The following is a 144,179-nucleotide window of genomic DNA, read 5'->3' as shown; positions in this document are numbered from 1 at the left end:
ATACCCTCATCGCCTATCTAGGAGGATTAAAGGAGTTAATACATGTAATGCACTTCGAACAGTGTCTAGCACGTTCTAAACGCTAGAAGCCTATTTGCCATGATTTGTATTTTCTGGCTTCCTACTATCTACTTTCTCTTCAGCTCAGTTCCTGGACTGGAATTACCTCTTCTCCGTTGGGTACAGCCTGGGGGCTAGGTCATTAGAAGCTCCATCCTTTCCAGACAAGGAAAGAGCATGTAATGCAAACTATGCTGTAGGATGCGCCTCTCTGGAATTTGGATCTTGAGCATCGGAACAAAGAGACTGAAAACAATTGGCTGCAGTTGCATCTTGACCACATGGTGGCTGCTTCCGTGCCTCTGGGCACTGCCTTGATTCTCACCTATCCCCAAGCCCGGTTCTCCATCCTCCCTTCCATGCTGGGAGCTCCCTTTAGGGGAATTAACTAATTTGTTTCCTTTGCTTGCAGTCAAAGAATCTTGACCCTTAAGAGGGGAATTCAGGGTTCAGATGCCTCTTCAAGACAAGAGCTTCTATCCTCCCACCTCCCACAGCTGTTATCTTCACCTTCTGCCTCCATCTGCTACCTGTCCCTTTCTCTTTTGTTCTGCAGTGAAAAGAGAGGTTAGAGGAGAAGAGGAAAGCGACCCAAGGGGCCTGGAGACAAACACCAGGAATATCAAACAGTCTTTCTTTCCCAGAGACTTGGTGTGCCAGTCCAACTGGCTCAGTTTCCCCGTCAGCAGCCACGCTCCTCTCAGTCAAGAACCTCTTCTTGGTGACGGCCACAGTCGTGGCCAAAGCAGAAAGAGGAAAAGATGGCTTGGATGTCAGCTGCAGACTGCAGGGCTCAACTTCCCACATCGAATGCTGAAAGCACACCTTCCCACTACTGAGCTGAGGACTCATTGAACTTGCATCCGGAGCAGCCCAGTCCACCTAGAGAATCCCTCTGGGAGGCTGGCTCACTTGCCAAAAGCAATTTCCCCAAGACCCAGTTGATGGGAAGCCAAATTGCCATTTGGCAAAACGAAAGTGATGAGTTGTCATTTCATGAATTGATTTTTGATGAATTTTCTCAGGGCCTCTGTGGCCAGAAGCATACTCAGAGAATCTCCACTCCAAAGAAAAAAATTCAAGGAGTCCCAAGAGTCTAGTCTAAGGGGAAGGCTGAGAAGGTGGATAGGAAGTCACCACACATTGAGAGATCACCTACCGTGTTCCTGGAGCTTTAGGTACGCTATCTCATTTTATCCTTCACAACAACCCCATGGGCTAGGAATCATTAGTTTCATGTGTGGGAAAACTGCAGCTAGCGAGATAAATAACTTGTCCCCAGTTTCCAACTCCAGAGCCCCAGATCTCTCCTTTATGCCATGCAACCTCCTTGTCAGTCCACCTCTTCCCAGCTCAGGCCGGGGCCAGGGGAGAGAAATCTAGCTGGAGAGAACAGCTCTAGCAGGCCACAGGCATGCAGGAGCCACATTAGGTCTGTAATCCTGCAGACTCACTCATCTCCAGCCCAGGCCCCCATTTCTTCCTTTTGGCAATGAAACAGTAAATTAAAAAAGTGATGTTCTGTGAGGTCTCCTATGTGCCAGGTGTTGTCATAGATGTTCATTTACATAATCCCCCATCTATAAGGTCAAGACCACTAGCAGTCAGGGGACCCAGACTCCCCACAGTTCATGACTCATTCAAGCTCACACAAGTCCCAAGTGGTGGTGCCAGGTTGCCTAGCCGTGATGTCACTTGCTTTCTTTGCAGCAGCATTTTTGCCCAGGCTTTAAGACTCATCTAGTTCTACACTTTCATGTTACAAGTATGAAAATAAGCCTCAGCGAGGAGGAGCAGGTGGTTGACTTGGTGTCCCAACAAGGCAAGCCTTTCTTGTCCCTGAGGGAGCATGTGATTTTCTAGCCCAAAATACTTCAAGCCTTCCCCTAACATATGGTCTTCTTCCCCCAAATCCTAAGGCTTGAGAACTTTCCTATTGCCAAATTACCTTCTAGGACCGTGGTTCCTCTAAACCCACTCAAGAATCCATCAGAAGCTCTCAATTAAAAGTCAGCCTGTGGAAAGATCCAAGATAATTGATGGATGGGCTGCTGTCAGAGGAGGCAGAACAGACATGTTGAGAGGCAGCTGTATCGTGCTTCCCTGAAATGCAAACCCCACCCCCAAGCCACACCAGCCTCCAGATTTCAGCAGCATCAGTACCCATCAAAGGCTGCCTGATTTCCCTTCAACATCTGAGGGCTGTCAGCAGGGAGGGCACCACCAATTAGTCCATCTGTGAGTGAGAAGCAGATATAAGGTTGTAATTGCCCTGGGACCCATATAAAGGTGTCAACGTTCTGTAGGACGATGACAGGCTGAGGAGTTTAGAGCAAATCGAGATTCTGGCGCCAAGAGAAATGGCAGTTGCTGGTGGAGAATACATAGTTCTTTACCTCCCAGATGTTCTGCTGTTATGGAAATGAAGTCCTATAAACTGCTTCTCTTAAATACCTCTCCAATTCCTTGACTCTTTCCTTTCCCAAGGCCACCCTGGAGGCTCTTGTCCTCTCTGACTGGAAGTATATCAACAGCCTCTTAAAAGCTCAAGAGAATAGCAGACGTCCACATGCCAACTGGGTGATCCATCTAAAATGACAGTTGGTTTAAAATTCCATTTGCTTAGGGCAGAGGCACGTATACACCCCAGGGAATACACAAGATGCATGGCGGTGTAGGAAGAAAAAAATTAAACTTCCATTTGTATTTATTTTTCTAAAAACAAATTTAAAAGAAATTAAGCTTTACTAATATACACTATTCTTCTTGACACTGGCACCCCTGCTTGGTTCAGGGGTGACGCAAGCAGGGGAGAATAGGGGCCCCACAACAAAGGGGTTGACAGTGGTGTCCTCACTCAATCCTTCATTTTCAGCCTTTTTTGTATAATTTGTCTAAACTGTACTGAATTAGATTAATCTTAATCCTTGATCCATATGACATTTCTTCACCAGTCATTCATTCATTTATGTCTTGACACATCTTTAACAATGCAATAAGCACCCATAAATCTACCACCCAAAGGGAAAGCTAGGACTTTGACAATAACTTCCACCTAGCTATGCAACCATTCCCCTCCCACCCTCCTGTTGGCCCCACCTAAGGGAGCCACCATCCTGAATCACAGGTCCATTGTTCCTTACCTCCTTTTAATATTGTGTTAATTCATCTGTATGTATTCCCTAAAAGTACAGATTTTTATCTTAGTTGCTTTTACCCTTATGAAAAAGGATGCTGTGCTGTATCTAATTTTCTGAGCCTTTCTTCCCCCACTTAATATTACTTTACTAAGATTCATCCATATTGCTTCGTATCACAGAGGTGTGTTCATTTCGATTGCTGTGTAATATTCCTTTGTGTAAGCTATACCACAGTTTTTTCATCTATTCTCCTGTTCATGGGCTTTTGGTTTGTTTTTTCATTAATAAATATAATTAAATTTTATTTAAAAAATTAAACAAAATACAAAGATCCAAGAATAGCCAGGACAACCCTGACTATATTCTCCAAAAGGACTCATATACAAAATATATAAAGAACATCAAAATTGAATAAGATCATGACAAATTAGTTAAAAAAATGAACAAAAGATTCAAACATTCGTGAAGAAAGATAACCAAGTGATCAACAAATATATGAAAAGATGCTCATCCTCATTAATCTTCAAAGAAATGCAAAATAAAACAATAGTGAGATACAACCTCACATCCATCACGATGAGGAAAATTTGAATGATTGACAACACTAAGTGTTGGTGAGTTTAACTGGTGATTTGGTGGCAGTTGTGGATGTAAATTCTGCCCCAATGGCATACATACTTTATACATCCTTCAGCACACCTACAACAAGTTGTAAGAGAGACTGCAACTCGCCTCTCCCCAAAAGGATGTGTGACAAGCATATTTCTGGGCACAGTGGGCTGTAGAAAGGCACCCCCACTCCCCTTAGAAAACAGTTATTGTCTTTCTACAATATCAACTTGGGGATGCAACGCCAAATATCCACTCAATATCAGACTCTTCTTTAAATGAAAAAAAATTGTACTCTAGGTATAATTTTGGACTCTAGGTACTCAACTTGGACTAATCAGAATCCTTGCTTATGACCCAATGTCAACATTCTCCCATGCATGACCTGCTTGTTCAGTCGTGCATTCATTCACACATTCATTCATTTTTGTTCACCATCCAACTCCAAGTCTAGAACATGAATAACATGTCTGTGTGTTCCTTCCCTGGCCTGGCCCCCTCCTTCTCCTCTGCCAGAGGTAGCCAGTTTACTAACGCATGTGCTTATCATTTCTTTGCTTTATTTTCTAGTTGTATCACCTATATATGTATGCCTTATATAGTCTTTAGTTTTAATTTTGCAGTTTAGAAAACGGGCATTGTACTGTATATAGCCTTTGAGAACTTGCTTTTTTCCATTCATTATGTTACTAAGATTCACCTGTGCCGTTATGTGTAGTTCATTCATTTTCACTGCTGTAAAAAATTCCATTTGTGAAGATATCATAATTTATTTCTCCATTCTTCATTCTGTGGGCTTTTGGGTTGTTTCCAAACACTGCTGCAATGAAGACTCTTATTCATGTCCTAACACCCGTCATTTCTCACGGCTATTGTTAAGGCTATGTTATGTTTCTGGACATGTATTTCTGGAAGGGTGATAATGATAGTAATAATAATAATGTGATGGTGCGAGCTGACATTTGTCTGACGTGTTACCTGTTACAGAGCACTTTTATCAACATGATCTAATCCAACAGCTCAAGGCACAGGCCGCCTCTCACAGGATTGGGAAGTGGCCAAATCCACGGCCTCTAGATCTTGTTTAGTGAGTTATTCTGATCCACTCTCAGGCCTCAGGACTTAATTACCATTTATGTCACTGTAAAGACTAGATTCGTTGCAATATGCCATTATAAAATGGGTGGGACATTTTATGTCAGTGGGCATTTGAGCAAACTGCGGCGTAGACAAAGGTCATCTGAGAGCGGCCTGGCCTGGTACCAGGCCCTTTTCTTTTCCCATTCTCCAGCTAAAGGTTCCAGGGCCTGTAAGAGGCCCCAGGGCTGCCTGCAAGGTAGGATTTCTCCTAGTACCCTCCACCAGGCACCCTTTCTCCCAGGATGAGATGGGTCACCCTTGACCCTTTCCCGGCTGTCTGCCTCTCCCAGTTCCCACGTCGCCTCATCTCTTGGGAGGCCAGGCTTGGTGGCAGAATGCCAGCCCTTCCCTGCTCCCCACCCCATCACTGAATAATGAGTACCAGCTAAGTGATGGGCTGGTGCCAGCGACCTCCTAGCAAATCTTCCCTCTGGAGCTGAGATCAATAACACTTAGCTGCTCCTTTTCAGCTTGGAAGGCATCAGAAGGAAACCTAGCCTCGGCCTTCCCCTCAGGGAGACGCTGCTCTGATAACCCCCAAGCCCACCCTCACAGGCCCTTGCTGAGCCCCAGCCCTCCATGGGGTGTGGGTGCAGGAGTGAAGCAGCATGTCCACAAAAGACTGATGACCCCTCCACCCATAGCCCAAAGCCCCCAGCTCCTGTCAGAATGTCGTTGTTCAGCTCCATCTCCAAGAAGGGCTCTCGTCCTGAGCTCTGGCTCGGAGCTCTGCCCTGGGCAGCCCACAGTGCCAAGGGGAGCCTGTGTTCTGGATCCGTTTGGAGCCATCAGCCTCTCAAAAACTTGAGCTGCTTGGTTTGGGATTAGAGAGGAAGAGAGGGAAAGAGGACACGTTTACACATAAACAGTCAATTCAGCAACGTTGGTTGTGTACCATGTCCAGTCCAGGCCTGTCACGTCCAGCCTGCTTCTGAGAATCACATCCTTTTTCCCTTGAAACCAGAGGAGGTCATTTTGCAGAGTTGAAGGAACAATAACGGCCAACACTCACAAAGCACTTGGCTTATAACTCTTTGAATCCTCACAGCAACCCATGAGGTCCATACTGTCATCTCCACTTCAGAGCTGAGGAGACTGAAGCAGAGAGGCTAAGTGACTTTCCCGGGGTCACAAAGTAGTAAGCAGTGGAGCCAGGAATTGAACGCAGGCAGTCTGGTTCTGAAGCACGTTGTCTGGACCCCTGCACCAAGCTGCCTTCCATCACTCCACCCTCTGGGAACGGCAGGGGCTCTGGAGGCCAATGTTCCTGATTCTGAATCCAGCAGTTATTTACCACTGACGTGATGGGCAAGTTGCTCAATCTCTCCTTCTCTGAGTCTCCCTTTCCTTACGTGAAAAGTAGAGGTAACACTTATCTCAAGGGGCTGTTGTAAAAATAAAATGAAGTAAAGTACAGAGGAGGTGTTCTCCAGTAGGTGTTGGTCTCCTGATTGAGGGGCCGGAGGCCTTTAATTCTCCCTGCAGAGGGAGGTGTCTGGTCTGGGGCAGGAAAGCCCCGGCCCACATATGGGGTCCTGGGATCACCTCCCTGGCCTGCTATCACAGCATCTCTTTCTTCTCTGGTCGCTGTTTCCAGGCTCCTCTTCCTGGCGCCTTCCCTTGTCCCAGTCCTCTTCAAGAGCAGGGGACTTTAGCCACTCCCCTCCTCTGGCCCCTGCTGGTCCCTGCCCCCTTGCCAACCTCTCTGGCCACCGCCCACACCTGTCTGTGTGGACTGCTGAGGCCACTCTCCTTAGCTTATGCCCTTCTCAGGGAAGGCTTGGCCACGTCATCTGGGACACGCTCCCCTGCTGATGCACAGCTTAGATCTGTGGCCACATGAGGTCCCGAAAATGGCCTTCCCCCTGACCCCTGAGTTAACTGTCTCACTCAGTCACAGCCCATCTGTGCGTCGGTTAAATAATGCTGCACAACAAATCACCCCAAACTTAACAGCTTCATGCAATAGTAATCACATATCATCTCATGGTTCTGGTGAGACACAAATTTAAATAGCAGAGGGCAGGAAGCCTGCTCTCTGCTCCATAGCGTCTGAGCCTCAGCTGGAGATTTAAGGCTGGGAGGCTGGAATCATCTGAAGGCTTGACTGAGGCAGGAGGATCTGCTCTCAAGGTGGCTCACGCACAGGACTCACAGTTGGTGCCTCTCCACGTGGACCTCTCACAGGGCTGCTTGAGTGTTGCATTAGTTAGCTCAGGCTGCCAAAACAAAGTACCAAAGACTGGGGACTTAACCAAAAATTAATTTTCTCATAATTCTGGAAGCCAGAAGTCTGAGATCAATGTGTCCACAGGATTAGTTTCTTCTGAGGTGTCTCTCCTTGGCTGTAGATGGCATCTGCTCTCTGTGTCTTCACATGATCTTCCCTCTGTGCAGCTGTGTCCTTATCTCCTCTTTTCATAAGGACACCAGTCGCATTGGCTCAGGGCCCCCCTGATGACCTCATTTTACCTTAATTATCTTTTTAAAGACCCTGTCTCCAAATCCAGTCACATTATGAGGTGCTGGGGGTTAGAATTTCAACATGTTAATTGGGAGGGGGATGCAACTGAGCCCAGGACTAGTGTCCTTGTGAAATGGCAGCTGGCGTCCCCCAGAATGAGTCATCCCAGAGACTAAGGCAGAAGCTGCAATGTCTTCTGTGACCTGGGCTCAGAAGCCACACAACATCACTCCTGCCCTCTCCTATTGGTCACACATGTCAGCTTTGTTCCATATGGGAAGATGGTACCTAGAAGACGTGAATTCCAGGACGCAGGAGCTGTGGGGCCAGTCTGGAGGCTACGCCAGGCAACAAATGCCTGAGCCCACATTTGGCCCCTAGCAGAGAAAGAATGCATGCCTGAGAACCCCTTTTAAGGGAGAAACCCAGGAGGCTCAGAGTCACTCTGCCCAAAGGCTCCTCACCCTCAGCAGTCAGGAAAGTGGTTCCAGAGAAGGAGCATGGGGAAAGGGCTGGAAGCATTCCTCTCAAACTATTATGTCTTGGGGAGTAAAAGTTTTATTCCCTATGGAAACCTGGGGCTAACATTCCAGTTGTGAAGAGAGGTTCAAGTCTGGTCCCTGGTTCTCCCCACCTGCTGTGTTGTGAGTGTGCCGTGAGCAGCACCAGCCACATTTCTGGGCAGAGGGGACACTGCAAGTGGACACAGATGGATAAGATGCACGCTGTTTGCAAGGAGCTTGTAACATAGCACATGGTGTAGGACAAGTGACAAAACAATAACTCACAAGGTAAACCGTGATCGTTCATTTCCACAGCATGTTAGACTCCATCATGGCTGGGTAGGGGGACATTTCATTTCTTTGTCCTGGGTTGATGTGACTTAAAGGCAGAATCATGTTATTCTTTCCTCACTTATCTGGTTAATCTGCAGAAAAACAGAATTACTGACATCTAGCATCTGCTACTGTTGACCATAGGGTCCAAGATCTGTGTCCGGGACCCCAGATGATCTGTAATTCGTTTACTGAGTCCTCACTGGTTGTGTGTCCATGGAGCAATGGAATAAGCTTGAGATGGAGTCCCAGCACAACCCTGACTTAGATGGAGCCGCTCAGCTCTGCTGACTGCCAGCCTTCTCCAAGTGGGTGTGGGCTTGTAACTGACCCGGTGCTGGAGTCATACAACGCAATTCTCAATCCCACCTTGGATTCAGTCCTCCACAGGGCTGCCAGCCTTCCCCTCCTCCCTCACTGTGTATTCCCAGGGCTTCACACCACAGGAGCCAGTCCTCCCACCCGGCCTCCCCTTCACCTTCCTTCTAAGCTAAAATCACTTAGCCCAAGTTCTCGGGGAGAAGGGCTCATCCTGTGATGCTGCCTACCCCTATTTGGAATCTTTGGGTCTGATTTAAAGTTCCCACAGCCCCCACCCATACTAGAGAAGGGGAGGATTCCTCCAGCCCCAGCTGGCCACATCTCTCATTCACCTCATCCATCATCTCGACAGGTGGGCCCAAGAGAGAAGCCATAAGCAGGACAGGAGTAATTAGGATCCATTAAGGAGATGAGGCTGAACCGCAGGGGGGACCATTCATTCCCCAGCCCCCTCTTCTAAATGGGGCCCTCAGCCATGCTGAGTTTGCTCCCCCCACCCCTTGAGTTCCTGGGGAGGCCAAGGCAGCAGCAGAGTAAATGAGCCTCTTGAGGACAGAGAGGCCTGGACTTGAGGCAGGGACCACGGGCCATGTTCCAGCAGAGAAGGTAGAGAGCAGAGAAGAGGAAACAGGACCCCCAACAGGATCCAGTGTAGGGGCTTGTTCCTGAGCCAAGGCCTCAGCTTATGAATCCAAACTCTGCAATCAAGGCTGCTTTCAGTGGCCTCCCCACATGGCCCAGCCCAGGACCAGCTTTTGCAGCAGCAGAGAAGGCAGCCTCCGGGGACCAGGACAGCTCTGGTGGCACTGCCTCCAGAAGGCCCCTGTCAGAAAACAAATGTGTTCCCTGAGAGACGGTTACAAATTAACCTCCCAGGAGTCTCATCAAGCACCTTCTTCCTGATTAATTTGTCAGACCGGTGGCCTCCCTGAGAGAATGGGAATGCTCAAGAGCCAGACTTTGATTTTTTCTCTATTTTGATCAGATCAGAAAAATTAGGGAGCGGGGAACAATGGCAGATGGTGATGGGGTGGAGTGTAGACAAAGGGGTAAAGTGTGAGAAGTACCAACTGGAGTGGAACCAAGATTGATGCTCCCCTTTCTCCTAAAGGCAGGCATGACTCAGCTGGAGGAAGGGCAGGAGTAGTTGTCCCAGGATATTGGGCCAACCTGGAGAGGACCCATGGCCCGCACATGCTCACACACACCCTCTGTGCACAAGGTCATGACTGGAGGGTGGGGCTCCCAATCTTCAGACAGTGCCAATCTCCCGAAGCCCTCAGAACCCTCAGCAATAGACTGGCTGTCTTGTCATGGCAGCCCTTCCCTCTGGGGCAGTGAAGATGGACAGGAGAGCATCCATAGTCCAATGCAGGTGCATGGAGAAGATGAGACCAATGATTCCTAAACTGAGGTGTGGGGCTTTGCCATCCTTGACTAGCTCCCTCCTCGAGGTGGTGGTAGCAACATTTATCTCCATCTTCCAAGCAGGAGACAGGTTCAGAATGCTGAGTGACACTCTCAAGGACACACAGCTAGTAAGTAGCAGAGCCTTGACCAAGTCAACCCCTATTTTCAGCAGAAAGCTCAGTTCTTTAATACATGAGACCTTTCATATCATCTAAACGCCAGCTAGTCATCTATGTCGGTAATTCGGTCCCTCCTTATGAGTCTGAACTCTTTACTCATTCACTCAGAAAATATTTCAGAGCTGAAAAGAAACTGACCCTATGATCTTGACACCTACATGCCATGCCCTCGGTGGAAGCACTCACCCAGTGATGGGACAGCTCACTGCTGAGCACTGATTGAAGCCAGGCCATGGAGAGACACGAGCACAGAGTTGCTGAGGTGAAGTCTGGTTGGCCAGAGCCCCAGAGCAACACATTTTGTGGCTTGAATTCCCCAAGAAGAGGCCAGAAACAAAACTTTATCCCTTTGGTGGTTTAGTTGATCTACCCCTTTTGTAATAAAGCAAGATGTATTTTGAATATAATTCACTGTTCTTGACATAGGCACACATGCTGTGTGGAATGTGGTTGTTGGGTCTTTAGTTCTTTGTTTGTTTGCTTGCTTGCTTGCTTGTGTGCTTGTTTGGGGCACTGCGTTCCGTAATGTCCGACTAGGTCATGTCTGAAAGGAGGCAGCAAGCATCATGGTTCAGGACCACGGACAGCAGCTCAGCCCTCCTCCACTCTGCCCTGAATCTCACCGCCCAGGATCCTCCGGAAGGCACTTCCTAGCCTCTTCTTTCCTGAGGACCTTAGAGAACAGAACTGGGTCAACCCTGAATCTTGGGTGCCTTTGTCAGCTGAGCCTCCTGAGGGGCTGAGCCCACTTTGCCTTCCTTTGCTGGTTTCAGTCCAGCAGCAGTTGAGCCCACATGAGACCAGGAGATGGGAAAGGCCAATTACTAATGTGCTGAGAAAAAAAACATAAATAATTATACTGAGGCTTGATATAAAGTATAAGAGGGACTAATAATTCAGACAGGCGGAAACTTCTGAACCCACCACAAGGCTCCCCAAGGCAGAATGGCAGTGGATGGCCGCATATTTGCATAATAGCTTTCTTGTTGGTCCCTTTGTTCTTTTGTTGCTTCAACTAATTGCTTTTAAGCACCCTGTTATTTCCCTCATTCCTCTGAAAGAATGAGCCCCGTGATCTGTAAAATGGTAACTTTCACCAGCACAATGCTGTTATACATTTACAAATTTGGGAATATGAAAGGAGATAAAGCTCTGGATCAAGAGAGCACCAAGAACCTCTCCTTCTGCTCCTTCAGGGAATGTGCTGTGGCAGCTTTTCTCCAGGCCTGGCTTCGCAGGGCTGCCAACTGTGCGGCTGTCCCACGCTTAGCTGGCCCATGGTTGGAAAGGCCCTATGCTTAGTTTAAAGCTTGCGGTCACTGTTTAGAATTTCCCAATAGTTTTTTAACAAAGGGCCCCACATTTTCATTTAGCACTTGGCCCTGCAAATCGTGTACGAGTCTCTCTCTGTGTCAGATTTGGTCGGGATATGGCCTAACTCCAATGGCAAGTCCTCTCATAGTCAATCCATCACACCATCTCTGCCTCCTCTGGCATTCACATAGCTCCCTAGCACCCTCAATGGCAGCAACTCATAGAAGAGGGATAAACTCTATCAGCCAGGACACACTCTGATGCCAAACTTCTTGAGTTCAGCTGACAACCCTAGCCTGGCTCATTCATGAAGAGATGGAACAAAAAGAAGCATAAAGATTTTTGTCTGGATGGGGCCCTTAATAGTTGAAGTCACTTCCTTTGTGCAGAGCCCTGAGTGAGCTGAGAGAGTTCCCTCATCCTAGGGACACTAATCGTCCCATTAAAGAAGCGTAGAACTGCCCTACCTATGCTGTTCATTCCTTCTCCCTCCTCACTTCTATATTCTTCCAGATAAACATCATTAATCTGTTCCTACAACAAGCATTACAGATTACTCCAGGCTGTTCTAGGCATTGGGAATCCGGTGTAAACAGAGAGACTTGGTCTACATCTTCATGAATCTTACATTCTCATCACAAGAAGACCCAAATGCCACTTCCATCCATACACACACTCATGTGGAAAGGACTAATACCCACATTCCTGCCTCGGAGCCCATTGTTATCCTGCTGGGAATGTCTGCTCCTCTTTTCTTCAACCCGTGCCTGGTTAACTTGATCTCCAGAATCCAGTTCAGAATATGTTTCTACCAGGAGTCCTTCCCTGGCTAAGTCCATGCTGATCACCACTCTGTGCTGCTCCACTCAGCTGCCTCCTCAATGCATCCACCCGGGCACTCACATGTACCTGTGACTCTCTGTGTTCTTCAGTTCTTACAGAATTGTAGGTTTCCTGCCTTGAAAGGAAATTCAAATAGAGACTTGTGGTCTGTGTTCCCCCGTACCCTCATTGCCTGATGTAGCAGGTACTATTTTTTCCACACAGATCCATCGCTCTCTTCTTCTTTGCCAGTGGATCTCAATTTTGTTTCCATGCTCACACTCTTCTCTGGGGCCATCTCCTTGGGAAAGGTGACCTTATCTCTTTCCTCCATCCCCAGGAGGGTGAGGCATGGATCTTGATTGGTCTATGTGATCTCATTCTTTGTCCAACATTGGGTTGACGATCATGAGGCCACATTTTGGCCAATGAGATGTGAGTGGAATAATGAGGTGGCTTCTATAAAATAAGATTTTCAACTGATCAAAGGAGACTCCTGGGAGGAAACTGTCCCTTTTCTTCAGTTGGATCGTGTCATGTCTGCATGTTTTGCCTGGAACCATGGCAGCTATCTTGTGACCATGGGGAACAAGACCAGCAGGTTGAGGATGACAGTGAACAATGATGGAGAGACCTTGAGTCCTTGATGACAAAGTCTAATAGATATTAACTAATCTGGATCCACCCACACTTCCAGGATTCTTGCCATTGAATTTAAAACATTTCTTTATCACTAATACACACTTATTTAGGCTGAAAGCATTCTACATGATAAACAGGGTTTTGCCTATAATAGGTGTGCCTATAGGTTTTCTCTGACCAAATGTTGGGCACAGGGCAAGCAGGCGGGCAGATGCCCTTGGAATTGAGCTAACTGGACTGCTTGTAAGGAAGATGAGTGGCCCAACAGAAAAAGAATATAGGCATCCTGGTGTTTCTGAGGCCTAGTTCTCACTCTGTCCCTGACTGTGACTTTGACAGGATGGAATACAGGAAACTAAGGCATTCAGGAGGAAAGTCTTGACCTTGGTTGCATCACAAACTAAAGAAACTGAATCTAGACTACCTACTTGGAACCAATCCCAAATAAAACTGGGACATAAGAAAAGTTTGTCTTTGGTGAACCAAGATTCTTCTGTACAAATCTGTTCAACTCTTTGATGACAAGTTCGTCCCAGGTAATTGTTCTCTGCCCCATTTTCCATACCCTATTTTATGCTCAAGAAAAGGGCCTACCCATGAATAGAGATGGCTTCATTTTAATTCTTTTTAAAGGCAATTGTATAGGCAAAAGAGTGACTCGTTTATGGTGGACTTTTAGACCTTATCATTTCTAGATGGCATACTTTTAGACAGAATGATGGCCCTAAAATGCCACTGTATCAGTAGCCACCAATTTCTCCTGCTTGAAGGCCGGCCTCACTCCTGCCTTACTCTGCTGTGATGGCTAAGCTTATCTCAGCTGTCATGACTCTTTGCCCACGCTTTGCCCTACGGAAGGCTTTGGCTGACCCCACTGTCCAGTGGATATTTTTGTTTGCCCCAATCAAAAAGGTCTGAGCTGGTGACGGGGAAAGAAAGGGGGCAAGGAAGCCTGCAGGTGTGGATCTGACAGTGACTCAATCTCTCTCTACCTCCTGGAAGCAGGAAGAAACAACCACCACAAAATACCACTTTAGCTAATGCAATGGAGTGGCCCAAACAGCCCAGGCTGCTGCCAGCTGGGTAGACAAGCTCACAGATGCAGCAGCCTTCTTCAGCATTCCCCTCGGGAAAGAAGGAGGCCTCTGGCTGCAGGTCCTATTTCTTCTGCATTTCCATGTCTCACTTATGGCCCTGCTGAGAAAGCCCAGCCTTGAAAAGACCTGGGAGCCCTCTCCCTCACCAAAGGGGCATAACAGTTGCCAAGGAGACAAGAGAATGGTGAGGGGGAGACACAGGCTCCTCTGAGCACTGTTAAGGCTTCAGAGGGGACGGAAGGCAGGGAGGAGGGGAGGGAGAGAGAGAGCTCAGGTAAGAGAGACAGGGCATCACCTTCTAAGCGAGAGTCCCTGCCAAGAGGCTTCTCCCATGCAAGTATCTGCCGTTCACCTCAGTGGCCTTTCCCCAAAGCAGCACTATGCTCTTCAGCCGGCATCTAGATGCAGTTCAGCTTCTGAAGTGTCTTTTTAAAAGATGGGGAAACTGTGGCCTCAGGTAGCAATTCTCCCAGAGCAAGTCAGACCTTCAGAGAGGAGTTGGGCTTCCCAGTACGCTGGCAGGGCCACCCTGATGCTGTGCGCCTTGCCCTGCCCGTCGGCGGTTTTTAGAGACCATGGAGCAGATGGGAAGGACTTGGCAAGCAGGTGCCCAATGCCAAGAGGCCAGCCACCATCAGTGGCCACCTTGTCAACATACAGATAAGAGGAAGACAATGTCAAAACTGAGCTTCTTCCCAGTGTCCTACAGGGCCCTCTCTCCGGATCTGATGTCCCCGTGGAACAGGGGCAGGGAGGTGAGGTCAGGGCGTGGTCGAGGGCATGCCATGAGCAAATCCACCTGTGCACCCCCTTTCTCCCCACCCCCTGCCCACTGCTGCGGGACATCCTGCCTTGGAGCTACAGCCACTGGAATGCAGTCTCATTCCTATTTCAGCTCCACTGGACTGGGTGCCCTAGGCTCCATTCTCCATCTGCTGGTATCCATGAGGCCTCTGAGGACTGTGGTGTTGCTGTCCCTACTAATTAAGGTGCCCAGCCATTCCCAGTCTCTCAGAAGACCATTTTGAAGTGGAAAGATCGTGGGTCACGCACGTCTGGTCCTATAGCTTCCAAGCAACACCTGGACATATTGGAAGAAAACTGCACTGCACGGTAGACCTTTCTGTGATGTGGAAACGTTCCACATCTGCGCTGTTCCATACACATTCACCAGCTACAGGCAGCTACAGGGGGCTGGTGCAACTGAAGAGCTGAATTTTTAGCTTTATGTAATTTGAATGAATTAAAATTTAAATTCCCAGAGCCACATGTGGCCCATGGCTGCCGTATTGGACACAGCAGGAAGAGTTAAGGCCCCCACAGCCAGTACCAGTGGATACCAAGGAATGGGGGAATACTGTGCCACCCCCCTCCCCTCACCCAGGCCCTCCCCAAGAGGACAACACTGAGGGAAGACAGCTAATCGGGAAACCAAAAGTCCCTCTCCACTAAGTGTCCTTTTCCTATGCAAAGTTCCCAGCACACAGTGGGCTACACAAACCCAGAAATATGTAGAGAAAGAAACGTCTACCCATACACGTCAGCTCCACAAGCAGGAAGACGGGCACAGGGCTGGGGACACATACTCGCAGTTTGCAGAACAGAGAGCCTGGACCCCTGTCATTTTCCACTTAAGTGCTGCAGAGATTTGATGCTGTGAAAGGGACAAGGGGAACGATCAAACCCCAGGGTATACAGACTTAGGGGTGTGTGATGAATTGGAACCTTGCTTGCCTTCTTTTGGAGGGGGGGGCGTCCCTGCTATGGTGCCATCTCATAGGTTGTAACTTCATTGTAATGAGATCCTTCTGGTTTTTCAAAGTGCCTGGCTGGGATCCAAGACAGACTTCTTCTGTCGCACCTCGTCAAGGTAAAGCAAGGCCCCAGCATGCTGGTGTCGGGCAGTTCTGTGGTCATGTGAGAGTACATAGAGTTCTCAGCCGCTCATCTGCACTCAGCTCAGGTCATCGCTACGATTTCCGGACACGGTTCCAGGAGGAAAGGCTGGGTATCTGGCAGACGATGAGTGTGAGGCAGGCATTCTGGGCAGACAGAGCTGAGAGAAGGTACCATGATCACTGGGGGAGCCAGACAGCTTGGAGGACTCCCATTTCTCCACCCTAAACCTGTCCTCATCTTGTGTCCCCATCTCAAGAGGACAACCGAGCGCCTACTCACACTCCCCAGAGAGAAATCTGGTGAGAATCATCTCAGATGCTCCCCTGGACACTTCCTTTTCCCTCACCCCACATCAAATCGGTCATCAAGCCCTGTTGGTTATACCCCAGAGACGTCTCCAAACGCCCCTCCTCCTGGCCTTCACTGCCTCCTTGGGGCTCTGGCCAGAACTGGGCCTGTATCTGACCCCCATCTCCCTCTTTCAGTCGATCCTCCCTCACTTGCCAGAGGCACCAGACTGAAAATCAAACCGCATGGTGTTATCATGCACTTGCTCAGCTGGGGTTCCGTTTTGCCTAAAGGACAAGGCCAAGACTCCTCCGTATGGCAGGCACAACTTCTAAGGAGCTGGCCATGGTGTTTCTCTCCAGTCTCACCTCACACAGATCTGCCCGCATGACCCACACGCCAGTCCGTCATACTTCTCACCATCCACTCTATGTGCCTGTGTCTTTGCATGTGCCATCCCCTTTATGTAGATGACTTTCTCTTCCTAATGAACTCCTATTCATCCTTCAACAACCAGCTCTACCATCCCCTCCTCTGTGAAGCATTTTTGGATGCTTCCCTCCTCTGTGCTCCCACAAACCTCTAGTGCAGATTGTGTTTATTTGTTCCAAGGTCTGTCTTCCCTTTAGAAAGTGAGCTCTGAGCTCCTCAATGCCTGGGATCATGGTTCTGAGTCATTTCTATTTCCCTCTTGCCCTGCACGTGCCTGGGATGTAATGAGTACTTGATAAATGAAAGAATGAAAAGTACGTTCATCAGACTAAAACCATAGGGCCTGCCTTGTGCTTCTCAAGCCTTAAAGTGCACATGAATCACCTGGGGGTCGTATTAAAATGCACATGCTGACTCGGTGGGTCTGAGTGAGGCCTGAGAGTCTGCATTTCTATCAAGCTCCCAGAGGACGTGGATGCACTGCCCAAGCATCCTGTTGACCACACTTTCAGTAGCAAAGACACAGAACTTCCGTGGGTGGGGAAAAACAAACAAACCAAAAAACCTTGCCATCATTCAGCCATAGAACAGAACACATTTCACTTATTCAAAATGAGGCTTGTATTGACATGGAAATATGCTAAGAGAACAGATGTAGAAAAGGTGTAAAATGGAATCCAATATTGTTTAAATATAACTAAATAGATAGAATGGTAGAATCTATCAGATAGATGAAAGGAAGGAAGGAAGGAAGAAAGGGAGAGAGAGAGAAGAGAGAGGAGAAAGAAAGAGGCATATATTTAAGTGCTGTTAGGTAATCTCTAAGAGATGAAACTACGAGCATTTAATTTTTTTCTTTATAAGTATTTGAATTTTCCCAGTTTCTACAGTAATCATGCATTCTTTTATAATATTAAAGTTATTTTTATCTTTAAATGAACTCTCTGATTTTCCTAAGAATACACTTACTCATTTACTGCACTCCCTAAAAACAAGGTGACAGCTCAGTTGGGGGGTCCTGGGTCCCCCATAGGGGGTTGGTCCTTAGCCCTTTGAGAAGGGATGTTACAAGGTCAGGCAACAACTGTGAGAAGCCCCAGGCCAGGTGGCTGCTACTTCCCAAAAAAGATGCTCTGAGCATTCTGGACCACATGAGCCATCCATCCTTGCCAGTGACTGTACAACTGCAGGGTACCAGTGACAAGACAAGAGGTGACCCTGGGCCCTGGGATGGGGCCAACACTGTCGCTAAAATGATCGTGTAGGTTTACGGAGGGAAAAGTCCCTGTTGGCATCCCTGAGTGACAGGCCCATTAGATTTGCATTCCTGTCATGTCCTCTGGCTTCTCCCCAGGGCTCCTTCTTTCTGCACCACATTGTCTCAGTCTCTCTCCCTTTCAATAGTTTATTTTAAGTCCCTAAGATGCTGTCCTTAAAAAGTCCTTCCTTCTTATACCACAGGGACACAGATCACCCTGATTATTTTAGTTTTTCAAGTGGGAAAACAGGCAGAGCAGAGTAAAGACCAAGGGAGAGACAGCCACTAGTGTCATGTTCTAACCCTAAACTTGGGAGATCTGTTTTCTGGAAGAAAATCCTCTAACTTTATTTCTCTCTATGCCTTTCTCTTAATTCCTTGGGAACCAGAACACAGCACCTCCTGTAAGGGTCTTATAAACAGAGGTCTAAAGGAGAGGAATGTGCATTCAAGAGCAAATGGGCTTTCCTGCCCAATGTAGCACCATGGACTCCATGAGCACACAGCCTTTCCCTGTGAGTTGGGGCCAGATGCTGATAAACAAGGCCCATGGTCACATGGCGAGTATTAGCTAAGGGAGCCCAAGTTGTAGTAACAGATAGACTTAAAACATTCAGTGTCTCGAAGAATAAGCAGGCTATTTCTCTCTCATGTAACCCGCCCAGGGTGGGTTTTCAGGTTGAAGGCGCAGCTCTGCTCCACATGGTCCCCTCAGGACCCAGGCCAGCAGCTGTTCTACCATCCTCAATGTCTGGCTTTCAAGGTCCTTGGGTATTTTCATTCCAGTCAGTCAGAAGGGAGAAAGGGCACGGAGGAGCAGTGGGAGGTTGTGAAAGGCCAGGTCTGGAAGGGGCACTCATTGTTTCTGTTCACGTTCCATCACTAGATCTCAGCTCTGTGTCCAACTCTTACAGTATGGGAGGGAAATTATTCTAGCTATGTGCCAGGGAGAAGAGGAGGATGCATATTGATGGATAGATAGTAGTCTCCAGCACATTTTATCACCTGGAGTCAAACTCCAAACTTTGGGTTCGTAAACAATATTGATCACCTACTATGTGCCAGGCACCACACCAGGCACTAGAGACTCAAGGATGAATAAGACACAGGCCCCATCCTTGAGGGTCCCTACACAGGGGAGTTCTTCACTGTAGACAGTAACCCAAACCTCCAGCACAGGGTTCGGGAATGAGGAAACACAGCCAACCTAGGCCCTTGTACGCTCAGCAGTGGCAACCCAGATAATAAGAAAGGGGATTTGTGCTCCACAGTGTGCAAGAAGGGACTTACGAAAATCCCTTATGAAAATATTTGGGCACAGATCTGTGAGCAGAGTGCCCCAGACTAGTTGTGTGTTTGCTTGAAAGTGCGTGTGTGTGCATGTGTGCATGTGCTCACACAGATGTGCATGTCCTTGAGCGTATGGGCATGTGAGAGAGAAAGAGAGTAGACTGTTCAATATCCAGGATAACTTGACATCCTCAACTCACATGAGCATTCCTCTCTATTCTGAAGTCCAAAGGGCTCCATTATCTTGATCTGGAAGTCTAAGTAGTTGAAAATGAACTTTATTTCTCCCTTTAATAGTCTTTCTTATTCTTAGAATTCTACCTGGAATGACTCAGTTCCATGTTACAGAGTTTCATAAAATCCACTCCCATAATCCTCTAGCCTAATGTCTTAACCTCTCATCATCCCTCAATTCTCCACACAACGGTGAGAAAATGGCAGCCATGACTGAGTGGGGCACAGTGACCATTGGCCCAGGTACAAGAAGAAACGTCCAGGCCCCACCAGGGAGCTGAAAGGAAAGCCCCAAGGCCTCCCTGGCAGAAGGCTGGCAGCCCGCAGCAGAGCTGGCGTGGCCTGAGCCATTTCCCACAGAGCAGGCAAGCGGACAGTGCTGGGTGATTTCTGTCCAGAAACAGAAGTTGCTAAAGTGTAGGATAAATAGGAAAGAAAGCCCCAAGCAGATGGAGGATATTGCAGAGCTTAACAGAGTCAGGGAGAGTCAGGAATCCTCACAGGAGGCTGGAGACAACAGGCTTGGGCTGAAGGAGTAGCCAACAGGGGCAACAAAGGCATACTTGTAAGCTGTGGGGTCTGTGAGCTTGTAGGCAAAGAGCAAGGATCCAAGGCATTTGGTTCCAAGATGGGAGTGCAAGCTACTGCGAGACAAGATGAGCGCTTCCCAACTGCAGTCCCCTCAGAGAGATGCTAAGGTGACCAATAGGTGATCCCAATCTGTCCCCAGGAGAAGAGGATCATTGCGTGGGCTCCAGCTTGCAAAATCTAAAGTCTTACCACTTTTCCTTCTGCAGAGGAAAACCCCACTGGGCAGCTCTCACCAACACGGAGGCCAGCCTCCTCCTACATCCAGGCTGAGGGTTGGAGAAGTGATAGGGGACCAGCCGCTCCTTGGGATCAGCCAGGTGGGGCCAACTTCACCTTGAGTCTAATCTGTTGGGGCAGGAGGGAAACCCATAGTCATATTAACTATAATAATAAAAGCAATCACAATGATTCTCTCCACCTGCCCAGAGCTGTTTAGAGAGCAAGACCCTTTCATTTCTATTGTCACCCACCATGTCCCTGGATAGCTGGCCAAGGAAGGGAGGAAGATCCCCATGCCCCATCTCCCACCTCCTCAGACTCAGGACCATGAGGGGCCATCCTCTCTGACAGAGGAAGACAGGCCACACAGGGTGGCCCTTGTTTCCACTGGCACTTGCGGCCCTCACTTGGCTGCACCCTTCCTGTTTGCCTGTGTGCGGCGTGCTCCTGTGACAGCCCCTCCCTAGAAGGAGGCCCTGTCAAAGCTCCCCAGGGCTAGAGGGAACCTCAGAGGACTTTCAACAACTGCTCCTGCCTCTGGGAAGGACAGGCAGCTCCTGAGTCATTGCGGGCAGATGGGAGCCTGTCCTATTTTTTCAAAATATCCACAAGAAACGCCACCATCTGCTTAAGTAGTCAAATGTGTCTGATGATCTGACAAGGCCATATAGGAAAATGCGACAGCACCATTTACTGCTGGGCCCAGCAGCCTGAGGGAATGCAAAGAACCCCTTTTATCAGAAGAGCACTTTCCAGTTTGCAAGGCACTTTCTAGAGAGCTTTACAGTTTTCAAGGGACTCTCCTGTGGAGCTTTTAAAAGAAGCACTACTCTGTAAATGTGGGCCCATCCTCAGACTCTTAATAAGTAGGTCTGGATGTGACCTGGGCTTCTGTAGTTTTGAAAAGGTCCACAGATGAGTTTGATGCACAGACAGAATTGAGAGCCCTGGTCTCCATCATCTCATTACTTCCTTGAAGAATGAAAGATTTCCCTAAAAGACAGAAGACACGTACTGTTATTCCCAATTTGTAGATGAGAAAACTGAGGCTCAAGACACCTGTATGGCTTATCCAGGCTAACACATTTAGCCAAGCTTAGATCTAAGAGCGAAATCCAGGTCTTCAGTCCACTGGTCTGTGCTCCCCCATCACACCACACTGCCCATCAGAAGGATGATGGGGAGGACGCTGGACTCCCCTTATTCAAAAATGTACCTCCCAGGAGGGTGGGACCCATGAGTCACTCGCACCTTTATTAATTAACACGTTCTTACAGTGTTCAGTCATGTCAAACTTCTACATCACTGTGGGGGAGAAGGCACACCAAAGAAATGGAAGTTATCTTTCCAAACCATGAGCAGTGTCAGTGGAAGACCAGCCCCACCCGAGAGTGGTATGTGCATGTCAAAGCTGTTTAAGGCAGTTTCCAAACTTTCCTGATGATAAAAATCACCTGAGATGCTTATTCAAACTGCAAATTCTTAAAAAAAAAAAAAATTAAGAAAAAGGAAAATAATGGAGTCAGAATCTTCAGGAGAGGGGAGAGAGAAATGACAGCTTCAGCAAGTGCCTTGGTGATTCTTGACATCACAGAGGTCACAGAAGTTTGGGGGAACTTGCTCCAGGGCAGTGGTTCTCCTCAGGGCAGGGTGGTAATTCAAGAATGACAGGACTCCGCTCAGTACTTTCCCCTTTAAGTTGTCCTTGAGGCCTCTCCGGGAGCAAGAAGTTCCATCTAGGGCAGGGTTTCTCAATCTTGGCATCATTCACATTTTGGGACAGATCATCCTTTATTGTTGGGGCTGCCCTGTGCATTGTAGGATATTTAGCATCATCCCATCGCTGGCTTCTACCCACTAGATGCCAGGAGCACCCCCTTCCAGATGTGACAACCAAAAATGTCTCCAGACATTGCTGAGTGCCCTGGAGGACAAAGTCTGCCTGAGTTGAGAAGCACTGGTCTAGTGGAAAGGTTAGAGGCCTGGGTGTGGAGAGCCCTGCTGGTCACTGGCCAGCTCTGGTACTGACACACTGTGTGCACTGACGTCATACTTACAACTTCTTGAGGCCTCAGTTCCTCCATCCACGAAGTAGGGATGATGTCTGCCTTGGAGCAATATTGTGAAGATGGATTCTGATCCAGATTATAAGGGTTCTGATTTACTTAGTTAAAGGCATCCAAAGGGGGAGGGAATTAGCTATGGGTCCCCCAAATCATCTAGGATTAATCCAACAACAACCTCGTAAAGTCCTCTTTATGGACTGAACTGTGTCCTCCCCGAAATTCATATGTTGAAGACCTAACCCCCAGTACCTCAGACCGTGACTATATTTGGAGAGAGAGCCTTTAAAGAGGTAATTAAGTTAAAACAAGGCCATTGGGGTGGACCTGAATTCTTTTGTTATGACAGCCCCAGCAGACTAACAGGGGCCTCTGCCTTGATTCTGCCACAGAGCAGACACTTGCCTGAGCAACGATTCCGGATCCTGCTCTTGGCATTGATCGTCTACACCACTTTGCAGGCCATCTCTGCTGGACCTCAATTCCCTCTTCTCTTCCCTGGGAAGGGGCAGGGGGGTCGGGAGGGAAACACACAGCCCCTCACGAGCAAATCCCTGGGCGTGTAGGTAATCTTCCGTGACCAATACATTCCCTCGCTCTCCCCTCTGAAGCCCCTCAGGGGAGCTTAAGAACAGGGCTAAGCCGCCAGCACAAACTCTTTGCTAAACATAGGTTTTCAGCTCAGGGTAATAATACCCTCCATGCCTGTACTACAGTGATAAAAAGCCATCTAGATGAAGGTGTGTTTTCCCAGTGTTTAATAATCAGCATTTCAGTAGAACCTGGTTAGAAATGTGATTTTCTGGAGAGGGCACCTGGGGACCAGGCTTTTCTTAATAGATTAAGAGCCATATACCACACTGGTGACCCTCAATTGACACAAGACATATAAAGATACAGAGCGTGTCCTAATAATAGCTTTAACCTACACTGATCACGCTGTGGGTTCTACACGCTGTGGACCAGGCACAGTTATACATGCTGCACCCACATGCAACTCTATGAAATTGGTACTATTGTGATCTCCATTGCAGATGAGGAAACTGAGGCACAGAGCAGTTATGCAGCTTGTCCAAGATCCACAGGTAATGAGTGATCAGACAAGGAGTCAAAGCCAAGGAGCGTGGACATCTTGGGGACAGGAACTGAGCCCTCTTCCTTTGAGCTGCAGCCCCTCCCTACCCTTGCAAGGCTGAGCACACGCACGTAGAGCTCACGCCACCCACGCGTTCCCCAGATGATGAGCACTATGGGGTCGCGGAAAGAGCAAGAGCTTTGAAGTCAGATGGACTTCAGTGGGAATCCCGGCTCCTCCCCCAACCAGCTGTGTGATCCTGGGTAAGAGACTTACTCCTCTAACTCTTAGTGTCTTTGACTGTGAAAATGTGGACACACCTCACACAACTGTTTTAAGGGAAAAATGGGAGAGTATCTGTCGTAAAACACCTAGCGTAGCACCGGGCAGCTGCCGTTCCTCAGTAAATAGTTCTCTTCCCTCTTCCTCATTTGAAGACCCTCATCCCTGACTCCTTAGTAGAGAGAAATCTTCCTCTCATGTCAGAAGTCATCCCCCAGGCCAGCTGCTTAGGAAGAGACAACTGGTGTCCCCAGTGGCTCAGACTCAGGCTGACTGGTAAACATAATAAGGAGCTTATGATTCCCTGCATTGGATTTGGCCCCACGACCTTTCTTCAACCCCTATTTGAGTGTCTGCCACGTGCCCGACTATTCTCAGCTGCCAGATCCACCAATGAACAAGACAAAGACGGGCTGCCACCCTTGCAGAGCGTACTTTCTAAACTTATAGCAAACTGTGTTTGTCTGGTCGCTTAACTCCTGATGACTGTCTACAGGGTCTTATTCCCATGGGTTCTCCCTCAAGGACTGTTCGGGTCACTAGAGGATTTGAGGGGACTTGATAACCACCCTCCAAATATTCTACCTTGAAGTCATTCTGTCTTGTATGGCCTTGAGGAAAGCTCTTATCAGTCATTAATACCAGGGAGTGAGAGAATTTATCCAAGTGCACAGCACCACACCATCTCCCCATCCCCCAGCCCGAGTCCTACAATGGGGCTCAGGAGCAATAGGGAGCCCGTTATGCCATTTCTGTCACATGGGGCCAGGGGGAGATGGAACAGGAGAGGAGACAGAAACCAGAGCTTTCTGAGTCTCTACTCTGAAGTGAGTCTGTGGCTGTCACTCTGGGTTCAGCCTCGCTCCCTTTTCCCAGCCCGTGGGAGAGTCTGGGAGCATGAGCCTTTTTATTGCCATGAAGCAGACATTCAAGTTTTAGAAACCAGCCTCCTTTGGAAAATGCAGTGCCTCACCCTGCTGTCTCTGGATGTCATGGATACAGAGAGGAGTCGTTCCTTGCCTTGGGGAGCGAGAGAAATTGAATCTAGAGACATCACATGGATCATCTTAGCAGCATCTCCTATATTAAAAAGAAAGAAAGAAAGTAAAAACACCCCATCAAAGAGGCAGGGGCCAAATTAATTGTTTTTCTGATTAACAAAACACAATTAAGCCCCAAATGCTGCCGCTCGGGGGAAGGTTATCCACGGTTTTTTCTGGGGACCATTCAGGCCACGGAGTGATGACAGCTTCATTCTGACCCCTGTGAGAGCAGCCGAGAGAGAAATAACGCCACGGACTCATTACAGCCACGCTGTCTAATTTCTCTCCAGGGGAGTCAGACCCAGACCCAGCCTCAGCCAGAGGGACACAAAAGCAGAGGGGAGCACTGTCACTGGGCAGCAGAGACAGCAGTCAAGGGGCAGCCAGCGAGTGGCATCCCCACGAGGGGATGAGGTTGGTGACTCTTGGAGGACAGGGATCCTGAAAGTCAAATGGCCTAGAACTGCTTCCATGGAAACTAGCCTCTCAGTGAACACTTGCTCAATAGGGAAGGATAGGAGGAAGGGAGGGAGCAAGGGAGGAAGCGATGGGTGAGCCTTTGTGAAAATGCACAGTGGGGACGCTGAAGCATAATTTCCAGTTTTGAAGGTAGTAATCATCATCATCATAATACTTCTCATTTCTTGAGCACCTACTATGTGCCAGGCCCTCTGCTCGGCATCCATTGCCTCATTTCACCTTCCCAACAATCCTGCTCATTCTAAATGTAAGGAAACCTAAGTTCACAGAAGTTGAGACAACTTCTCCAAGGTAACATCTAGCAAGTAGATTTGCACCCAAATCTCTCAGACTCCAATTCCCATGTTGCTGGCCAGAGTGTTGGTGGCCATTTTCTCTGAGGCTCCCAGCCTGGGGCAGCACTACCACTCACAGGGGCATGGCTGAGGGCAGCAGATGAGGACTGCACCAGTCTCACCAGTCCCTTTCTGCTGGCCCAGGGTGTCCGCGGAGCTAAAGCACAGTGGCTGTGGAACTCCTTAGGGGACATGTCCTAAAGACACTCTCCACCCTCGTGCTGGTTTCTAATGCTGAAGGTGCTTCTCTCCCTATCGACGTGGAGCTGGTGGGATGAGAGGCAGGATGAAAGGGGGAGGTGACAGCCAAGGGCAGAGGAAAGCAAAGAAGCAATGTGAGCCAGACAGCAGACAGAGGGTGGGTTTTTTCATCAGCAGGCCCAGAACATGCCACCCAATCCTGCCACACCACATCCCCTCCAGCCTGGGCTCCAATCCCTTTGGTAGGAGGACCCAGTGGACAATATTGTCCCCGTGTGCTCCTCACCAATCCAGGGCTCACGTATCCAAAGTCCTCAGCCACACAGTGAACCTCTGAGAGCCAGATTTGGAGCAGGAAAAGCCTCAGGGAGGGAACTATGGAGGTTGAAATAGGTGATGACATGAAGCTAAGAGCTCCAGACTCCCAGCTGGAGCCTCATTTCAACAGTGAAGAAGCATCTTAAGTCACTTGACTTCATCTTAGTTCTTCAGATATTTTATGCATTAAATAACAGCTAGATCTTAATGAAAGCTAGTTACATAAATTTGGGGAAAACAGCAACAAAAGCACTTCTTATAACACAAGACATCGGCTCCTTTATTGTTTCATTGCTGTTGGCAGGAAAGCAAGTTACTGAGAGGAGGTACTTCAGAGGGATACATAAATTTGGTATTTTTCACCTCACTGTCAGGGGCCCTGACTACAAAGATCATTTACCACCAGCAAAGAACAGTCCATTTCCGATAACCCTTTCCTCCCCAGTCTCCTTTTTCACTGATTTGACACCCATCAGCTGCCAGGACGCATTTCTCACCTCTATCCACAGTTCTGGAAAACACACGCGCTGCAAAAATTCCTTGGGCCACCAGACTCTAGACTCATGAAAGTACCACTTAGAAAGTCATACGAGGCTTTGTACAAATTCCATCATAATGAAGTCCAAAAAGATGCACTAACATGCGGGGGTGGGGGGAGCAGTACAGCGTTACGACTAAAATCCATGATCTGGAATTGGACTGCTGGGCCTCAAACCCTGGTTCTGTCACTTACTGGTTGAGTTTGAACAGTAAAAAGCTTCTTAAGCCACTTGACTTCATCCCAGCTCTTCAGATATTTTATGCATCAGGGAACAGCCAGGTCTTAATGAGAGCTGTGAACCTGGGGCAAGCATCTTAACCCAAGCCTCAGTTTCCTCATCCACAAAGTGGGGAGAATGACGGGATCTACCTGAAGGAAGTGCACGGACATTAAATGAACCAACCACGGTGAAGTACTAGGCACAGACACCACTTGATTAAAGCAAGTCATCGTCACTAGATTTTGTTACAATAAAGACATTGAAAATAATTGGGATAATCAGTTAGGATTGCGCATGTTTCTTGTTACAATGAAATCTATGGCCGTGGTCAGTGGATAGGCATTGTCAAGAAGGTTGTAAAACTGACTTCTGCACCTAAGCCTCCCGTGACATCACCCAGAGTTGCCTCAATCACTCTCTCACTCCGGGCCCAGCTCTGTCCCTTCTCTGTGAGTGGATTAGACCACACGCTCTCGGAGGTCCCTTCCAGCTCTGACACGGCATCCACATGCGGGGAAGAATGACTCAGGGAGGATCTACGCCGTCTGCACTTTCTTGGGAGAGGGGAAAAGCTCTGCTCGTGCTTGGTCATCTTGCCCCTGCCTGGCCAGTTTTGCTCTGACTCACATTCTTCCCTCGTGCATGAGGCTGCCCAGCTCTCCTTGGTGGGATGTGAGGAGCTGGGATGATGGGGTGGGGACCCCATTGCCCCTTCACACACATGCACACACACATGTGCACAATGCACACACCTCCTCTTGTGCCCGATGCCTCCGTTGCCCAGGGCAGGATGATTTAAGTCTCCTCTGGGGGCAGGGTCTGCACCAGCTGGTGCATCCAGTGGAAGATGCTGTTAACCCTCCCGCAAATTGCCTGGAAATGGAGAACAGCTGGATTCCTGGCAGGACGAAGAAGAAGAAGGAAAGAGAAAGCAGATCTACTCCACCCCACCCCCACGCCAGTGGACCAATTCTCTTCTCAGCTTCCTCTCACCCAGGCACTCAGGCCAAATTCAGGCTGATGCTTGGGCCCAGCTGAATGGAGGCAGGCAGTGTGGGGCACAAGGGCCTCTGACCTCGGAAGCCCTATTCAGCCTTGTCGCCCTGAAGCAGAAGAAAATCCAAGAAGAGCTGCTCACTCAGGAAGGCAGGGAGAGTTGAGGGAATGTGCTTGGTGGCTGAGTCTTGACCTTGGGCTCACTATCATTTCAGCCAGCCTCTCTGAGCCTCGGTTTCCCTGGTTGGGCTTCACCCTGGCTGCTCAGGCCCTCCCACTGGGTGGTTAGGATTGAGATAACATCTGTGAAGTGTAAAGACAGTTTAGAGAACCAATCCCAAACCTCAAGATGAGATCGGGACCTGCCATTTCAGAACAGTAGCACTGGGGCTAATCCACCACATTCCGTTACAGGATTGGAAGGCAGATGCCTCCCCAAGGGACTCTGCTGGCCCTTCACTCCTCTGAGCTCCCTCAGATGGAACTTCAGAACTTCTCCACAAAGCCTACCAAGCAGCTAATGAGCATCTCCTTCTATTACAGACCTCCCAGGCCTGCATTTGCTGAATCCCCGCCCTCCCACTCCCCAACTCCCCAGGCGCTCAGCGGAGACTCAGGGGAGGGGCCTCTCCTACACAAGGTGACAAATCGCCTGGTTCTCTTCCCTCGCCTGATAAACAAGTATGGTTGGTTTGTCTCTCCGTGTCCACCGCAGCCTCTGGGAGCCCAGGGCGCTCAGAATCTCCCCCAGTCTCCAGCAACAGTGGAAGTCCGGAGCCCAGGGTTCCTGACTCTCAGGCCGCCATGTGATCTGGGGCCGATCAATTAATTCCTCTCTGCTTCAGTTTCCGCATCTGTAAACATGGACAATAATCTCTGTCCTGCCTAATTTCAAGGGGTGTTTTGAGAAGCAAAATGAAGGCACTTTGGATGGAAAGTCTTATTTAAATGTTAGCTATTTATAAAGGTTTTATAATTCTTTTCTCTTGCATTACTTTGTGCGTGATTTTTTTGGAGTGAGGAGAAGATCCCTTTGGGAGGGTCCCACTATCCTATTGGTGGAAGTTAATGAGCCAGAGAAAAGAAGTAGTAAGACTGGGGAAAACACAAAGAAAACAACAAAAGCCCCCTGGAATCCAGGGACCCAGAGTCTTCCTGCCTCCTCTTCTCTCAAATGTTACCTTCATCATAGGAGAGATGAGAAGGTATGAAGGGGAACATGCTGCCCAAATAACCCCCATAGGATCTGACCCCCACCCTGTTGTGGGACTCTGCCCACAGGTCTAGAACTTGAATAAAAAACCCAGAAAATAAGAATGTATAAAGTCAAGTCTATTTCCTCAGGTCGTAAGCATCCGACAAGAGCGCCTGGTCCCAGTTGTTGTTACAATCCTACACTCTTCTGAGTTGTGAGCCATATGTCTCTCAGTCTCAAAGGTCCTTTCAGGGAAGACATGATGGTGATGATGATGATGAGCCACTCTCACGACCATCACTTACTGAGCAGCTCATGTGTGCTGCAAACTTGACCTGTGTCAATGACAAGCTCTACAACATCCTCATAAGGCTGCTGGTGTTACTGGTTAGAGCAGCACTTCTCAGACTTAAGAATGAGCCAGAGGCACCCTGGGGGGCTTCTGAAACTCAGATTGCTGGGACCCACCTCCTGAGTTTATAATTCAGTCCATCTAGGGTAGGGCCCACGACTTTGTATTTCTAACAAATTACTAGATGGTGCTGATGTTGCTGCTCAGGAAACCACACTCAGAGAGCCACTGAGTTAATGTTCAGAAGAGATTCCATTCAAATGAAGTCATCTACCCAGGGTCATCTACCCACAGCCACACAATTTCAAAATGCGCGCGCTGAGATGCAAACCGAAGTCTGCTGATGCCAAATGTTGCATCAGTTCCTTAGGGTCCCATTGTCTCTTGGGGCTGAAGCCAGTGTGGGTGAAGTGTGCAGTGCTGGCCCTGAAGTTATCCAGTGTCTAAAGCTTTTTGAAGAAGGTCTGACGATAGAGCAAGGAAGGGAGGCAGGGCCAGAGGGGTGAAGATTGGAAGAGGCCTGGGGACCACTTGGGCCAAATTCTACAGGCAGAGAAGGTTTACAGAAGTCATCCTGGGTGCTTTATTTCTGTGCCCTGTACCACCGCTAGCCGGATGTGGTCCTCATGGACACTGTGTCTAAGATCCCAAGTTAAGCAGTCAACCAATAAATTTGCCATCAGGTCGACCTCTAAAACCCACGCCAATACTATGTGCCTGAATCCAAGCTTTAATGATGTCAGTCCAGCTGGTTGCTGTGACTCAGTGTCCTTGTTTATTAAAAAAGAGAATGATTTCTGTCACCTCAAAGTCCCAGCACCAGTGTGTAAACAAGTGGCACTTAAAAATAAATACCCAGCACTAACAGCTCTTTCACTATGGGTGTTCTATAAATACTGACCAACATCACCATGTTAGTGATGGGGCGCACTCTGTGAACTGGAAGGTCGCAAAGCACTTTCCAAATGCGCTCCTCGTTGATATTGGCAAGCACTTTAAAAGATTCTTGGATGGAAGCATTTCCTGTAGATGTTAACTCAATCCTCTCTCCTAAAAATTTGATTAAAAGAAAATAAAACAACAATTTTGCTTAGCGGTTCTCCCATTTCAATTGCTCCATCTCCTGGCCCCAGCACCCCTGTGCTGGCCACCACCAAATGCCATGTCAAGCATTCATTAAAAGCAAATTGGGTTTTTAAAAATAGTGAGACATCTGCATATAAGGTTGTTACATTGTTACAATTAGGCAAACTGGCTTCTAAAGCAAATGAAAAATCATTTCAGGAGGATTTACATTCAGCGTCAGAGAAACAGGGCAAAGCAGGCCCTTGGACACGTCCGCGCCCCCTGGCCCATCGTCCAGGAGGGCTATTGGAAAGGGAGGAGAAGGAGAACGTGACTCTGGGTGGGGTAATCCCTGGCTCTTAGAACCCAGCCTGCAGGAGATAAGATCCTTCCATCCGTATCCTTCCTGGGACCCTTCAAATCTCCCCCAACAGGGAGGCATCTATTTATCCACCTGTGGGAGGCACCAGCCCACTACCAAATCCGGGGAGGCAGGTGTCTCTCTTCATCCTGCCCCAGAGAAGCTTTCAAAACTCCAAAGGCAGTTTTCAGAGCCAATCACAGAGAAATAAGGGGAAAAGCCAGTATGCCCCTCAGTGATCCTGGTCTATAAGCACCTGATCGATGTCTCTCACACACATTGTTCCCTTAAACAGTTAATATGCCCTTACAAAGAGGCATCCTTCTTAAATCAGACAGTGGGATCTGTGTCATCCGTTCTATTCCCCTTTTTCACCATGGCTGCCAGTCATCTCAAAACTAAATCTAACATTCAATTGCAGTCACTTAAGTAGCCTAGATTTTCAGTACAATTATCTCTGCTTCTCCTTCTATGTGGTTTTGAGCTTTTATTTTCTGTCTTATTGAACACATGCCAGGCTCAGAGCTAACAGTAACCCCCCATTTAAGCAGGGGTGGAAAGGATCTTACGATGTTTTAGGGAGCTGGAAGTGGCCCGAGTTCATTAATGACTAAACCATAGACCAATATTCCTAATCAGGGTTCTTGTGTGTTAGAACTATCCTGAAAGGGGCATGAAAGAGAACTCTGATCCTGTTTACCGAGTGCCTTGTCTGTCCCAGCCACCTTAAGTATCTCATTTCATTTAACCCTCACGTGACCCTATGAAAGCGGCTCGCTCAGTCCCTATAACCCTCAGTTGCTCTTCTGTAATCTGAGAACAGATTTCTTAGGCAAGTTCCCATGGTTAATTAGGGGAGCTGAGATTAGACACGAAACGTCTCTGACTTCAGAGCATACAGCAGGCCACCACTAGCCTGCACAGTGCTTTTGTGTAAAACTGAGCAAGGCATACCCCCCGGGAGGAGACAGCCCTACAGCGACAGGGACAGAGGCCTCATGTAACCCATGCATAAGCCATAGCAAGGGCACGGTTACAAGCCTGTCTACTCCCTTCTCAGAAACAGCCCCAAGACAGGCAGAGGCTGCTAATTCTCACCCAGATCCTTCTCCTTCTCTGTCTGGGCCACAACTCAGGGCCAGACTCCCCAGTCCTCAGGCATCTAGTGGGGTCAAGTGACCGCTCCTGTTGAACGGAAGGAGGGCAGGCATTCCATACGTCACTTCCCGGCTTGGCCTGTGAACTCCTAACTGGGCTCTCTCCCCACCCACTGGAGGAATGGAAATGGAACACTTAGAGGGCAAGCGAAGGATGGAATCATGAGCGGCACGGAGTCTCGAGGCCCTGAAAGACTTTGTGGAGCTGAGCCCATTGCATCTCCTTCAAACTGCCTTGGGCTGGGATATGAATATAAAATAGAATTTTATTGTGTTTAGGCCCCTAAAATTTGGGGTTATTTGTTATGGAACTTGATTTACCCTAACGCAAGCCCAAACTATCTTGTTTCCTTTTAACAGGCTTGCCTGGAAAGAGTCGAATGACCTATGGTTGAAAGCAATGAGGTTCAGACTCAAGAGGGTAGAGGCTGTGGGAAGATGACTCCGTGTCCTCATTCCTCCAAGTACAATTCTCCATAAATCACTCCTCCTTAAAGCCCAATCTTCGAGGACATTTCAAGTTAATCTCACTTTCTGTTCAGAGCTTCAGTCTTCCTTATGAGTCATTGAACTGCAGGCTGTTCGAGCTGAAAGGTGCCTCTGAGATCATTATTACAAATTTTGGAGATGAGAAAACTAGGACCAAGATGTGCGGCTTGCCTGGGGTCTCGGAGCTCAGGTTAAAACCCAAGGCTGGTGGCTCCAGGGTTCTTTGCTCTCCCTGAGCGGATGGAAGCCATGCTCAAACCTCTGAACAGATGAAGGCAGCGCAGCCCTGCCCGCCTGTGAACCCTCGCTAGGACAGCAGGGAGGGCCACTGTTCACGCGGGGGCTGCTCTGGGGATGGAGGCCACTGGCGCCCTCCACCGGCTGGACAGGCTATGTCCTCCGCTGCCAGCCACGTCCAAATTGCAGGACTCCAAATAAAGAGTGATGGCGCTATGGCAACGCTCTCCAGGTGCCCATGGCCATAATCGCGCCTGTGTTAACACCCCTTTGAGATTGTGAGTTATTCCCTGGCACGTCCCCATGCTTTCCAGTCAATGGATCCTGCTTCCCATACAAATGTAATGTCACTTCGGGCAGGGACACGAGTCTACTTCTCTTTCTTGCCAAGAGTGGGGAGCACAGCTTCCCGAATCACAGCACTCGCTCTTCCTTCTTCTGGTTCACTGATGCTATGAAAATAAGGAATGTCCTCCCTCTAAGGTCTCTATCTCCTCTTTCAAAAATTTAGTCTCCAGTTCTCCATGAAATTAGCATTTGTCCTCTCTAATTGTCTTTGCAGCAGCAGCAGAATAGGAAAGAAAGGAATCCAAGAGAAAAAGAGATAATAAAAGCTTCCATCTAAATGACACCAGCGTGGAAAATGAGGAGCGGGACCGAGAGACCAGTGGGCTTGTTCTGGCCTCCTTGCGTGCTGCTGGGAACAAAAGCTTGCTGGGAACGGAGTATGGTCTGGCTGTGGCCAGCGCGCCGCACAGGGAACCAGACAGCAATTGTCATTCCATTCTCTATTCAAAAAGCAATTTTCTCTGTGACAGTGAGAAGCTTGTGCCTGACACTGAGCCTCAATTTCTCCAGCTCTATAAAGCAAATGACTAAATAATCACAGAAAGTCAGAAATGACATTTCATCTCACCAGTTCACCTTGCAGAGGAGCAAACCCAGGCCCAGAGAGGCACAGAACTGGCCTAAAATCACCCAGCTAAGAAATGTCAGGGGTAGGCTGGAGACTGGATCTCTGACCCTCCTTTTCCTTGAATAAGACATGCATCTCTGCACCTGCCTATGTGTGGTCCTGCCCATCAACAGAGGCAAAGAACAAGTGACAGTTTGGAGTACTTTAGCCACAAGGTTTTAGGAATCAGGAGTTTGCGTGTGCATTGGACACGGAGTACGAGGCTGATTCTAGATGTCTTGGCTGGGCCTGGGGCTGTGGGTCAGGGAACTTTGGATTCTAGACAACTCTACAATCAGTGCCCTTTGTGGATAATGAGCCTGGCCCACCGGCTTCATAAGATCATAATGAAGATTTGATGATATAATATCATCCAAATTTTTCTTTTACTTTATTTCCGGAGAAAGAGACTCATAGAGTTAATCTCATTCAACTCCTTTATTTTGTTTCAGAACAATTTTGGAAGTCAGAACTCAGAGAAGGTAAATGAGACGAACTTCAGAACTTGCTCCCTAAGCCAGCGCCACCCCAGGTGTGGGGGTCACACAGGAAGAGAAGCCCCACAGACTCCCCCCGACCTTGTCAGAGCAGAAAGGGGTCTCAGAGCTGAGCCGAAGGAGAGCTGGGGTAGGGGCTGCTGCCGAGAGCCACAGGTCTCCCTGTCTGCCCTTCAGCCAGGTATCTTGCACTGATTCCAACTCTAAACGGCAGACATTTGGCTGAAGCTCTCGTGGTGGCCTCGCTAAGCCCTGCCACCAAGAATGGTTCCCAGACTTCCTGCTCCAGAAACACCTGGGGAGAGTTTTGCAGATTCCAAGGCTTTATACCTGACTCGCTGAATCAAATGTTCAGGAGGGAGGCCCAAGAAGTTACACATATTTATTTGTCCCAAACCAATAGCTTCCTATGCATTTAAAATAAAATCCAAATACCTTTGCACCACCTGCTGGGCCCCACGGGAGCTCCCCTCCCTCACTTCTCACCACCACCTCCGACCGCCATTGTGGACACACTGGCCTGCTTTGTTTTCCTCATGCCAAACTTATTCCTGCCTCAGGGCCTTTGCACTTATTTTTCCCTCTGCTTGGAGTAATTCTCTTCCTGATCTTCTCATGGCTGCCTCTTCTTCATGATTTATAAAACAATTATTCATTTGAGTATGATCGTCCTCATTATCTAGGTCCCAGGCAGCTCCTTTCTGGATGCCTGCCTCGATCAGCCTATCTGGTTCTGCACCCTGCCCGCCTGGTCCTCTTCTATCTTCAGAATGTCCTGGAAGACAGGATCTTTGTTTGGTTCCCTTCTGTGTCGTCAGCAATGAGAACAATGTCTAACATGTCACAGGTCCTCAATCATATCTATTGAATGACTGATGGAAGGACTTTACCCTGTTTTGTTCGAAAATTCTCTTGTTCATCTGTTTACCTGTTTATTACCTATCTCCTCCACTAGAGTGAGAGCTCCTGAGAGCAGACCCCTATCTGTCTTTTTCCCACCATGCCCTCAGTGCCTGGAATAGTATCTGACCCGTAGTAGGTGCTCAGTGAAGAGTTGTTGCATGAATGGATGAGTGAGCTAAGTTTGAGAATCCTTGAGCTGGGATCCCCATTGGGGCTGGGACAAGGTGACTATTTCACTCCACAAACATATCTCCAGTCACGTGCAAGGAGCTGGGAAAATTTTTAAAAGGCATAAGACGTGTACCTTCCCTCCAAATTGTCCAGATTGATGGAGGAGATAGAGGCACGAGCACACTATTGCAAGTGCCTCGATCAGGTGTGAGCAAACTGTTTTAGAGGTACAAAGCAAGAAGCCACCTCTCATTCGGGCAACCAGGAAATCTTCAGAGAGAACGTGATGCTTGAATCTGGCCTTAAAGCAAAGATGAAGTAAAACCAGAGGGTGGAGAAGTGGAAAGAGACGTCCAAAGAAGGAATGGTTTGAAGGCAGATGGCACATCCAGGAAAGAGCTCAACGTGGGAAGTGGGGAGGTGAGAGGCTAGACTTGCTGGTTGAGGCAGGTCACGTTGAGAAGTGTAGTTCTGATCTATAGGCCAAGAGTTCCCAAACTGTTCAAGTGGGAACCATCTCTACTCCTTTTAAAGGCTCTTTATAAAGGAGCTGTATGAAGATCAAATATTCATTCACACGGAATAAATAAAACTTTAAAGTCCAAAACAGGGGCCAGCCCCAGTGGCCTAGTGGTTAAGTTTGGTACTCTCCACTTCAGCAGCCCGGGTTCAGTTCCCTTCCTGGGCATGGCCCTACACCACTCATCTGTTAGTGGCCATGCTGTGACAGTGGCTCACATACAAAACAAAAGGGGGAAGATTGGCAGCGGATGTTAGCTCAGGACAAATCTTCCTCAGCAAAAAAAAATAAAATAAAAATGAAGTCCAAAAAAATATGAAGTCTACGTCTTCACTCCAGAAACATGTAACAAAGATCAGCAATCACAATTTAAAAAGCAAATAATTTTTCTATGTTTCACTGGCCATCATTTGGTAAGTATATTTTTTAAGTTACTTGATTAGAAAACATAAGAAACGTGCAATTATACTACACATGCAAAGCTTTTAAACAAATTTATTTTGTGTTTTATTGATGGCAACAGCACTTGCCTGTGTTTAAAAATGACACACAAGTCAACTGGATGTACTGACAGTGCATGCAACACTTGTGGGCCACCAAGCCCAGTTCTCTGGGACGTCCTCTACAGAGCAGGAACCACTACTAAAGGTACTGGGCAGCTACAGAAGAATGGTGAGCAGGAGCTTATTTTGGTGGAATTTGGGTGTTAAGAAGTTAGCCAGCAGTTAACCTGTAGAGTGGAGAAGATGGAGACTAGAGTAGAGGGATCAGCAAGGAGGCCAAGTCATGTACGGGTGCCCCATGGTCCAGGGACAGAGATGTCCTCAGCTGCGGGAGACACGATTTTATGAACAGAGGCACAGAGCTCAGCCCCGTTCTACCTCCACACCCTGCAGGTGACAGGTAATGCCCCCTAGGTGAGGGTGATGCCCCATATATGAAGGTGAACCGAACTTCACTCTTTCATGCTGATTTTCAGCCATCAAGGCCTGACCATCAGAAAGGGAGAAATTCTTAAATGAATTACGTGCAGTCCTGCAGGCTGGACCCCACCCTCTTCCAAGCCCCTAACATTTCCTTCTAGACTTTTCCCTGGTTGCATTAGGATCACACTGCCGTGTATCTTTTTTTTACCCCTCTCTACGTTATTCATACCGTTGAGTCATAAAACATTTTTCTAAAAACACGATTTTTAGTTGTCATGTAATATTCCGCTCTGAGAATGTCCCATAATTTACCATTCTCCCTTTGTTGGGCACTTAGAGAGTTTCCAATATTTCACTATTATAAATAGCGCTGTGATGTACCTCCTTGCACATAAATCTCTGTGCACATCTCTGATTATTTCCTTGGGGCAGATTTCTAGAAGTGTGATTGCTGGAATGTTTGCCATTTTGATGGATTTCGTGTCGCACTGTCCGCCTGCCTGGTGTCCTAGTGGCAAAAGATAAATACCCATGAAGAGATGCGTGTGAAAAAAGCCGCTCTAAATGAGCACTAGCTGATGAATCCCGGTGAGAACACACGCATCCCAGGGGCCAATGTGGGTGAAAGGCCAGGCTATTTATTTATTCATGACATTTACCTGGCCCCTTCTGTCCAAAGGAGGCTGACCCAGAACAAGAAGAACTAATACATCATATGAAAATGTCAGAGGGAGTCAGGAAGAGGGTGCTGCCAACAGTGCAGACACTTAGCCACCCAGGACCCAAGGAGAATGAAAACAGGGAGAGCAAGGGGGCCTTCCCTTGTAAGTTCCCCGCCACCAGGATTGCCAGACCAAATACAAGATGCCCGGTCAAATTTGAATTTCTAATAAACAACAAATACTTATTTTAGTACAAGTGTGTGCCGTGAAATATCTGGGACATATTACAATAAAAAAATCATTGCTCTAAAATTCTCGCTTAACAGGCATGCTGGATTTTTATTTAGTAAGTTTGGTAACCTTACCCGCTGCACCATTATTGCAGAGCAGCTCTTAAGAAAAGGGCAGCAAGCACACAGTTTGAGGGGCAAGCGTGAGTTGAGAGGCCTAAACGCGGTGCCCAGGGACTTGAGAACACTGGGGAAAGGAGGCACAGCTGCGGCTTCTTGCTAACAAGGGGATTTATTTAGATTCTCAAGGATTCCAACCCTGGAGAAAGCCACAGAGAGATCCAGAGACGCTGAGGCGGCTCTGATCACAGCCTCTTCATCACCAGACGAAGAGATGGACGGAGCACACAGGCCTGTGGGAGGGAGGGCTGTTCCCCCCGCTGCAGTTTTTCCAGGTGCAACGTGAGCGGGACACCTGAAAACAGCTGATGCTACAGGCTCTGAAAAATGGTTCTCTCCCTGACCTCACTTCTGCCAGCAGACTGCTTTATTTAAAGAAGGAGAAGGAAAAGAAGGTTCTCTTTACACACACACACACACACACGCACACACGCACACACGCACACGCAGCATCTTGCTACGGTCGTGCCTCAGCAGTCCCTCGCACAATATGCTCTAAATTAATAGCTTCGGGGAGATAATGGTTTATAAAGCAGGAGTTTGTATGCAACCAGGGAAAATGTTCTGCTTCTTGTTATATAGCTATATATTTTTTTGCAGTCAGATTATGAGCAAACAAGGTTAAATGCACACCCAGACACACGCACGCTCAAGCAAATAGGCCTCAATTTTCTCCTCCATGACCCCCTGCCCCAAACTCCCTTCTCTGGCTTTGTTTTGACTGTTTCTCTTGCTTTTCTTTTACTCCCTGTCCTATCTTCCTCCTCTCTTTCTCCTACTCATTATGCTTCACCCTTGTTTATTTTCTCTTCCCTTTTTTCTATTTCTGTGCTGTCTGGTTTTCCTATTATGCATTCTTTGTCTTTCTCTTTGAGGAAGGAGAATGGCCCAATCAAAGATAAATTTAAAATTGGGCCGGCCCAGTGGTGTAGTGGTTAAGTTCACACGCTCTGCTTCGGCAGCCCGGGGTTCATGGGTTCAGATCCCAGGTACAGACCTAGCACGGCTCACCAAGCCATGCTATGGTAACATCCCACATACAAAATAAAGGGAGATTGGCACAGATGTTAGCTCAGGGACAATCTTCCTCGCTGAAAAATAAAATAAAACAAAATAAAATAAATTTAAAATCATGAAATGTTAGAACTGGAAGGTGCCTCAGAAATCATTTTGCAAATAAAGAGGCTGAGGCACATACAGATGAGGGAACCTGTCAAGATAACACAGTTTCCAGCACAGTTTCCAGCACCACTCCCAGTTGGGATTAGGGTCCAATTTCCTCTCTCCAAATTCAGTTCCCTTTCCACTGTTTCAAACTCCTTCTCATAAGATATGGCAGCATTTGACAGGCTGACTGACCTTCTGTTGTGGGGTGAATTGTGTCCCCCACAATGATTTGTCCATGTCCTAACTCTCCTCTGGTACCTATGAATGTGACCTTATTTGGAAATAGGGTTTTGGCAGATGTAATCAAGTTAAGAGGAGGTCATCTTGGAGTAGGGAGCGGCCTAAATCCAATGACTGGTGCCCTTATAGGAAGGCCATGTGAAGACACAGAGACACAAGAAGAAAGTGATGTGACAATGGAGGCAGAGACTGGAGCGAGGCAGCTGCAAGCCAAGCATTGCCAGCAGCCGCAGAAGCTGGGAGAGAGGCAGGGAACAGGTTCCCCTCAGAGCCTCCAGGAGGAGCCAACACTGCCCACACCTCAATGTCAGACTCCTAGGTTCCAGGGCTAGCAAAGAATACATTCCTGTTGTTTTCAGTCCCCCCGTTTGTGGTACTTTGTCACAGCAGCTGCAGGAAACTAACAGCCCCCTTCTCACACTCACACGCTGGACCCGGCTGGAGCCTACAGTGCCGATCTGCAGATGGTCGGCTCCAGCTCGCTCCCCTCCCCCACGCAGCCTTGATCACCTAGAGACAAAGTACCGAATGGACATCCCACGTGGGTAAGAGCTTGGGCCTGAGATTTTCAAGATACAAAGCAGTAGAGAAACGGTCCCCAACTTCAAGGTGTTTCTGTAAGACTAAACTAAGGAAGGTCATGCTAAGAGATGGCTGCAGGGGTTCCAAAGAGGGGCGAGGCTGCCATTGCCCAAAATCAAAGGACTTCTCAAACTGAAGCTCCATCCGGAGGAAAAAAAAGGGCAGCTCCAGAGTACAGACGCCCCTCCGACTCTGCCTCTGAAGCGAAGCTGACTCTGCAGGGGTCGGCAGAGCACATTCCCTGTAGCCCACCATTCGGACATTTCTCCCAGCCGGCAGCAGCCCGACACCTGAAAATGCTGGCTCAGGGCTGTGTGTCCAAAGGCCCGAGGCCTGCCTTACCACCCACCCTAGGTGCCCCTGAGGAACCTGAACGCTCCCCAGAGGTGGCCTTTGCTTGACCTTGAGCAAGTGAGGAGGGTGGGAAGGGGCTTCGGGAGCCTTGAGGAAGGAGTCTCCGGGCTGGCTGAGACCCCCTCCTTGAAGGTCTCACACCCGAGCCCTGCATTTCGGCCCAGCCTCTGAGCCTTCTGGAGGTTGCTATCGGCCCCCAGAACTACCTCATGGGGGGTCTGCCTGACCTGAGCAGCGCCAAGTGGCTCCCCCAGGGCCCAGAGGGGAGCTCTCCTTCCTGGTGGGGGGAGGGGGCTCCTCCAACACTGACCATCGTGTCCCCAGAGCAGCAGAAAACAGGTGGCAGGGCCTGGAGTTCTGGAGTCCTGTTCAATTTTGACTGGATGATTTGCCTGTTCCTGGCTCCCAGAAAATTAAAATGTCCTTTATATTTATAACAGGGACAATAATCCGCCTTAGGTTTTGAAACCAAGGCGGAATAGCGTCAATTCTGCTTTCTCGCCAGATGCTAATCTGACTCACTGATAATGAAAAAAGGAGAAGGGAATCAGAGGGGAAAACCAGGTTGGTCTCGTAGTCAGAGGATTTGCAAGGGAAGGGGGGCTTTGAATTAAAATTAAATGTTAGGAGGTGGAGAAATCAAATGTGGAAAGACTGGCCTAAAACTGATACAGGAGTTAATGTAAAGAGAGACAGAGACAGAAGAAAATGACAGCTGGGCCGGCTTAGGCAGGAAAAGATTGGAAGGAACAGAATAATAATGGTGGGAGTACCTCTGAAATCAGATTATAGCTTCCCCTCCTGAATTAACTCTGGGAAAAGCGCTAAGCGGGTGGAGGCTGGTGATAACAGTGGGTTTTCCACCACCATTTATTTTTTGTTTTAGTTTCTCCTAGTTTGGTTCATGAGTTTGGGGTCTTCTGGGGGATAGGGGTAGGGGGGACATTGACAGCCTTTAAAGTTAAAAGGGAAAAGCAAGAGAAAGAATGGAAAAAAGGAAAGTTCTGCGTGTGGCTCAAGAGAAAGTTCAGAATCAGATTAGGTTACTTTGGCCTCATTTCTTGAATTAAAAGCTTAAACAAAAAAATAGTGTCTTGTTTTTCTTTTCATCCAGAAAATAAAGAGTACAAGAAAATGGTTAATTCCCGAAGTTTGAGTTTATCATGGCACGCCTCTCCCAATCAGTCCCATGGGTGTCTCTCTGTTCCTCAGGTTGGGGACGGTGCAAGTTCTTTGAGATGCTCTGGAGATTCCCCCAAAGTGAGATCCGAGGACGTCACCTCATCTACTTTAGGCAGACCATCCCAAACATGTCCTCCAAATTCAGTAAAAACTCATCTAGCTGTTTTCACATGATGTGGGGGACAAAAGAAGCTATTTATATGTATATAAAACTTGTGCCATTGTCAAATGATTCTAAATGTAAGAAAGTGATTCCTTCTGTCCACTGAACCTCAGCCAGCAGCCCTGTAACTTCCACCTGTTGAGTGTCTACTCCACCTTCGGAACAACAGCTGCTCCCAACTGGAAGGCAGCTGTCTTGCCTTATATTTTTCTGCACATTAAATGAAAATGAGTTCATTGACTCTTTGTCACTGTCCTAGTCAGCTTGGGCTGCTATAACAAACTACCATAAACTGCGTGGCTTATAAATAACAGAGATTTATTTTTCTTAGTTCTGGAGGCTGGAAGCTCAAGATCAGGGAGACAGCGTGGTCAAGTTTGGGTGAACGCCTTCTTCCAAGCTGCAAACTGACATCTTGCTGTGTCTTCACATGATGGAAAGGGGGCAAGAGAGATCTCTGGGGTCCCTTTTATAAGGGCACTAATCTCATTCCTGTGGGCTCATGAACTAATTATTTCCCAAAGGCCCCATCTACTAACACCCTCACATTGGGGGTTAGGATTTCAACATATGAATTGGGAGGGAACACAAACATTCAGTCCGTTGCACTCATGTAACGTGTTTCCCAGAGTTCTGGTCATCCCGGTCAGCTACAGTTTGTCCAGGTCCCCTTTAAAATATGGCCTCTATGACTTAATGAGAAATTAGTCTTCCTCCTTCCTTCCTCCCGTCCTCCAATCCATCCTCCACACTGCTACTAGATCAATCGTCACAAAATACACCCCATCAAGCTACTCCCCTACTGGTCAAAATCCTTCAAGGGCTCCCCACTGCCTACAAGAAAAATACTGCTTAGCACACCCTATCACCCCTACCATATCTCTGGTTACTCCAGTAGCCTCCTAGCTGGAGTCCCTGGTTCCATTCTTGTCCCTCATATTCCATGATCCATTCTCCACAACCGGGACAATAATTGTATAACCTCCATTAAATGACACCCCCTGGTTATAACTCACTAGTGAATTCGCATTGTACCTGGAATAAAATCCAAATTCCCCCCTAGATCCTACAAGTCCTGCACAGTCCAGGCCGTGCTGCCTCTTCGTCTCCTGCATCCCTCCCCCCACCCTCAGCTCTTCTTTCAGGTCCTCACACAGGTTGACCTTTTCGTTGCGCAAACTCTTCTCACTTACTGTTCCTCTGCCTGGAAGATCGTCCCTCACTCCTCACGTGGCCAGCTCCTTCTCCTTGTTCATGCATCAGCTTGGAGGCCATCTCCTCAGAGAGGACTTCCTTGACCACTAGGTGGAAAGCAGTGCTCCACCCAACACACACCTACCCACATACATCCACACAGAGAGCCCTCTTTCAATCCACCGTCATTTTTCATTATAGTACTGTATCCAATTTGTAATTTGGGGGTTGGCTTCTTTCTTTGTCTATTTGTTGATTGTCTGACTCTCCCACTAGAATGTAACCTCCATGAGAATGGAAATCTTGATGGTTTGTTGATCACAGTATACCCAATGTCTACGTAATGTCTTTTACATAGAATATACCTGATAAATATTTGTTGAATCAATAAAGGTCTCAAATACTCTTAACTCCTGTCCTCCCCCTGCTCCTACTCATTCTCTAAGATCCACATCAAGAAGTCAATAAAGGTCATCCCTGACTTCGATGAACAGATGTTATCATCCCCCATGCCTTCAGGAAACAGTGAGTGGACACCCCCTGTGCCAAGCATGATGACAGGCACTGAGAACCCAAGGATAAATCCATATACATCCCTTGACCTCCAGGAGTCCAGAGCCTAGTGGAAGAGACATGCACCTAAAGAGATCATTACAACAAAATGTTGAAGAGATGTGGATGACACGGAGATGCATGGGATATCCAACAGAGCAAGACAAGGTGAGCATGCACAAGGTTTAGATAAATGAGAGCAGAGGACCAGGCAGCGGGTGCTTCCTGTCCCTCCTGCACCTTGCCAACATCACCCAGTATTAGCATTATTCATTTGCCTCTTGGTGTTCCCAGCTAGAGAGTGAGCCTCTGAGGACAGAGATGCTGTCAGGTATAGCCTTGGGTCCCCAGCACCTTCCATCACGTCCACTCCAAAGGCAGGAGTACCGTGGGAACACTCCCAGAACCTGCACTCCGCCTTAGGCTGCTTTCTGCCCTGCTGCTCTCTGACGTTTGCATACCCCTCATTCAAAAAGAAAGTCCTCCCTGGAGATAGCCTGGCTATTTATTGAGTGCCACCTGCCACATGGGTTAACCCAGCCCTAGATTTTTCCTTTACGGCCAACCCCATTTCAACCACAGCTGATGTCCTATCCGATTCTTCAGAATTGTGGAGAACTGAGGGGCAATAAATTGCTATCCCCTCGCTCAGCCCTGGCTCGCTGCCACCGCCACCGCCTCTGCCTCCACACCTCAGAAGACTTACGGGAGCCGCAGATGATGCCGAACTTCAATTAGGCCCTGCTGGCAAATTAGTCACGCAGGGTGACATTTTCCAATCACGGAACATTAGCATCCTCCCTAATTATGAAATTGTGGAACTAACACGTTTGGGAGCAAACAAGACCGGGGCCCTTAGCATCTTGAGTGTGTGTGTGCACACTCACACACACACGCACGCACGTGGGGCCACGGGACAGTGGGATTTACTTCTCCTCTAATGTTTAAAAGTTGACTTTGCATTTTGCTTAGAAGGAGAGAGGAAATCCCTAAATCTCAGGGAGCATTTCTGAGAATTTCACAGCTGAAGAGAATTGCAGAAAACAATGGCTGTAATGCCAAGAGGATTACACCAGTCTGAGACAGAACTGTCTGCTCTTTCGATTCAGGCCTAGTAGCCGAGGGCACTCACTTGGTGGTGAGACACAGTGGAGTCACTTTACCACTCATGTCCTCTGTGACTTTGTGGGACTCATTGACCTGAACTTCTCTCCCTCAGCTATAATTCAGAAACACCTATTTCTCCTCGTGCCTTCATTCATTCAGCAAAGACATGGTGAGTGTCTACTCCACGCCAGGCACGGCTTGAAGGCCTGAAGACCATGGTGAACACGCAAGTGTAAATGCATCTGCCACTTTTGTCCATGGCTGACGCTCTCACAACTTTAACACAAGGATGCCCCTCATGGTGACAGGAACATTTGTTACCCAGTGACCAGCAGGTGGGGCTGCCAGAGGACCCAGGCTTGGGGTCTTCCCTGGTTGAAGAGGGAGCTCTCCCTAGGTCGAGAGTCTGTTCTTCGCAGCTCTCCCTGCTAGAACCTCCCAACAGTGGAATATTAGATACATTTTGTGTCACTAGAAAGGAATGAAGGTTTAGAGAGTATAAAAAAATTTTTAAGTATATAAATGAGTATATATAGGGGTTTCCATATAAAAAGGAAGGGAAATAAAGAGAGCATAAATTATTTGCATGTTGTCTTATGTTATATATATAAATGTGCGTGTATGTACATATATATGTGTGTGTGTGTTTATATAAATATGCGTATGTGTGTTCATGTATTTCTATATCCACTTTCATATTCTGTTTGTCTCAGAGTCACTTTGAGGGATAAATCTGTATGTAAATTCCCTAGCAAAGGGTCTAGCAACACAGTGGACATCCAATAAGTATTATCTATCATTCCTCTGGCTGCCTTTGCTTTGTGACATTCTGAGTTGATGACAAGCCTGGCTCTTCCATGCTGTATCACCAGTATTGCATCTTTGAAGAACACATGTGTACTTATAGTTCTACTAAAATAAAGCCCCACCCCCACCCCACTTCTTCATAACACCACCACCTGTTTCAGCCTGGAGATGCTACCTGTCTCTTTCACAGCAGGACCCATCATATCCCATCCTGGGGGTGCCGTGGCCAGGTCTCCATCAACAGGGCAGAAACATCCACCATCTTGCCAGCAAGCCCGGCACTGCCTTGTACCAAGCACATAAAATGTAGGTACTCATTTGGATTTACTCTGTCATGTCCGCCTTCCTCCTGTCTGACATCACCGCTCTACGCACACTGCATCAGGGCACAAACAATTATAGGAGCTCTGCATGCTATGGAGCTGGCTCAGGCTGGGGAGCTATGTGGCATTAATCTCCTGTCTGCCCGCTCTCCATTGCTCCAAGCATGCTGGCTCTGGTTAGCAGCCAGAGGCGGGACTTCTAGGTCAGTGTTTGTTTGACTTATCACTCTCTCCCCTTCTGAGTAGCATCAGAACAAAGTATCCCAGACAGGGCTGGGCTCCCTCCCCGGGATGTGCTGCCAGTCATGAAGACATCAGTGGAATGTCTTGTCTTTTTTTTTTTTTAATGCCACTCCTTGTCGCCATAGATTGATTCCCCAGTTAAATATTTAGACATGCTCATCCGCCTTTGTCATAAAACACCGCTTGACTTTGAGCGATGAGCAAGGAGGCACCGAGGCTGTAGCTATTCCCTGCCTGGGACACGGGGAGAGATGGAGGCAGTGACAAGAGGAGAACGCCACCTCCTGGGTCTGCATATCTTTGCCAAAATCCAACCAACTCAGCTTTAGTAGGTTCAGCACACCCAACCTCCAGAGCTTGAGGAGAGCTGGACAGGGGGAGCCAGTTTCTATCCTTGGATCGCCAAGTTCATGGGCTCTGCTCAGTCAGACACACTGGCCTTTCCCAGCCAGTCTAGTCCTGCCCAGCCTTCCCAATTCTCAAATGGCTTTCACGTCAGTTAGCTCAAGTTATCTTCACGGTATTCCTCTAAAAGCTCAAAGCGCCAGCAACATGGCGTGACACACATTATCTCATTTAATTGTTGCAATAATCCCTCGTGAGATGGGGATTATTGTCCCAATTTCCTAGTGAGGAAGCTGAGACTCACAGAGGTTAAATGAACAGTTGACCCAAGGTCACTTAGGAGAGAAAGAGGGGTCTGTGACTAGAACTCAGCTATCTCTACTCCCAAGAATGTGCTCTTTTCACCAGATATCCACAGAAGGTCCCCACCAACACAGACCCTCTGAACTCATGTTTGAACATCTCAGCCAAAAAACCTCTTTATTCCTCTGCTACTTCTGCAGAGGCTCAAGATCTTTCCTGGGACATGTGGCTTGCTTCCTGATCACAGGAAGAAGTCAAAGGCCAAAGAGAATGAGCCACTCAACTCCCAGCTTGAAGGTTTAAACTAGAAGATACTTTACAGAGCAGTGGCCATCAAAGCCCTGGGACCCTGCCCTATGTGGACTGCAATAAAGTGAAGTTCAGAAGAGGGAGGGTCATTAGTAACGCTTCCAGGGCAGTCCGGAGGGGCCTCGGGCAAGGTGGTCCCTCGGTGGGCCACAGAGAACAGCATGGTATGCAGGCTACTGAACGCCCCCAAGCCCACAGCGCCTCCAGGCCAGGATTTGCTCTGATGGCAAACAAAGTTCACAAAGAAACCCTTCCCTTCATTCCCCGGTTTCAGAAACAAGCAGGTGCTCTCTCATCTAAGCAGTTGGCAGAGAAGTGGCGGGCGGGGGAGGGAGGTTGGAACTATCGGAAAAGAAGGCTCAGGTGAGTACTGCCTGGGACCAAAGACTCCAAGAAGAGAAGCAGCCACTGTTGAGGGTGTTCACAGGATCTGCCGTGGGTAGCCAGAGGGGAGGGAATGGTTACTGAATCATTCTCACTCTCACTGCTATCTCACTCTCCAGAAGGGGAAACTGAGGCTTCCAGAGACTTGTTAGTGCCTTACAGAGGGTCACACACTTGTCAGTAGTAAGAACTCAGATTTTTTTTTTTTAAAGATTGGCACCTGAGCTAACAGCTGTTGCCATATACATATACATATACATAGTTGTATATTCTAGTTGTAGGTCCTCCTGGCTGTGCTGTGTGAGACACCGCCTCAGCATGGCCTGATGAGCGGTGCCATGTCCATGCCCAGGATCTGAACTGCTGAAACCCTGAGCCACTGAAGCAGAGCGATAACTTAACCACTTGGCCACGGGCCAGCCCAGAACTCAGATTTTCTAACTCTAATCCAGCTCACTTGCTCACTCACTCTCTCTCTCTGCCATCCTTTCATTTCTCAGCTCTGCCTCTCTTTGGGTTGACTTCTTTTTTCCTACTGCCTATGATCTTCTTCCACGGGCTGGCTAGGGGCCTCAGATGGCTACACAGTTAAATAAGATCCACTGGTGACACTCAAGAAGGACAAGACATCCCTCTCCAGGCCGTAGATCAGCCTTGCTTGAGCCGCATCCACATTCATTGGCCCAATCAATGCATCCATGGTGGGGGAGGGATGCAGACACAGTAAGCAGCAGCCTCCACCAGAAAGGCAAGAAATGGAACAGAGGCAGTTTCCTAAAAGAAACGCAGTGCCACTTCCAGAAAGAAATAGAAGCAAATACAATAGATGCCCGCATATGAAGACAGCCTAGCCATCCTTATTTCATGAGACTGGTTTCAAAAAGTGAACTCAGAAGTTTCTACAGAATATTTTACATTCTAGATTCAAGGAATAGGGGATAGGAAGGCAGACCTGGGCCTCTTGTCCTAATTATTTTTCAATCATTTTTCCTAAATATTTTCTAAACGAGATTTTTCCAGAGAAGGCCCACCGTTGGAGTAATCAGGAGCTTGCCAAGCCAGTAATGAAGTGGAGCTTTCCAAGTTGACTACTGCTCGTTGAGAACAGCCTTCCTGAGTCAGGAAGCTTGGAGAAGAGCAATGGTGAAGAATAGGATTCAGAGACAACCTTCCATCCAAATCCCCCGACATTCCCTCAACCCTGCATGCCTCGCCGCCTGACAACAGCCAGTCAGCTCACTGCCCCCTGAACCAGCATTTGTAAAGTTCAAATGGAAGAGATCAAGGAGGAAACAGGGGAGAGAGAATAAAGCAGGATGGAGGCTGGCCCAGCGGCATAGTGGTTAAGTTTGTGCACTCTGCTTCGGCAGCCTGGGGTTCATGGGTTCAGATCCCAGGCGCGGACCTACGCATGGCTCATCAAGCCACACTGTGGCAGCATCCCCTATACAAAATAGAGGAAGATTGGCACAGATGTTAGCTCAAGGCCAATCTTCCTCACCAATTAAATAAATAAATAAATAAATGGAAAAAATAATAAAGCAGGATGTGCGGTAAGAGAGGTTGGCACCTGCTGCCGCCTGGGAGGCAGACTTCAAAAGATGCTGACCAGAGCATTAGAGCTCTTCTCCACTGCACCTGCCTCCATGTTAGCTCCTTGGGAAGCTCCATATGGGAGATTCTCATAGACCACGGCTGATGATGTTGATGATAAGGGACAGCAGTGTCAGACCAATTGAGGCAACTATTCGTTCCATGACTTACCAGCTGAGTGACCTTGGGCAGGTTACTTAACGTCTGTGATCCTCAGTTTCCTCATCAATAAAACAGAAATAGTGATCGTTACCTGTCTTACAGAGCTGTCTTGAGGAATGAATGAGATAATGTCTTTAAAATGCTTAGAACACAGTAGTCGAGATATGGCAAGCACTCAAAAAGTGTTAGGTGTGTCATTGTCATTAGCAGCCAGGTATATGCTGAGTCTATAAACTGAAGGAAAAGTATGACTCAATCGTATATGCACTATTTTTCAAGTATGCTGTTTTAATGTGTTAACTACAAACTCATTGAAAGCTGTTACTGAACACAGGGCACCTCGTAGTAATTGTATATTTTCTCAGTCAGTGAGCACTCTGAGTACAGTCACTCCCATGTTGAGTTTCTTTCTTTTTTCAATTAAAAGAATTCGCATACTCAAAAGAGATTGAGAAGCACCAATACATATCACAGTGTTGCTTTTACAGTGATTTAGATTCTGTAGCACTTACAACTCAAATCCAAAGTTTAGTCCTTGATCTCTAGCATTTTCAAAGAATGATGCTCTTTCTCTATTGTCCTTTGCCACTGTTACTTACAAAGAAATTAGGTAGAATTCACGGCATCAGCAAGCAGTAAATATCCCCATCTGTCCTGCTTACCAGAGGAGTTTTGCTCCCCTGGATTTTTCTCTCCTGCCCCTGATGGATGGCCAGGAGCCACACTGTCAGATTGACTTCCAATCCATAAATAGCTCTGCCATTTAGATGCCATGGGGATAACATTAATACCAAACACAAAGACTAAATAAAAAGCCTTTAGAAACTGAATGGCCCTTAGATTTCAGAGTTATCGATCCAGTGGAGCCTGCTAAGTTATTATGGCTACAGTTCTGCTCAGAGAACTCTGTGATCCTGAGAAAAGTTAGCAGAAGTCACAGTCACCTTTAGCTACAAAGTACAGCACACGGGCTGTGGGGGCCAGGCAGCTGTCCCAACTATACTGCTGTATTCCAAGGGTGCATTCGGTCCTCCACATTCAGAGTTTGCCTGGGAATAGCTCTGTGGCTCAGTTTCTCAGACCGACAAGAGCTCGAAATTTACAGCGCATCTAACTTTTGTTTTTCATCTCACAAAAACTCTCTAGGATGGGGTAGATATTATTACACTTCTGTATAATAATGAAGACAGTAAGGTCGCGTGATCTGCCCAAGATTGGGCACTAAGTGACTGCTAGAGTTCAGGCATGAATGGCAGTCTCCCCCCAGCTGCAGAAGTCCCCAAAGTGGCTCTTGGAGCCTGCATCCCTTCCTTTGCATCATCTCCTAATCCTGCCCGGATTGAGGGCCCAGACTCCACTTGGCATCAAGAGTTGCCGTCACCTAGAATTATTTATGCCCCTTTCCCTTAATAATCCCCTCACACTCCAAGGTTTGGACCAACTTTATCATACATACTACCCTAGCAAAAGGGTAGAGCAAAAGGCTTGGGGTGAGCACCTGCAAGCATTGATGGTGCCAGCTGGAGCTCATGGGCAGAAGGGGCTGAATTTGCACCCGTCCTCCATTCTCTATGCATCTTGCACAGAGGCATGCTGGGGTGAGGTTGCAGATTAATACAGGGAGGGATTGTGTATCAGCAGAGGGACCCCTACACCCTGGGGCTCTCCTTTTATGGGGCAAGCATGACAGTAGCCTTGAAAGTAAGGCAAAAGCCATCTGAGTTTGAGTGCCGAATGCTCGCATCTTGGGTACCAGCTATTTCCAGGAGTCTCTAGGAATGCTGGCTGTCCAGCACATGGAGAATATGGAGGCCAAGGAAGTTGAGTGCACACAGCTCCTCCTGCTGGATGAGGGTTGGGAGGCTTGGTACCAAGCTCCCTGAAGACACCTCGGGGACATTCAGTGGCCAATACTGCTTGCTCTCCACACTTGAGTTTTGGGACTGTTGGGCTCTCCCTCTGGTAGGGGGTAGTATATAGAGAAAAAAGACATGAAAAGCTTTCTAGGGCTCCAGTGAGCTTCTCTAACTGTCTCTTCTTCCCAGGAAAAGGTCTCCATTAGGTTGTGTGTTCTAGGGCATGCAATTCACCATCTAGGAAATGTAAAGAAACCACAATGGGGCAACACGCAAGGGAATGGTGACTCGCTCACAATGATTCTCCCTTCCATGGGAGCAGTCCTGAAACACGACAACTTGACCCTGCACCCTGGCCACGGCTGATGGATTTTCTTCCATCAGTCAACTGGAGATATCTTATGGGGTAGTCAGATCCCAAGCTGGGAAATGGAGAACTGAGTTGCACAGTGGCAGTGACCAGGGGTGGAGGTCCAGGTCCTTCCACTGTGGGGTCTCCAGACAGTCCCCAGTTTTTCCCCCTCTCTCGATCTTGGTTGTTTAACATGTTTCTTTGAGCCCATGAAATTCCCCAGTATCCCTCCCAGAAATTCCCCTTTTGCTTAAACCAGCCAGAATTGGTTTCTGCTATTTGAAAACAAACAAACAAACAAATTTCTTAATTACTGTGCATAGAATAACTGTTTTCAAACTCTTCTGTATTATTCTTAGATGTAAACTATTCTGGAGAACTAAAAAATTGGTTCCTTTCATAAGTCTCCAGGACAAACATTTTTTTAAAAAATCAAAGATCATTTTTACAATTTTCAGAGAGCCATGATTTTCTGTAATTTCCATTCATGTCAAAGATATGTTGGTAAAGAAGGTGAAGAAGATGGGGCTCAAGTGATTTAGTCTGCACGCTCTGCTTTGGCGGCCCCGGGTTTGCTGGTTCAGATCCTGGGCACAGACCTACACACTGCTCATCAGGCCATACTGTGGTGGCGTCCCACATAGAAGAACTAGAAGGACTTACAACTAGGATATACAACTATGTGCTGGGGCTTCAGGGAGAAAAAGAAAAAAGAAGAAGATTGGCAACAGATGTTAGCTTAGGGCCAATCTTCCTCACCAAAAAGCATACCTTAAAAAAAAAAAAAAAAAGGGAAGAAGAGTTGCTCCAGAAAAGTTGTCATAAGCTCAACGACTCAGCTCAAAAACTCAGCCTTTGAGGGATTTCTCTCTCCGTTTGCAATAAGAGCGGAAGCAACCAAATGAAGGTTAGAGTAGAGCTCAGGAACAGAGCCCGTGGTTGCAGGCTGGGAGAGTAGGACTCAAATGCAAGCATTTCCCACCTCGCTTGACCTACGGGAGGCTGTGTGGGGCATGGCTCGGTCGACACTTCTCAGCTATAAGGTTCTGGGTGTCCTCGCTGGCTGGCTAGAACACATTCTGTATTTGTGCCTGCATGCCTGCGCAGTGCCTGACGTCGTCACCTGGTTAAGGACAGGTGCTGAGCCACACTGCCCACATGTGAATCCTGGCTCCTCGAGGACCTTGAGCCAGCTACTTAAACCATCTTAGCCTCAGTACCCTCATCTTTAAAAACGGAGTAACGGCAACATACCTCATGGGGGATTCGTAATAATGAAATAAGATTAAGAATATAAAGTGCTTAGAAAAGTATTTGCCAATAAGTAAGTGCTCAAAAAAAATGTCGGCTGCTATTGTTACTACATTACATTCTAGCACCGCTCCCAGTTAGATAATTAGAGATAGGAGAGGCATTCTAGAAGCAAAACTTCTAGAATTTTTTTTGAAAAATGGTTTATTTTTGTGAAGGAGCTGTTATTATCCTCTAGAACTAATTAGAAAAGTGATGAAACACTTAACACTTTGCCTCCTCTGATAAATCCTAAGTAGGATTATTAGATGGATCAGCAGGAGAAGTTAGAAGTGATTTTCTGAAAAAACTGCATACCAGGCTAAGGGCATTTTTGACACTTGAACCACCAAAAGAAAGTTAAGTATTCTCCTTGGAGTTGAGTAGGGAGACCAAGATGAGGTTAAAGTGGTAATTAATGGCCTAAGAGGATGAGATGAAAAGGTACTTAATTTGTAGACAGACATTTTTATTTCTCTTAGTACTGTCTTAGATTGTTCCCCCTTGTTTTATCTCTTAATTAAAAACTGGTAGTTATATTGACAAAGAGTTATGCTTTCGTAGGAAAAAGTTTAAGAACCTTGATCAAACAGTACATTTCTATTTCATTCCGATAATTCATATGTGCATGATGCCAACTCTTTGGGGCGAGCTGCGCCATTCGCCTAGTGAAGGCTGATAACTTGAGATATTTTATCATTTATTTCATTTCATGCCTTATTTCACTTCATTAGTTCATTTAATATAAACAACTCTATATGGCAGGTATTGCTGTCCTCATTTTACAAGAAGTGGAGCTGCAAGAACTTGTTTCAATTTATACCAGTAGAGCAGTACTGATAATAAAAGTTAACATTTTATCGAGAGCTTTCCATGTGCTAAGCACTGTAGAAAGCATTTTTTCAAACATAATCTCTTTTCATCTTTAAAACAACATATTATTCTTATTCTTATGTTTTTCACAGAAAAGCAAAGTAAGGATTAGAGAGATTCTGTAATTTATCAACTTCACACAGAGACGCAGGGGCTGGATTGGAACGCGCCTCTTGCGTGACCTGATGCATCAGAGCAAGATCTGAGCCCAGGTCTTTAGAAAGGGACCCTGCTCCCCAGTTCCTCTGTGACTTTTAGGTCCCAACAGGAACAATCTGCCTGCATACTCTTGGTATTCAGAATGCTATTCTCCAAGTGATGGAAAACAAAGCTGTTTTCAAAGCATAGAAGCTTTCAGAGAGTTTTTTAAGCAGCTCATTCTGTTGCTTAGAGGACCTTGTGGGGCCGTGAGCAGAGCCTGGACAGCGACTGCACAAGGTCAGGGTACCGAGCATGAAGCCCAGGGTTTCCATAGCCATTGACTCCATGTATACACCCCATGGAGTTTGCACCCCATTTGCACCCCACTCACCTCGCCTGTCCAACAGCTGCAGCTGGAGCCAATCAGAGAACTCATGTAGATGTGGGCCTCAAGGAAAAGAGCTGAGACCTGTCTTTTCAGTTAACAAAAGTCTTCAAAGGAGGAATGTTGAGGCATAAGATTTATCACACTTTGAAGCTAAGACCACAGCAATACTGATGCTGATAAGGCCAGTCTAAAAGCTCAGGCTTGAGCAGAGCATTGAGTAGGGTCTCCCACCTGAGACGCCCATCCCTTCATTTGTATTTTCTCTTAACCTTGCTCATTATTCTGTCCCCTTATTGACTCTATGCCTAAACTAGCTTTATGTGACCTTCAACAAAGGAAATACGTTTTATTATCTTAATAGCATACAAATGTAAATAGAGAATTTGGAAATTGGGAGGAGGAAGCGAGCATATATTACCATGACAGCTAATGTAGGTGCTATTGTTATGCACTGGTGGGGGCTCTGAGCCTCTGAGAGCTAGAGAAGAGCCAACCTGTCACTCTGGCTGTCTCAGGCTAGAAACAGACACCCCTGAGAACTGGCTGCATGGACGGGAAGGGAAGGACCCGAGCTCCGAGCTGGCTCCAAAGAGAAGCTCTCATGTTGGGGACCTCATTCCTGCAAGGTCCTGAATGCTGGGTCCATAGCAATAGTCGTACCTCCTGGGTGGGATGGAGAGGGAGTTTTTTAAAACTTCTCACCTATCTGGCAGAAAAGTCTTTTAGCCTAAAGACCAAGGGCCAATTGTCGACTGCAACTGAGGCTACCACCTACGTCCCAGTAGAGCACTCAAAGCAAGAAAAATATGCCACCAAAGCTGAACAGAAGTTTACGGCGCTTCCTCCATCCTTATGCAAAAAGGCATAGGCCAATTAGTGCATCTGAAAAGGGAACTGAGCAGGGGAAGCTTGATTTTCTGGACTGGGCACTGTGTAGGTTCAGAGGACACTGAGGTGCAGAGTCAGAATTTCTCCAAGATCCTGAAAAGCCACCACTTGCAAACACAGCCTGCCCCAAAGCAAAAGCAACATATCATAGATTAGAGGGGGTGCTGACAGGTTAATGGCAGAGCTCTCCCCAGCACTCGACATACATACACCCACTCACTCTCGTCCCCTCCCCCCAGGGCCTCTTGCTAATGAGAACAGATTTATAAGGCTGCTCCTAGAAGAGAGCTGCTCAGCTGTCAACCTGGCTTTCCCCCAGGTTCTCAATGGGGCCTCCAGTATCCAGGGCCAAGAAGCAGAGTTTGACTCACTTAACGCACAAGAAGTGCTGACAATGGCCAGATGCTGTGCAAAATTCCCGGGACACAAAGAAGGATTAGATCCAGCCCCTGGGGAGCTCACAGCCAGTGAGGAGTCAGACCTGCACATGAATAATCTTCTTACAAGTCACAGTTGACTTGCCTGCCCCAGGCAGGTCCGACTTTCCCAGGAGGCAAAGGCTATAGGTCCAAGTTCCAGGAAGGAGCGCCTCAAGATGGTACCATGTAAGCTAGCTCCACTCAACCCTTCTCTTAGCCCCACTCAGATATGAACAATTTGTCCAGCAAGAAACTGGGAGCGCAATGTTTTATATCCGTCCCCAAAGCACGGCTTTTCAAGTTGACACTAAAGCAAAAATTATGTATCAAATAGAGACCTGGTGTAAATCATTTCAATCAATTTGAGCTAATTCAGATGGATGAGCCTCTGCTGGCACTGAAAAATGGGAGGCCTGTGTGAATGATGAAGTCAAAGCAGACTGGTTTCCATATGATTCTCCCCAGTTCTTAGACAGGAAACAAAGGATCAGTACTGGACCGTCCCTGCTTATCCCCGCTCCCCTCTCACAAACTACATTCCCCAAAGGATCTGCCCTTAGCCAGCTTCTGCTTCAGCTCCAGACTCACACTCAGTGTTGAGAGCACAAAGATTGTTCTGAGGACTGAGGCTGTGGCTTTGAGGAGAATGGAAAGAAAGGGATGATTGATGGGCGGTGTGTACATTTCCATGGGAGGTAGGGGGAAGGCACCCTGGAGCCCTCCCCAGGGCAGAGGTGGCAGGTAGAGCAGAGCGTTCAGGAAAGGCAAGCCATCAACAGAACTGACAGACAGGCCACCTGCCCGTTGGAAGGCAGATCCTCCTCCCCCGACTTCGAGCCCCACCTCGCCCAGGCCTCCCTCTACCTGTCGTGAAACCTCATCTATTCCCTGGAGACTTGTCATGCCACCCGGATCACTCACCTGCCACAGCCTTCTTCCAAATTAGGCCAATTAGTCTTCTACCCCATTATCAACTTCACAATGACTTTGCTTACATGAGCTTGTCAGGGAAGGACCACTTTCCTGAGGACATAGGTTATCTCATTTTATGGTTGCAGCCAACCTGGGAAATGGTGGGCCATGGGTAGGTTATTGTCCTCATCTGGCCGAAGGGGAAATTGAGGGACAAGGAGGTTTAAAAATAAAGCAAACAAAACAAAACAACAAAATAAAATAAAATAAAAACAACTTCATAGATGCAGGACTGGAACCTAGGTCTCCAGACTCCTAGCTTTTGTGCTGCCCGTGGCCAGCCATGCATGGCCCCTGCATGGAGATTATCTCCATTCCTTTGCCTCTGTCTTCCCCTTGCAGAACCCCAAAGACAGCTGGAGATGTGCTCCATACACCCCTGTGCCAGTGCCCAGCTGTGTACGAAGACCTCCCGCTTTGTTCAAGCTTTTCACGTGGACTTGCTGATGCACGGTGGGCTATTCTGTGGGGTGAACAGACCAGAACAGAAACTAGCAGTAGAAATAGGACTCTGGGGAGAAGCCCAGATCCCAGAGGGCAGGACAGGCAAGGTCCTGAAAATGGGGCCGGGAGGGGTATTCAACGGCACGTGTACGCCTCCAGACACACTTAGCCCTCCGGGCCAGAAGGACAGTGGACAGCAGCCTGGAGGAGAGCAGTTGAGGTGGTGCAAGAGGAAGTCAGTGGTCCAGGACAGGCCCTGCCTCTTGAGTGTGTTTGTCTGCGAGCTGGGAAGCCTTTTGCCCAGAAATCCTGGGCTGATTTCTAGAAATATTTAGTTTAAACCCTCCTCTTTGATTTTAGTACCCTATTCTCCCCCAATCCTTAAATGGCCAAGCTCCCCAAGTGGGTGGATGTCATCCGTGTTGGGGGCAGAGACAGTCACTATGCGGGAGAAAAGACAGGAGAGGGAGGAGAGAGATGGACCTCATGGTGGCAACTGGCTGAGAGACCATCCTGTTCTGGCTCAAGCAGATGCCCCAGCTGGGCAGGACCAGGGTGGGATAGTAGTTTTATCTGACACTCTGGGACCAGGGATTGGGGACAGGACTGCTGTTCCCAGGAAGAAGAAGCAGGAGTCCAGGCAGGACCCCTAGCCTGAAAAGCCAGGATATCCATCAGGAGAACAGGCAGAAACTCAGCCCAGAGGCCAATGGTGGCGCTGGAAACTAGGTACAGGGAATAAGGAAAGGGTCCACTCCTGCCAGCAGAACAGAAAGTCACGTCAGGCGGACATGCTTAAATCTCTAAATTTCTGGCCCAGGCTCCTTTGGTCTCCTGGTGAGCAGCCCTGCCAATGCCGTCTCTGCACACGTCCCTCTGACCTGCCTGGGGCTCCTGGAGCCAGCTCCTGGACAGCTGCGGCCTCCTACATTTCCCTGCCGGGATCATCCTCTGGCTGCACATGCTTCTGCGACTCCTGTTGAAGCAGAAGAAGGACCAAGATTTCACGCTTTCTGAGTGACCCTCATCTGGGGGATAAACACCCCCACACCCTTGCCCTTGGGGACACAATTCCAAGGCAAGTTCCCACAGCCTCTTAGAGGGTTCCAGAGGGATCGAGCCCCAGTGGCCCACAGTGATTTTGTTGTTAGCGCTGTCGAGCTGATTGCGACTCCTAGTGACCTTGTGGACAGCAGAGCAGAACCCTGTCCAGTCTCTGCGCCATCCTCTCACCTTCCGGTGCTGTATCAGTGATATTCACCCTTCACTGTCCCCTCTCCTTCACCATTTTGGGGATCACCTCCCAAACAAACTAGTGGCACTGAGCTACTTGTCTCAGGGTGGATTTTGGACGGATTCCAAACTAAGACACCCGTTATGGATTGAATTGTGTCCCCAAAAGGGATCTGTTGAAGTCCCAACCCCCAGGAACTCAGAATGCGACGTTATTTGAAAATAGGGTCATTGCAGATGTAACTAGATAAGATGCGGTCGTAATGGAGTAGAGCGGTCCTTCGTCCAATATGAGTGGCATCCTTATAAGAAGAGGAGAGACATATACAGAGAAACAGTCATGTGATGACAGAAGAGAGATTGGAGAGAGGCATCTGCAAACCAAGGAACACTGACAAGCAGGGGATGCTAGAAGAGGCAAGGAATGGTTCTCCCCAACAGGTTTCAGAGTGAGTGTGGCCCTGCCGACACCTTGATTTTGGATGTCTGGCCTCCAGAACTGTGAGGCAAGAAATTTCTGTTGCGTGAGCCACCCAGTTTGTGGTCCTTTGTCACAGCACCCCTAGGTCACTCACACGGCACCTGATGACAGAGTTTGAGGGGAGGATCAACCTGAGTAAGGGGGTCTGTGGCTCTCACTGTGAAAGCTCAGAAGGGCATGTGAGCCCCTGAGATGGTCACCCGATCTCAGCAGCATGAGGCCAAAAGCTACATGGGCCAGCAACGAGCACCAAGAAGCAAACACAGCTGCTGCCATGGGCGGGGGGCTCTGCGGACTGTCTGCACCCCCTCCCCGCTCCCACTTTCATCCCCCTTAAACCTAATACCACAATCCCTTACTGATATTAAAAACTGACAAGGAATTTTGCCACTGGCACTGGCATTTTAATATTGAAAGGTTGTGAAATCTAATAAGAGCTACAAGGAGGTTGATGGGGGTGGCGTTATTTTTTCCCCCTTCCGAGCTTCAATAGAACTGGGATTCAATAAGCAAATGTGACAGAATGTGTAATTTCCCCTTGATCCACCACGGCCGGGCATTTCCTGTTTAATAACCTTAAACCGGCTTTCCCCCCTTCCCGGAGCGCCCCCCTCCCCTGAGCATCGCTGCTCTCCATCTTATCAGACTAATCCTTCATTTGAACGCAGCTCAGACTGGCACTTTGGTGGCACCTTATCACCGCTTGAAGACACAAAGGGAACACGCTGAAATATTATTTTTCCCCTTTGTGGAAAGGTGTTAATGAGATCTTCCTGCCGTCGCCCCTGCCTGAGACGGCAGGAGATCCCTGATCCCAGCCCTTTCTGGTCAAATCTCAGCTTTAAAACCTGTCCATGAAAGGGGGTGTTCCTGGCCCATACCCTGCCCAGACGAGGGGAGGCCGACACAGAAACCTTCCAGGGAGAAAGTGACAAGCAGTGGGAGGAGCCCACCCCTGACCTGGGAGGCTGGGTGCTGAGCGTCGGTGTCAGATACACACGTGACAGTGACAACAAGCGCTCCCGCCTGAGCAGGAGAGGGCAGCAGAGAACTCAGGGGAGGCGTCCGGGCCGGCCGACAAGCACAGGGTGACAGACCCCAGGGGGGTGTCCAGCCTGCTGTGGCCACCTGCCCCCAGCCTCTGAGCGGGGCCCCAGCTCAGGAGAGCTGAGACAGGTGCTTTCCAAGAAGCTGAGTTTGCAGGGACAAAATGAGATCCTTGATTCCTGTTCCCGTTTTCTCTGGAGTGAGCCAGAGAGAGCTTTGCTAGTCCTCAGAAAAGAGATTTGCAGTCTGCAGAGTGAAGAGTCACTAAGGGTCTGTTATGGGCTGAATTGTGTCCCCCTCAAAATTCACATGTTGGAACACTAACCCCCAATGTGACGATCTTTGGAGACAGGGCTTCAAGAAGGTAACTAAGATTAAATGAGGTCATAAGGATGGGACCCTAATCCAATACGGCTGGTGTCTTTATATGAATAGGAAGGGACACCAGGATGCACACAGAGAAGAAAGGCCACGTGAGGACACAGTGAGAAGGCAGCCATCTGCAAGCCCAGAGAGAGGCTACAGAGAAAACGAAACCTGCCAATCCCTTGACATTTGACTTCCAACCTCCGGAACTTCAAGAAAATAAAATCCTGTTGCTCAAGTCACCCAGTGTGTGATGTTTTGCTATGGCAGCCCTAGCAAACTAATACACCATCCTTCATTCTGACCCAAATCCCCTCACTAAAGCCCAGAGAGGGTACATTACTTGTCCAAAGTCACACAGCTTGCTCATGGTAGAACCAGAATTAAAATCCAGGGCGCTGTTCTCAGTTTCATGCTAATTCTGCTACACTAGCTTCTCCACAAAAGAACAAAGAACTTGCACCCAAAAGTCAGCACTACCCATCAAATATGAATACACACACTCAAAAGCACCTTAATTTTTAATGAAGGAGTGAAACTTCCCGGATCTCCACTGCCCTGAGTTCTTTTAGGCGGGAATGACAGAGCTTCTTCATTCCCTGCTGCTCGTGCCACCGTCGGGAGGACTTGGCATTTACTCAGATGCACGGTAATCTCCCCAGAATGGCAGCCAGCCTCTGAGGGTCACCTGACTGAGAACAGTTGCAGTTGCTGTGTTACTTCAGCTCCTAATTTGCCATCATTTGTTACTCGGAGTTTCCAGAATTCCCTGCAAAGCTAACGGAGGCTGACCGAGAACCACGCTGGCACTACTGGATTCCCAGCCAGTTATGTGAGCGTCCGAGCCAGGGTCCCCAGTGCTGATGGACAGCAAACTTCCCCTAGACTTTCCTTGCTGGGTCCCTTCTCCTTGGGCCACAGGGAAAAGGACGGTAACAGGGGTTGGCGAGCCACGGAGACTACCCAGGTACGTGGAACAAGGAGGGAGGCAGACCAGCAGGCGCTCATTAAGGGTCATTAATGTTTACCATCTGTGCCAGAAATCATAGACCGCGTGGCGTCGCGGAAGAGAGCACTAGCTTTGGAGCCGAGAGACCCGGGTTTGAAAGTCCGGCTGTTTGCCTTGGGGAACTGCTGAGGCCTCTCAGAGCTCTGGTTTCCCCACCTATCAGGAGGATATGGAAGGCTGTAGGCCCAAGTGAGCTCTGAGCAGCGCCTGGGGCCTGGTGGCGCAGTGGAAACACTTGGTCCCTCTTTGGTCCTCTCTGCAGGTGTGCCTTGGATGAGGGTTTGGCCTTCAGCTCGCAGAAGGCTGGGAGTGAAAAGCTAGGAAGACAGTAACGACAGGCGAAAGCAAGAGAGAGAACCACACTGGAGTCAAGTAAAGAGAAAACAGCAGGCCACATCCTGGGAACCCCAGGCCCTGGACACTCTGCTCCCTCTGCTCCATTAAGTCATGGAAGACTCTTTTGGGGAAAAGAGTGCTCAGATAAGAGAGTAACTGCTGGCAGATACAATGACAAATCTAAGTGTGGGAGGTTGATAGAAAAGTGGCAAGGGACAAGCTGGGAGGGGCACGGGCATGCTCAGTTCCCTTGGGCACTTTAACTCCATGCCAGGTGAAATCTCAGTAGTGGCTCCTCTGGCCATGTCTTCCTCATCCATCCTCTTCTGAAAACAGCCCCAAGAAGCGAGGGGGGGCTCTAAGAGCAAGGTTGGGGATTGGCATGGAGAACCTTCTTGATCCTATCCCGCAGCTCTATAGACCAAAACTTGTACCAATGATATAAACTGGCCCAAAAAGGCTCTGTGCAATTCTGATAAAGTTGATTACACAGAGCTTTCTGGTAGGAGTCTCTATATATCCACACTCTTCTACAGAGCCTGTGGGACTTCTGGTTGTGTACGTCTGTCACAATATTTGGGAGCAAGTTCAAGGAAAAGACTCTCCTCCAAGAAGAGTGTTACATTGTTTATGAGGTTATTTACTTTAAATACTTCAGTATAAATGAGATGGGATGTCTGTAAAATGATCTTTTACATACACTTTAGACAGAATTAGCATTTGAGATGCCCTAAAATTAACACTCCAGGGTGGTCAACCAGCACAGAGAGTCCCTAATCAGAAACCCTCCCTTCAGAGGTGATCATCAGCATTTAAAACTTACAGTTTCTCAAAAATCCGCTAGGTCATTTTGCCCCATGAAGATCGGCATAAATTGGACGAGCCTAACCATCAGCGTGAGAACAATGGCCTGGACACAGGGGAACAGCCAGGTCTGCTCAAGGCGACCAGAGCAAGCCTCAGGATGCGGATGTGGCTGAGGCTGATGAAGCCTTCAGTCTAATCAACGGCTTAGCAGGAAAACTCCATGACGAAGCCATGCTCCCTCTTCGAGATTCTCCATGCAGGACCACATTTCTGTGGCTGCATCCCTCCTTCAAGGCTTCTGCCAGCACTGCCCAGGGAAGAGGGGTTCTGACCACCCCCAGGTCTTCTGGTCCGTGTGGTGGGAAGACTTGGGTAGCTGGAGATGCCATAGAGCGTGGTTGTTAGGGGCAAACCTGGCAATCGGATTGGCTGCTTTGAATTCCACCCTCCTTGTTTACTAGCTGTGGGCCCTGGGCATGTTGCTTAACCTCTCTGTGCCTCAGTTAATACAGGTAAATGGCTAGAATCCTGCTCAGCCAATAGTAAGTGCGTTATTAGTCAGCATTATTATCACCCCATAAAGGACAGTTGAGCACCAGGCCATCAGAGCTCCGAGACACCAGGTTTTATCATGATAATGAAAACTACCTTTTAATGAGAACTTCATCACCACAAGCACACTCTACAGCTCCTTTCCACACATTAGCTGCCTGAATCCTCACAACTCTTTGGGCGTAGTTATTATTATCCATATTTTGTGGATGACGCAGGTGAAGCTTGGAAAGGTGAAGTACCTTGCTCCCTGCCATGTAGCTTAAAGCAAGGGAACCAGGACATAAACTGAGGCCCGTGTGACCGCAGAGCCTGGGATCCTAACCACAGGCAAACCCACCTCTCCCTAGATTGCCACGCCACTTTCTGGGAGTGGTTGGCGCTCCATGCTGACTTTGCTACCAGAGAGAGACCTCACGGACATTGGAATGGCTCGCCCCCTTGGCAATTCTACTTCTCACTTTGTATTAATAAACCAAAGTTTGGTTTATGTGTCAGTCTCTTATGACCTGGCTTGGGGCCTTGGCGGCCCATTAGATTCACCTTTAAAATTCCCAGCGCCAAGGCCACACTGGACCAATTAAATCCCAATCTGAAGGATTGTGACCCAAGCATCTGTATTTTTTACAGCTCCCCAAGCGATGACAAAGCTCCCCAAGGTTACGAACCACCCAATAAGGGTGAACAAGCAAGGCTGCACTGAACAGACCCCTGCAACGTTCACACCTGATCCTACAACCTCTAGGGCTCCGAGTCCCATCATCACGGCCAGGCACACTCCCAGTGACAACAGCATCACCCTCCCAATTCTCAGAGGGGCAAAACTGGGATGAAATGAACACTGGGCTCAAAACCAAGGCTTTGTCTCCCTCCCAGCAGAGAAAAGAAGGGTCAGTGGGAGCCTGGGCTCTCCCTTCACAGCCCTCACATCCTCCCCAGCGCCAGTGCAAGTGCTGCTCCTCCAGGCGGCTCATAATCAGCCTCCCCAGCTCGGCCTCAGACAACACATTTGAATCTGGACATTTGGTTATTATTCTCAACATGAAAGATCAGCCTTTGCCTGGGACATAATGAGTTGAATAAAATTTTACTGGTCTCTCTGGGAAGACTGCGTGGGGGGCTGGGGGCAGTAGGGGAGAGGACAGGGGAGGGCAGATGGGTAACTGCTCCCGGGTCTCTCTCTAGGGGCAGATAGGAAGGCTAAAGCAGCATCCTCAGAAGACGCAGGCAATCAGCGACATTAGCATACAAACTGCCTGCTCCAGACATCAGCTCCTGGCAGCCAAGGACCCATCAGGGGCAGCAGGCTCTTATCCTGCAATAAATACTCGTAAAAGCTTGCTGTGCCAAACCTCTTGGGAGGCCAGTGAGGAGGAGAGAGCTGCCCGGAGCTGGTGGCTCAGGCTTTGGAAATGGTCAGAGAGGGGGTGATGGGCTGAGGGTAGAGGGTAGATGGATGGTCATGGGGGAGCTCAGGCAGATACAGGAACCACTTTAGCACCAGAGAGAACCTGGGCAAGAAGTGAAGGCACCAGCTCCCCGACTGGCATGCAGTGGGACACGGAGCCTGGTGCTATCTATATCTCTCAGGGCAGCATCTGCTCTATAGAGTCGGGGGAGAAAAGCCACTTCCCAAAAGATGCTGTAGCCATGCTCCATAGGGTCCTCACCTCCAATAGCACGTGACCAAGACAGCCTTAACGTTCCTCAACATTCCCTCAGCTGGACTAAACTTCAGACAGGTTTTTTTCCTGACCTTAGCCCCGAGCTCCCCTCTCTCTCTCCTTTTCCTTTTAGCTAACATCTGTTGCCAATCTTCCTATTTTTCTTTTTTTGCTTGAGGAAGATTAGCCCTAAGCTAACATCTGTGCCAATCTTCTTCCACTTTATATGTCAGTCGCCACCACAGCATGGCTGACAAGTGGAGTAGGTCCACACGTGGGATCAGAACCCGCAAACCCAGGCATACGGAAGCAGAGTGCACTGAACTTAACCACTGTGCCCCAGGGTGAGCTCCCTTCTCTTAAAGCAGTTACACTAGAAAACTTGCCATTGTCAAATTCTTCTCTGCCTCTTTGAAATGTAAATCTCCCAGCCTCTTGCCAGTTTTACAACCAAGTATGTCTTTCTTGTGGGCCTGGGAGGCACCCCTTTGAAATGTAATCACTGAAGGAGAGAGCACCCCCTCTCCCCATGTCTGTGGGAGCGGGGAACCTACCTTCCACAAGTGACAATTAGCAAACACAGAGGCCTAACCGCATTGACCCGTCTCCCCACTAACGTCCTCCAGTTCTTCTTCACTAGTTCACTCCAGCGCTTAGAATCTCTCCTCCTTTCATCTCAGCAGAGTTGAGTTCCATCTCTCTCCTCTATTGCAATAGTCATGAATAAGGTCTTCCTTGCCTGTTTAACTCTGTCTGGTGCAGTTTTTCTTTGACGTGAAGCAAGAACTACCAAAATAGACCAGAGGCCTCCAAGGTCTGGCCAGTTAACCTCTACAGATGACCATTGGGGAAATGTGATAGGACTTGGATGTCCCTTCAGCAGGGGGATGAGTGCCAGAATATGAGCCCTGGAAGGCACCTCAGGCACCATCTGATTCAAACCCCACCTTGTTACAAAGGAGAAAGCTGGAGTTCAGAGACAGACCAGCGACATGATTTGCAGGGCCCAGGGCAAAATGAAAATATGGGTCCCCTTGTTCAAAAAGCAGGAAAAAGAATCATTTTCCTTTGTTCTACAGTCTCTTTCTCAATCTATCTTGCTGTTTTTATGTGCTATTTTATGTCACACTCCCTTGGGCATGAGACACTCACTGGATGAGCATACACACCCCCAGTGTGTGGGGTGTACACACCCAATGACAACTCTTACTGCACCTGCCAGGAGGAGAGGGCAGCAGAGGTCACTGGGCTGGAGGGGGAGCAGCCACTGAGACCCCATCCCAGGGAGGAAGTGAGAAGGTGGCAAGAGGTGGGCCTATGCATGAGCAAAGGCTCCCAGCCACCAGTGCACACTCCATTGTCCATGGATTTCACTTAGAAAACACAAATTCAAAGAGAAAATTCTTAAGGATTTCAAGAGAGTGGCCACAGAGCATTAAACTCCAAACACAGAGCCCCCTTCTGAGCACAGGGCCCTATGCTGCTACACTTGTCACTCATCCATGCAGCCAGTCCTGCAGGGACCTTCAGTAGTCCACTCGTGGTCACAAAGCTGCTTGTCAACAGAGCAAAGAATAGAACCAGGTCCCTGACTTCCAGTTCATCACTGCCAGATCCTTCCCACTGTAGCAGGCAGTACCTCACATAGTCCTGGGCAAACAGGAGCCCTTTCCCAAGACCACATGCCCAGGGAACCCCCACTCTGAAGTGACTTCCTCAACATTTTCTAAGTACCTGCCTGGTGCCTAGGACTTGTCGAGCCACCAGTGCAGCTGGCCAGGACACCCCAAGCCCAAACCAGGACCCATGTGGGCTCCCTTCCCCACTGGAGCCCTGGGACTCTTGCCTATGGGTTGTCCTCTGACCAGGCCCCGGTTCCAGGAACCTCCCATGAGGAAGGGCTGGCAAGTGGACCACTCCTGCTGACAGGGTTGGCAATTCTTTCACATGATTGTGCGAGATTAGGAAGCCAGAATGGCACTGATTTTGAGTGGACTGTCCCTCATATCACCACACAATGAGTTCAGGACTCAGGGCTACCCAGAATCTACCACCAAGCTTTGGGCTTGAGCTGCGCATGGGGTCTGTGCATCTCCAGTCTGCCCCAGTGGGATGGGGTGGCAGCAGGCATCCTTTACCCTGTGTACCCCCCGACACTGGTGAAGTCAATGGGGGACCCAGTCTGGTCCCTCCCCCTCTGCAGGCTCCACATCATGCGTCAGGCAGTCCTCAGGCAATGGCTGTGCTTATCCCCTCCCAGGGATTTCAAGAACCCTACTTTGCAATACCAACAGGCCCTTCCTAATGGAAGTACTGATATCATGCTCTGCCTGGTCAGCATTAAGCCACACCAAAGCAAGGATGGACATTCTTTGCACGAATGGGAATATGGCTAGAGGCAAACTAGGGATGGTCATGAGAAATAGGGGTTACCACGACACCAGAGCCTCAGCTTCAGCCACACAAATCCTACCACGTGGACTTAACTCTCTGCTCTTGTCAACTCTAATTTAATGAAATTGATTCTGGGTGCAGCTTACAGATTTGATCATATGACTTCATTAGCATAAATCTCTCAGGCGATTATCGTAGACTATCTTTGTCCTTGTTGAGCTTGGAGTTTTACATATCCAGGAGTTCAATATTTTATTTAAAAAATAAATACCTAGTTAGTTAAGATATTTAATGAGAAGTTGAGAGACCAATAATGATTAAAATAACAAAGTTTATTTAGCCCTTTCTATGTTCCAGTCACTGTGCTAAACACCTTACATGGATTGTCTCGTTCAGTGTTTTCAACAACCCTCTGAGGAAAGTACTAACAAAATGTCTCTGTTATGGAAAAGAGGACCGAGAGAAGTTGAACAATTTGCCCAAGATCACACAATTCGGTGCTGAAGTCTAGACATGAACTCAGATAGCCTGAACACATAATCAGTACGCCCTCCCACCTCCTCACTACAATGCTTTAACGTTCCTTTCCCCTAGACTTTTGTTGGTGTTCTTTATTTTCCAGTTTTATTGAGAAATAATTGATATACATCACTGTATAATTTTAAGGCGTATAGCATGATGGTTTGATTTATATATATTGTGAAATGTGATAACCACAATAGGTTCAGCTAATATCCATCTTCTCATGTAGATACAATAACAAGAAAAGAAATAAAAAAGGAAGAAGGTTTTGATGAGAACTCATAGGACTTACTCTCTTAACCTTCCTGTACATCATACAGCAGTGTGAGCTGTAGGCTTCACGTGGTACATTACTCTCCTAGTACTTATTTATCTTATAACTAGAAGTTTATACCTTTTGATCACCTTCCTCCAGTTCCTGCTCTCCCCACCCTCCACCTCTGGTTACCACAGTCTGATCTCTTTTTCTATGAGTTGGGTTCATTGTCGTTGTTTTCAGATTCCACGTATAAGTGAGATGACGCAGTATTTGTCTTTCTCTGTCTCACTTATTTCACTTAGCATAATGCTTTCAAGGTCCATCCATGTTGTTGTAAATGGTAGGATTTCCTCTTTTTTATAGCTGGATAATACTTCATTTTATATCTCACAACTTCTTCATCCATTCATCCGTTGATGGGTACTTAGGTTGTTTCCATGTCTTAACTATTGTAAATACTGCTGCTATCAACAGGAGGTGCGGACATCTTTTCAAGTTAGTGTTTTCGTTTCTTTTGGATATATTCCCAGAAGTGGAAATGCCGGATCATATGGTAGTTCCACATTTAATGTTTTGAGGATCCTCCATACTATTTTCCATTGTGACTGCACCAATTTACAATCCCACCAACAGTGCACAAGGGCTCCCTTTTCTCCAGGTCCATGCCAACATTTTTTATCTCTTGTCTTTTTGATGATGGACATTTTAACAGGCGTGATGTGACATCTCATCATGGTTTTGATTTGCATTTCCCTAATGACTAGTGATGTTGCGCATCTTTTCATGTGCCTGTTGGTCTTTCACATATCTTCTCTGGAGAAACGTCTGTTTAGGTCCTTTGCCCACTTTTTAATTGGGTTATTTGTTTTTTTGCTATTGAGTTGTATGAGTTCTTTATATATTTTGGATATTAACCCCTTATCAGATATACAGTTTGCAAATTTTTCCCTTTCTGTAGGTTGTCTTTTCACTTTGTTGATGGTTTCTTTTGCTGTGAGAAACGTTTTAGTTTGATGTAGCCCCGCTTGTTTATTTTTTATTGTGTTGCTTGTGTTTTAGGTGTCATATCCAAAAAATCATTACCAAGACCCACGTCAAGGAGATTTTTTCCTATGTTTTATTCTAGGAATTTCATGGTTTCAGGTCTTACAGTTAAGTCTTTAATCCATTTCGAGTTAATTTTTGTGAGTGGTGTAAGATAGGGGTCCAGTTTCATTCTTTTACGTGTGAATATCCAGTTGTCCCAGCACCATTTAGTGAAGATGCTGTCTCTTCTCCATTGAGTGTTCTTGGCTTCCTTGTGAAATATTAGTTGACCATTTATGCTTGAATTTATTTCTGGGCTCTTGACGTTGTTCCATTGGTCTATTTGTCTGTTTTTATGCCAGTACCATACTGTTTTGATGACCATAGCTTTATAATACAGCTCAAAATCAGGAAGTGTGATGCCTCCTGCTTTTTTCTTCTTTCTCAGGATTTCTTTGGCAATTCAGGGTCTTTTGTGGTTCCATATAAATTTTAAGAATGTTTTTCCTACTTCTGTAAAAAATGCCATTGGAACCTTCATAGGGATTGCATTGAATCTATAGATGGCTTGTGACAGTGTTGACATTTTAACAATATTAATTCTTCCAATCCATGAACATGGGATACTTTTCCATTTATTTGTGCCTTGTTTGATTTCTTTCACTAACGTCTTGTAGTTTTCAGAGTAGAGATCTTTCACCTCGTTAGTCAAATTTATTCCTAAGTGTTTTAGTGTTTTTGATGCTACTGCAAGTGAGATCAATTTCTCTATTTCTTTTTCAGGAAATTTGTTATTAGTGTCCCCTAGATTTAATTCATCTCTCCCATCAGAGTCAAAACATATCTTCTTGGGATGTTTCTGCTGAGAGAACCAGCAACATCAAAAAAATCCATTGTTTAACTGGACTCATCAAACAGCAGATCATTGGTCTGTTGCTGGCATTTTATTGATATATTATTACCACTCTAACCCAAAACATCTTATATCAACTGTTTTGCAGTACTATAGTGCCCACACGTCCTAATTTTCCGAAGTAATCTTGATTTCAATATTGTGATCTATTTTTTACATCCGTAACAATCTTTAGAGAAATTATAGTACTTTCACATCCAAAATAGATTCCCCACTTTGTTTCTTGCATCCAAAAGGATCCCAAATTCCTTTGTCAGATTTCCTTTGTCCAAATTCCTTGGGCTCTGAAAATGCAGTCATGGTATCATATTGATGAAGGACTTTAGCTCACTTCCCACTCAAGGCTGAGGCTAATTTACACTGTAGCAAAGCCATTGTGCCACATGGTGTAATCACCACAGCTGATTCAGAGCAGTTCCCAGTCACAGGCTCTGGTGTTTAATTAGCCTCCTTATACCTATTGACTGTAACCATCATCACTGAGCCAATACTTATTCACATGGACTTCTGGTAGTAGTGCTCCTATTTTCCAGTAGCCTGATTTTCTCCCCTAGAGAACAGACAGCAGATTGTCATAAAGCACTGAAGCAAGTCCATACTACTCCCCATGTCATGCTGCTGTGTCATGGCACCAAGCCCTGTACAAACCTAGCCAGGTCACACAGACTGGAGGCCTAATTGGTGCCAGGAACACATGTGGCCAGGCATTCTGTTGGTCCTGGAGTTTATAGACTGCACACAGCCTCACTCACCCACCCATGCCATACACATATGTTCACACAATCCTCCTCTGTGTCATGTCCCAGAAACATGGAAAATATCTTTGGCCAAGAGCTACAGAGACCAGTGGTTCCAAATGATTTATTCTCAATTGAAGGCAGGTGGGAAGCAGATATTTGCATCTTCTATCAATATCTGCCCTCCAGGTAACTTCTTGGCCATTGAGCCTGTAATTGATGTCACCAGCTTCCTGAAAGCTGTCTAACTCTGTTGGATGGAGCATGGTGTTCACGGCCCAAGGGTCATGGGATGTGTGCCCTTGGAGTACCAGGCTCTCTCACCACCTCTCCAATAACTCATATGTAATTTGAAATATATGAAATTACTTAGCTCTTTGCTTTTGAAGTAAAAGAAAGTTTATATTAAAATATATCAGCACATGTCAAGGTATCAAAACTCAAAGGCTCTCTGTGTTGGAGTTAGAGGAAAAGAAAAGACAAACAGGGTTCTTGCCCTCCAGAGCAAGAGCTTCAAACCTGGGGAGAGCAGGTGCAGAGCAGACAAACGGTCTGGGGAGACAACAGATTGAGGCAAACATGACTTTATTTGGCCACCGCTGATCCATCACACAATTTCAAGCAGGTCCGTCTTCTACACATCAGTTGACCTGTATGGCCGTGTAGTGGAGCAAGACCACAACAAGCTGTCAGCAAAGAGCTGGGAGTAATGAAGGAAAGACCAGAAGGTGAGCAGTGTGGTCAGAAACTCCGAAAGCAATAGCAAGATGTCAAAGCCAAGTCTGTGTGGCAGAGTGGAGTTGGGGGCATGACCATGGTTAGACACCCAGAGAGCAAAACAAGAGATGATAAACCCAGTAAGGGTATAAGAGTCAAAGCTAGCACTTCTAAGATCAGATTGTCAGGATCAGGGAGGAAGGCAAGGTATTGAGAATGAATAAAAAGGCAGTCCAAGTAAACTCCCTTGGAGTCACTATTTTGGGGGGTAGTCTCTCTCACTCCCCCATAAGCAACTACTCTAATGTATTAACATGCCTCCTTTAATTTGCATATGTTCCTGAAAAATGCATAACGTGGTTCTGTGTGCGTGCATTTTTCATTTACATAAGCATTATTGTGCTATAGATCTCATTCTCCTTTTCTTAACTCTCTTCAATCAGTACTCTGTTTTTAAGATCCTCCTGCATTACTGTGTGTATATCCAGTCCTCTCTTTCTAACCACTGCACCGTAGTCCACGGCAAGCACTCGCCATCCTGTGTTATGCACTTCCTTGGTGATGGTAACCCAGATTGCCTCCAACTCTCCACCACCATGAAACGATGGAGTTACGAGCACCCTCACACATGCCACTATGGTCCTGTGAAAGAATTTCTTTGGAGTATGTGCCCAGGAGTGAAATTGCTGGGTCGTATGGAAAAAAATGCATTGGTTTTTTTAAAAATATTTTTTTTGAGAGGAAGATTCTCCCTGAGCTAACATCTGTGCAAATCTTCCTCTATTTTGTATGTGGGATGCCTCCACAGCACTCACAGCTGATGAGTGGAGTAAGTCCACACCTGGATCCAAACCTGTGAACCCGGTCCCTGCAGTGGAGCGCATGGAACTTTAACCACTCAGCCAAGGGGGCCGGCCCCTGGAAAATGCATTCTTAATTCAATTAGATAGTGTGAGATGGCTCTCTAGAACAGTTGCACGCACCCACCAGGTTTATATACAGGGTGGGCATTTGCATATCTGGGCAAAGCAAGGCAAGGCGTTTCCACATCTGAGGGTTCTCTTTTGAAGGTCTGGGGTTCTGGCTCCCTCAACTCATCTCTTTCTGTACCAGGCACCTAGCATCAGTCAGACAGAAACCCCAGAAGAGAGTAGCTCTCAACTTCTTCCAAGAGACAAGACACGTTTGCCCACCGCTGTGAGATTCTTCTCACTCCTACCTAAATATTTCCTTTTTATTATCAGGACTTCAAAGCACTAAATAGCCAATGTATATTTTTAGGCAGTGTGTTTCTAACCTGTCCCAAGCCCCTTGACATATTGGCTCCAATTGCCAATATTAATAGACACCCATAGTAAAGTGACTGATCAAAAATCTATACTGCATTATATAGAGTTCTTAGTCCAATAAGATTCTGTGCCAAACACTGTGCTTTATATTGGCGTTTCACTCAGCATATGTTGTTGTCTCTCTTACAGTGAATTATCTTCTCCTGTCCCTCCTATTCTGCCTCTGATACTTTCCTCTTATTATTTTACTCTTCTAACTAAACATATGTCTATATGTATATGAATAATTGCAATATACATAGATTTGGCTGCAGGCCTTAAGGTATAAAACTGTCTTGAATCTCTAGTCCTGGGGCTCCCAGCTCTTTTCCTGACCTCTTTTTATTGTACCTCTCTCTGATTGCATTCCTTCCTGCCTAAAAGTGACCACCATCCTGCTAAAGATGGAGAACCAGTCAATGTTCTTCATTCCTTTTCATGTCTTTACTACAAATAAGCTTACTGCCGAAGCCTCTGGTTGTTCCCCAACAGCCATTCTTCCCACTCTCATAGTAATAGGACTTTTAGCAAGCACATCATAGCCCAGGTGAAGTGTCTATTTCCTAGCTTTCTTGAGGGTGGGCATAGCCCTGTGAAAAAATTCTTACTAGTGGGACGTGGATAACTTCTAGGTCACATGCTCAAAATGAAGATGCCTGTTACTGCCCTCACACTGCCTGGAAGGGGGATGTGACGATGAGAGATGGGCACCATCGTGGATCATGAGATGCACATGGCATACTGAGGGCGACAATAACCCACAGGGAAGGATCTTGGGTCTCTGATGATTGTTGAGCTAGCCTAAAAGCCCTGAAACGTTTACCTAGCCTTTCAAACAGGAAAAGTAAACTTTTCTCTTATGTAAGTCACTAATGTTACATATTAGGCTAACCAATACACATATGTGCCGGGCGCCAGCAAACTTTTTCTGTAGAGGGCCAGATAGTAAATATTTTAGACTTTGCAAGCCATCCTACCTCTGTTGCAACTGTTCACCTCTGCCTTTGTAGCACAAAAGCAGCCAGAGATAACAAATGCATGTGGCTGTGCTCCAATAAAATTTGACAAAAATAGGCATTCTTTACCTCAGATTTGGCCCACAGGCTACAGTTTGCCACCCCTGATATATAGTATCATTTTCATGATTTTAGACTTTATGTAAATAGCATCACACTGTATCTATCTTTCTGCTACTTGCTCTCTTTGCTTAACATTATGTTTTTGAGATGTATCCATTATACATGTAGACTTAGTTCAATCATTTCCATCGCCAGAAACTACAGCATTGAACGAATGTTTCATAATTTATTCATTCATTCTTCTGTTGATGATCATTCAGGTTGTTTCTATTTATATCATCTCACTAAAAATGTTACAACCCATGCTCATGTAAATGCCTCCTAACGTATATGTGAGTTTCTCTAGAATTCACACCAGGGAATGAAATTACTGTGTCCACAAGGTATGTGCGTCTTCAGCTCTTCAGCTTTACTAGATGTTTCCAAACTTTCTCTCCATGACAGTGCCAGTGAAACCCTCCATCAGTGTATGATGGTTCCCCTTGCTCCACATTCTTACTGTTACTTGCTCCTATCAGACTTTCTAAATTTTGTCAATCTGATCAGTCCAAAATGTATCTCACTGTGATTTTAATTTGCATTTGCCTGCTTACTAATGAGGTTGAGAATTTTTTCATATATTCACTGGTCATTTAGACTTCCTTTCTATAAAACTCCCTGGTCACACCCTTTGTCTCTTTTTCTGTTACATTGTTCGTATTTTTCATATTAGTTTGAAAAAAATTTTCTCATTCTGGTTACTAATTACTTACCTATTTTAAGCTTTACAAACATCTTCTCCAAGTCTATAACTTGATTTTTAACTTGTATTTTGATACATGAATATTTTTAATTTTAATATAGTCAAATCTATCAAACTTCTCATTTTGCTTATGCTTTCGTCATCTTGTTTAAGAAACCCTTCTTACTTCCAAGGTCATGAAGATATGTCCTTACACCCAATATTTTGAAGTTTTCCCTTTCACATTTAGGTCTTTAAACATCCTGGAATCTATTTTAGTAGAGGTTTGAAATAGAGATAGAACTTTCTTCCATTATGAATTACCAAGTATTCCAGTATCATTTTTAAAGTAGCCTGTGCATTGCTAACAGATTTGTAGTGTACCTTGCCACATATCAAATTCCCATATATTTTTTATTTTATCTCTGGGATTTCTTTTCTGTTCCTTTGATCTCTTTTTCTTTTTCTGTGCCAATATCAAACTGCCCTAATCATTATAGCTTTATAATAAGCCTTGATTTCTGGTAGGTCAATTCTCCCAATTCTTGTCCTTTTTCCTCAAAACTATCTCGTCTGTTCCTGGTCTTTCCTTTACTCTCCCAAATAAATCTTAGAATCAGCTTACCAGGTTCTATGGAAAACGTTGTGGTGATTTTATCTTGAACTGCATTCAATTTATGGATTCATCTGGAGATAATTGACATCTTTACAATACTGAGTCTTCCTAACCACTCTATCTCTTGCACTCCCACAGCATCAGATGGTAATAATTTGAGGCAGATTTATGGCCAATTGAACTGCTGTAACCAAAGATTGCTGATTAATGGTTCCGTGTCAATCCAGAGAAACATTTTCATTGCCTTGCTACAGGCTTCTGTCCTTGGCCCCATCCTTTTGAAAATATGCCAGTCAGTTATTCAGATGACACTAACCTGGTGGGGAGAGTACATGCCACAGAAGACAGAATCAAAATTCAGAATGATCTCAATTCTAGAATGTATGGTCGAAGCCAAGAAGATAAAATTTAACAAGTATAAATGCACAGCCCAGCAGCAATCTCTGAAATTCACTCGCACAAATGCAGAACGGCTGCAGAGGGAGTAGTGATTTGACAGCAATTTATGTGAAAAGGATTTTGTGGCACAAGAGAGGCAGTTAGGCGGTCATTGATCACAAACCTAATATGAGGCAATAATATGATGTGGCCATTTAAGAGCTAATGCAAACTTATTAAGGTACAATTTCCAGTTCCCATGAATTACCGACTCCCTGTGCTCTGATGTAATCTGATCACATCCTCTGCACGTGCTTCACCCTCGGACGCCGCACAGCCCCATCTCAGAGCATCTAAAGAAAGATAAACAAAATGGTGAGAGGTTCTCCCTCCTCATCCAGGGTCTGGACAAAGAGGCATCCATGCTATTATCCCTCTAATGGCGAAGGAACAGCTAGCCAGCCTACATGGGAGAGAACTCTCTAGCTTCCCCTGAAGATGTCCCCGACAATGGAATAGGTGTGCAGGAAGTAGTGACTGTTCTGCTGCTAGAGTTATTCTGGCAGATGGCTTGTGGCTATCTCCTAGCCAAGGCGGAGACAGGAATCCTGCACTGGGTCCCTTTTCACTTCCGCTTCATGGTCACTGACCGTGGCTTCTAGACCACGCTCTCTCTGCCTAGCCCAAAACAAGCTTCTTCAATCACATATTTGAGGAAGAGACAACACACGTGTAAGCAAGTGCAGGAACAGAGAGTAACTACAAAATCCAGTTTTTCCTAGATTAAGAGGGATTTCATTATCTTTTTTATTTAAAATAATGCGTTTATGAAATATTTCAAACATACGAAAGGCACAGGAATAATAAAACAAATACCCATGTAACCACCACAGAGAATGAACAAGTGTTAAACTTTTCCATGTTGCTTAAGATTTTTTTAAGAGAAGTAAAACATGACAGGTCTGGTTAAAGTCCTCACTCCTGCCCTCCCCCCCTTCCTGAAAGAGACAATGCTCCTGCAGTCGGTGTTCATCCTTCTCCTCTGCATATTTGAGTCTTACCACACGTTTCCATAAAACTATATAGTATTGTTTTACATGTTTTTTAAATTTATAGAAATTGTTTCATGCTATTTGTAACATTCTGCAACTATGAACCCGGCTGCAATAATCATCTTTGCAACATCTCCTTTCCTATACGTGGCTGTCTCTAGAGTCTATATACCTAGAGTGGAATTGCTGCATCACAGAGTCTGCGAATCTTAAATTTTAGTGGATATTGCCGAATCGGCTGTACTCATGAGCGTTATAAGAGAGTTCCCATTATCCCACATTCTCGCTGCTACTTGATATTATCAAACTTGAAAATTTTGCTAACCTGATAGATAAAAAAAGGCATCTCATCGTGGAATTTTTCGTGTTTTCTGGATCCTAGTATGGTTGAAGGTTTTTCATATATTTATTGGCTATTCAGGATTCCTCATCTGTGAATTGCTTCATCTTTATCCTTTGACCATTTTTAGGGGCTTGTTTATCTTTTCTTATTAATTTGTGGAATTCTTCATATGTTCTGGGTATCTATCCTTGATGGGTTATATACAGGCAAGTATCTTCTCCCCCCTATGACTTTGTTTTTGTTCCAGCTCTGCTCTGATGCTATTCTAACTCCAAACTGAGCCACTCTTCCAAAGTCACCTATAACATTTGCTGTCACTTATAAGGCATAGTTTTACCAAGCAAGTCTTCTAGTGGTTGCTTGTTTCTATCTTTTGCGTGAATCTTGCAATTCTGGTAACTTTTAGGGGGTGGCTTTGCTTATGGTGTGGACATTCAACACTTAAGTCATTGAGGGGTTTTTTTCCCCATGCCAACCAATTCTAACTCTTCAACACCAACTGGGTGTCCTACAATTCAGTTCACTTCTGGCATTAACTGCGTCGGACTCCACAGGTTTAGGGGCTCAGTCCCACAAGACTGTCCCCGCTTCAGACACCAGTCATAAGTATCGGGTCCCCAGGATACCCACACTTCTGTCTGACTTGGCTACAAATTCAAGGGTCCCACAAAACCCCTCTCAGATTCCGTAATTTGCTAGAACAACTCACAGAACTCAGGAAAGCACTTTACTTACTATTACCAGTTTATTATAAGGGACATAATCGAGGAAAAGCCAAATGGACATGATGCACAGGGCGCAGCATGGCAGGGGGAGAGGAGCAGGGAGCTTCCTCGCCCTCTCTGGGCACATCGTCCTCCCAGCATCTCAATGTGCTCATCAACCCAGAAGTTCCCCAAACGCTGTTATTTAGGGTTTTATGGAGGCTCCATTGTGTAGGCATGATTAATTAAATCATTGGCAATTGGTGACTGAAAATTTCCAGCTCCCCTCCCCTGGAAGCCTGGTCAGGCAACCGAATGGCATGGGGGACTTAGGAATGTGCTCCCTATTCCTCCCAGGACTGGGGAATGTTGGGCCAGGCCAGCCTCATCCACGTGGCTGGTTGGCTAAGCCCACAAGGCTCTGAGTTAAATGTTTTACAAGCATTACTTGAATCTGCACAATGGAAATAAGCCATTGTTTCTCAAATGCCAGACTACAAAGGAAACTTTTCACCACCACGCTCTGTTCTCCAGCTCCTGACCCTCTCTTGAGCCAGGGCAACTGCTGCTCCCTTCTCTGTGTCCCCAACTCCTACTGTCTCTCACTCCTGGAGACCCAGGAGCAAATTTAAATTGTTCACCACTCTTCGGTGCCATTTGTTTAGGAATTGCTGTCCTGAATCACAGGTTCTGGCGAATATAACTATTTAGCCTGACCCAGATGCTGTCTTTCAGGAATGCTTGGTCCTAAGATGCAGAGCCAGGCCCAGGGGGCACAGGGGCCTCCTGGAATCATGAGGGGTGGTCCCTTCTCTACTTCTCTATTGTTATGCATTGGATGCCTTGTGTGACAGGCAGCTTTGTAATTTTTCATGGCTCTGCATATGTGTTGTTTTTACATTATTCAGACATTTTAAAAAGGTCCATGTCCTTGGAATCTTATTCAGCCTTAAAAAGGAAGGGAATTCTGGTACCTGCTCCAACATGGATGAACCTTGAGGACATTATGCTAACGAAATAAGTCAGACACAAACCGACAAATATGGTATGATTCACGTACATGAGGTGAGTAGTTGGATTTCCAAAGACAGAAAGTAGAAGGGTGGTGGCCAAGGGCTGGGGGAGGGAGCAGAGGGGAGTCGTCTGATGGGTGCAGAGTTTCAGATTTGTAAGATAAAAAAGATCTGGAGATTGGCTGCACAACAACATGGATATACTTAACATTACTGAATGGTACACTTAAAAATGGTTAAGACAGCAAATTTTATGTTATGTGTGTTTTGCTACAATTTAAAAATAAAAGGTCCATGTCTTCTATTACTTTTGTAGATTCGCAGTAATGCCTGGCACCACGCACACAAATGGCACCCCAAGTCTTCCTCAAGACATTTTTATTGGTCATTGTAGACATTTCCACAACCATTACCTTACTTAATGTCACTTAATCCTCACAGTAACCTTACGAGATAAGCATTTTAGCTCAATAAATAGATGAGGACAAGGAGGCTCACTGGCAGGAGGTGACTTGCCCACAGCTAGTTGGAAACAAAACCGGGGGAACCCAGGTCTCCAGCTCTAAGTAAGTGCTATTTCCACACTTGTACCTCAGTTTCTTTATTAACCTGGAGATCCAGAATTGGAGATCCAGAATTCCTCAGGCTCAGACTCCCAGGAGGTGTTCCAGAAGCTCCTCCAACAGCTGAGAATACATATTCATGTGTTTGGGAAGTGACTGCTTGTGTGTTCGTGGGTGTGTGTGTGCGTGTGTGTGAATATTGCCAGAAAAGAAAATGACCACTTCATGTGCAAGGAAGGAAAACCCACAAACCCTTAAACCCCAAAGAAAGTGCAAGAGTTCTCAAACACAGTCGTGACCAAGCCAGAGGATAGCCGGCCTCAGAGTCGGTTGCCATGGGCAACATAATGCAATTGTCTCCGTGTCCTTGGCGCAGATGCGGCTTGCTGTCCTCAGGCCTCCCAGCTGGAAGAATCTGAGCAAGGACCAGGGACTCAGGAAGGGAGGACAATCCCTCCTCAGGGAGCGCAGTCACCTCCTTCCTTTGAGCTCCAGGATGCAGCTGACTCTGAAGAGAAAGCTCTGGGCAGAGCCCTTCTCCAGGAAAGCAGAGGGGAGGGGTTGGGACGTGAGAGGGAAACGGTGGACGTGGGCCATCAGAACGTGCCAGGATGGGCTGGAGCAGAGGTAGAAGGGATTCTTCTATGGCAGACAATCGGGATGGGAACCCTGAGCTACTGTTGCTGACACAGAGGGTCACTCAGTCATGCTCTGGGGCTCAGGTAGGAAATCCCAAAATTCTTCATGAATGATCTCTATTTTAGCATCTTAGTTTTCTCTAAACAGACAATATGACTCACTGCCCTCCCCCTTTCTCCTGGGCTCTCTCCTCCTCACCTCCCCACTCTGACCTTCTCTCCTGTCTGCTTCCCTGACCTCCTGTTCCCTGAGAAGAAACCATGGATGTGAGCTGCAGAGGGGAAAGGATATGGGCCCCATAGAATGACAGAAGAATGAGGTTCAACTTGTCCTGGAATCTTCCAGACCTTCTCCAGAGCCTTTCTTAGATGGGAAAAAGTCAAGCAAAATCTCAAGCTTTTCAGTTTCCAGTAAAACTCGCTAACTTTATAACCCAATGCGTGTCTTCTGCTCTCTCGTTCCACAGATAAACATATAAAATTAGGAAAATGTAAGAGAATAGCAAAGCTTGAATATTCAATCAATAAGCAAGTATCTTTGAAACCCCTAGTCCAGCCATGAGGTACTTACACCAAACTTGGGTAGACAGGGCTGATGCACAGGAAATATACATTGTCTTGGTAAGCATATTATTAATGAGTTGTATCAGTCAGGATCCAACTGGTGACCTTAGGTAAGTCCCTTGACCTCTATAAGCCTCAGTTTCCCCATATATAAAATTGGAAGGGGTGTGGAAGAGGAAGAGAACACCTCTCCTCCCTCCCAGGGTCATACAAGATCACAGGCCTCTGCAAAAGCCATTGGAAAGGGCAAACGGAGACCTGTCACTTGTTTCTAAGCCCCGTTTCATCCCCATCCCACCCTCCAGGATCCCAGAACAGTGTGTGCGGGATTAGTGTTAGATGGAGAGCAGAGGGAAGGGAGGCAGGGTGGAGGGAGCCAACTAAAATGATGACAGCAACCACAGAGCAGACACCAATGAGCTCTGCGGATGCTCGAGCATGTTCTGGGTTTGTGATGAGTGCAGGGGACGTGCCATGTGTGTGTGCACCTGCCTCCTTCAGATACCAGCTCCCACCCGGTGCCTCCTGCTGCCTGCATTACATGCCTGTTCCCCTTGGCTTCCTGTCCTACACAGGACGTCCTGGGTGCCTGGCAGACAATAATAACATCATCTTTGAAGCTGATTGGAACAGACCTCAGAGGGCAGCTTTGGAGCCACGGGACCAGCTTTGAAAAGCGCAAGCAGAAGCCTGGCTGGTGGTCCTTTGAGTTCCACAGTGGCAGTTTAGGAAGCCCCGTTTCACTGCAGACACACCTGGGGGCTATAATTTGTCCCTTCTGCTTCATCACGCTTTATTAAGGAGACTTCGACTGAACCCTCAAAAATGGCTCTAAGGCTATTATTCCATCCAGAGGCCTTGGGCTGTGTCATAAGGGACCACCCCAAGCAATTGCAAGCCGCGTGCAATCCCACGGAGCTGTCTGGGGCTAATCTGCAGGGGGTCCTTGTAATTCAGGCCAACAGTGTGTCATTTCTGTTCATCTGTCGGATAAGACTCCTACTCAAGCCCACGTTACCATGTTAGGTACCTTTTTGTAGACGACAGGGACGTCGGAGTCCCTCCCTCCTAGGGAAGGAAGGGTGTTATTTAATCGCCCCTTCTCCCTGCACTTAGCTCCTTTATCATCAGAACGGCTTGGGAACTGTGGGCCTCGGCTGTCTACCTGGTGGTTTAGCAATGATCTAGAAGAAAAGCAGGTAATGCTCCTTCCCCAAAAAAGATATCCACTTGTTACCTTACCTGGTGATAATGACACCGACAGCAACTAACCCTTACACAGGCCTTTACTCCGTAACCCGCTTTCCTCCAGCTGCCTTTCTGTTTGCATATTAACTACTTCATCCTCACCCTGGTCTTAATGAGGGTCATTTTAGAGGTGAGGAACAGCTCAGGCATATTGATATTTTAGATTTTCAGAGAGGATTCTGTGATCGAGAAGCCCATGAGAGCCAAAGGAGTAAGCAGCCAAGGGCAGGGTTCCGAGCTCCTCGCTAGGTGGCCGGGGTGACATGTTTGAGGAGGGGTGGATGCAGACGCTGGGGATGAGGTTATTCCTGGGCCCCGGCTGCGTACTGTGTCGGTCCTGCCCATCCCAGGGCAACAGGACTGCAGTGCCTCCAGGAGCACGGGTTCAAGGACATTTGTGGGTTCTGTGGCAGAACCAGCCTAAATCGCCCCAGACTAGTAGCTGCCTACCTATGAAGAACCCGCTTCCAGGCCTGCGCATGACCCAAGTGAATGTATTGCTTCCTCACGTTGACCTGGAACCCACCTCTTTGGGTTGCCATTGTTCTGTGCCCAGTCAGCTAAAACAGCTAGCTACCACCTGTCTCATACAGCATACTGTACATCCAGGAGGGTGTTGCCAGCTCTAACCTACCGGCCTGTGGGTTGGCTGGAGGTGGCTGGGTCAGTGAGGTGGTTGGGCAGACAGGACAGTCACCATGAATCCAAAGAGGGAAGGAGAGTTATATTTCTAGCCGCAGGGCCCAAGGTGTGTGGACAGGACAGTATCCTGGACTAGGAGATTAATACAGCTCTGCTCCCTGCAGCCTGTGGACATAGCAAGATGTGGTTCTTAGCTGGAGATGCACTGACAGCAGCCTGAGGACCTCTGCTGCTTGTTTCTTCTTTTAAGCTGCAACACCAAAGGCCTGCTGTCCTGACCCTGCCTGACACAGCTGGCTGGCTGGCCAGCCCTGCGGGTTGAAAGCAGCTTGCTGGGAGAAGACCAGGAGCCATCAGGACGAGGCCCCTCAGAGGATCAGGCCCTTTGGGAACACAGGTTCTCAAACTTCCTAGGACGTTTAAACAATCCCCTTTGGTGTTTGCACTGCCCAATCCCATCCTCAGAGATTAGCATTCAGTAGGTCTGGAGAGGAGCCCAGGAATTTGCATGTTGATAAACATCCCAGGGGATTCTGACGAAGGGAGCTGGGGACTCTGGAGGCAGCCTGGCAGTGGAGCGGAGCTCCCTCGCTCCTCAGATGTCACCGATGCACAGGAAGCATCTGCATCACCAATTCAAAAGCTCCAGCCCCACCCCAGACCTACAGAATCAGTGTCTACATTTTAGAAGGATCCCTGGGTGATTCGTAGGCACACTACAGTTTGAGAAGCTCTGCTCTGGAGTTCTCAGATGAGCATGAACCAGAATCACCTGCAGAGCCTGCTAACATACAGACTGCTTGGTCCCACCCCAGAGTTGCTGAGTCAGAAGAGTGGTGGGCGGGGGGGGGGGGGGGGGGAGGGAGAATTTGCATTTCTCACAAGTTCCCAGGGGATGCTGGTGCTGCTGGTTCAGGGACCACCCTCTGAGGACCACTGCTCTAGCCTAGAGAAGTTTCTCTCTGCCTTGCTACACATTGTCATCACCTGGGAAACTTTAAAAGCTACTGCTGCCTGGGTCCCACCCCCAGAGGCTCTGGTTTAATTGGGCTGGGACCCAGCCTGGGCATCTGGTCATTTAGAAGCTCCCCAGGTGACTTTCACGTGCAGATGATGTTGAGAACCAATGTCCTGGAGTCAGACAACTTGGATACAAATTCCAGCTCCACCACCTACCAGCTGGTGACCTGGGAAAGTTACGTAGCCTCTTCTGCTGCCCAATCGCCCCACTCACTGGTCTGCCTGGAGAAGAGCCTCAATACTCTGTCCTTGAACTTAGTGGATGGGGATGCCACGGAGATTTAATTCACCTGCTTCAACGGGTGTCAAACAAGATGTCAGCAGGTGAGCCCTTCTCCACGTCCGTGGTTTATAAATATTTGCCACCCTGCCTTCTAAGTAGAATTACCCACTTCTGTTTCTCTCACCATATTTTAACTCTGCAGATCAAGATGAGAAAAATGGCCCTTAATTAAGTGCTCATGATGTGGCAAGTGCCTTAAGTACATCTCCATCATCTCATTTAATCTTCACAACAACTGTATAGGGTAGATATTATTATGCCCATTTTCCTGGTAAGGAAATCGAAGCTCAAAGAGGTCAAGTGACTTGCCCAAGCTAACACATCTAGAAAGTGGAGAGTCACAACTGGAATTTCAGACAGATTCTAGAATTGTCTCTGCTAACCATTTACCACACTGCCTCCTTCTCTTGGTGGGTTCGTCCCTTCTCCACCTAGAAGCTTCTGCAAGGTGGTGTGCCTAGGGAGGTGGAGCTCACCCCAAGGGCACATCCTCCCCTCCCAGGTGAACTTGACGACATTTTGAGCACCGCCAGTCTGCTTGAAACTTGAGTTGATTTATCATCATTACCAGCCCAGAGACACAGCTCCAGACGCAAATAAGGTTCCATTTCCCGACAGATACAAATGGATTTTTTTAAAAGACATCAGAACAAAGCTGCTCGGCTAGCCCTCTACGAAGGTGCAAATTGCTAATCTGATCTGAATGTGTCACTGTTTTGCTTGGGCTTCGTCAAAAGGTTTTGATGCAAGAGTCTAGAATAATAAATAAAAGTTTCCGATATGAGTTCTACTCATATTTGAGCCTGAAATGAATTGTTAGTTGTCTGTTGTGGGAGCCAGTTTCTGTATTTTAAAATGGTGTTGGCAAGGAAGACAAGGACGAGACAGAAATGAACCAATAGAATCAAGAGCAGGGATTAATTAAGGTCCTGGAGTTTGCCGCAGAACAGGACAAAGGAAAGATGGGAATAGCACTTCCTCCAAGAAAGACAAGTTGAATTTTTTTATATATATATAAGTTTCTGGAGAAATAATTTAATTTTGACACCATCTCCACAAATTGACTGGGCTTATCTTTCTCCCACGGAGAGTGAAGATTGCCCTTTTTCTGGCCAGAGGGGAATCTCATTTCCCCTCTCCTTATCATTTATTAGAAATCAAAATATTGTTTCAAATAGATGAGTTCAATATTTCAGACTATATAATGTGTCCAGCACAAAAGGGCAACATCAGTAGGCAGATGACTAAGGGTAGACAGGAGATGAAAAGGGATCCCGAATCGCACGACCAAAGATTTCTCTCCAATCCACCCTCCTTGTTCTCCGAGGCCTGGCTTACTGGCCATCTCCTCATTCTTGAAGTTCCTCAATCCTGAAGATGGAGAATAATAGCATGAGGATCCCCTGCCTATCTTCAGCATAGATGTGGTCGAACAAGATTGATTTCAGCATCCCCTGTATAAAGCAAATTCCTTTTTCCAAGTGATTTTGGTCAGATAGAAACTAAGATATTTCCCACTGAAAACACCATTCCATAAAACAGGTTGAAAATTCTGACGACAAAAACTCAATGACCTTAGTCATGTCTATTAGCAATATGGTCCAAATTAGTGGCTTATTTTTCCTTTGTGGCCTTTTCTATATCTCAGAGGTCGCCTTTACCCTTGGCTGCCACCTTCTCTCCTGGCTAAAGATCTGACGGCACGTCACCTAGGCCTCAGCTCCCCCGTCTGTTCCTTCTGGGTATTTAAAATGCCTGACGGAGCAAACCTGCAATATTGTGCTTCACAGGCAGCTATCTCCATCGCACACCTCATGAACCCCAGTCCCCAAATACCTTTCACTCTAGACCCTGAGATAAGTAAAATGTAATTCCTCCGTGTCAGCAATTTGGCGAGTTTAAAACTTGTGTGTCAAGTTTACCTATAATGAGGGAAACCTCTACTAACACGTATGACGGGATCAACATGAGGAATAGTGACAATGCCTCTAACTCAATTACCAAGTGTTCTGAGCGTGTGAAGCGCTATGTGAATGCTAAGTAATAATGTTATGGTTTCGTCTGAAAGATGTGTGTGTCACCCAGGAGCGTCAGTAAGTCAGTAACATAATTTGCAATAAGTCATCATTAATTAACACTAAATTACTAGGCCCTTCCTGGGGAAGCAGCATATTAAACTGACATCAGTATGTGAAGAGTTCATTATGGTTAGTGTTATGAGAACACAAACTGAAGGACTTAATAGTGGATTAGAAGATGTTTATGTCCAAACACCTCAACGTGGGCTCCATGGCTGCCACACACCAGCAAAGATATTGGCTTGTTGCTAAGGAGGATGATGGGAGACTTGAAAACTTAAGAAGGGCTCTCCCAGCATGGGATAATGAGGTATTTGGAAGCACTAAAAAAAGAACAGGAGAGGGAGAGAGCTCACCCACCCCTCCTCCTCATTCTTCCTCTCTTTCACACCATTTCTACCAGAGCCTGAGAAAAAGGGATGGAAGCAATGAGCAAAGAGATGGAAGTGGCAGTTGTCACATAGGGGACAGGGAAGGATCAGATTCCCCTGGGGAACAAGGTAGGAATGGGTACAGGTGAAGGTGGGAGATGGGATATTTGGAAAGCTCCTTGGGTGAATCAGTTTTGCCCCTTACATTCTCCCCTCTCCCCTGCCCCCACCTACTGTCATACAGTGCGCCTGCCATGTTTAGTTATTGCTACAAATTTAAATGCAAAATGATCCTAACTAACGTAAATTTGTGAGGCAGATGATCCTAAATCAACATTGCCTCATCTAATATAATCACTAGTCTATACATACATTATTAGAAAATAAAACAAGGGGCCAGCCTGGTGGCATAGTGGCTAAGTGCATGTGCTCCACTTCAGTGGCCCAGGGTTTGTGGGTTTGGATCCCAGGTGTGGACCTAGAACCACTCATCAAGCCGTGCTGTGGTGGCATCCCACATAGAAAACAGAGGAAGATGGGCACAGATATTAGTTCAGGGACAATTTTCCTTGGGCAAAAAGAGGAGGTTTGGCAACAGATGTTAGCTTAGGGAAATCTTCCTCTGCAGAAAAAAGAAAGAAAGAAAGAAAAGAAAATGAAAGGTTGTACACAGCGTAAATGCTGCTTCTCCACCACCTGCACTTCAGTAGCCATAAGACTGGTTGCAGGAGAAGAGCAAGACCTCCCGAAGCACACACGGGGAATACTGCAGACTGCAGCGGCAGCCCCATGTGCCCCCTTCAGTCCCTCGAAGTGGGAGGACCTAGTGACAAGTGCACTTTATTCCCAAGTCTCTTGACTCAGTCAAGATCAGTGCTTCTTAAAAAGCAGGATCGTTTCTTCTGTTGCTAACAGAATATTTGTGTAAAGACAAGACGTTGCAAAGGCTTTGTTTGATGAGATCTATTGTTCCTCATACATTCATTCACTCAACAGATTTGCTGGGCACTATGCTAGCTTTCAAGATACAAAAACAAGGTAGACCAAAAGCCTTGCCCTCTCGTGCCAGTTCACGGAGTCAAGGACACAAATAGGCAAATAGTGACAAGATAATGGAGGAGTAGGGGGATTAATAGGTTGTGCAGAGTGGGTTGGAGAGAAAAGGAAGGTGGCTGGGGATGGGCTCTCAGAGAAAGACACATGTGGGCTGAGGATCCTCTGGGGAATCAAGGCTAAGGCCATTCCAAATAAAGGGAGAAACCCCAGTGGAGACACAAAGGCACAAATCCTTCTACACCCTGGAGGAAGAAGCCCTTCCTGCTGCCAGGCCTGCCCCTCCACCAGAAATAACTGGACCAGAAGTGGACACCAGTCTAAGCAATAAGCTGAGCCAATTGGTTTCCTCTTATTGGATAACCAGACTAAATGAAGTGCCCACCCTGAGCCTGAAACTCAAGTGTCAAGGCTGCCATTTGGGGCCATAGATCAGAGAGGCAAGCAGAGAAAGGGGTTTCTAGAGAGAAGCAATAGAAGGTAATCAGTACACAGAAAGAGGCAGCCCCAGGAAACTGAGTGATCCCAAAGCAAAAAGGAGAGAAAGAATGATGGCTTTCCAGCACCCAGTTCTAGACCTTCATAAGGCTCAGCTATTCCTATGGGTCTTGAATTGGGTAAATACTCTCAATTTCTTTGAATCAAGTATCCTGAATTTCAGACTGCTGGAGTGGGATTCTGGCCACAGTGTTCGTGAACAAGAGATACTGAAGAGTCTTCGGCAGAACTGGGCTATCCTGCTCTGGACCCACTCATGTCAATCATCATAATCAGAAGGAAGGCAGGGGACCGGAGACAAAGCGATTGGATTAGGGACAGAGGGGCTGAGATCACCAGAAGGTCTTCACACCTACTCACCTGCTTTTCATAAAGATAAAATCTCTGAAGCACTTGCAGCTTCTCTGGAGAAAGACGTGAGAGAAATACAAGGTATTACAAAAGGGTCTTTATTCTTTATGATAAAGCTATCGCTATAGGAAAGGAATTGCTTTCCCAGGCCACAAGGCAGCTGCAGTCCTATCTCAACAGGTAACCTTGAAAATCAGATGCAATGGCTGTCCCTCTTCTTCCCTTGCCCACCATGCCTCCGAAAGCACCCTTCTCCGTTACTCGCCTCTTTTCACACCTCCTCCTCTGCATACGGAGCATCACGCCTGCTGGCGAGGCTGGACCCTGCCCTGCTGTCAGCTCAGCCGCCATCACGGCTTGTCCCCAGACGCTGCTGAATTCTGGGTAGGAGCATGTGTCGCAGAGAAAGGGAGATTTCTTGCCTTCTCTTCCAAAAGGACCAGCCTCCCAAGCTAAAGTTTACATACAACAGCTTAAGGAATTCCACTTTTGAAAGAACAAAGGAAGAGTCCTCTCCTGTGTTGTGTGATTTCTTCACAATTCTCTCTGTGGAGACAGGATGTTTGTGTCAATAAAACTATACTTAAATATTTCAAATGCATATTGTCATTGGAATGCAACCTGTAGACCTACAAAAGGACACAGATGAAGAATAGGGAAACTTCTGGTGTAAGGCAGATGAAAGTGCCTAAGAGGAAAGAGATACATTGGTTTCGTAGAAGCTGAGGCCAAGAAGACTAGGAGGCTGGGGATGAGAACTGAAGAGCCCAGCTTGCATTTTCTTGGTATTCAAGGATGCTTAAGGAAAACCTGCCCTGGGGACAGAACCAGAAAGAAACTCTTTTCTCTGAACACATTCTCTGACCGTGAGCTTCCTCTCCAACAAAAGAACGTCCTAACAGGTCTGTGGAATCTATTGGAGAATACAGGATTTTGAGTAGGCCTTTCCTGGAGACCTCCTGAAATGCCCTCTCTGTGAAATCGTTTGTCAGAGTGGAGGACTGCTTGAGCACTCTCCATGATACCAGCTCAACACAAGGTTGACATAAGGGAAGCCATACTGTAGAAAAGAGACCATATTGTAACTTTGAATGACTTCTGATTAACTAACCCTGACCGCCAGCCCCTTTGAATCCTTGCTTTAGTTTGCCTAAATAGGTAAGGGTCTGTCTCTGGGGGATTTGCAGGCTCTGTAGATGTTGTGGCCCCTCCCAGCTGTGACAAGATGATAACTTTGTTCTTTTGAATTTTTTAGGACTGTGATGACCCCCGGGCAGAGAGTCTATGCTGATAGCCATCATCAATGACAACTGAAGGATCAGGGTACAGGGCCTTCGTTCTGGTCTCTGATGCATATCCAGTAAAATAAAAAACTATCGGGAACTAAGACTAGATGTCTGGCCCCACCCAGAGACCAGCCCCCTATATACTGGCCTGTAATCTTTGTTCTGTAAGATGGTTCTTTTGGACATTAGTCAGCCGTCTTCCCCCTTGCTAACAAGCTGTCATAAAAAACCCTTTCTCTCCTACCACCTTGCCTCTTCACTATTGGCGTGTCTTGTGGTGGGCAGATAACCCCCCTTGGGCCCACTGAGCCCACTCATGCCTGCAGAGAGACTCTGAGATGTAAAAGTCTCCATGTCTGACCTTCCATCTCAGGGATGTTCCAGAAGACTGAGGCTTCTCATATGGTCCACACCAACCATATGGGCACTGGCCATAGGCGCTTGGCATCCACAGGCACATTATTCAGATTCATTGTCATTTGGAATTGAAAAAGACACTAGAATTCACCAAGCGCAACCCTTTACGCATCTCAAATATTACAGCACAGGTTGAAACATTTGGCTGTCACCCAGGTTCTCTAAAATGAAATCCTTCCAGTTTGCATTTTATACTTCTATGTTGTCACTATTAGAACATAACTTCTGTCCAGCTGGTCACATGGGAGACATGGCACGGCTGTACTTGAACTTGCCCACCGTGCTGGAGGAGACTGGTACTTTGGTCTAAACAAGTTCTCCAGAAGAGCTCCTTCGGTCACATCACCTCTTACAATTTGTTCTGAGGTAAGCCTGGGTCTTGTGCTCCAAAAACAGCATTATTTAGGGGACCATGTGTTCGTTATCTATTGCTGTATAACAAATTACCCCAAAACTTTGCTGCTTAAAACAGTATCTCACAGTTTCTGTGGATCAGGAATCCAGGCATGGCTTAGCTGGGTGTGTCCCACAGTCCACAGTCAAGGTGTCGCCAGGACTGCAGCCATCACAAGGCACAGGTGAGGAGTGTCCCCAGCTTCCGGTGTGGCTGTGGTGGGACTCACTTCCTCCAGGCTGTTGGCCGAAGTCAGTTCCTTGACACAAAGTCCTCACCACAGGACAGCTCACAACATGGCATTTTTTTCCATTAAAGCAAACAAGTGAGAGAGTAAGAGAGGGCCCAAAAGATGGAAACCACAGTCTCTTGGCAACCTAACGGGGGAGTGACATCTCAGTGAATCCTAAATCCAGCGCACACTCACTGGGAGGAGATTACACATAGACATAAATTCCAGGAGATGGGATCATTATGCAGCCATAGTAGAGGCTGCCTACCACCGACTACTTTACTTATTAGCTTCTTCATTTACATGTCTCTATTGTGGGGATTGGCAAAAACAACAACCACCTCTGTCTAGATTCTGTCTGTCCTTGCAGTAGTCAACCACCTCCTTAAGTCTGTGCTAAAGGGGCCCAGGGGGCCATGTTTTTGTATTAGACCTCCCTTCACACCACGTCTGCTAGGAAATCTGACCAGAGCTGGGCCAGTCAGATCCCTCTCCAGGGAATGAGTTGTTTAGACATACAAAGTGAAACTAAATGGTCATGCAAAAGCAAGGCCAGAGCTATCACGATGTACTGAGCAAAGTCATGCTCAAGATGGAATGACGAGAGCAGAAACCACCTGTAAGCAGAAGGAACCAACCTTCAGAGAAGAGCCTGGGAGAGGTGTGAACAGAGAGACACGAGGACAAGCGATCCTAAGGCCTGAGACAGAGAGACAGAAACAGAAGCTGCCTCCAGCCTCGCCTCTTGTTATTTTTCCTGCTTATTCAGTCCTTTCAGTGCCCCTTACCCCCTCTATCTGAGCTAGCCTTAGTGGGTTTTGTTCCTTTGCAGCTAATCTCTGAGTCAGCCAAGTCCTCCCCAATCTGTTTCTTCTTCTGGAAAATGGTTAATATCAGTTCAATTTCACCCAGAAAGTGACCTACAAGCTGTGAAATACTTTGCAGACTCCAAGCAAAGCACATTTCTGTTCAAAGCCCAGATGTGATGCAATTCATTTCCATAGGCCTATATGGAGATAGGGTTTTCCTTGCCTCCATGAGCCAAGGGGGAAATGTAATTAAAGGAATAAGAATTTGACTTATCCTAAATCAAACTGCAGGATGGTCATTAAACTAGAACTAGAGGGCCAGTACACTTAGTCCTGTACACCCACAGTAGCTTACAACATGGAAATAGATATTACCGACTCATACAAATGTGCATTCACACACTCACATACATACGTGGCCCCAAACACACTTCACAAACTGGAAAAAGGAGGTTCCAAGCAAAGAGCAACCTCTCTTCATTTCTCTTGATGTATCACAAGACAACGTGTCCCCTTTGAGTCGACTTCGTTATGGAGTTGGTTTCCAGAGCACATTTTCTGAGCACTGATCAGTCTGTCAATAGAGAAACCAACGCATAGAGCAGTTTACAAGACTCCTCCAGGCGGTTCACGTAAATATTGCAAACAGCAAGTGTATACTGCCAGCTCACTGCACAAACTCAGAAGAATCAGATTTTACAAGTTCTCTTCCCAAGGGAAATCAGACTGAAAACACAGAGCGGTAGTAGCTGAGATGGTGCTGCCCCCTCAATAGAAGCAGCCTGAAGAAATGTCTTTTTTTTCATACAAATAATGATTATTTTTAATTACACAGGTGATATGTGTTCACTGTGGAGAATTTTGAAATTCCAAAAAGTACAGAGGAGAAAATAAAGCCACTTATAAATGCTACCACCAAGAGAACACTGAGGTTTGTGTTTGACATAGTTCCTTCTAATCTTTTTTCCTTATATAGCTATATTTGGAATAATACTTTTTGTTTTGCTTTTTTTAACCTAATATTATATTGCATGGGAGTCACGGAGAGAAACTGCTAATGGGCACAAGATTTCTTCTGGTGACATATAAATATTTTAAAGTTAGATTATGTTGATGGTTGCACAAGTCTCTAAGTATTCTAAAACTCATCGAACTACAGTCATGCACCACAGAACAATGCTTCAGTTAATGACAGACCGCATATATGACGGTGGTCCCATAGGATTAGAACCATATAGGCTAGGTGTGCAGTAGGCTGTACCATCTAGGTTTGTGCAAGTGCGCTCTGTGATGTTCACACCATGGCGAAATTGCCTAACAATGCGTTTCTCAGAACGTATCCCTGTCACCGGACCACGCACGACCGTGCACACTTTAAACAGGTGAACTTTATGGTCTGTAAATGTTACATCAATAAAGCTGTTTTTTAAAAAACGTAATGAGATACCGCTACATACCTATTAGAATAGCTAAAATTGAAAACAAAAACAAAACAACCTGATTAAAAAGAATCTGACAATTCTAAATGCTAACAAGGCTGTGAAGTAACTGGAATTCTGATGGGAATATAAACTGGTGCAGCCATTTTGGAAAAGAGTTTGGCAATTTCTTACAAAGTTAAACATACACCTACCATACAACCCTACTCCCAGGTATTCACCCAGGAGAAGCAAAACCCAACGTCCATACAAAAACCCATTCAAAACAGCTTCGTTTGTGTTAACCCAACACCAATAACAGCACAAATCTCCATCAACAGGAGAATGGATGAACAGATTGGGGATATTTATTCAATGGAACACTATGTGGCAATATAAAAGAGCTACCAATCCAGGCAACAATATAGATGAATCTTAAAACCATTATGTTGAGTGAAAAAACCTGTACAGAAAAAACAAAATACTGTATTGTTCCATTTATATGACGTCCTAGAAAAGACAAATCTAATCTGTTGAAACAGTGGTTGCCTGGGGCAAAGAGTGGAGAAAAGCAATGGAGAACAATGGAGTATAATGGAGAAAGTGGGGAGAAAAAACAAGTGGGGAAAATAAAGTGGGGAAAAGCAATGGAGGACAATGGAGTACGATGGAGCAGGAGGGCATTTTGGGGAGCATAGAAATATTCTCCGTCGTGATTGTGGTGGTGGTTAAGTGATTGTATACATTTTTCCAAACTCATCAAATTGTACACTTAAAATTGTTAAACTTTACTGTACTCTACAAATTATACCTCAATAACATGTATTTTAAAAAGTAAAGAGAAAACTCATCAAACTGTACACTTAAAGTGGATGCATTTTTCTATGTAAATTGTACCTCAATAAAGTTGAGTTTTTAAAATGGAAAAAATATATATTGTGCTCATTTTCACGGGCCATTAAATACTTTTCAAAAGTACCTTAATTTGAATATTATGCAGTTCTACTATTCAATGTTATAGATGTGCCACAACTTAATTAGCCAGTCCATTATAGCAGAATACTTAGGTTATTTTCTTTTCTTTTTGCCACTGAAAATAACATTGCAATGAATATCTGTGCATATGAAACTTTGTCTACGTCTTAGATTCTAGAGAAGGAACAATTGGGTCAAAGTGTAGGAATATTTTCAAGGTTCTCAGTGTATGTGGAACAACCTCTTAAAGCTGACTCCTTTTAACTGTGGGGACAGGAAGTCGCAGTGATGGAAAGAGGATGGTTGCTTTTTCTACAGCACCCCTATAATGAAGGGAACCGTGTGGATTCTCCGTGAGAGGGACATGGGGCTAAAGAGGCTGTGGGTCCTTGTCTTGGTCCTGTCACTTGCTGTGTAACCTTGAACCATTTTTCCCTCTTTGGATTCGGCTTTTTAATCTCCAAAATGAGAGTCATAATTTATGATAGGTAATATTTTCTAAACAGAAAAACCACTAACCATAAAATAAACAATTGATAATTGAAAATAAAAACTTGCATTTATCAAAAGACATTATTACGAGAAAAGATCAAGCATGGACTAGAAGAAGGAATCCATAAAACATACATTCAGCTGAGGACTTGTATCCAGAATTCCTAAAAACAATAGGGAAAGAAACGAAAATTTACAAAGTGGGCAAAGACTTCAATATGCACTTCACACACACACAGAGACGCAGGTATTCAAACAGCCAGAAGGCAGATGAAGAAGTGCTCAGTACCATAAGTCACATGGGAGTGCAAATTAACACCACATGAGATACCACTATACATCCCCCAAAATGGCTAAAATTTGAAAAACTGACAACACCAACGTCTAGTGAGAAGGAGGAAGAACTAGCACTCTTTTACATGGCTGGGGCGTGGGGGGAGTGTGAAATGGCACAGTCACTTTGGAAAACTGGAAGTATCTGCTAAAATTAAATTTACGTACCCTTGGACTCACAATTCCACTCCTAGGTATGTATATATTCCAGAGGAATTAGTAAAGATGTCACTAAAAGACATATACCAGAAATTTCATAGCAGTTTTATTCATAATAGCCCAAAACTTGAAAAACCCAAATGTCCATTAACAGGATAATAGATAAATCACGGCATAGCTATGTAATAGAATACTACGCAGCAAGAACAAACAAACTTCTGCTTATTGTAATAACATGGATAAATCTCTCAGATATAATGTCAAGCAAAAGAAGCCAGACTCAAAAGAACACATATTGAATGATAAGATTTGTATGAAGTTCAAGAACAGGCAGAACTAAGCTATGGTGGTAACAGGCAGAATAGTGATGACTTCTGCTGAGGATAGTGGAGGTATTGACCAAGAAGGGGCACGGGGAACCTTCTGGGGTCATGGAAATGTTCTGCATCCTGTTCTTGGTGGTTGGTACACAGGTATAGACATGTGTAAGACTTCACTGGGCTGCTACTTACGAGGTGTGCACTTTCCTGGGTGTGTGCTCTACCTCAATAAAAGTAAATAAATGGGAATTAGAGAAAATGTAATCATTGGACTAGATGACAGCTTAGGTCTTTCCAACCTTGTAGAGTCTCTTCACACACTACTTGCTTTCTCTCTTTCCTGCTGTTTTCCTCTTTCCCAAGCTCCTCTCCTCTAAAAGCTTTAATTATCCCTCCACCTGGTGTGCTCACACATCTGCGTCTCTCTAGCCCAAGCCCACTGAAGTTCATTCTGTCTGGACGTGCTCTTCCTGCACCACACCTACCCTACAACTTCTCCAAACAAAACTCACCTTCTTCCACCTCCTCTCCACCCACCAGAGTAATACCAGTCGGTGTGCTCCCTGGCACACAACGCTGTCCCCTTCTCCAGGAACAGCCCTAACACTCAGGGCTGAGCCACTGGAAAGCAAGACTGTATGTCGTGAATCTAACTCCAGCCCATCGCTGACCAGCCCAGAAGGAGGCACCCCCACCAAGCTGCACCAGATTTTCTCTCCCGTGAATTTAGAATCTGCACCAACAGATTTTATTGAGATTCATGTTGGCTTTACCATTCCATTCTTCTTTCTTTTATTTCCATCCTTTCCTTCTCTGCCAGGGTTGGCCACACCATGGAAGGATCTGTCTTTCTGCTTTATTCTGCCGATTTTTAAAAGAGTTAGTTGATGAGCCCCTGGGCGTAGGAGAACAAACCAGTCCCTCAGAACAGGTAGCAGCTGAAGTCATTGAAGGCAAAGTCACAAAAAAAGTCCACAAATTCCTTCCTCTGAAGTTTCGGAAGCTTCCCTAGGTTGTCCTGTTGGGTGTTCAGCTCTTCCTTTTAGTTTGAAGGATTCCTACTCTACATTCTTGCATTAAATATCCATTTTTACTTCAACTAGGTAGAGTCAGTTTCTGTTGCTTGCAATCAGAATAATTTAACTGTATACCCTCCCCAAGGCCAGCCCTCGTCCTCTCTACTGCTCTGTTCCCAGGATTTGTTTATGACTTTACCCTCTTCCTTTGCACCTAGTTGTCTTCAACTTGACTTCCTTCTGTTTTTATGGAATCCTGTCTGACCCACGCCTAAAACCCTTCTCAGATCAGTCTTCTCCTTTCCGACCCTCAAGACCAATGCCTGTGTTCAGATCCTGTCATCACTACTCTGAGCCACTGAAACGGGCTCCTCTTTGATCTCCCACCAAACTCTTGCCTCTCCAATTCGTCCCTCACAGTTCTGTTAGAGGGAGCTTCCTAAAGCCCAGCTCTGAGCATGCCATTTCCTGTTCATCGTCCTTGCTGGCTCACCATTGTCTACTAGACTATGAGTGTAGGCTCCTTAGTGTGGCATCAAGGCCCTCCACAATGGCCCCAACTTGCCTTTCTAGTCTCATCTCTGGCTCTGCTATTCCTCCCAAGCCACACGTGCTGCCTTCCAATTGAACTAGACAGTTCACATGCTCCCAACACACAAGCTCACACCTCAGGGCCTTTGCTAACTTTGTTCCCTTAGTTTCAATGTCCCACCCCACCCCTCCTACCCTCACATCCTCTGTGATTGTTGAAACCTCACCCATTCTTTGAGGCCCAGATAAAATGCCAGCATATGTATGAAACTTGCCCTTGTTAGAATTCATCATCAGCAGTGCTATATTCATAACTCTGTTATGAGTGTGTAATTCCTGACCTTGAGCAACAGGTATTTGCATCTGTGTATGTCTGTCTCCTCCAGTAGACTTGCTTCCTGTGACCAGAGACCAGATCCTGTTTCCTACTGTATCCCTCCTGCCCGCCACAGTCCCTGGCAGAGAGTCAGTGCTGAATAACTGGGTGTGGAATTAATTTTCTGAAATGCCATGGGAAAAAAATGAAAATGGGAGAGGAGGAACGTGGGCAGAGGGGACACAGACACCGAGGGAATGAAAGAACAAAGAGCAGAGGGAGAAAATCGTTAGGAACTGGATCTCTCCTCCAGGACAATTTTATGATCAAAAGGGACAAATGCTTCCCAACTAATCTAGCTCCACCTGGCACTGGTACTACTGGGAGATGGAACAAGGTGCAGACGCCAGGGCTGAAAACAAGAGCATGGAAGCAAAGCAAGGGACACCTGTTTCCCTGAGCCTGGTTCAGAAGCACCAGCGCCCTGTGGCTAGAAGCACGACCTCGGCTGCTAGCTGTCCCGAGAGACGGGTTCACTCTCCTATGCCCAGGGCCACATCAACCTGCTCTTTTCAAAATTAGCAGAAGAAAGCAGAAAGACAAATCGTTCCATGGTGTTGCCACCCCTGGCAGAGAAATGACGGAGATAAAAGAAAGAAAAATGGGATGGTGAAGCCAGTCTGAATCTCGATAAAATGCCCATGAGCTCTACGATTTCCAGGTGATGGAGAGTCAGCCAGCGTGGCACCAATCTCCCTGGGAAAGGGGGTTACAAAGTGAGAGTAAGGAGGGGAGGGAATGACATGACTTTTTATAGCCCCTAATATCTGTTCTGACAGCAGCTTGCACGGCTTCCACGTGCCAGGGTGCTAGGAAGATGAATAGATTTGCCTTTCTGCTAACTATCAGTACCCAGAGCACTGGGGAGAATGAAGAATGGGTTGCAGACCCATATCCCAGCTTCCATCTCTTTTCTCCTGGTTAAGAAAAAGGCTAAATAACAACTCTTATATGTCCTAACCAGCCCATCCCAACCACAGACAACATATATAACCTCAGGGGCAATAGGTAGCCCACTGAGCTACGGCGTTCACCTCCCAGCACCAATGCCCAGCACACAGCCAGTCCTGAGGAGCTGCGGTTCAAATCCAGCCCATCAGCACGGTCAGGTCCACACTAGGTCAATAACATACTTCCAGATCCATTAAGTCCCTTGCAGGAGCCTCTCATCTAAAGCCCTATAGCACTTTCCATTAAGAGGAATCACAGGCTCGCTCTTTGCCACAGGTGCAGATGATTCTGCTTGTTGCTGGGACTCGCAGGTGCTTGAGCGAGCTGGACCGTCCACACACATTGCAACAAAGGAAGAAGAAAATACAGTGAGTGGTCCCACCTCCAGCAGAGTTTATGATCAGAGTCTTGAGGTCAGCGGTTCTCAGCTTCGACTACACAATCGGACCACCTCAAGAGCTTAAGAAATCCTGGTGCCTGAGAAGAGAAAACAGTTGGAAAATGAAATGATGCAAACAGATCATCCACAGCAGCACCTCCAAAGAAAAAAAACTCTTTAGGATAGATTTAAAATAGGTGCAAGATCTGTACATTGAAAACTATAAACACTGCCGTGAGAAACGGAGAGATGTCTCACGTCAAGTAATGGAACTGATATGTGAACTTAGCAAGGCCATTAAATGCAAGGTTCATAGACAGAAACCAATGGTACTCTTTCATATCAGCAGCAACCAATTGGAAAATGAAATTTAAATTTCCATTGGAAATGAAAAATAATCCCATGTAAGTAGCACCAAAATCAAAATATTAGGAATAAATCTAGTAGTAGTTGTCTCCTCAACCCCTGCACTGAAAATTACAAAACATTGATGAAATTAATAAGACTTAAATAAATGGAGATGACCCATGTTCAGTTTGGAATGCTTAATGTTGTTAATATATCAATTCTCCCCAAACTAATCTGTAACATCAATACAATTTCAATCAAAATCCCAGCGGGCTTATTTTGTGGAAATTGACAAGCTGATTTTAAAGTCCACATGGAAATGCAAAGGATCTAAAATAGCCAAAACAATTGTGAAAAAGAAGAAGAAAGGCAGAGATTTTATGCTGACTGACTTCAAGATTTCCCAGAAGGCTCCAATAATCAAAGCAATGTTTATTAGTGTAAAGATAGATACGTGGATTGATGGACCAGAATAGCAAGTCCAGAAATAGATCCACAGCTATACGGTCAATATATTTTTTACAAAGGTAACAATATAATTCAATAGAGAAAGGGTACTCTTTTCATACGTGGTTTTGGGATAATTGGATATCCATATGAAAAAAAATAAACCTTGAACTGTCCTTCACATCATACACAGACATTGACCTGAAATTGATTATAGACCTAAACATAAAAGTTAAACTATAAAACATCTAGAAGAAAATTTAGGATAAAATCTTTGTGGTTTGGGATAGGCAAAAATTTCTTCAGTCACAAAACAATATGAATTTCAAAAGAAAAAAATTGATAAATTGAACATCATCAAGATGTTTAACTTCTGCTCTTTGAAAGACATTGTTCAGAAAATGAAAATACAGGCCACAGGAGAAAACACGTGTGTGGGGGGGGTGCGTAAGTGTAAATATAAACATGTACCAGACAAAGAATCACCAGTGATATGAAAAGAACTCTTAGAACTCAATAATAACAAAACAATTCAACTAAAAGAAAGACATGCCACAAAGGAAGATGTATAAATAGGCAATAAGCACATTAAAAGATGCTCAGTATCATTAGTCATCAGACAAACGCAAATTAAAACCAAAATGAGATACCACTACACATCCACTAGAATGGCTAAAATTAAAAAGCCTGAAAATATCAACTGTTGACAAAAATGTGGAGTAACCAGTACTCTCAGACATGACCAGTGAGAATGTAAAATGGATTGGCCACTCTGGAAAATAATTAGGCAGTTTCTTACACAGTCAAACATGCAATTTACTATATGACCTATCAATTCCATTCCAAAATATTTACCCAAGAAAATGAAAATCTATGTTTCCACAAAGTCTACAGAAATGTTTATAGGAGTATATTCACAATAGCTAAAAACTGGGGAAAGCCCCAAATGTCCAACAACGGGTAACTAGCAAACGCATTGTAATATCCCACACAGTGAATACTACTCAGCAATAAAAAGCAATGAACACAGATGAATCTCAAAAACATTTTTCTGTGCAAAAGAAATCAAAGTAAGATTTAATTTGTGTGGAATTGTAGCAAAGGCAAAACCTATCTAAGTGACAGAAAGCAGATCAGTGGCTTCCTGGGAGACGAAGAAGAGGCTGCAAAGGGGCACAAAGGAATTTTCTGGGGTGATAGAAATCTTCTTCTTCTTCTTCTTCTTTTTCTTCTTCTTCTTCCTCTTCCTCTTCCTCTTCCTCTTCTTCTTCTTCTTCTTCTTCTTCCTCTTCCTCCTCCTCTTCCTCCTCCTCTTCCTCCTCCTCTTCCTCCTCCTCTTCCTCCTCCTCTTCCTCCTCCTCCTCCTCCTCCTCTTCCTCCTCCTCTTCTTCTTCTTCTTCTTTTTTTTGCCGAGGAAGATTGGCCATGAGCTAACATCTGCACCAATCTTCCTCTTTTTTTTTTCCTCCCCAAAGCCCCAGTACACATCATAGTTGTAAGTCCTTGTAGTTCTTCTGTGAGGATGCTGCCTCAGCGTGGCTTGATGAGTGGTGCATAGGTCTGCGCCCAGGATCCAAACTGGTGAACCCCAGGCTGCCTACATAGAGCCTGCAAACTTAATCACTCAGCCATGGAGATGGCCCCAGAAATGTTCTTTCTTGACTACAGCAGCAATGGTTTCACAGATGTATATATTTGTCAAGACTCATCAAATCATACACTTAAAAGGGTACACTATATTGTATATAAATTATACCTCAATGAATTACATATTTAAAAATACTGCTTTGTGAGTGCCAGCCCCATAGAAACTATTTAATGGGTCTGAGATGTGTCTTAGGCAACCAAGATTTCTGAAACTTTTCCCAAAGATTCTAACATATAACCAAAGTTGAGAACCACTACTCTCGGGGTTAAGGAGAAAAATGAATGACCCAGTGTCCTGGGACACCACAGAGGGCTACGGGCTCTCTTGGTGTGAGCACGAGCCAATACTGGAAGTCACCTCTCTTTCTGTCTGTGTTTCTCTCTCTCTCTCTCTGTCTCTGCCATGTGAGAACACGGTGACAAGGTGGCCGTCTGCAAGCCGGAAGTGGAGAGCTCTCACTAGAAACTGAATCAGCCAGTACCTTAATCTTGTACTTCCCAGGCTCCAGAAGTGTGATAAATAAATGTCTGTGGTTAAAGCCACCCTGTCCGTGGCATTTTGTTCCGGAGGTCATGGCTGACTAAGACAGGCCCTAAGATGAAAGAAGGAAGAAGCTCCATCAATGGGAGGATGGCAGAAGATTACATCAGAGGTTTGCAAAGTTGACGTGATTTCACAAGTGACACACTGTTGAGTGGCAGGGCCAGGGCTCAAATCCTGGTGTGCCTGACTCGTCTCTTCCTTCCGAACTGTGGGGCTGAGGTGTGGGTCAGGGGTCAGGTCAGAGCTGCAGCTGGCAGACGTAACACAAGCCCCGAGCTGGGCTCTGCCCACGGAGGTTTGGAGGTCATGAGGACAGAGCAACCCCTTGAGAGCTGTGGGAGGCCTTGCTTACCAGGGACTCCCATGAGACCTTCAGAGCATCACACCTGGTAGCCAGGGACCCACATCCCTTGGGTAACATCCTCCAGCAGGACGGGTATCCCGAGGGAGGCCTGGACCTCAACCAGGGAGGCCCAAGCAGCAGCAGGTGGGCATCAGGCGGGCAGAGCAAGGCCCCTGGGGGGGGAGGGCATTCAGGAACAGACCTACTCAGATCAACACAGGCCACCAGACAGGCACCATCAGGGAGTTCTGTCACTGAGGGGCCAGTCCCCAGCCTCAGAGATGGGTGGGTGACCAGGAACCAGGCAGGACCTCAGTCTGGAGGGCTCAGAGTTCCTGGACCACTTAAGAACACTCAGACCCAAAGAATAAGCCAGAACAGGATACACAGCGGGAACTGGGTTCCAGGGCAAGGCCGAAGCCCACCTGTTAGAACTGCCCAGTGTTGACGACTCCTACCTGCAGACAGACCATGTCAAAGCTGGAGGGGAGGCTGGCCTCCTGCAGCCCTGGTGGAGGGAGAAGGGGCCTGTGAGGAAGCACCCGGCCAGACGTGCCACACAAGTCGCAATGCTGCTCTGACCCATGTTCTCTCAGGGCACTGCCAGCCACACTGGGGGCCAGTTAGAACCCAGAACATCAGACCGGCCTGCCCCAGACCTACTGAAGCAGAACCTGCATTGGAGCCAGACCCCTGAATGATTCCAGGAAAATCTGAGCAGCACTGCCCCCTTGGTTACTAATTACGAACCTCCTATGGCTTGTTAGGACTGGAACCACAGGAGGTGCTCAGTTAAAAAATCACTGAATTGGGGCCGGCTGGGTGGTGTAGTGGTTAAGTTTGTGTGCTCCGCTTCTGCGGCCTGGGGTTTGCAGGTTTGGATCCCGGGTGTGGACGTAGCACCGCTCATCAAGCCATGCTGTGGTGGCATCCCTCATAAAATAGAGGAAGACTGGCACAGATGTTAGCTCAGTGACAATCTTCCTCAAGCAAAAAGAGGAAGACTGGCAACAGATGTTAGCTCAGAGCCAATCTTCCTCACATACACATACAAAAATCACTGAATAAATTGGGAGAAAAAAAGGAAAACTGTTTCCTTTCAGAGAAGTTATTACTCACCATCTTCAATGAACCAAAAACTCAAGTAGCATATCACCGTCTGAGTTTCAAGTATTTCCTCTCTGGGTGAATGGTGGTGGCTTATTCTCCCTGTCTTTTATCATCAGATAGAAACGTGTATACTGACTCGAAGTTGTTTTTTAAAGATTTTATTATTTCCTTTTTCTCCCCAAAGCCCTCCGGTACATAGTTGTATATTCTTCGTTGTGGGTTCTTCTAGTTGTGGCATGTGGGACGCTGCCTCAGCGTGGTCTGATTTTATTATTTCCTTTTTCTCCCCAAAGCCCCCCAGTACATACTTGTATATTCTTCCTTGTGGGTCCTTCTAGTTGTGGCCTGTGGGACGCTGCCTCAGCGTGGTCTGATGAGCAGTGCCATGTCCCCGCCCAGGATTCGAACCAACGAAACACTGGGCTGCCTGCAGCAGAGCGCGTGAACTTAACCACTCGGCCACGGGGCCAGCCCCTCGAAGTTGTTTTTTAAACCTTTCATTCCCAAAGATCATTATAACCAAGGAGACAGGAAATTTCCAGAAGACTCCATAAAAGGATGAATTGATGGGAAGAAACCCAACACGGCTGCCACACACGAAGACCTACAGCTCCCGCATTTCCCCAGCAAGGAGAGGCCGTAGGAGCCTGCAGCCCCTTCCCCCACTCTCCAGATCACAGAAGGTGTGGCCCGGACTGCTCCGCCCCTGCCCCTGGGATTGGTGCTCGCCCTGCCACCACCCTGGGAGAATTCCATCCCCTCCCCCATCTCCCGGAGGATTAGCTGATGCAAAGGCTTTGATAAGCATTTGTTGATTTCAGTCACTTTAATTAATTACTCAACAAATGAAAGGACGAGAATAAGCCTGAGATCCAGGTCATGAAGAAAAGTGTTCTTTTACCCATGTAGGGAGGAAAGGACCAAGAAGAGGGGTCGCGGGACCACAGGCTCCCAGAGGGAGGCAGGAGGGACAGGGAGGAGCGAGTGGGGCTTCCAGCCCCCAGACCCCTAACACCAAAGAAAGAAAGACCAGGTGAGGGTTGCAGCAGGCAGTGCAGAGAGTGGGCAGAGCACAGGCCTGAGTGCAGCACAGGTCAGCACTGGGTGACAGCAAAACTGAGCTAGCCGCTTGCCCTTTCCCATCTCTGTTCAAAGTCAGAATGGAACTGTGGTTAAGGGACAGCATCAGCAATCACATTACCTGGGCACAGATCCACCTTTGCCATCTGCAAGCTGTGTGATCTTAGGAATGTCACTTAACCTCTCTGTTGCCCAGTCGTCTCATCTGTGAAATGAGGATAAAATAATGTTACCTCATAGGATCATCATGAGGAATAAATAAGTCAATATACGCAAAGTACTTAGGTCAGTGCCCAGGGTAAAGAAGTGCTCATTAGTTCCTCTTATCTGTGACATGCAAATAAAATGTACCTAGCAGAGTCGTTTCAAAAATATTTTAATGCAAGTACTATGCTAAGATATCACCTTACACCCATTAGAATGGCAAAAATAACCAAAACAAAAAGTAGCAAATGTTGGCGAGGTTGTGGAGAAAAAGGAGCCCTCATACACTGCAGGTAGGAATGCAAACTGGTGCAGCCACTATGGAAAATAGTATGGAGATTTCTCAAAAAATTAAAAATAGAAATACCATATGATCCAGCTATCCCACTACTGGGTATCTATCCAAAGAACTTGAAATCAGCAATTCCAAAAGACCCAAGCACCCCTACGTTCGTTGCAGCATTATTTACAATAGCCAAGATGTGGAAGCAACCTAAGTGCCCATCAACTGATGATTGGATAAAGAAGATATGTGTTTTATATATATATACACACACACGCACACATACACACACACACAAACACAAACACACACACACACAATGGAATACTACTCAGCCATAAAAAAGGATAAAATCGTCCCATTCACAACAACATGGATGGACCTCGAGGGTATTATGTTAAGTGAAATGAGCCAGATAGAGAAAGACAATCACTGTATGACTCCACTCATATGTGTAAGTTAAACATGCAAAAAAGAGAACAGATTAGTGGTTACCAGGGGAAGGGGGGGTGGGCACGAAGGGTGAAGTGGTGCACCGACAACACTACTGACAATAATGTACAACTGAAATTTCAGAAGGTTATAAACTATCATAATCTCAATAAAAAGTTAAAAAAAAATATGTTTTCAAATAACAGTGATGCCATCATGTATTTTGTTAGCTGAAAATATTGTCATATTAATATCTCATTTGATCTTCCCAGTAAACATATGAGCTAGACATAGCAGGTCCCCCCAGGGAACACGGTGAAACTTTAGGCATAGGAATTGTAGGACATTTGGAATTGTAGGAAACTTGTCAAGTCACTTCTGAGGAAAACTGGTTGAGACCTGCCTGTGGCGGCCACTGAGGGAGGGAGCCTTATACCACCTGAGCCCACCCCCACCTCCCACGGATGACCCAGCGACAGCCAATCCATAGGCTGCACAGTGGTCTTCATAGCAGCCTGGAGAAAAAAATCTATTCAGTAGAGTCACACTAGGTTTATCATAACCTCAAGTCTTAGATATCTGAATTAAAAAATGAAGACTGAGGGGTGGCCCAGTGGCATAGTGATTAAGTTCACCCTCTCCCCCTCAGTGGCCCAGGATTCATGGGTTCGGATCCCAGGTGCGACCTTACACAACACTCATCAAGCCATACTATGGCAGCATCCCACATACAAAACAGAGGAAGACTGGCACAGATGTTAGCTCAGAGACAATATTCTTCGGCAAAAAAAAAAAAAAAAATCAACAACAAAATGAAGACTGACATCATAAACTGGTACAACCACAAGAGCAATTTGGCAACATCTAATCAAATTCTAAAATGTACATAATCTGTGACCCAACAATGTTCTCCTTGATATGTACTCTAAAGAAACATAGATCACAAAAAGACTTATCCAAGGATGTTTATTGCTTACCATAACAAAAATTTGGAATCTGGAAATAACCTAAATATCCATTGGTAAATGGCCAAATGAAATGTGACGTATCATTCAATAGAATGCTAAACAGCAGTTAAAAGGGTTAAATTAGAACTATATGCATCAAGGTGGGTGTATTTTAAAACTTACTATGAATGAAAAGACAAGTTTCAGAATCATACATAAAGAATTTTAATATTTCTGTATAAAGAATATAATAGGGGACTTCCATTTCTGACAGTATGGCAATTTAGGTGTCCTGGCCAACCGTTCCACTAGAAACAACTGAAAATTGCTGATGAATGTTTTTAAATGTCTTTTTAAGCACACCAGTGAGCTGACAGGGCTAGAAAGGAACCCTAGGTTGTAAGTAAAAGCAGAGTCCAGAGAGGCTGGGGGAGCCCGGAACCTGACTCAGGCTGGAGAACCTCTGCCTCATCAAGTGAACCTGAGCCTCGATCCCCATGGCTCCACAGGGCAGGAGAGAAGACATAGCCAGGGACCATACTTTACTGAAAAATATTGGTCCTCTAGGTGACAGATTCTCTCTGGACTCTCTATTCAAGTCCATTGATACATATGTCTAGATTTCACCCATAAAGTTTTTTTAATGAGTCTCAAAATCAGGCACTATAATGCCTCCAACGTTTTTCTTTTTTTCAAAATGTTTTGGCTGTTATAAGTTCTTTGCATTTCCACATAAACTTGAGAGTCAGAAACAGGATCAAGTCAGACTGTTGATGACCCAGGAAGACGAGAGCTGGGAACACAAGGCTGAGTGGCAGCATGGAGGGAGGTGAGTGATGGGGCCACCATCTTAGTCAACCCCAGTCCGTGGCATGATGTGCTGGCTCCCCAGCTGTTATAGAGCAGAAAATGGAGCACGAGTTGGCCTAGAAAAGGAAACGTAAGATATCTCTTGCATGAGAGAAGGATGCACCCAGGAGCAGGTGCTCAGGGCCCTTTTCCCAGTAAGTTCCCATAGCCCTCCACCTGGCTCTCCCTGGGAACAGTGATCCCCATTCCACATCCCAGAATTTCAGAGGGCGCACAGGCCTGAGAGATCATCCAGCCCAGTTCCTTCCTCTCGTAGATGAGAATCTTGAGGCACAGAGCTGATGGAAAGCAAAGCCTGTACTTAAACACATGGCTCCTAAATTCTGGTCCCTTACTGTTCCACCAGAACACATGGCTTCTTTTTTCTCCTTTTTAACATTTTTTTAATCGTGGTAAAATATACATAACATAAAATTTACCACCTTAACAGGTTTTTTTTTTTTTGAGGCAGATTGACCCAGAGCTAATGTCTGTTGCCGATCTTCCTCTTTTTTTTTTCTCCCCAAAGCCCCAACACATACTTGTATACCCTAGTCATAAGTCATTCTAATTCTTCTATGTGGGATGCTGCCACAGCATGGCTTGATGAGCAGTTTGTAGGTTCCACGCCCAGAATCCAAACCAGCAAACCCCAGGCCGCCACAGTGGAGCACATGGACTTAACCACTCAGCCATGGAGCCGGGCCCATATCTTAACCATTTTTAAGTGTACAGTTCAGCAGTATTACGTACGTTCATATTGTTGTGCAACCATCACCACCATCCATCTCCAGAACTCTTTTTGTTTCACAAAACAGAAACTCTGTACCCATTAAACAGTAACTTCTCATTCCTCCCTATCTCTGGTCCCTGGAAACCATCATTCTACTCTCTGTTTCTATGATTTTCACTACTCTAGATACTTCATATAAATACAATCATACAGTATTTACCTTTTTGTGACTGGCTTATTTTGCTTACCATAATGTCCTCAAAGTTGAGGACATGTTGTAGCATGTGTCAGAATTGCCTTCCTTTTTAGGGCTGAGTAATATTCCATTGTTTGTATGTACCACATTTTGTTTATCCACTCATCAATTAATGGACACTTGGGTTGCTTCCACCTTTGGCTATTGTAAATCATGCTGCTATGAATATGGGTACCAAAAATTAAAAATAGAATTACCATATGATCCAGGAATTCCACTTCTGGGTACTTTTGAGCAACTTCATACTGTTTTCTACAGTGGCTGCAGCATTTTACATTCCCACCAACAGAGTACAAGTGTTCCAATGTCTCCACATTCTCACCAACACTTGTTTTCTATTGTTTTTTTTTTAATAGTAGCCATCCTAATGTATGTGCGGTAGTATCTGATTGCAGTTTTGAGTTGCGCTTTCCTAATGATTAGTGATGCTGAGCATCTTTTCATGTGTTTATTATCCATTTGTATATCTTCCTTGGAGAAATGTCTGTTCAAGTCCTTTGCCCATTCTTTAATCAAGCTGTTTTCATGGTTGTTGCTGTTATTGCTGTTGAGTTATAGGAGTTCTTTATATATTCTAGATATTAACCCCCTATCAGATATATGCTTCACAAATATTTTCTCCCCTTTCATATATTGCCTTTGCACTCTGTTGATTGTGGCCCTTGATGCACAAAATAGAAAACGTGGCTTCTTTTGTGAGAAGATTTCATGGAATTTTGGGAGGTGGGGGAGTCAGTGGCTAGATAACAGAGGATTTTTACTATGCAGAGCTAAACGGCACACATGCATATCAAGTAGAATTCTGCTTTTGATACAGAGGTCACGGTGAGGGTGAAAGTATCAGGGAACTAGCACCATGGACAGCACCCAGAGACTTCTGTCCTGGTTTCTTGTGCTAAACCCTTTGATTGTTGAGCATTTGTTTAGTGCGCACTCCTGTACCTAAATCTGAGTTGTGCAGGCGGCATAACACAGAGTCTCTGTCCTCAGGGATCTTGTGGTCAAGTTGGAAATATAGGAAACAAAGGCCACAACACTGAGGGACTACACCTAAAGATGCCATGGAACTCTTAAAGCACATGATCAGATAGATGATCATGTTGGTCCTAAAAAAATCTTAAACAGAATGCACTGAGGAGGAGAGGGGGTGACAGCAAGACTTGGAAAGGGGTGGTGGATGTGATGCTATTACAAGAGTCCAAGTAAGAAATTCCAGGCGCTTGATCTCTTCCAAGAGCAGTAGAGAAGATAGAAAAGAAGATTTGAGAGAAATCAACATGATTTCATAATTGAATGGGATAGAGTAATAGGACATAACTCCCATTTTTCTGGCTAAGTTTGTTTACTAGTTGTCACAAACCAAGGCCATGAATGTAGGAAGTGGAGCTGATTTAAAAGGAAAGACGGTGAGTCTGATTTTAGATGTTTAGAGTCTGAGGTGCGTTTAAGACATTCAGAGGGAGATACGCAATAGGCAATTAGAAGTATGGGTCTGGAGCTAAGGAAGAAAAATAAATTAGAAAAATTAACACGATAGTAAAAGATATGGGAGCAGATAAGCTCACTCAAAGGGACTTGTTTGAATGAGAAGGAAGAAAAGCTAAGAGAAGAGCCTACATTTAAAGGGGGAAGGGGAGAGGAGGAAGAGGCCTCACTCAAGAAGGAAGATTTTGAATTTTTTTTAAAAGATTAGCACCTGAGCTAACACTTGCTGTCAATCTTCTTTTTTCTTCTTCTTCTTCTCCCTAAAGCCCCCCAGTACATTGTTGTATATTCTAGTTGTAGGTCCTTCTGGTTGTGCTACATGGGACGCCACCTCAGCATGGCCTGTGGAGCAGTGCAATGTCCACGCCCGGGACCCAAACCAGTGAAACTCTGGGCCGCCGAATTGGAGCGTGCGAACTTAACCACTCAGCCTCAGGGCATGCCCCAAGACTGAGTTTTTTATGGCTAGAGGTTTACCCAAAGTATGCCAACATTTAGTTGAAATGATCAGACAGGGATTGAGCAACAAGACCCTTGGGGTCCAAGACTTTCAGGAGAACACTAAACTAGAATTTCCTTTACACTTTCTGTAAAGGTAGAAGATTCAGGAGTTTCAATTCTTCAGCTCCTGGGGATTTTGTGAACATGAAGCAAGTCTCATGAAGCTCTTTAGAGAAGGATCGATATGCAATAGAGATGGGTGATCCCAGGAGACGCGAGTCGAGAGGACCCCCACTGTCTACATTTGAATACAAGACCTAGGAGACTTCTTAAACACAGAAATGTTCCCACTCTGATTCAGGATCAATACTCACTTTTCTCCCATGGGCCAAATTTCTGTGTATTTTTATTAAAAGGGAAGAAAATTCAGCCCTGAGAGTCGTTGATTCACCTAAGCGTGAGCTTGGAAGCTTCACGATGAGGAAGTTACCACCTCACACGTCTTCAGCTTTGATTATTGGGGCCTCACAGAGTCACTTTTACTGTGACAACTGAGGACCCCTGATGGCCTCTAAGGTGTTAAATGAATCAAAGTGCACCCCACAGTCTGTTATTTTATCTCCTGAATTGAGGGGCAACACGGTTAAAGTTTCTAGGAAAGGGTAAGCAGGCCATTTTTCAAATGAATGACAGAGCTTCTCTTCTGAACAACTCAATTAAGGGGATCAGAAAAAGTGGATGGGAAGGACAACGAGCAACAACCTCTCAGTGGTCCTGATCCAGGCCCTTGAAGGTATTGAGAAATCCTGCCATGCACACATCACCAACGACCAATCTGTCAGAAACACCAGAAGCTGAAATGAGGCAGAACAGATGGGTTTCCAAATAAATAAATAAATAATGATAAACATCTCACACTTTATGGATCTGTAGTTATGCTTTCAAGGAACAATGTATGGAGATGATTATTTCACTGAAAAAATACACATGGCAAATAGCTGGCCAGACCAGGATTGACATGGAAGTGAGGTAGGCTTACATATTTATTTGCAAAGTACAATGTAATAGAAATGGACATCATACTTTGCATTTATATAGCAACTATTTCTCCAAGGACCTCAAAGGATTCTGCAGCCATTACTGGATTCATCCTTGTTACAAGCTTATAAAATGAAGGAGAGGCAAGGATTACTCATCCCATTTTATTAAGGAGGAAGCAGAGGCCCCAAGAGGATACGTGGATTGGCCAAGGGCGTATTGTGAGCCATTTATTTGCTCAAAATCATGTAGGGACTGAAATTAGTCCCAAATTGTCCTTATACTTGCTGATTTCTACCTGCAGATTTCTGAAAAGGAAATGATTCTCTTTCTCAGCCATATGTTTGTGATTCAGACCACCAGATGGACAGTGTCCAGGGTGGGGTACGAACTGGGAAACGGAAGAGGTTAGCAAGCGTCTGCATTTCACTTTTCCTTCATTGGGCTGCTGCTGCCCATGTTCCTGTGGACAGACATGGCGTTCTTGACAACAAAGATGGGAAAATCGTCCTGCCGCCATTGCACCAGAACCAAAAGACAGGGCTCTATGTTAACAACTGACGTTTAATGACTTCCCACAATGCATATTTTCAATGTACACATCAATACACTTCATCATTTCTCTTACAATTACTATATGAGCTAGGTATTATTTCTCTGTAAAGATAAGGAGAAGCAGGCTTGAAGAGACTGGATGACTTGCCCATGGTCATATAACTAACGAGTTTAGGCTCAGGATCTAAGTGCCTTTTTGCTGATTTGAATAGCTGTGCACATCTACCATGTTTTGCCAACATGACTTCACTCCCCCACATGACGGGGAGCCCAAAGTCACAGCCTAGAGAACTTTAAGAAAGGTAGAGGGTGGTCCAGTCCATTGGCATAGTGGTTAGGTTCGCATGCTTCATTTCAGCAGCCCACAGTTCACCGGTTCAGATCCTGGGCGCAGACCTACACACTACTCATCAAGCCAGGCTGTGGTGGTGTCCCACATACAAAGTAGAGGAAGATTGACACAGATGTTAGCTCAAGGCCAATCTTTTTACTTTTTTATTTTTTAAAGATTGGCACCTGAGCTAACATCTGTTGCCAACCTTCTTCTTCTTTCTCTTTCCCTTCTTCTTCTTCTTATTCTCCTTCTCCTTCTTCTTCTTCTTCTCCCCATATCGCCCCAGTATATGTTTGTATATTCTAGTTGTAGGTCCTTCTGGTTGTGCTATGTGGGATGCCACCTCAGCACAGCCCGAGGAAGAGTGCCATGTCCGAACCAGTGAAACCCTGGGCTGCCGAAGCAGAGTGCATGAACTTAACCACTCAGCCATGGGGCTGACCTCAAGGCCAATCTTCCTCACCAAGAAAAAACACCCAACCTGGGCCTCCACCCCCTCGCACAAATATTTCAAATGATGGCCCAGGGTGAGTGCTAATTCACTCCATTCTCCCTGAGCAGATCCATTGGATATGGCTCTACCTCAGGACACCCTGAGCCCCAGGATAGTTTGAGCCTTCTTGGTCCCGGATTCACACTGTGTGTATGACCCAGGACAGAGCCCATGGCAGAGCCAGTTGGGTTCCAGGAGCAGAGAAGGATGGGAAGATGATAACCCAGAAGCTGCCCCAGTGCACTCCACTCCCACACACTCTGAACACCACTAGCTGGCATCTGAGTGCCAACTATCACTGGGCAGCATGGGCAGGGTCTGTCTTCCAGGGGCCTCACGTTCCTTATAGACAGAGAAACTGAGATGCAGGCTTGTCCCAAGGAAATCAGAGTACGAAAAAGCAGCAGGGACTATATTCCCTGGTGTTTTCTCTAGTTTAGATTTTGGTCACCAGGACGTGACGTTGCAAATGGTAGAGAAAGCCATCTTCCGAAAATGGGGTTTGGAAGGGAGAGGACCAGTGTCTTTAGCAGGACCTCACTCTGCTTTCAGTGCTGCATATACAACATCCCATTTATCTCTACAACTCAGAGGTGTAGGTATTATTAGTCCCATTCTCCAGATAAGGAAGTGAAGCTCAGGGTTTAAATAGCAGAGCTAATATGAAATAAAGCCAGGATTCAAACATAGATCTGTGGGGCTCATGCCCTTTCCATTAAGCCTCATTAACCTCCACTGAAGAGTTTGCCACTGTGCCCTCCTCCTGAAGACATCATCCCAGTGAGGGCAGGAAGGTTTCCAGCTCATCATCAGAGCAGAGATGTAGTCACAGGTGCAGACAAGGCAAGTGCAGGTGAGATGCCCTCTTTGCAAGGCCCTGTAGTCACCGGGGCTGTGACTGAGATGCAACCTCAACAGCACTGGGACTCCCAGGTTTTGCTTTCCACCAGCAACCAATGGGATGGCAGAGTGCTGTCCACAAATACAAGTCACATAATAATGTTAAACGTAATGTGAGGCGCAGGAGCAAGCCACTTAGGTCATCTTCAAATGTCTAGCAGTTACAGAAAATAAAAAGAAACAGGTAAAATTAATTATAATAATGCATTTTATTTTAACCAAAACATCCAATAGATTATCATTTCAACATGTAATCAATATAAAAAATATTAATGAGGTATCTTTTTTTGGTGCCAAGTCTTTGAAACCCAGAGAGTGTTTTATACTTACGATGCATCTCTATTCAGACAAGTTACCTTTCAAGTGCTCAATAGCCACATGTGGCTGGTAGCTACCATATTGGATGGTGTGGATCTAGAAGAAGAATACACGGATGGAGGTTTGGAAAGCTTGGATTGTGGGTCCTGACTCAGACCAGTTGACAAGGTGACTTAGCGTGGTGGTTGAGAAGCTGGACCCTGGAGCCAGCCTCGCCTGCCTTTGGATTCCAGTTCTACCACGTGCCCACTCGGGCAAGGTACTCAGCCTCTGCTGCCTTATTCCTCATCTGTAAAACGGAGATAATAGCAATACCTGCCTTGTGGGGTTTTGTGAGGATGAAATGAGGCAGTGCTTCGAACAGTCGTGGGCACACAGTAGGCAACATAAAGGCATTTGCTATTATTATTATCATCATTCCCACTGGGACTCAGTTTCCTTATCTGTAAAATAAGGATGCTGAAAACAGATGATTATCGAGATCCCTTCTTGCTCTGCTGTTTAATGGAAAACTGGAGTGGGAATCTAATTCTAGTGCTATGTCTTATCTCTGAGCATTAGTTCTGAAGGGCGCGCTGAGCAGGGCCGCTGAGCCCTCCTGTTTCTATAGAGGAGGTTGTGAGATGCTCCTGTGGCTGGCGTGGGTCGGAGTGGATCGAAGGACCGCGGCCTCATTTGTCATCAGTGTTAGAAACTTGTTCCCTCTATCCTGGGCTCATGGTGCCTTGTTCCCTGGACAGCCTCCACACTCTCCTGGTTGTCCTCCACAGACACTCACAGAGGCCCTGGTTATGAGCCCTCAGCTATTTGAAACTCTGAGCTAGAAGAAACCCAAGCTGGGCTGGCAGTTTGGAGCAAAACCCATCCTTTTCCAAGTGCCTCCAGCAGCAGCTAATAGAAAAACATCCCCTCAGGGCTGATGACCCTGCAGCTTTGCCCCCCAGCTGTCCTGAGGGCTGAGAGATGAACGGGAAGCTGGGTGATCAAAAGCCCAACGCTTGAAAAGCTGTGAATGAAGACGCCAGCATTGTAGCAATAGCTATCCCAGGGGCCGCAGCGCAGAGAATCCTAGCTGTCTGGCTTCCTTCCCCTAGAGACCAAACTGACGAGTTGTAGAAATTCAAGGTGGAAACAGCCCAGTGGGTCAGGCACCTCATCTCCAGGGATGCTGGCTGGGAAAGCACATCTCTGCTCATCCCTGGGGATTGCTCCAGTCCCTCTTTGAACGACTCAAAAGCTGAAGCTTCTGCTACTTCTCGTGGAGGGCAGGAATCTGCAGTTGAATATGTCTCCACACCAGAAATTCTTCCTCCCCAGGATACCAAACAGAAGGATGACGGGGCTGCCCATCTCAGAAAAAAGCGCAGCAGCCAAACCACGGCCCCTCCTGCAGTGCAGCAGTTTCCTCCCAGCTGTTCATGTAGATTTGCTGAGAGCTATGCTCTCCCGCATCAGCAAGCCCTGACCCGGAGCCCACCCCAGAAACAGAGAGGCCAAAGAACTGGGAGTCCCAGGCCCACGCATGAGAAAGGACTCAAGCCCAATTACTGGACAATGAAAGGAGAATGAGGCACCAGCCTCAGCCCTGGAGGAGGCAGAAATAACTCGGAGACCCTCACACTCCAGCATATTGGGAACACCAGGTCCTGAGTCCTCTTCTTTCTCTAGGCTGAACCAGAGGGATGTTTTTGCACCTGCCAGAAACTTTGACTGAACCTGAAATATTTCAATATTCTGGCTTGGTCGAGTGCCCTCAACGCCCATTGCTAAGGGGCTGCATTCTCCCTTTGTGACTCACTGAGTGCCCCTTGGCAGCTGAGCTGCACCCATCAAGAACTCCAGAATCCCATCTAAATCTAAGGGGCTGGTTCTGAGTGAATAGAGGGGCGTTGCCACCCCACCTGCACTGTTGGCACCGCCACCTCACACCCATCTGCTTCACCCCACCCACAGCCCCCACAGCACCTCCCAGATGAGCCAGAGGCACAGGTCTTCCTAATTGCAGCAGCCAAACAATGTCCCCCCAACCCAGGCAAGCCCCAAAGGGAGTTTCCCGTTTGCCCCATGAAGGGAAATGAGAGTCCTACAAGACCTGGACCAAGGAGAACTGGAACGTGGAGAAAGAGGGCAGAATTTGTCCACACTGCAAACAGAGCAAGAGTTTCCCACTCTGAGGCCCCTTGTGGTCCCCGTTTCAGTGCCTTTCCCGGCCTGTGCCTTCTGCTCATTAGGTAAATGTGCCAACGCAAGGAAAGAAATCAAGGTCTGCTTAGCTTCCCCACCGGCCCTGTCAATCGTTCCGAGGAAGACAGTGCCTGCCACACAGCTCAGGAAATGGACCCCAGAGGGCCACGGAACAGCTCCATCCCATAAATGTATTTACACAGCGCAGAGGTTGTTCTTCACGTTTTGCCAGCAGCCCACCTCTCCCAAGTGCCCCCGGGAAGTTTTATCACCTGGGAGGGCTCTCGACTGCTGCTCTCACCAAGTCCCTCCTTGATCATCAGAACAGACAGACTGTCTGGCTGTGAGGAGATGCGGCTCCCCCAGTGAGCCGGCTCAGTGGCTGACAGAAGGTTCTCCAGCCGGCTGGAGCAGGCTGGGGCACGCGGCCCCTGCGGAACATCCTCTGAACACCCGCTGTGCTCCCCAGCTGGGGCCGCTTCCTCGGGCTGTCTAATGAGACGCTCTTCTCAAGATGGAGGAAGCAGACAAAGCTTAGATTCCAGCATCTCTGACAAAGGGACCATTTGGAAATGTAGGGAATGGAGAGAGGTACTAGGGACATCAAGGTCAAGCTCAGATGGCAAGACTGAACAAAAAGGACTAGATATATTCCAGGGAGTTCCTGGGCTGAAAAGGGAGTTCAAACACCATCCAGTCCTACTACCCATTGTACAGATGATAAAACTGAGGTCCAAAGAAAATGAATAGGAGTATTACACAGTAGTTAAGAACCAGGCTTTGGACTTGCTTGTAACCCAGCTCTACAACTTGCTTGCTCTATAGTCTTTGACCTAATCTCCACGAATCTCTCTTTCCATCTTTAAAATGCATGTAATAAAACCTATCCCATCTCATGGTTTGTGAGGCTCACATGGGATAATGAATTAAAGGCGGCACTCAGCATAGTAAGTAATTGCACAATTAATGCTAACTGTTATCACTATTATTAAGTAATTTGGCCAAAATCATCCAGAGAATTCACCTGAAACATAAGACTCAAATTCAGTTCCTTATATTTCTGCATCCGTGTTCATCTTCGGGTGATCAAAAGCACTTCAAAGCTAAGTCACTTTCTCTGTCAGTTAGGACTTCCATTCCTCTACTAATAACAGTGGTTTAAAGAAATTAGGGGTGTATTCTCTGATATGAGTAAGACCAAGTGTGAGAAGCACAGTGCTGATAAGGGGGCCCCATGAACCCAGACCCCTATTTTTCTGCCATCTTGAGCTCTTGGCTTTCATCCTCAAGATCACAAGATAGCTGTAGGGGCTCCAGTCATCAGAGTAAATGAAGTGGGAACAAGGGGCAACAAGGCACTCCTTCCGGCAGAGTCAGCCCTCTTTCAAAAGATTTCCTGGAAGCCCCATTCTGTGACTTTTGCTTATAATTGGACATGCCCCTGGCTGCAAGGGAAGTTAGACAACACCTGAAAAAACCAAGGTTTTGTTTACAAAGAAGGGGAGAGTGGACATTGCAAGGGTGAGGAGCAGTCTCAGTCTTTCAGCTACACTCTTTGAGACAGCAAATTAAGTCACCCCTCACCCCTGCTTCCCATCCAGGAGCCCTGAGAGCATCTCCAGATGCTCCCCATCTATGGCTGCGCTGCCCCAGGGCCCAGCCCGGTCCAGCATGGCTATCTTCCCACCCCTCAGCGCTTGGCCCATGCCTTGCTGCTAAGAGCTGACAAAGACTTTGTGGAAGGAAAGAGAGGGTGAAGGAGGAGCTGCTCTGGGAGGGCCCCACATTGCCTGCAGCTTCCCTCAGTGCCTGTGGGTTTAGGTTGAATTCCTTTTCCTCTCTGATTAGAGCAGATCTGAGCAACACTGAGATGGGCACCTTTGTAAATCAATGTGTAAGTCAAATTGTGTCTCTTCTGCTCCAAACCCTCCAAAGATGCCCCATTTCTTTCATAGTAAAAGCCAAAGTCCTTCACATTGACCTGCTGGGCCCTACACAATCACCCTTTAGCATGACTTCCCCTCGCCCTTTCCCCCTTGCTCAATTCTGCTCCTACCACAACAGCCTCCTTGCAGCTCCTCAAACAGGCCAGCTACATTTCAACCTCAGGGCCTTTGCACTTGCTGTTCTCTTGCCTGAAATGCTCTTTCCCAAATATCCAAATGGTTCCTCCCTCATCTCCTACAAGCCTTTGTTTAAATACCACCTTCTCAGTGAGGCCTACTTTTACCACTCTATTTAAAATTGTATCCACCTTGGCACTCCCAACCTTGTCACCTCCTCTGACTTCCCACAGCACTTGTCACCTTCTTGCTTACCATGCACTCTATTTATTTATTATGTTTGTCAGTCGCGAGGCTATTTATCCATTTCTTGTGTTTATTTATTTACGTTTCATGAGGGCAGGAATTCAAGTTTGTTTTTGTTCACAGCTGTACCCTCAGCACCTAGAACGGAGCCTGACACACACAGCAAATGCTTCATAAATATTTGTTGAGTCAACTACATATTAATGTCGCTCTGTCTCATGGAAAATTAGAATTGCTAATTAGGAAAAGCAGTTGACAGAAAGGCATAGAGAAGAGTCTGAAGTAACCAGGAATAAAGACAGAAGCATCCATATAAAGTCAGGTCTAGAAAACGGGCATTCTGAGAGAAGACACAGAAAATCACTGCTCTCAATTCATCCTAGACCTTTCCCAGCCAGATGAGAAGCTCATTCTCGAGCTGTTCTACAGACAAGAGTTATCACACCCATCAGGGGGTGAGGGAACTAATTCCCAGCACTTGTGAGTCCAACACCTCATACGGTCCTAGTGAATGACCCCAGTCTTAGCCCTGGCTCAAGGTCCCGTAGCCTAAAAGAACGCAGGCTCGTCTTCCAAACCAGCCGCCACTGGAGTAATTATTCCTTTTCTTCATCTTACAACTTTCTGCTGACCATGACCCTCCCCATGAGCTGCTCTTTCACTGTGTGGATCTCAAAGCACCGCTCCATCTATGGATGTGCACTTTTCAAAATAAGACCACTGTGCTGTTGAAAGCAAAAGAAAGGACTTAATCTGAAAGTGAACAGACAGTCGGGTCCAGGTGATGTTCCCTTCCATTTATATGCCTCAACATCACACTCAGGGGATGGCTGGGTGACAACAGAATCAATTCTCTGTCCCTAAATCACTGGAAATGTTTTTCCTCTCCTGCTGAATAATGTGGAAGTGATTTTGAAAATGCAATGCAAAAAGAGCAGTCTTTTTTCTTTCTTTCAGCCATGAAAATACACACTGCTTCCCAGAGGCTGATGAATGTTAAATATGACCTTTTGCAAAGTTTCTTGGCAGGTTAATTTATGGTACCTCCAGATTCTAATGTATCAGGCAGTGGCTGTTTATGTGTTTGATGAAGTATTCTTTGTCCGGAGTTGATATGTTTTACCAGAACTTCTCCGGCTCACTCCCCGTTTCTCTCTCTTGCTCTTTCAATCTCTCTTTTACTAGAACTTTGTGCTTGGGTATTTAATCAATCTTACTGGGAAGAAAACATGAATATATTTACGAACGCTCGGTCCCTAAGTTGTCATGCACGCTGCATTAGCTTATTACTGTATCTCCAAGATAATTCTTCCCTCTCATCTGTCGACACCTGTGCTCTTGAGTCCAGGGAGATCTCAGCTCAACCAAAATTACTTTCAATGTTTGGTTTGCTACAAGAGCTGCTTTGAGGGTCTCTGTCTTGAGCAGGTGTATCTTCTCCTTGCATCCTTATTGCCTTTGCCTTTGTTCTTCCTTGTCTCAGAAAGAGAAATCTAGTGAACTAGACTTGAGCCCCAAGAGCTTGTTTCAGCCCAAGAATATAAGTAAGCTTAATGAGCATGTCGATACATTGATGCAAAAAAGGCCAACAAATACATATCAGGGATGTAGGGGACTCGGGAGGAACCCTAAGAAGGGATGTTGCAGAAGTCAACTATTACTTACATGGAAGTTCCAGGCTATCAATGACTTTAGCTTTCCTTCTACAGAGGCTAGAACAGTGTTTGACACACAGTAGGCACTTGATTCCCATTGAAAGAAAGAAGGAAGATGAGATAGCAAGGAAAGGATGGAGGCAAGAAGACGATTCTCTCAACACAATGACCCTCAAATCCTTTATCAGAGTCATAGGGACAGGAGTTTGAGTCCACAAGGTGAGTTTTAGGTTTTTATAATGCAGGCCTGGGGAGCTGCCAGCACCTCCTTGACTATCACTACCTGTTAGAGAGAAGCTGTTACAGGGCTGAGAAACCTTTCCCCAGACCTACAGCTCCCTCTGTGCTGTCCAACCAGGCATGTGCATTTGGGTGGGTATTGGGGAATGCATCACGGATGGCTCCACTACAACAGGGAGGATGGGAAGGAGCTGGTGACCACAGCAGAGCAAAAGGATTGCTGAGCCTCATGGAAGGCCCACTGAGGCAAGAGAACATGAATTGTGTCAAGGCCAGTCAGGAGAACTATGTGGTTCCTCCAGAAATATTCTGCTGCCTGGAGAAAGAGCAAGAGAAAGGAGATGGCTGAGTTTGTCCAAGGTCAGGAGGCAGCCAAGTAAGTGCAGCACCAGCCCCAGAGGACAGAGAGTGGGTGGAGCCAGGACAAACAGGAGTGAACAGATGGGGGACGAACCAGGGGCTCATGAGCTCTGTTATCACTCAGCCCACGAGTTCTGTATCTGGGAATGTATAAATCATTGACACAATAGTTTATTTTCTAGCCGTTTGGGCATCAGTTACATTCATCCCAACTTTCTTTGTCCTCTCATGGAGAAAAGAGAGTGGAGCCGAGCAGGCAAAGAGAGAGATGTCACCTCTCTAGTGTGATTTGAAGGGAAAAGGGAGCCTCATAGCCTCCTTACCCCATGCCTTCTGTCAGCCTTCCCTAGTGCCTGAAATTTCCCTCTTATTCACTACTTAGGGTTACTGTACAGAAGTACTAACAAAGTGCAAATGCTGTCTGAAGGGGGGTACAAAACATTTGAAAGTCAGACCAAGCTGGTTCAGATCCCAACTCTTGCTCTGGAGCACTGTGATACCTGGCAAGTTACTTAGAACCCCAAAGACTCTGTATCCTTGTTTATACAAGTGTGAATTCTATGAGCCTTGTAGGGTTATCATAAGGATAGACTGACTGATATGTAGAGAGTAACTAGCATGGAGATTGACACATAGTGTGGACTCAAGAAATGCTCATTCTTCTTACCTATACTGTTACAAAGGTATGGTAGGAAACGCACTGAACAAGAGTCAAGAACTACAGGTTCCAGCCCTTGCCCTTCCATTAATGAACTATGTGACCTTTTTAAGGTCACTTTAAATCTCTGGGCTTCAGTTTCCAGAGGGACTTGAACTGGATTCATTCATTCAACAAAAGTTATTGATTTCCTGATATGTGCAAGGTGGTACTCCTCTGCTTGCATGATCAATAAGTTAATAAACACATATATGAAATGAGCAGATAAAGTGTATGTAGTCTTATGATGGAGAGGTACTGGGTGGCCACTTTAGACTGAGTACTCAGGGAAGACCTATGTGAGAAGGTGACTTTTATACTGAGGCGTCCAACAAGAAGAAGAAGCCAGCCATAAAAAGATCAAGGGGAGATGCTGTACAAGCAGAAGAAACAGAAAAATTCAAAGGCTCCCCCAAAGAAGCAAGTTTGGATGTCTTCTAAAGTTCTTTCTAGGTCCAACAGTTTTCACCTTACGTTCTTTATGACTTTTGTGTATGACCCTGGAATAAGTCAAATGACAGTTCCTCGATGGGCTGGTAACTGTCACTAAGAGGCAGAAAGTCATGTAGTTAGACTAGTTCTGCTAGGGACCAATTGAGCAATGGAAAACTCAGAACCAAGACTGGAAAAAGAAAACTATAGCTAAAAAGGCAAAGAAATAATTGGGTAGTGGGCTAAAAGGGGGAATTTTGGAGACTAGGGCCAGCTTCCTTCCAAAGCAGCCAGCAGGTCCTTATCCTAAGACCTGGAGAAACAATGACAGAAGCTGGTTTCTTGGACAATTGGAAGCTTCTTTTTTGTAGCCCCTTCACGAAAGCTGAAGAAAGGTAGAACTGAGTCAGGAAGAAAATCCTTGGATGAATGTAGAAGGAAGGGTCTAGGCTAGGAAAATTCTGGTCTCGGTTGACAGAATAGAGAGATTCCTTCATTCACCTGCTCATTCACTCATTCAACAAATGTTTATTGTGGGCTCACTCTTCTGGGCCTTGTTCTAGTTGTGGGGCTATCTCCTTGAACAAAGCAAACAAAAATCCCTAGCTTACATTCCATAGGGGGAGATAGATGGGTACTGAGAGGCTAAGGTCTTTAACCTGGACAAATTTAGATCCTTTATCTGCTAAATATTGAGTAACCAACATGTGCCTAGTGCTGGGTTCATTGCTGGGCTCTTGGCTTCCCATATCTGAACACACAAACACATAATAACATATGTTTATGGAGAGTTTTAGAGCTTTCAAAGCCCTGGTCTCCTTTCATCCTCATGCTACCCTACAAGCTCACAAAGGTAAAGAGAACTGCTCAGGCTCACCTCGCTGAGAGTCTGAACTCTATCCCTAGTCATCTTGTAGCCTAGTGGTCTTCCGGTTACATCCCTGTAACAAAGTGCAGCAGATGCTGTCATTTGGTTGAACTACCCTACATGAACCCTCTCAGACTTTATATTGGAAGCAAGACTGTGAAGAGGGAGGAGCTGAGAGAACCCATTCTGTCCATGTGTGGCAGCACCTACTTTCAGTTTCCCAAGGCAGCATCCAGTGCTGGCGGTTGGCTGGTGCAGAGCAACCTGCAGTGTTAGTGCCCCGCGGCAGCAACAGTGATGTCTTTGCTGTCTTAGTTTTGTTGCACGATTTGGAAGACTGTTGTCAGGTGGGTAGCCTACAATCCAGGTACTCCAGGCCTCCTGAAGTTATTTTGAACTACCCAATATTCCTTTTAATAAATTCCCTTTCTGCTTAAATTAACCAGATTTGATCTCTGTAGCTGAAAATTAAGAACCATAACTGCTACACTCACAAAATCCTTTGTCCCCATTTACCAATAGGATAGGCTAGTTTTTCCATAGTTATAAACATCGTTAGTGGCTTAAAGCAACAATGATTCTTTCTTGCTCATGCTTCATGTCCATGCCAGGATGGTTACCTTTTCCTCACTGGGGACAGCCTGGTTGATGGAACCTCCCCATCTTGAATATCACCTAGTACCATGCCAGAAATAATGTAGAAAACCATGCCGTAGTCCTTAAAGCTTTCCCCCAGAATGAGTGCATTACTTCTGCTCTCATTTCACTGTGAGCAAGTCATTCAGCCACACAAACCTTTAAGGAGGTAGGTAATGAACTCTTACCATGTGCCCAGAAAAAAAATCAGAATACCAGTCATTACTTCTAATGACTACCACTCCTTGCTTCCTAGTTCCTCCCCCCGGCCCAACATCATCACAAGGATACAGGGCAAGACAGTTGTGCACAGGGAACTTCAGGGCCAGTGTGTAAGGAAACACTGCTGCTCTGAGACAGAGGCTCTGTGAGTGGCATGGCTCTACTTCCAGCAAGCCCCATCTACTTAATTGCTTCTTCACTCTGAAATCCCTCCTGAAAAACTTAGCTCTTTTATGAAGATCTCCCTTGGCTTCATACCCTCAGTATCAATTTACAAGAGGGAAATAATCCAAAGTGAGACAGAAGGAATGCTGAGAGAAGTGTGTGTTTCAAAAAGCCTCTGTAGGTAAGGAGATCAAGGACCTCAGTAGCAGATTTCACTCCATTGAGTATTGCTCAGCAAGCTGCTTGACCTGTCTCTTCACCTGCCGCCACCAAAGCAGATGGCAGGCTACAAAAGGACACGTTCCTTGTAAAGAATTATAAAGTTTTGTTCTGTTCAGGGTGGCCAAGAATGCCTTAAGCATCCTAAAGCTGAGTTAAGTGGAAGAAAAGGTATTCCTAAGGACTACTTGATGTGCGTGTGAGAAAATTTAACTCCAACCAGCTTAAACCAAAAAAAAAAAAAAAAAAGAATGAGCTGATCTGTATAACCAGGAAGTCCAAAGGGCGGGGCACGTTTCAGAAATGTCTAGATTCAGGGATTGATTTGAACAATGTCATCAGATGTCTCTCTCTCTGTCTCCATCTATTGACTTTGCTTTTCAATGTTGACTTAATTCTCAGGTAATTTTCCCTCACATGCTACAAAATTGACCACCTGCACCTGTAAACATAGTGAGTTCAACCCATCTCAGATAGTTAGTTCTTGCAGGAAAAGAGAGTGACAGAGACACAGAGAATACTTCTGCCACTGGTTCTAGCAAAAGTACAAAAGGATACTGATTGATCCTGCCTAGGTCACATGGGAATCCTTGAACAAATCACCATGATCACTGTATTCTGATCTCACTGGATCGACATGAAATAAGCTTGTTGTTAGAAAAGGGATTTATGTTTCCATAGGAGAGAAGAAGGGGAAGAGACTAATGCTACACCTACCAGAGCCTACCATGGTGGGGAGATAGGCTCAAGCAACACACAAACACATGCATGCACATGCCCATTCAGATAGCCCTTCCATCCTCAAACTGCCCATCTTGAAAATGGGTTACGGCTCCAAGATCATCTAAGGCTGAAGAAGATAGAATCGCTCCTCCAGTGTACAGCTCTTCTCCTATCCTCCAGGAAGGGGAGACTTGCTGAGGACATTCAGCCTCTCCTTGGTTGAACACCTTTGTAACATGCATACCCACCCCATTCTCCACCAAGAGTCCATGAGTATCTTGAGGAAAATGCTGGTCTGTGCTTTTTTTTTTTTGCATTCCATCATGTGGCTCAGGAATAGTCATTCAACCATTGGTGAATGGATGCCTGGATCTAAGGATCCATGGACAGACATAATAAGGAATCTTTAAGAAAGTAGAAGACACAGTCTCTGACTCCAGGATCTTTTTACTTTGTCAAGGACAATCAGAATGCCTTTTAAAACAACAGAACAGATTTACAAATAAAAGCAGCAATAAGTGTGAATTAACTCCATATGATTTGAATCCGATTGTGATCAGACAATGCCAAGTAACCAAGTAAACAAAGTCAGGTTTCCACAGTTATGGAGTTCACTTAGAGACAGCTTTTGCTTCTTGTCATTTGTGCTCAAATCTTAATCACCATCAGTAACGTGATCCTCAAATGAGAGGGACACATGGCAGAGGCGGAGAGCAGCTTGGATTGGAAGGGCCCATGGTGCTTTGTTTAGTACCGAGGAACAAGCCCTGGGGCTCTAATTCCTGTGCAGGTCTAGAAAAGTCTACGGCTGCCTCCCTTCCCTGGCCACCAGTGCCCCTCTCATCTCAACCGTCTTCCATCTGTGAATAGGGAATTTCTCCAACTGCAGAGAGGAAAAGTCCCTCCAATCCTTCCTCCTCTGACATATGCAGACTGCACATTAGCACTGTAATGTCTCGTGCCATTAGTGAGTAACGTGCTGAATAATTAGGCTATGAAAACCTAACGGCAGGGATTTTTGTTTTATTAGCAATTTTCCATCCTATTGTGTTAATGTCTTCTCGTGTCAGCCGGCTTTCTAAGTAAACAATGATCACAGGCGGACATCATTTCCCAGCACATTGTGGTGCCGCGGGTGACTTAACAGACCAGAAAATGGCTTAAGTTGTCTTTTGTCTTGCAGTCTCTGCCTTCTGTTGATGTCACAATATCTGTAGTCCTTGGTTTCCTTTGGCCCTGGAATATTCATTTCATTTTTGTCTGCGTATGTCTGCCTCTGCCTGTCTGTTCTCAGCCTATCTCCACGTCCATCCTTGTTTTTCTTCTTTCTCCACTCTTTCTGCCGTCCCCTCTCCCATACCTCTGTACGCCTACCTGTAACAATACTGCACGTGTCCAGAACCTTATTCTATTCAAAGAATTTTCACATCTATCTTGCATTCTCTCCCAACCCCCTTCATTTTTCATACACTTCTTTCATTTCTTTCACATTCCTCTCCAATTCATCTGCTTCTCTTCCCACTCGGCTATCTTCTCATCATTCCTTCCTCCTCCCTTGCCTTCTACGCCTCATTCTACCCAGCTCCTGAAGTGCTCTCTCTCAGCCTCTCACTCCACCCCCAACTCATCTCTCTTTCCTGCTCACTGAGATTCCTGGCTGCCAGATGATTAATATTTGGCCCAGCCATGCTGGAAAGTTTAATGATTTTTCTGTGATATCCCCACAGTCATCAAACATCTGCAAGTTTCTCCCAGAGCTGAGAAAAACTTCTGTTACTTAGGACATCGATGCTGTCCAAGTTACAAAAGGAGCTGCCAAGTCCCTGAGAAAGATGGTGGAGGAAGAGATTAGCAGCATTTACCTGGGTCACCATGTGGGACAGCTGTGGTGGGGGAGGGGTCACGCTGATCAGTCACCTTTTTCCATTCTGCTCCTTTCTCTCTGGCTCCAAGAGAGTATAAATCTGGATTCTTCCAAGGCAGGATAGTGCTTGCAGGCTCTACTCAAATATCCAGGCCAAAGAACTACAAGAATGAGGTAGTATCCACTTTAAAAAAAGATATGGCCAAATGCCAATAACTCAAGTGATTGATCTATGCATCATAGAAGACCAATAACCTGGCAGGCTGCCATCTGGGGCAGCAGTTTGAAACAAGCCAAAGCAATCCATAGTTTTCGTAATTATCCCACAAAAGGCAGTGTATTACTCTCCTTACTAAGAAGCATAAATACTCTCTCTTTTATTTTACTCACCGTTGACTCTGCATCATTCAGCCACATTTCTCTACCCCTCCTCTACAATATATGGCTATCTGACTTCTTAAAAAATAAACTGGCTTAACAGATGAGATTTTAGCCCTACAAAGCCGGGCACGACTCTTGTGCGAAAGAGATCCAGGAAAGGTACAAGGAGATTTTGAAATGCACTGAGACCCAAAAGGGTCTGATATTTTTGTGAATCTATCATATATTCAGAACTGTGCAGTGGAAAGTACAAAAGGAGGAAAGAATAACTTCTGTGACCTCAAGAAAATATTGATTAGACGATAGAATAAGAATAGGTGACTGTTAGGTTGTGTGAAATAAGCTACATATACAATTGTACTTCAAAAGAAAACTAGTTAATATGATTTCAAGAAGTCAATGGCAATTTATATCAGGTTTGGAACATTTTTAGATAGAGAAACAAAACTGAAGCACACAGGTGGAAATGTACGTGGTCTGGGATCACAGAAAAGGCAGCCTTGCTTATACAAACAGTAATCACCACTGGGCAGTAGGAGGCTCGTGGGTGCTCCCAGCTGCCATCCTGGGGCAGCCACCTAGCAAGCATCACCCCAGGATTGGACCACTAAGACCATTATGTATAGTTCACCATGGACCAATCTTAGAATCAGAAATGGGCTAGCCAACCCTCACTTCTGCCACACATTCTTTCTTTCAGCTCTCATCACCTGTCCACATCAATATCCTGCATGAGGCACACAAACACCTCCCATGCTGACTGCTGCACTAGCTAAAATCACCAGCCACAGATGACTTCTCTCCGCATTCGGTGTATCAGCATTCAGCACCACGGCCAGCGCCCGAGGCTGCAGAAGGGCGAGAAACCCAGGAGGGACAGACGGGAAAATATAATCATTCTCTCCATACTCAGCCGTGGGGCCCCTGGTTCTTTCTCTTGTCTCTAATGCTTCTTCCCTAAGGTCCACTGAGGACCACCGTGTCTGGGTGTCCATAAAGATTGACTGTATTATACTAACATATTCACTGATGAGCCAGTAGAGAAAGAGAAGGGAAAGCACCCCATCCCTCCACTACACGTCTACACAGCTCCCTGCCCTCTCTAAGAAGCTGATTGCATTTGGCAACAACTGCAAACTCTTCCCAGCCTCTGCCATTTGATGACTAAGAGAGCAGGCCCTGAAGTCAAGCAGTCTGTGCTAAGCTCCCCCACATAGTAGCCGTATAACCTTGGGCAAGTTATGTAACCTTCCTAAACTTCAGATCCCTCATCTGAAAAAAAAAAAAAGATGATAATAGTATCTACCTCATTGGATTAGTGAGGACTGAAAAATAGGACATCTACAAACCACTTAGCACAGCACTAGGAACATAGAAAGTAGCCCATAAATGGTTTGGTTGTTATTATTGTTGCTCTCATTACTATTATCTGACCACACTGGCATCTTTGCTTTGGTGAGCATACTCATGCCTCAGGGCTGCTTCATTTGCTATTTCCTAACCTTGGAAGCTTTCTCCCAGATAACCGCATGGCTGGCTTCCTCACTCTCTTCAGGTTACCAAGGAGGCCTTCCCTGACCACAATCTATGAAATAGCACCTCCCTCTCTGCTATGCCCTACCTCCATTCCTGCTTCATTTCTCTTCCTAAAATAGATCAAGTTCTGATGCACTAAATATTATTTCTATGTTTTTATTTTCTCTTTCTCTTTTTAGAATATAAGCTCCATGAGGACAAGATTTTGTTCACTTCTACATCCCTAGAGCCATTAAACAGTACCTGGCATGTCATCGGTGCTCACAACTACTTGTTGGATGCATTATTGTTATTATTATTATTATTATCATCAGGATAATTATTCAGGGATGGTTTTTTCCTGTTTTATACAGGAGCAAACTGAGACATAAAAAAATGTGGCCCACCCATAAAATGCAAGTCAGTAGACATCCAGAAAATAATGAATTGAGAGCCAACCCTTCAATCTGTTTCATTAGAACAACACGCAAGCTGATGGGTTCAGACACAGCCTGAGAGGGAGGTCCTCAGACCTCAGGGAGAATCCTTGGGTAACAGTCCTTCAACTTCTCCACTCCCACCCAGAGGCCAGCCCACAGCTCTGGGGAGATTGCTGAAGGCTGGCAAAGCTCTAAGGCTTCCTTGTCCAGTGGATATCCCAGAGGGCACACTTAAGAATCCTGCCTCCCGTGGACCTGCCTGGCTTCAGACCTGTGACATGAGGTCTTGGCTAATGCTAAACAAGGCTCAGCACTGAGAAGGCTGCCGCCAAGGTCCTGATACATCAGGGTTCATCTCAGCTTTGTCTCCTATAGCAAACAGTGTCTCCACAAACCACCCTGCCCATGAATCTCGTGTTGCCCTTCTGCCCGCTGAGGGAGGGACAGTGGACATAAGACCCATGCTCCTCCCTCAGCCAGCAGGTCATCAATGTGAAGGGCATAGGGTATGGATCATTCTGAATCTCCTCCAAAGGAATTTGCTTCCCAAATGGCCAGTCTCCAATCTAACCTGTTTATGAATGCCCTTGTCTCAGAGCCAACATGAGGGAGGAGATGGGCCCAACCTCCTCACAAGGGGAAAGGGTGAGCTCTCATGAAAACCTCCTGTGCTATGACTGTCCTAGTGGAGAAGGGGCTCACTAGGGACAGAAAACTCCAAACTTTGGCTGCTACAGCCAACCCGAGCAGTTATTCTTTCCAAATACTGAGCCTGGGGGGTGAGATACTTAGGACAGGACAGGTTAGGGAATAGATGAGTGACAGGAGGCCCTGGTTCCGCTACAGGAGAGCCTTTAAAATCAGGCTCAGTCCAGTACAATGGAGTCCCAGGAGAAGCGGGAAGACAGAGTCACAACCCAGGTCCCTACTCTCATGCCAGGCATGCAGGAGCACCTTCCACTAATGAATAAGTTAGAGGAGAATCTCCATGGTCCAAAAGTCATGGCTTCCATATCACACAAAAGAATGGCATGCTATGATTTGTATGGAACCAACTGGAAAGCTTGTTAAAAATGTGGAATCTCTGGGTCCCACTCCAGATGTGCTGGATCACAATCTCTGTAGATGGGCCCAGGAATGTGCATTTTAACACCCTGCCCAGATGATTCTCATGCCCACTAAATTTTGGAAGCATTGCCATAAATGATTTGCCCTGTTGAGGCAGAGCAATTCAAATCATTCTGGCAAACCTTTTGTGAGGTCTTCCATGCTCTGGACTCTGTGCTAGCAGCTGACCTCCGGGGCATATGCAGTTTTGGAGGGCAGAGGGATGACTCATGTGGCCTTCTATCTATATAATGGTGGAGAGCAGACCCAAGGGGAGGTTGGCTGCATCCGCTGAGAAGCTTCAGGGATTAGGGCGAAAGAAGAGAGGAACTGTTGCTTGGTCTGCAGAGCTGCCTCCAGAGTTGGAAACTGGTAAGGTATCTGGCCTTGGCCTTTGCATCAAACTGGAGCTGATCCTCAGTGCACTGTTGGGGGGGCAGGCAGGTGAGATGGAGAAGCCAGGTCACCCTGGGAAATTGGTACTGGCCCACTTCTACATCTCCCCACACACATCACTTTCATATTTATCTCTTTTTTCCTTTCTACTCAATTATTTACAGAAGCACAGACACTCATGTGTGGAAGGAACTTTAGAGGTTGTCCAGCTCAGGCCCCACCCAATACAGTCCTGTTGTTCATTTTTCTGTTGTCTTCTTCTCCCCAGCTAAATGTGAGGTCTGCCCAGGATCATCCAAAGAAGGCAGGCTCTTGTCTGCATTATTTAGCAGCAAAAGGTTGTTGATCCATATTCTAGAGCCACTAAAACCCACAGTAAGGATCTGGTATATCCAAAGTCTGACACCTAAATATCTAGTAGAGCTGCCTCCACTTCCCCAGGAAGGACTTAAAGACTATTTGGAAGTCAAGCCTCCCCCAGAGAATATTGGGGGCATGCTGTATTCCCTTATACTATTTTGATGTCCTTCAATCTTTCCTCCAAACTTTGCTTCCCAAAAGGCAGTAATACCAGAAGTGGAGTCACTTCTGATTTTAGCTCATCACTCTCAGGAACCGCCATCTCATAGAAAAGTCACTGCTCATATGCTTGTTGAAGGGAGGGGCGTAGAAAGGGAGTGGTCAAAGAGCAAATCTCTTCAACCTTGGCCTTCATCACTGCAGATATGTCTGATGTCCAAGTCGTGTGTTCTTTTATTCAGAATACCCACTCATCAAGGGCAGGGCCATGACTGTTTAGATGTATCAACCATGTCTGTTTAGGCCATAGTTAGATCCTTTACAAATACTCGGTGAAAACAATATGCAAGAGCCTAAGAGGCAGGACTTGGCAGTCAAGCTTGGCAAACAGTGTAGAGGCCATAGCTTACACAAATTTCCCATCTGAGCCATGGAGGAAAGACTGTGGGCCACCAGAGTTGCCTCAACCACCCTCCAGAAAACATCAACTGCCACAGCCAGCAGTTTAGCCACCAGGAATAACCATCTGTTGAGCATGCCAAGCAATCCTGGACACAGGGCCTCTTAAAGGAGGTTTAAATTCAAGATCCTATTGAGTTAAAGAATTTTAATGAAGGAGCAATGGCTAGGGACTGTAAACCTGATTTTTTTTTTCTTAAAAAAATTTTTTTTTATTAAGATTGCTTTTTTAGAGCAGTTTTAGATTCACAGCAAAATTGAGGGGAAAGTACAGAGATTTCCCATATACCTTTCTGTCCCCACATGTGCATAGCCTCCCCATTATCAACATTCCCCCCCAGTGTGGTATATTTGTTACAATTGATTAACCTACATTGCCATATCATGATCACCCAAAGTCCATAGTTTATGTTATGGTTCACTCTTAGTGGTGTCAGAAACCTGATTTAGCCATTAACGTAACATTAGCTGTGATCTTCCTGGGCTCTGTATCTGAATCTGGAAAATGGGGGTGTGTAGCAGTGAGAATAAATGAAATCATGCCTTTGCTACTCTCAGAGCTCCCTGAAGAAAGTATGATATGCACACAAGGTTGTGTCACCAATGACATACTTGGATGCTTTCTAAAGTTTGGAACTCATGTTAAAGGGTAGTGCTTAACTGTTTTATCTCCTCAAGACTACATCAAGCAGAATGTTCTGGCGTTAAACGAATGATCTGCTCTCATCTTTATCTGAATTTTCACTATTTGCCTTGGCTTCCTGATGGCAGGACATATTGCTAAGTTAGTTGGACCCAAGGATATAAATTGACTTCCCTGTTTGGTGATGCTCACTTGCTCTTCTCTGTCTCTCTCTCTGTCTGTCTGTCTGTCTGTCTCTCTCTCTCTCTCTCTCTCTCTCTCTCTCTCTCTGCCCTTCCTCTTTGTGGGGTTGATACAGGCAACACTTCAACAGCTGTTGCCCCAAGAGCCAGAGCAGCAACAGGCAGCAGCAGCAGCAGCAGAAGAGACAGCAGTGAGCACAGCATCAGAAGCTTTCCCTTCTCTTCATTTCAGGAAATGAGAGAAGCTACGCCAAGTGATGGGGAGGGGACTGGCTGCTCTAGAAGCTCAGCTCACCTCCAGGAGCCTGGCTTTGGGAACAGACGTTGTCATGAGCACACGCACTAACAGGGCAGCTTCCAGCTGGCGCAGGGAGTGGCACCCTGAACACTGTTGGGAGGAGCTGGGAAGGAAGGGGCCAGAGCCAGCTTCTGGCTAGAGCTGAGAAGCAGCCACAACAAGAGCAGGGGATCTCAAAGCCATAAGGTAGCACCATGGAGTTGGACACAGTCTCTAGTAAGGAAATCCATCTGTCCTCGAGACTCAGGGAGGGAGAATCCTTTCCTGAAGGTCACATCGTGATGGAAAGGAAAGGCCAAACTTTTCCAAGGGACTCGGGCTCTGCTTCAGAGAGCTAGAAAGGGAGACAGTTGGTGAACAAACACGGGACACAAGGGAAACAGACTCTCTCAGCCCTCTGGGCACTGCCAACCTGAGCCCTGCTTCTTCACAAAGCACCACACCAACGTTACGTGTCCTGGTAGGACGCGACATTAAGATAATGCATTAGATTTGGAAAAGCCTCCTAGAAAGTCTTTAAGTGTTGGTACCTTGGCCCAAGATTGCAGATCCAGCTCCCCACTAAAGCATCTCCTATTGGTGCAAGCCCTGGCATATCTTTGGATCAGGCTGCTCTTCCACACCTTTCCCCAACACCACATCCCCAGGGACTTTGGGCTCCAGGAGAGGGGTCCCAACCCCTCCCCTAACCCAGACCTGACCAAGACACCCCCTCCCCTCTCCTCTGCTAAAACATCTGAGAGGCAAGCACCCAGAGCAAGGTGCAGGAAGCAGAACAGTGAAAGTGTCTCTGAGGAATGAGCAGGGAGACCAAGGCAGGCAGGGGTTAACAGTGAGCTCTGGGACCAGACAGCCTGGGTTCAAGAGCTGGCTCCATTGCTACCAGCTGTGCATTCTTGCATAGGCCATTTAACCTCTGTGCCTCAACTTCCGCATCCAGAAAACAAAGATGATGACAGCAGCCCTGATGCCCTGGGAATGCTGAGGGGCTCAAGTGAGAAAGGGCAGGGCAGTACTTAGTGGACACACAACCCCCACTGACTTGGGGCTCCCACTCTCTCACTGAAATGCCCCTTCTTCCTCTGGTCACCTCTTTAAAAGTCCCCGAATCCCAGGCCAGAGGGGCCCTCGGTGTTCCCATAACCCCTCGGCTCCTTGGTGAAATCAGACTCTAAGAAGAGCAGGCAGGAGAGGCAGGTGGGTCTCCCCTTTCCCTCACCCCTCCTTCTCCTGCCCTGCGACTCTAAGCAGAGCCAGGCATCTTCCTCCCCCAGGTCCCCGACACCTGTTGGGGTGAGTGCCAAGTCTTCTCCCACGCCCGCCCCTCCCTCCATCCTGGGATCCCCCTCCCGCGTCCCGCACCTGTATTTGTTAATCAAGCCGCAGAGGATTCAGTAATTGCCCAGCAGAAAACACGGGTGCAGATGTTAGGGAGCGCCGGGGCAAAAGCACTAAATGAGATTCTTGTTTTCCAAACAGAGCCCGAGATTTAATTACAGCCTTTCCAAGTGCTTATTAAAAACCCTTATTTTTTTCCTTATTGTTTTCCTGCATGGCGCATATTGAATCAGCCACTGCTGTTGTCTTGTTTGTGGAGCGTTCATAAAAAGAACCGATGTGGAAAATTGCAAACACAGATTGTACCCAAACAATATCTTTTCCCGTTGCTTTTCTTTCTGGTCCTTCTTGCTGCTGAATAACAACATCGGAGATTGTATTCAGTGCACATCCGGGCTGTTTCCCAACAGCCAAAGGGGGTCTTTTTGACACGCAGGGACCGCCCCTCCACCTGCCTGACAAAAGAGCGTGGAGGTGACTGAGCTTTGCTCTCAGGCCAGGAGGAGCAGCAACACACTCCCTGTGAGAAAGGGGAGGGGACAGGTGAGCGGGAGAGCTGGAACCACGGAGCCCAGGGGCCCTCAGCAGGCCTGGCCATTACCTCCCGTGACAGGTGAGGAAATCGCTGGCCCAAAGGGGTGAAGTGATGGAGCCAAGACTAGTCCCAACTGGACTGGAGAACTTTCCACTAAAATACACAGCACCCACTTGATGCTGAGGGCACTTGTACCCAGAAAGACCCATGGGCTCTTCTTTGTAGCCCAGAAAGTTCCTCCTCATAAACGGAAGCTGGTCTCAGGTTGCCTTCTCGAGTGGAATATCTCGTGTTGATAACCGTCTGTGCTCCCTGCAAGTTGCATTCTTGTTCCAAGGGGACCAGGGCCAGGTCACCACCAGGTATGGCGCTCAAAATTTTAATTGTCCACTTCGGTTTGAATGGTGCTACCTTTTAAGAAACTAACCAGTTTCCCTGGTCTTTCTCAGGCAGTTTCCATGGAACAAAGTCCTAAGGAGGCATCGGAGGGAAGAGATTAGACCCCTCCGTGTGTCCCCAGGTCTCCACAGAGCCACCTCTGCCACCCTCTCCTGCTTTCCCCACTCAGTGCCACCGCTGTGCCACTTGGATCTGGCGCCCAGCTTTTGAAGGAGAGGCATCTCTTCACTCCATGGCATCTTCCCTCCCCGTTGCTCTGCTGACAGGAATCGGGGGCGTGCAATTAGTGTCAGTTTAGAGGTGCGATGCAGGCACAGGGGAAGTTTCTCATCAAACAATGTGTAAAATTCTATTCCTTCTTTCTGTCCTCTGCTCCTGGTAGTCCACCGCCAGCAGCCAGCCTCCCACCCTCCATCCTGCTCATTATCCGAAGTTGGCTTGTCAGGAAAGCAGGGGAGAGGAGAGAAATGGAGATGGTTCCCTCTGTCTCTGTTTCACGTCGGAACCCCACTGAACTCAGACTCTGCCACACTCTGCCCAGCGCCCTCCTGTCTGAGGAGGGGGCCATCTGTGCTTAGATAAGGGGGCCCAGGCCTTGGTCATGTGACTCCAGAGAATTCATGGTTTTCTCCTGAAGTTTCTCCCGAACTTCTCTATCCTCCACACTCTATTTTTCAACCTCACATGAGGACAGGAGTTGGGGTGGGAGGGACCATGGGAAGAGGCGGTGTGACAGCTACATCTTAAGTTAGCATGAGGGAAGCCATCTTAGGGAAAAGAAGCCATATTGTAACTCTGACCCTCACTCGCTAGTCTCTGTGAAGACGTTCCAGCCTGCATGTAGCCTAGATGACTAAGCACCGCTCGCTTTTACAAAATACAGGATCTGCTAGTTCTACGACTCTTGCTGACATATATCTCCCAGCTGTGACAAAACAACTTTGTCCTCTGAGTTCTCCAGGAACATGACGACCTCCAGAAAGAAAAATTCTGCACTGTACCCATCACGAATGACAGAAGAAAGAGGTAATGTGGCGCCTTGAAGTTTATCACACGGGATAGTCAACATCCCTAAACCCCCTCCTTCCCGGCCCATTTCCCCTATAAAACTGCCCCAAGGTTCTGTGGGATTTGAAGATGGTTCTTCAGGACGCTAGTGCACCATCTTCCGATTATGCTGGCTCATCGTGTAAACTTTCCTTTCTCAACCACCGACTCATTTGCAATTGATTAGCACCGGATTGCAGCGAGCAGAACCAGCCCCTTTTCGCTCAGTTACAAAGGCAATTGGCAGATTCCTTCATGACCCTCCCACCCCCACAGAGAGCAGAGGTTAGAAGTGGACTTGAGGGCCATCTACACCCACTGCACCAGCATGCGGGGCACCCCATCTCTTGGGGGCTGTGGGCCACTCAGGAACCTGAGTGAAGTGTGGCGAGACCAACAACAACTTTGAAAATCTGGTGTTTCTGCGGAAACTTCCCAGCGCCGATCTCCCCAGCAGAATCATGGAACTTTGGAGCAAAAAGACTGTGCCAGATGCTCAGATTGATTCTCCATTTCCATTTCACCCTTCTATCTCCAGCGCTTGCAAAGCTAAAAGTGACACTTCCCACGCCATTTCGTAGCTCAGCTCATGTTCTGCCGACTAGATGCATTTCTGCCAGATTTAGAGAGTGGAGCCCCAGGGGACACCGCGTCTCTGCACAGGTGTGATCAGACAAGCAGGGGGAGGTAGACACAAGTGTTGGTGGTGGCTGGACCCCAGGGTCCACAGTCACATCACCAGCTGCAAGGGTGTGGGGGCAGCTGTGATAGTGACAGTAGAGGCATCCCTGATCTAGCTGTTTCCTGACCCGGTGACCTTCAACTTCATCCTTCTAGCTCGTCCAATGATTTTGTTAGGTCCTAATTCTCTGTATACAACTGCTATATGCTTCAAATACCTAGAGTGGTTTCTGCTCCCTGCCTCAAATGCTGACTGATACAGGGTCTCTGGAGGTCTTCATATCCCTTTTGCAGATGAAGCTCAGAGAAGTGAAGTGACTTCCCTGAGGTCCCACAGCAACTTAGAGGCAGTGCTGGGACCAGACTCAACCTTCCTCACTCTAACCCAGAGCTCATTTCAATGGGGGATGATGAGGAAAGTAGCTGCCCCTTTAAAGCTCCCTTCCCTTTCTCCCTCAAGCCCTGCCCTCCCGGCCCTGCCCAGTGGGAGATGTGTGCCTATGAGTGAGTGTGTAAATACAAGGTCATAGCCATGTGTGTGCCCTGGCACACATCAACGCAGGACATGCCAACATCAAGGTGTTTTGTCCCTGGCGCCACCAAAAGTCCGAGTGGCTCAGCTGCAACCTTTGTGCTGTGGTTCTGTTCAAGTTCTCTTTCCAGGGAACAAGCTTTCATTTCATGGACAATTCAGAATCTCCGTTCAGAGGAAATTGATGTTTTGCTAGACATTTCCCACTTGAGGGATGGGCAGAACTCACAGTAAGAGCAGATAAAGACAATGTAAGTCAGCAGCTTCAAAGAACAAATAAAAAAGCTGAACAGACGAGAAAAGTGTCTGAAGGTGATGCACTTAAAACCTGTGTCTCCCCGGGGAAGCTGCTGACAGCCTGTCACCTGGGCCCAGGGGAGACCGTCAGCCAAGACAAACTCACAGACAGGGTTCACATCCAGCAGGTCTCCAGGGGCTCTGGACGTGGGTTCTCCTCTGGGCTCCTCTTGGACTTTAGGAAATTGTGGCCAAGCCTTGGCTTGGGCAGAGCTTCCTTCCAAGAATGGAAAACTCAGTCCACCTTAGGGAGGTGACAATGGCCATTGGAACACCAAACATGGGAAGGGGATGTGGAGGAGGAGGGGGAATGAAAGAGACCCCATGGGGCAGCGGTGTATTTGAACTTCAGAGGGTCCATTGTTATTTTCCCCTCCACCAGTTCTCCTCTTCTGGGTCTGAGATGTGTTGCACTACAAGAATCAGCCTGGGCTGCTTCCAGAAGATTCTCCAGCTCCATCCAGCAGGCCCTGGGGCCGGGGCAGGCTGAAGGGTGCCTTCCTGTTTGAGCCCTCCCCAATCCTTCTCCACTCCACAGATGAGCCCCAGGGTGACCTGTCCCTAAGGCCCATCCACAGACCAGTCTCATCCACCGGAATGTTTTCATGAGGCTTTATCAAGATGAAAGAATAAAAATCAGGACAAGGCAGGATGTCTGTGTGTGTGTGTGTGTGTGTGTGTGTGTGCGCGCGCGCGCACGTATGTAAGGTCACCAAGTGTCCTTTCTTGGGAAGAACTATCCTTTATTCTGAGATTATTCCCTTCCTGGGAATAGTCCCTTTTTCATGTTAAAATACCCTTTCTGTTATGAATTGGTAATACTATTAAGTGGGGTTTTGCTGTTGTTGTTTTAAGGTGAGGAGCAGAATTATTTCTTTTCTTTTTCTTTTTAACGTTCTTAGTTGACAAAAGAATCAGCTCCCTCAGGTTAGGCCCAGTTGGTTAGTTGGTTTTTATTTTTTCCTGGTCTGTTCAGCATAGAGCCCAACAACTGGCCCTCCCCACCCCCGTCCCCGTCAGCTTTGCAAGACTGACGCAGAGCCCAGGGTGGGTTCCACTGGCAGGAACCTGAGACCCAGCACATTCAGGGAGAGCCCCACCTTCCTGCCCGTGTATGCTACCTCCTTCCAGACTAAACCAGCAGTTTTGACAGAGCCCCTTAAAAATACATCAGTCATGGCCCCAGGGAAGCTTCACATTATTGCAAAGGGCTATGGTGAGTGCGTGGGAGTTGAGTTCCATCTCAAAACCAAACTTGTCCTCCCTTAGGAAGCCTCTGGGCTGTAAGTGAGTGGGCACCAGCCCGCAGACAAAACATACGTATGGCTGGCCTCACTGTTGCCTCCACCCAAGCTCCCCAGTGCCTGCAGGCTTCCCTCCGCTCCTCCCATCTGCCTCCAGCTTTATCCCTGCTTGCGATTCAAATGCAAAGTCAGCCAAGGAGAGGACCACTCTGAGAGCTGCTCTCCCTGAGGACCACCTCTGCCCCAGAAAAGCCCAGAGTCCTCACTGCTGCCCCGTCATGTACAAGCTGCGGCCCCAATCCCCGCAGCCCTCTCCTCCAAGACTGAGCTCCTCCATCACCCCAGAGCCCCAGCCCCAGGCAACTCAAGTTACAGAAATGGGCTCCCGGTGTATGAAAGGCCCTGATAACTGAGGGAGTTTTTCCCACCCTCTCCCCGCAGCCAACCATACCAGTAAGCTGCAGGGCCAACCACCATATTCTTTTGTGCTTTCCCAGGGGGTGAATTGGGCTACTAGGTCTTCTGACCCCAATTTTTTTATGTTGATTACATATTAACTCATTTAATGAATGCTATTATTCTTCTCTCTCTTTCTCTCTCTCTCTTTTTTTTTTGCTGAGGAAGATTGGCCCTGAGCTAACATCCGTTGCCAATCTTCCTCTTTTTGCTTGAGGAAGATTGTTACTGAGCTAACATCTGTGCTAATCTTCCTCTATTTTGTATGTCGGACGCCACCACAGCATGGCCTGATGAGCAGCGTGTAGGTCCACGCCCGGGATCTGAACTGGCGAAGCCTGGGCTTCTGAAGTGGAGCACGTGACCTTAACCACTATGCCACCAGGCTGGCCCCCATTCCCATTTTTTAGCTAGGAAACCGGCACAGAGAGATAGGTAGCTTGTCCAAGGTAGATAGAGAAGGCTGAATTTGAACCCAGGAGTTTGGCTCAAGAGTCCATGCTCTTAGCCTCACAGTGGCACCTCTGTCCTTGGCACACAAGGAGCCTTCAGGAACCCAGAGGCTTGGAGAAAGGGAGGACTGAGGAAAGACAGATCAAGGACCTATTTCACGCGAAGCTCTATGCAGCTTTTGCCAAGGGACCACTGAGATTCTCAGTATGTGGAAGTGACTCTGAAGCTCTATGAAAGCTGTTAACCTCCTCCGGGAAGCACGTGATGGAGCCCTGTTCATTTAACCCCTCTGTAGACAGTGAGCACTCCAGGGGACGCCAGGAAAACCTCCAAAGGCACTGCGAAGTTTCCAGCAGATCTTGGCAGGATCCACACCCCTCTCTACTGTCCAGGCCCCCTTTCCAGACCCACCCCAGCCTTTACTCACTGTCTAGGGCATCCACATGTCTCTGACGCCCCCCGAGTTTAGGGGACCACTGACAGCCAGTGGCCCCTAGCAAGACTCTGCAAATTAGAAAACAGAGCCCCTGAGAGTGGATCAAGCCCGGTGGGGGCCCCCCAAGCAGAACATAGGATGTGTTTCAGCCCCCATGTGCACCCCCAAGACAGGTTCCCTTGTGCAGTAAACAACTACACACTTATTCAGGGGAAGAACATTGCAGGTGGAGGGAACGCCAAGAGCAAAGGCCCTGAAGAGGGGAGATGCTGGACACATCCGAGCAGCAGCAGCCAGCGAGCTGGGGAGAGCAGGAAACAGTAAGGTCCAAGGGGTGCAGGGCCCAATCGCAATGACCTTGGAGGCCACCATGGAGGTGTCAGCTTTGACCTGAGTGAGATGGGCCCCTGGGAAGTTCTGAACCGAGAAATAATGTGACCTGAGTTATGTGTAAAATGATTACTCAGGCTCCTGTGTTGGAAATAGATGCTGGGAAGGTGGGAACGCTGGAGAGATCTACCTAATCAGATGTGGAGAATGAGCAAAGGAGTCAAGGAAGACAATGATTTCTGCCATTTCTTGTGATGAGGAAATTGCAGGAGGAGCTGATTTGGAATGGAAGATGCAGAATTTGAGTTTGTCATGTTAACTTTGGGATGCCTATTAGATATCTAAGTGGAGGTGTCAAAGAGTCCATTGGATAAAAGCATACACCCAGTGAAATATGGGAGCGGTCAGCACAGAGATGGTACTTAAAATCATGAGACTAAACTAGGTCACCAAGTCAGTGAGCACAGGGAGAGAAGAGAACAAGAACTGAGCCTTCAATGGCTGGAGGTCAGAAAGATAAGGAGAAACCATCAAGACAGTCTGAAGAGGAGCAGCCAGCGAGCTAGGAGATGTCCAGAAGCCAAGCCAAGTGTTTCAAAGAGGAGGAGCGGTCAGCAGTGCCAATGCTGCTGATCAGTCAGGATGCAGAGGAAGTCCTGGCCATCGGACCAGCCGGTGCTCTGCCACTGACTCACTGGCTGGTCTTGGATGAGTTCCCTTAACTCTCTAGGCGCCATTTGACCAACAAGGATAATGGAGTACCTACCTCATTGGGTGCTTGTGATGAGTTAGTCTGTTGAAAATAGAAAAGAATTTAAAGTGCCCATCACGGTGCCTAGCACATGGCATACACTATGAGTAGCCCTTCAATTCTTCAGATGTCCAAAGGAGGAACCAAGGAAGAAGGTAGGTTCCCTGTGGGTAGGAAGTGAGAAGAAGATGCGGAGGCCTTTTGAGGGTTCTAGCCACGTCTGCTTCTTTTTCTCAGGCTTTGACACGTTGCTTGGGATCCTTCCCACCAGGATGTCACCAAAGCCCTACAAAGAGCTGACCATCAGGGGGACGAGGGGAGAATTCCAGCAATGCCCTGGAACCTCAGGCATTGAGGCATTGAGGCATTGAGCAGAGCGGAGTCATGAGTAAGAATAAAGGGAGATATGGAGGGTGTGGAGGGATGAGGCTCCCCGGACTCTGTCCTGGAAGTTCATTACAGAAGCAGATGATGCAAAAAGACCTCACAGGGCCAAGGCCCAGTGTATTACAATGACAGAGTCAGTGGACAGTAGTGGGGTGCCCCTCACAAACTCCCCAGCCCCTCCTAGAAAACTCTCTCCTGGTCTGTCATCTGCCTGCTGCCCACCCCTCGGCACCTTCAGCACCTTCCTTACCTGTCAGACCTCAGATCACAGGCCGCCGTATAGATCCCACAGGGCTGGCAGGGCCCAGGCCCATTCTCCATGCTTTCACCACACTTCTGGTTTCCATAGTCACTGCAACCCCTCCCAATGGCTCCCATCAGGTGGGAACTCAGGCCTGCCTTCTCCTAGGGTTGCCTGTCGCCCTGCCCAGCCCGGGGGAATGCTGCTAGGCATCCAGGAACAACCACCTTTCCTCAGCCCCGGGTTAGGGCAGACTGAGAGCCAAACTCCTTTGCTCCTCACAACATTTTTGCTTCTACCACCTCCAATCTGCCAGGCCAAACCTGAACTTGCTCTGGGTTGCCATGGCAACTCATCTCGCAATCGCAAATGCCTTGACCTTAGAGCTAAGGGACTAGGGTCTGTGCTTTTAAATCTTTGGGGTGGCCATTGATGAGGCTGTGGATGTGCTGGACACTGAGGTGAGAGCACAGATGGAGGGGAGTTTTGCCCTGTCAGGGACTTCTTCACTATTTCTACAATAAAGAGTCAGCATAAGCAAAGAAGCAGCAAGACGTTTCTCAAATCTGCCTGCTTTTCTCCGGTCCCCTGTCTGGCACTAGCCTAGTCCAGGCCACCAACCTCTCTCCCCTGGACCAGGCTAGTGGCAGAGAGACAAGAAAAACGTGGGAGCAGGCTCCTGCCTAGTCTCCCCGATCCAGGAGTGGCCCTGCCATCCGTTCTCCACCACAGCCAAGGGCTGCTTTGTAACCAGACACAGGTTCTATCAACCCCTGCTGGACATTCTCCAGGAACTGCCTTTGGCCCTTAGGATAAAGTCACCTCCTGGGGCCAGGCCCTTCCTGATTAGGCTCCAGCCACTGCTCCGGTCTCAGCTATCCCTTCATCCCTGACCCCTCGAACCCTGCCCTGCTCTCTGTGATCCAGTCACCCTGGACTTGCTGTAATTCCCTAAATTCACCTTTCTTTGTGCTCTGGGCCTTTGCACATGCTGTTCCCTTTGTCTAGAATTCTCATCCCCTTTGTCTAGCTGATCTCTAGTCAGCCTTCAGGGCTCAGCTTAGTTACCACTTACTCCAGAAAGTCCTCCATGATACCCCCCACCAACTAGGCTGGGCACCCCTGCGTGCTCTCCCACGGCCCTTTATCCTTCCCCTCTTTGAGGATGTATCACATGTACGAGCTGGTCTACCTCCCCGCCTGACTGTAAGCTCCCTGGAGGCGGGGATGATGCCTTTATTCACATCTGTGTCCTCAACACTAAGCCCCTTGCAGGACACAACAGCCAAGGAATTCAATATGTGAATGAATGAATGAACAAATGAATGACAATACATGAAAATGGAAGAGGAATCACTGCATGTGTGACTGTCAGTATATATATCATTTCTATTACAGGAAGTTCATGTAAGAGTTTGATGAATGATCCTTCTCCCATTGCCTCAGCTTGCAGAATTGCAGCTAAGGCGTCAAACCTGAAAATAACAGGCATGAAGTGCCCCCTCCATTCTTACAGAAGCTTCCAGGAACTGATGAGAAGGCCCTATGTCCACTTCTATCACATCCCCATCCCTAAACCCAGTTTCTGTAAGCAGACGACAAGAGAGAGGGCAACACCATTTTCAGAAATAGAGTTATAGGGCTGGGCAGGGAGAGAACACTGTCGATTTCCCCTCCCTTCCCCGTAGGCAGCCCTGAATCTGAGTCCAGTGAAGGGGGCTCCAGCAGAATCGATGCAGAGACTGGAAGTGCCTGCAAGAAGGAGCTGCTGGAGCTCATTCACCCCCAGCAGGAGGAGAGGAGTTGGGTCTGCCTCTGGTCTGTTTGGACATCTCCTACTGCTCTCCCCCTCCACCCCAGGCACACACAGCCAAGAGCACGCCCACAGCACCACTAAGTAAAAAGTGTCCAGCAGAGGCTCATATACCCTGTGTCCCAGTTACAAAGCAGCCTTTGGCTGTGGTGGAGAATGGATGACAGGGCCGCCTGGATCAAGGAGACCAGTTAGGAGCCTAGTCCCATGTTTTTCTGGTCCTCTCTGCCACTAGCCTGGTCCAGGAGACAGAAGTTGGTGGTCTGTATGAGGCTAGTGCCAGATAGGACCAGAGAAAAGTAGGCAGACTTTGGAAATGTCTTGTTTCTCATTTGCTTATGCTGATTCATGCCCAGCACCACTGCAGCAAGGCGCTCTGAGAGGAGGGTGTGCGGAGCGCTGACCTGGACGGGTCAAGGAGATGTGAGCTGTGCACCGGACTAGACCAGGCTGCCTTTTAATTCCTCAAGGGGGCTGGAAGCCAGGGCTCTGTCTGAGATGTCATTAGGGGATGGGAGAGGAGACTGGTCCTGGTTTCTTTGTATCCCTCTCAGTTCAGACTGTTCCATAAACCAGACCCAGCAGGAGAGAGGGTACTCTGTGCACGTTCAGGTCTGGAGAAGCAAGGGTGTTGGGAAGCATAACCAAGGAAAAGTTCTTCCTGAAGGCTGGAGATGAGCTTCTGGGCTCCTCCCCTCCTCTCTCTGCCCCATTGCGCACCCTCCCCATGTTATTTCAATTATATAATATTCAGTATCTGGATGAAGATTCAGCATTAAGGCCACACATGCAAATACTGGATCTACACCAATGCCGCTTCCAGATAACCAGAGAAGAAGATAGAATGCATGCAACATCTGGCTGGGACGTTTTCCTCCATTATTCATTAAAATGTGGCTTTGGCATCCTGAAGGCACAGCATGCACTCGAATGCAAAACAAGTCTGACTTAGCCAGCACACCCAGCCCCCAGCTCTACTCAGCTTTGGACAAGAATGCAGCTCACAGCTCTGAATCTTGAAATCGTATTTCTGGCCAACTAGCCCCAATCCAAGACGAAAATTTCATTCCCCTTTGGTTCCTAAAATGATCTGTTTCTCTCTCTCTCCCTTCTTTCCTCTTCCCAGCCTCCAGCCTTCATTCTAAATATTTATGACGTCATGACTCATTAACATTCCTCCCAGGACATCTTTAATAAATATGCTGAGGGAGGAAAGCCTCTGCTTGAATATTAAATATTAAATTTATAAGATGTATAATCCTCCTAATTAAGTCAAATTTCGTCTTGTGCATTAGATTAAGAGAAAGAGAAAGAGCCGAAGAGGGAGCAGTGGCCACCAAAAAGCCCAGGGACCCAGCAGCAGAGCTTGGCCATTTTAAAATTCCAGCAGTTCCGCCCTCTGCTCCTTGGGACATACAGCCCAACAGCATCTCTGGGGCCAAAGCCAGGTAACCAGTCAGGGCTCAGAAAGGATTCCCTCTTCCACGTTATCCAGGTTCCCTGCACACAGGCCAGACTCCCATGCTTGATGTCCAGCCAGGGAAATAGGACCTCCAACATTGAGAACATTCTAGGGGGCCTGACCTTGCAACTTCCAGCCCAAAGGTGATGCTCCCAGCCCCTGGGCGAAGTCATACTACCCCAGAGACCCCCTCCAGGACACTCATTCTCCATGCCTCCTTCCCACAGGGATACCCAGTGCCCTGGAGTTTCCGTCATTCTGGGTTGCAGCATTTCATGAAGGAATTTGTCCAAAGCATTTTCACTGTTGTTAAGGCCTGCTCCTCCCTGGCCTGTTTATTATCCTCTAGAGGAATATCCTTCCCGTGGTACCCTTCCCGCCCCTCACACACACCTCCTGGGACAGTCTGTGCCACCTACTCTTCCCCCTAGAGTCTTGCCTTGTGTCATCAGTCTCTTATTTATTCATCCAGTGTTCACTGAGGCCTCACTACATGCCCAGTCATCTTTCCAATGCTCCGAGGAATGCCAGAATAAAATGGGCCCTGCCCTTTGAGAGCCGGTGTCCACAGGCTGCCTCTGGAGGTGAGAAAGGGGTGGCCAGTTACACCAGGACTATGCACTACTGTGCCCTGTGGGAACAATCACAGCGGGAGGAGGGCCAGAGAGAAGGCTGTTAAAGCTCAGGCCCAGAGCAGAGGCCCTGGCTGGCTGGTTCCCAGGGTGGTGCTGATGGGGACAGTATGTGTGGAAGGAGTTCTGAGCAAAGGGCCAGGAGGAGTTCGAAGAAGGCTTCCAGGTGGAGGGAGAATTGAGCGAGGCGTGCATGGGTGGGTAGGACCTGCAGAGACAGAGACATTCCAAACGGGCTCAGCTGGTACAAAGGGAGCAAGCTTAAGCAGGCCTGACACAATGGGCTCGCTCAGGGGTAAGGTCATGTCCCCTGTGAGCAAGGCTCGTGGGGCCAAGCAGTAGGGCCGTAAGGACAGGAGCAGGCTTCCATCTTGCATCTTCAAATGCTCCAGTCACTGCCGGAGAACAGACTCTGACTTTATAAAGAAAAACCCTTGCCTACCTGTACCCTGGTGTGACATTGCCGGTCTGGCGGCTGCCTTCGTGGTAATCGATGGGAAGCGGCTGCTTGCTTATGCTAGCTTTCACTGGTAATGGAGAGTAAACAGCCTCTGGCTCTTTCTGCAAAGGAGAAAAGCCGAAAAGTGCTCTGAATTCCAAATGGAAAAACAGATCAAAAAAAGGATGGGGCATCCGTGAGACAGAGAAGGGGTGGTCAGCTGCCTCAGCTCCCCGGGACCTGGGATCCAGGAGGTCCTTGTTGCTCAAAGGCAGGTCAGGGGGCAACGCTGCTGTGCTTGGAATAAAACCAAGGAACTGAGGAACTACTGCCCTCTCAGGGAGCAAGTGAGTGCGGGGAGAGCTCAGTTTCAGTGAGG

The 144,179-nt window shown here is 46.9% G+C and overlaps 2 long non-coding RNA genes across 2 annotated transcripts in view; both read right to left on the bottom strand.

Moving 5' to 3' along the window:
- Positions 1-2,659, bottom strand: part of LOC111773097 (uncharacterized) — a 4,207-nt gene extending 1,548 nt beyond the window's left edge. The window contains exon 1 of the long non-coding RNA XR_002807294.2: positions 2,457-2,659. This is a non-coding gene — a long non-coding RNA (uncharacterized lncRNA). The remainder of the gene's footprint in view (positions 1-2,456) is intronic.
- Positions 2,660-70,246: 67,587 nt separating this feature from the next.
- LOC111773258 (uncharacterized) lies at positions 70,247-143,933 on the bottom strand. Its single transcript, XR_011437999.1, has 4 exons — positions 143,804-143,933; positions 102,667-102,750; positions 97,030-97,124; positions 70,247-74,870 (listed from the first exon to the last, which is right to left on the bottom strand). It is a non-coding gene; the product is annotated as an uncharacterized lncRNA (long non-coding RNA).
- Between the last annotated feature and the right edge of the window lie 246 nt (positions 143,934-144,179).

Source organism: Equus caballus, chromosome 4 (assembly GCF_041296265.1).
Source record: "Equus caballus isolate H_3958 breed thoroughbred chromosome 4, TB-T2T, whole genome shotgun sequence".
In the NCBI taxonomy this organism is placed as follows: Eukaryota; Metazoa; Chordata; class Mammalia; order Perissodactyla; family Equidae; genus Equus; species Equus caballus.
This window is presented reverse-complemented; position numbering and strand designations above follow the sequence as displayed.